Source organism: Cebidichthys violaceus, unplaced genomic scaffold (assembly GCF_023349555.1).
Source record: "Cebidichthys violaceus isolate CVI_PGR_0920_01 unplaced genomic scaffold, fCebVio1.0.p SCAF_14, whole genome shotgun sequence".
In the NCBI taxonomy this organism is placed as follows: Eukaryota; Metazoa; Chordata; class Actinopteri; order Perciformes; family Stichaeidae; genus Cebidichthys; species Cebidichthys violaceus.
This window is the reverse complement of record NW_027176307.1, coordinates 2,062,843-2,187,584: the sequence shown is the minus strand read 5'-3', so window position 1 is coordinate 2,187,584 and position 124,742 is coordinate 2,062,843. Positions and strand designations below refer to the sequence as shown.

The window sequence follows — 124,742 nt, the reverse complement described above, 5'->3', positions numbered from 1 at the left end:
AAAGAAAATGCTTTTTAGTTTAAACAATGTTTTACATCCTCTATATACTATATTTTGTCTCTGTATAATGTTCAGAATCCTTCTCATAATTAAAAGAAACAAACTATTAGTTTAATTGTAATGGTCTTCATAATGCATCATAAGCTATACTGTCACTCCATGATATTCACAATAACCAGATATAATCAAAAAAACATGAAACATGAGCTTTTGAATGAAACCCAACAATTTTTTGTTTTGCATTTGAAGCTGCAGAGAGAAAAGACACTGATGATACAGACAAATCTGGAGCTCCTTCATACATAATGAATATCATTCTGACAGCCCTTTGATTCTACTGGGGATATGGGCAAACTCTACGACTTGGTAGCTCTGCAATCAAATAAAAGTGATTTTCATTTAATATCTAAAAATCTCTCCAAAACCAATAAAATGTGACTTGATGACATTTCAAGTATCAAAGCTCTGATTTCTATGTCAGGGAGACAGTTTTGAGATTATAATAATTTAGCTATGGAAGAACACTTAAATAAAACTAGGTCAGTTCTATTATAGGGTGGATTTTCTGTTTAATAGCAAGATATGATATTGAAATATTATTCTTTCCACTTTTTTCGTTTGTATGTTTTCTTAAAATGTGGGTTTTAATCCTGTATCGGATCTGAATTTGTCTTCAAATGAGTACATGTTCTTTTAAGTGTTGTAGCTCAAGGTAAGGAATATAAAAAAAACACACCAATATAATCAACAAATAGTTCATTTTCAAATAAGAATGATTCTGTTTGTACTATAAAAGACTAACCTAACACATCTGTTTCATCACATGTTTGATCTGAAAATATGTCAAAGATTTGATGTCAGACACAAAAAGGTGACTCATTCTGTTAAGATAGGTTTATAGTCTACTAGATCCATGTTTGTTATTGCATGAGCCCATTAATCAGTATTACAATATACACCTCCAAACTGCTGTAACTTTACCCCTGATTCCTAGTTGGACCCACTGAATTGTATTTAAAAAGTGATTTCAAGAGCATGGCTCCAAACGTCATATCTTACACTGAATTTCCACCCTGTTGTCTTGAAAAACATATAACATCTTCAGGTATCTTTTCAAATGTTCATTTCCAGGAAAAGTTAAGTATAGATATAGACCAGGTTCCCAGCCTTAGTATTGTTCTCTTGGGAAGAGGGTTAAGTGGTGACATCGGGATGACACTACAACAAGCCAGACATGAAAATACCTTCGATATGATAACATTTATTATTAGGTTTTAAATGAGTCTGGTTGGCCTCGTCTGCATATATTCAGGTTTAAGCGATGCAAGTTATAGCTGAAAGAACAATAGGATAAATATCCACAACAATTCCTATGGCCATTAAAGTATTTACAATTTATTGAAACATCAACACATATTACCCAAAATGGTTCATCATTAGTCGATGAGGTTAAAGCAATGAGGTGAGACACAGACATCGGACCTCCATCTCTGTTAAACTATTCCTTGTTGTTAGACCTCCAAACCATCTGTGGGGAAAGAGCTCTATCCATTCAGCTGAATTATTATTAGTGTCTGTTCAATAAATATGTTTTTGATATTTTAAGAGTTTTCTCATCTCAGTTATTTCTCACAGGGAGGTTAAAAAAATTATTTTCCATCACATTTCCCACTAGTTCTCATACAACTAGGCTCCCAAAGCGGCACAAATTGAGGATAAGGGGACCAAATACAAAATGAATCATTACCAGGCTTATTTAACAGTTTATTCATGACACAATAGCACCACCTGGTGAAATACGTTTGGAATACACTATGACCTGCAGGCAGTCGAAGTCATTAAAGGAGGCCAGAAGATCCATGTGAGCAAACATTGACTGTTTCCAGGTGTAACCTAAAAGGAGACACTGAGGGGGTTTCTGGGTGATTCCCATTAAAACCACCAACATTCCTCACATAGTATTTCCCTTTTATAAAATGATGCTTTAGAAGTTGTGCATTAATGCAGATGCAGGTGTGACTGACCAGAGAGTGCAAAGGCTCAGCCACATGGGAAACCCAACACATCACATTATTCCTCTTAAACTAAAAGACACTTCATACGTCCCCTCCCCAACATGTGTTTAATCTGGCTTCCCAAGTATCAAATGACTCACTAAATGTCACTGAAAAGTCTTGGGAAAGTAAGAGCGATTACCAGAGTTTCCCAAAGGGCCGCTGCCCTAACTCAAAGCAGCTGGAGAATACCCTCTCTAACGTCAGCAGGTTATGTTCTTTCATCTTTGTCATGGTCCAGGCTAGCCAAGGGAGAGAACCTGGAGCTGCTGGGTAAGCCTGTCCTCCGCATACAAAGGGATATGTCTCTGTCCAAGGTGCTGATGCTGTTTTTGAGTTCTCTCTTTTAAAACGTTCTCGTTTCAGAGCGAATGCACCACTTCTTGGTTACTTCTCGACATTCACGCTTCCATCTACGGCCACCGCCCTGGAGTCCTCTTTAACATGAGGGTAGATGAAGTTTGTGAGTATGTGCCCCTGTAAATTTTTTATGTTTCATGTGACATAGTCGGGGGGGGGGGGGGGGGGGGGGGGGGGGGGGGGGGGGGTTGTCTGTTTACTTTGATTGCAGATCAGTGAACACAAGACAAACAGGGACTTTGTGGGCAGCCCAAATATTCTTGCAGCCGGAAGAATATGGCTGGCAGGAGAAGGGAGCAGGAGCTGCAGGACAAGTGCAGCCAACCTTATCATCCTGTCTTCTTCACAGCTGGGAAACATGGTCCGCTACATGCTGTCGGCCTGGGCCTGAAGCCGAGGGGCCGTGAGTCTTTCATGCCCAGGAATGAGAACGGGAGATTCACATACAACAGGCCTCGATGGGCCTCTTTGCTGCCGTCCCACTGACATTGTCTCCAGCTACCAGTCCACACTGCATACCCAGTCCGTGCTGGACTTGAATCAGCTACCCTCAGTGCCCAAGTCAAGTCCCTACGGACTCAGCTACTGCTTAATTTATTTATTCATTTGTTTATCTGTTTTATCTAACAGGGACGATACAGAGCTGAGCTAAACACACAATGCAGTTGGGACGTCCTGGTGGCCGAGTGATCAACATGAATATAACCTGAACTATAGTGTTGGTCTCCCTCTCTGTCTCCCCCTTTTTTCCTGGCACCTTTCAACGTCCACTGTTGATTGAAGGCATACAGTACATGCTCCAGTAAAAACAAAACTATGAAGCCATCTGGTTTAGCTGTCAAACTGGTACATGTGAAAACAAAATTCCTCCTTAAATGTACATAACTATCACAGCCAGAACAGTGACTGCAGAGCTTTGAGTGGTAGTCTCTGGATGTTTGTGGGAGTGTGAGAGCAACCCTGGGGCCCCAGGCAGCAGAATACAGGAATGCATCCTGACCTGGGAGGATTTTTGTGTTAAGACATGATTTATTGAAATAACAAAGATTACTTCACTGTTGAAAAGACAGAGCAAAAATACAGCAAAAAAAACAAACGATGGGCTAACAATAAGATGTTCTTCATTAAGCAAATGACATTTCATGGTTCTGCCCAAAGAAAATCGGTGAGCTCACATGCAAACTTCTGCTGAGTATCACATTTTAAACCTCTGTAACATCTGTTTCAGGCTTTGCATGGGCTGGTTTTTGTTAATGGCTGCATCTTCTTTCTCTTTTTGGTCATGCTGTCGGTGTGGCTCTGAACTTTTCAATGAAAACATTGGATGATTGATGAGGTATTGTACAAACATTCACAGTTCCCAGAGGATGAAGAAGCTCTTCCTGATTTCCCCCCAGATCTGCATGTACACACGTCATTTGTGATATTTCACTTAGTCTATTCATTGACAATTGTTGGTAGTTATACATAGAGAACCGCTGACTATGTCTTTAAATTACTCTTTTGCCCCCTAATGGCATGTTAACAAGACACTGCAGCACAGAACTGGTCACTGTATTCTTTCCTTTTCTCTGACTTACTCCTATTTCTTTCTAACTTTCATTATATATTTATTCATGTATGTATATCTTTCTTTCTGTATTGCTTTAGTTTCCCCCCTTCTTTACATCAGTCTTTCTCATACTTTATGTCCGTCTTTCTTTTTTACTTTGTGGCAAGTCTGTACTCGGCAGTAGAAAGCAGGGCATACTCAACATTCCTAAGGAGTGTCTGAGAGTCCAACTCTGACAAGCGGAAGAAGGAAAGAGTCACACACTCTCTCTCTCTCTCTCTCTTTCTCTCTCTCTCTCTCTCTCTCACACACACACACACACACACACACACACACACACACACACAAAGAGCTCACATTAATGTTGTGTACATGCATACTCTCTCGGTGTGTTTCCAGTTATTAAAGGACTTTAGAGGATACATGTCCTCACAGTTCACAGAGCAGAGGATGTGGGAAACGCCCGTAACAAGCACACAAGTACTTATATGACATCACTTTGCCTGACTCACAGCTGGGATAGTCACCGCATCAAATGCCAGCTTGCAATGAAAACTGAAACACACCCCGGCTATGAAAGATCCGCAAGAAACCGGTCGCCATATTGGATCATTAGATGCATTTTTTTATACCGTGATGTGATGGGAGCTTTGAGCCTAAATGTCCGACCAATTTACGCAGTAACGTTTGCCCTTTCTGTCAATCTAAAATACGCCCTTTTTACCCCTCGATGTTTGTAAGAATAACCAATCATAATTGAGTATTCAAATAAATGACAGCGGAGTCGACCAATCAGAGGCGTGGATTTTGACAGAAGGGGCGGGAGAAAGGCGTGTCTGTGGGCCTAGGGTGTCGCCGTGGAGGCTCCCATTCGAAGGCGACGGCGGTCGTCTATATTTCGGTTGTAATCTCTCCAGAAAGAAAGGCGAAATAACTCCGAAAAGACAGTGAATTCAACAGGCTTCAACGTTGAGATATTTTTCTAATTCTTCCTTGTCCAGCGCGTGGCAGGGCTCTGGAATGACGGGGTGTGCCGAGAATTTGAATTAGCTCGCCGTTAGTTTTGAAGAAAGAGTGAGTCGAGAGAGAGAGAGAGAGGAGCCATTTTGTCCCGACTGTGTGGGAGAAAAGAAAGAGTGGAAAAGAGGAATCACACGGGAGGAGATCCTATTTTTTGCTTTCTGTTCTCATGCTGTAAGGGGGGGAAACAGTCGGGCTTGGGAAATAGAACTTCTCGGACACGTTATTTGGGAGGTATTTAGCCAACTAGCTTGCCAAGCTAATAAACAAATCCCAGATTGTGAACTGTTTCACAGTCAAGAGAAGCGGGGCAGTTTGGTCAAAGGAGCTGGCTTTAGACTCCACACAGGCGTGCTAGGTTACCCGGGGTTGTTTTTTTTTGTAACTTGTCTGGGTCAACACAAGCTGTTCTTCAATGGCGAAGAAGACGTACGACTTGCTGTTCAAGCTGCTTCTTATCGGAGACTCGGGCGTGGGGAAGACCTGTGTGCTGTTCCGCTTCTCTGACGACGCCTTCAACACCACCTTCATCTCCACCATAGGTAAGAATACCACATATACCGGTTGATGTGTTGGTACAGGTGTGTCTGATTTCGGACAGCTGTGGAGACTCGCCTGACTTTCTCCTGCAGCTGTAAATGTTCGGCAGGACACAGCGTTATTTGGTTAGCCGGTATGCTAGCAGCACGTTAGCTTCTCTCCAGGCCTCTCCTGGACAGCTAGCGTTACTTCTGCCACTTTATATGAGCTTAAACCACAGTCAGCCCTGTTTCAAAATGACAGCGACTTTAATATCACACATGGCTGTTATTTTTGGTTCAGCCCACAAGCAATGGGAAGTATAACCGGTTTCGGTGCCAGAGGAGTTGCTGTCATGGCACTTGACCCAGTGGCTAGTGAGCTAACCAGGCTAGCACCGGGTGTCGGTACAGGGCCGTGCTGCTGTTACAAAAGCACTTAAACACAATCTCCCCCTATAACTGAGAGGCGTTTACTTTTCAATACAAACGTACATAACTATGTGCATTTGTCCGTGTAATGAAATGTTCGTTAAAGGTAACTAATCTCTGGATCTTTGTTCAAAATGATAGATGCCACACAAGTAAAGCCCTTCATTAGCAGTAATTAAAATAGTAAAATAAGCAATACCATAATATAAACATTTAATTACAAATACAAGTCCTGTTAAAGTATTAGTGAAATGTACTTGAAGTGTCGAAAGGAAAGTACCAACTACTGAAGATGGCTTGGTTTCAGATTGTCATATACTGTCGTTACTGCTACATCAATGTGTAAGCAAAGTTTTATTAAATCATATGATTTTATTGTAGAATCTGAATCTGCCATGCAACTATTAGTTACTCTAGTTGGCGAGTAATTTAAGTAGAGAGTATGAAGTAAAGTAATTCCCTCTGAATTGTTGTACAGTAGTAAAATAAAGTTGTAGAAACTGCTACTGAAAAATACTTATATAAATATATATAAAAGTACTTAAGTAAATGTACTTGTAACATCCATGACTGCTCCAAAGACGACCATAAACAATTCATCATGGTGGCATCAACAGCTTTTCCCCCCTCTCTGTCCTCTACGCATGCGTCCAACATCACGCTCACATGAGTCAAGTGTCAAACTATGTCAAATCCCTGCACGGCTCCATTTACTCCTGTTGCCCAAGATCAGAGCTGAGTAATAGTGTAACATTATGTGCTTTTCGTAACCACATGAAGCTGATTGTTTGCAATGCGCTGGCATTATATCCTTGATCTCTTCATTTAGCTTTAATTTCAAGCCAGGCTTTGTTGCAACTTAGTGTTGACAACTTGGCTGTATGTCTAAGAACACACAGCCATAGTGGGCGACAGTGTTCCCAGTGGCTTCCAGTCTGGATTAAATATGTTGAGGTTCAGCAATGAACAATCACTCTGTTGCAAAGCTGGCTGTCACATCTGTTTGTTTACGGTTTTGTTGATGTTTTGTCTTTGCTCTGTCTCAGCCTATACTGATTGTGTTGTATTACACTCTCAAAATGTAGCTGTAGTCTGCTAGCATATGAGAGCTCAGCCAGTTTGAGGAAGCTGTGTGTGATGGTCAGTGTCAGTCAAAGACCAGCAGTGACCTTTGCTCTGTGCAGCGGTGCTTTCCCTGCCAAGTTGAGTAGTAAGTCGAGTATATCGATGCCTGTAAGTGTTTGCAGTAACTGCAGGTGCTTTTTCCCTTGCATGCTAGAACAACTCAGCATATTCAACATACCCTTAAGTAAAATTTAGGAATACGCTTAAAAAGAACCTGTTTCACACCAAGGATAACATTTAATATAGGATCCATATTACATGCTTTGTTTCTTGTCTAATGTATCCAAAACCGTTGGTTAAAAAAATCAAATATGGCAAACTTTTATGTTTGTTTACAAGCCATTTGAAAATATCAACATGACAAGAAACGAGGACAATCGTAGTGCTTGAACTTCTCCGCAAGACCTGAGAGATACTGACAAGGAATCACAAACCAACATAACTGTACTCATGTCAGGAATCAGGATGTTAAGTAAAACGTTTTCCCTGGCTCCCTTCAAGAGCACAGTCATACCCTTCTGTCTCAACTTGTCTTTGTTCTACATCTGTATTCAAAACAAAGCAGCCTGCAACATGATCAAAAGTTAGAGTATGGACAACATAATCTCTCAGCACACCATACATTCCAGACTGTGGTGATCAGGGAGCTCAGACAGAGCTCAGTCATATGTGAGAATATTGTGATCATGTTTTTTAGATATTGTTTGTTGGTTCTACTTTTGGAAAAGTCTTTTCAGTACTTGATGTTCTGCCTTTCAGTCAGATGATCCTTGATCAGCTGTGTTGATGATATATGTAATGCGATGATGATGTACTTTTGCTTTGCTTGCTTTATAATTAGTGGGTTCATCTTTCTGCCCAGTATTTTTTGGGCTGCGATGGTTGCTAATGTTTTGGCAGACACTACTTTAAGTCCAGTGGATGCAACAAACTACTTAAGTGATTGCTTCATAGCAGCGGAGTGCAGAAAGTACAACATGTACAGTCCAAAGTTTGCAAAGATTCTACCCCTTAGCTTTTTAGAAAAGACCCGACACATAAATCGGGTACAGCCCTTTATGTCAAAACTGTCAAGTCTTGGCAGGAACCGGACTTTGTGAAGAACCAGCAGAACCAGGATATATGAAACGGGAGTGTGTTCGTCTTCTGACACAGTGCTCATACCTTTTGGAGACACAGATGCACAGCTGCTTCTCAAAATACCCCCACTGGAAACCCCCCCTCACTCATCCTCATTTCCAATCTCTCTCTCTTCCTCCTTGTATGTTTGAGGTTATGCATATTAAGAGGGCTAAATATGCATGATGTTGCGATCCGAAATTTCCACAATGCATCATAAATTTTGCATGGAAACTGGTGGTGGCTGCAGTGGAATTCCTTGTTGGTGAAGGAATGGTTCCTCTGGGTTTGCTTAAAAGAGAACTGACCATAAACCACGTACTTTCTGTTAAAGATGTCACAGTTCAAATGTCCTCTCGTGTTGGAGTGTGCCCATTTTCCAGCCATCGGGTTAATGTGTGATTGCACAATGCACATATTTTCTTGATTTCATGCAAGTGCACCTCACCAGGGTTAAAACAAACCTTAACTTCTTGCTTGGAGGAAGACATTTAATATTGGGTCAATCCCTGCTGAGCTTGAATTTTTTGAGAACACAACTTTTAATAATAGCAGGCAAGAAAACACACCTTTTTACCTTTTTGTATTATGCCCAGTATTTAATTGCTTCTTTTGAATGTTTTCAAGACAACATGTCAAAGTAGGCTGGGCTTAGTAAGTCTTATCTACAGAAATCTTCCTCTCCTTTCTCTTTTTGTTCCTGTCCAACTACATCTTTCTGTCCCCCCCCTCCCTCTCTCTGGGGAGTGCATGATATTTAGTGAGTCACACATTGGCAGCCAGTTCCTTCATTATTCTGTGGCCCTGCTCCACCTAGAGCACAGCTGTTTCTTGGGACTTTTTAAACCAACCACAATTTCTGACCAGAGCTGAACTGAAAGCTCACTGTTTAACTGGAAAAGTCTTTTCCGAAAATGTAAACCGTCATGAATTATGACAAAAATGATCATCTCCTAAACCTTACTAAATATTATGAACATAACAATAATTCATTAGAATTGTTTGTGCACATTTCACTTTTATACCTTGTGATTTATACGTTTTATCTGCAACTAGAAGCTGGTAGTGACAGTCTGCATTATCTGCAAATAATGTTTGTTTTCATTATTGAGTCATCTGTTGATAATTGATCTATTGATTCACTTTTCAAGCAAACATTTCCTGGCTCCAGCTTATCTAGAGAGGGTTTGCTGCTTTTTTTTTTGTCCTGTATTTAAAAATGCCCAAATTCAGTGATAAATGCACATCAGTTTCTCAGAGCCTAAGGTGACATCTTCACAAATCCTGTTTTGTCTTACCGACTCTAATAAACAAAGATTTTCAGTTGACGTTGATATAAAACATAGAAAAGCGGCCACCAGGGTAGTTGTCAGTACTTTTAATTAATTTCCTGTTTCAGATAGTCAAGATAGAATACAGATTAAAAATGATAATAAGTAGGATAAAATATGAGACGGTTGGCCAAGAAAGACGTGATGGCAGCCAACCTCCTGAGCGAACACGCAGTGGAGCGTCCTTCTATCGGAGAGAATTAAATCCAAAGTCCAACCAAAATGGAAACTAAAAGAAGTCGGTTTCATAGGAAAAATTGCTTTCCCACCACAGCTTGTCCTCTCATGCAGCATGAGTCCAAAATGCTCCAACAAAAAAATAATTACTAATACACTGGAAATATGTATAATATGTTTCTAACTAGCTGCTTTTAAGCATAGGTTTTACACAACGTGTGTGTGTGTGTGTGTGTGTGTGTGTGTGTGTGTGTGTGTGTGTGTGTGTGTGTGTGTGTGTGTGTGTGTGTGTGTGTGTGTGTGTGTGAGAGAGATATCCAGCTGCTGATCCCACAGCTGTGCGTTGATGGGCTCAAAGTCTGGGCAGAATAGGGGAAGAGATAATCTTATTGTCTCTCCGATGGAAACACTTGTCACTCACTCTCCATTTCTCTCCTCCTAAATGCCTGTTTCTGATTCTCTGTTGCCATCGCTGCCAAACTCTGTTCGTAAACCTTTGTTTCCGTTATTCATCTCTGTCTCCCATTGTCAGGGCTTCATGTGCTAGTTGTTCATATCATTTTGGTGGCTTCATATGCTGATGTTTTTCTTTTTTTCCTACAGGAATAGACTTCAAGATCAAAACTGTTGAATTACAAGGAAAGAAGATCAAACTACAGATCTGGTGAGTCAATAAATTGAGTTTATTTTGTATTCTAGTGCTGACTGATAAATGGTGTTGTCATCGTGATGTGTGCACGATAAACATGAAGGAAAAGACACCCTGAAGCGCAATGAATACGAAAATTCATTTTATTTAGGGATGGTTACCTAAACCCGGTATTAAACAGGCTCCGGGGCTGAAGGCCGCAGCATTCACTATCGCGCTGAAGCCTCTCCCGCAGATCAGATAGGCCACGGTACGCAAGTTGACAACAACTACGCTCGTTACTCCAAGTAAGTGCAAGTAAAAAGCTTCGCAAGTATAAAACCAATAATTTATAATAGACGTGTGTAAACATGTAGAAAAGCAGAGCCGCAGTCTCTTATCCACCGCCGCTTTGTTTCCACAAGCACAGCTCGCTAGCTCGGCTAATAGCAAATAGTTACAAACGAGTGCAAGTTATTTTGTTGAGTTGCCTCTGAATGACTTTAAGTTCCCTTTAGACAGCAGTGTTCCAGTGTATGTGTCCGAGGGTTTAGTGTGACGGGTGAAGCGCTGATGCACTGTTGTTGTTGATGTCGGAGTAATAAAGTCATTGCCGTCTTGGTGCAGACTACAGAGCCTCCATGTTATTATTTCATTACCTTCATGAAGTATAGGCGCAACATGGCTATACAAGCTAAAACATAAGCTGTCTGTATGTAGTCTGTTTAGCTTCGTTTCCTACGTATCTTAAAATTGAACAAATTCTTGCAAAGTTAGCTGCTAGCTGAGACAAAGCAGCTCCTCCCTCCACCAGCTGTCCCTGCAGGCAGTGATTCACAACAAAGGACAGGAGGACACCGACTGATGTCTGTTCTTCATTCTGTCTCAACTTTCCTCTGTCAACATTTGAGGTTTAGTTCCAGTAAGATAGTGAGTTTATATCATGACTTTGCTGTTGTAAACATCACTGTTGATGCTCCAGAAACATTTAGCCTAGTTGTATTTAAAATATTAAATTCTAATCCAGTACTGACAACAAGACTGACATAGATGTACAACTAATAAGCACATGTTGATATTTATTTATTTATTTATTGCAAGTCATATCCTCAACGCAATATTGAACATTGCAGATTTTCCTCACGCGCAGGCCTACTTTATACCCAGGTCAGGGTTTTGTGTTTACACGATGCGAGAATCGTCTTTCACTTCAGCCTCTTCTGTTATATCATAGTGGAACATCTGTTTGACAAACCTCCCTCAAGCCCACAAATATGCTGGAACAGGAAATGTCCATCAGTCCATCAGGAGGGCTGCTGCAGGGTTGTCATTGTAGTCCATAGCTGCTGGTGTCGGGCAAGGGGAAATAGTTGAAACTATTTACTGACTAACTAGTCTGTAGTGCTAGTTAGAGCCATTTTCTTCCTCATACATGGTCGTTAAAGTAAACGGAAACGGTCGAACAGCATTGTAGGAATGTTGAGCTTAACCGGTTTTGCCATAACCCTGGATTGTTAATGTCATTACATAGTTTCATAACCGTAAAAAATTGAAGAAGCCACAATATCTATTGTCACAAGTCCTGTATTGTTTCCTTATGAAAATAAGTCTGGTGAGACACATTGTTTGTGTCTCCTCTTGTGTGAGTCACGTAACACGTGTGTGTCGGTTGTTTTTTTGTATGTGAAAGTAGTGCCACTCACCTGACTCGTTAAGAAGAGCTGTAAAAATGTCCAGAGGAATGGTCATACCAGCCTCGTATCTGCCAAAAAAGTGCCTTAAATCGTCGGCGTGGCAGCCTTTTGGATATAGAAATTGACCGGGGATTCATGTGAACCGCGGATTAATTACAGTTTCCACATCATAGTGTGAAAGAAGTTTTACTTTCTATCGTAATCGGCTTATATTCAGTAAAAATATGCAATCTGGAGATAAGCTAAATGCTTTCTTCATAATGCTAAATTTTTAACAACAAATCCGTGTTGAAATCAGCAGCAGGATGAGCGCGGGAAAATTTGGCAGCAATAACGTGCGGAGGTTCCATTTAGTTACCTTACAATCTGGTAAAATGTAGTTTTGGTGTGAAACTTTGATAAATACAGTTGTTTGAAGGAGATGTTTTCACAGCGAGAGGTAATTATAAGCTATCGTCACAGACCCGTGAACCCTCATCAGAAACGCTCCGTCACGAGGATGCGGCCCCGCTCGTATCACGTGCATGCGCCTGGGCTTCACGTGCGCGGTTTGAGACTAATTAAACAACGCGAGGTTCTGACTTAGACGCCACTGATGGCGAAAGTGCAGAGAGAGCCTGAGCCAATGTTATTGATTAACACCAGTGGTGGAAAAGTACTAACATCTTTTACTTCACTAAAAGTACTAATACCACGATTTAAACACAAACACTCTGTGACAAGTACAAGTCCTGCATTCAACATCTTACTTCATTAAAAGTATGTGTTTAAGTATATAGTCAGGAAAATGTACTTAATATATAAAAGTACTCACTGTGCAGTCAATTGGGCTCTTTAGTTACATTTTATTTAAGTTATAATATGAGATGATTATTTTTGATGCAGTAAGATGCATTTTAGTATTGTAGCTGACTGCAATAAAGCTAAACACTGTTGGGTATTCAATAAATTCATTAAAAAGTACAATGTTGACCTCTGGAATGTAGTGGAGTAGAAAGTAGCATCAACATTGCACTTAAAATTGTAAAAGTTATAGTGTGTGTGTGTATATATTTATTAAAGGCTCTACATATCTCTGAAGCCTCTGTGACATGTGCCTGTATATAATCTAGATAATTAAGTGAAATAGTCTCCTCTGTCTCTGTCCACATCTCATCATCTCCTCTTCCTGTCTGAGCACATTTAGTCTGGATTTAATCTTCACTACTCAGCCTGAACCTGTAAAGATGTGAGCATGCTCACCAGATTCAATAACGGCACACGTGAGTGTTGCATTGAAACAGCTATTGTAAGCGTAGGTCTGATTTTCTGTTGTGAGCCCGGTGCTGCTGGGCTGCTTGTCTCTTTCCGTATCAACAACAGTGATGGATGGATGTTGGCAGGGTTTCCTCAGAGAGGAGAATGTCATAGTTGAGGTGCATGCTGGGTTGTGTTGGGGACATGGTCTGCCTGCAGTGGATTTTAATGTGTTTACCAGGTTCTACTTGACATGTAAGGCTTACCAGGCCCATCAAATATTAAGTGTAAAAAAGAAGTTATATATATATATATATATATATATATATATATATACTTAAAAAATAAGTTTTCTCTCTGGCACACGATATAATGTACCAAAGTCACATGTATCATAGTTGAGAGGAGGAAGCACTAAGCAGGCCAGCTAGACATCACACACTAATGTAATGAGCTAATGTATCTGCCGATTGATATGATTCGATTACGATTCTCTTCGATGCATCCACATTGTTCTATTTTACTGCACACGTCTACTTATTGAAGAGTTAACACGAGCAGTCGGATAAATCTTAACTCCCTTTTCACTTAGACACCTCTAAACTGTTCACTAATAGTATTATATAATAATACTGCTATTATTCCATCTTATTATTCCAGCTATTTGCTGGCTCAAGCTAATATGTCAACATTTATGGTTGTATGTGTTTTGCACTCATGGAAAGTGAAAAATCTGCAGATATTTTAGGTCCTTTTTTTTTTTTTTTTTTTGGCCACGATGCAGTTAAATATGACTTATAGGACCGGGATAAGGCTTTTCATTTTTAAAATTCAAAATGGGGAACACAAGCCAATAACAGAGGTGTGTTTCTTTCTGTGTGTGTGTGTGTGTGTGTGTGTGTGTGTGTGTGTGTGTGTGTGTGTGTGTGTGTGTGTGTGTGTGTGTGTGTGTGTGTGTGTGTGTGTGTGTGTGTGTGTGTGTGTGTGTGTGTGTGTGTGTGTGTAGGGACACAGCGGGCCAGGAACGGTTCCACACCATCACCACCTCCTACTACAGAGGAGCCATGGGCATCATGCTGGTCTACGACATCACCAACGCCAAGAGCTTCGAAAACATCAGCAAGTGGCTGCGCAACATTGACGAGGTAATGCACACAACACACACACTCCACACTGAGTCCATAGCATCATGTTGCAGGAGATGCATCAGAGATGTTCACAGGATGTTTTGTGTTAGCACTCTTTTTTCACTATAGCTTTAGCATAATGACAAAGTGATTTAAATGCTTGGGAATGCAGCCAACATTGCTAACTAGCCGATCTGTGTGACTAAATGCCATCAGCTGACAGATGTCTGCTTCCATCTGGCTCATTGTAAGAGAACGAGGGGCTGTTCTGTTATACCTTGTGAATATCAATGGAAGCAGAAGTTTAACTCCAGACAAAGTAGGGATGGAAGTTATTAACGGTATAGGAAGTACACTGTATGAACTTGACGTAGTGGACGAATAGTATTTAGGTACAAAAAATGGAAATGCTCAAGTAAAGCACATGTACCTCAGAATTGTAATTAAGTACTGTACTTCCTGTCCACGCATCTGCCAGTCGAGCCCGACATATAAATGCACGTCAGCAGTTTTCTTTAGAATTACTTTCACTGTTGGGTGAAAAAGGTCTTTGTGTGTACTATCTTACTTAGCTCCACTGATTATTCTATTATGTGAGTAATCTTGTGGGATCCGTGCCAGATCAAACACATCACATTCATTACTGTGACTGTTACAACCCATAGCTCATATTGTCTCTCTGCATTATTCCTGGGTGCAGCATTACACATGATAAGTATGAAGGTGTGAGACAGCCGGGCAAAAGGTTCCTGTCTGGAACCTTTCCTCACCTTGCTGTTAAAGAGCTTTGAGTCCGGTTTAAGGAAAAGAGACACCGAGCAGAACTCGGCCTCGCCCAAGTTCGCCCGTGGAAGCAAATTTATTAGAGCTTAAACAATTATTCCATGAATCAATTGGGTGATTGACAGAACATTTATTTTTTACATTGTACAGATTTTTGTATATTTTGTAACTGCCGTACATTAATAGGGCAGTTTTCACAATTTTTTTTTTTACATTTCGTAGACCAAAGGACTCATCATGATAGTAATAGTTCGATCAATCGTGCGTCCTAGGCTGGTTGTGTGTGTTTCATTGAGTTGATTGATCGCTTGGCTTGTGGGATCATGTGTGGTGAGGGTGAAGTCCCAGATAATAAAAAGAATCAACTTTTTTTTCTTTTACTTTTTCAGCATGCAAATGAGGACGTTGAGAGGATGCTGCTAGGCAACAAGTGTGACATGGAGGACAAGAGGGTCGTACCAAAAGCCAAGGGGGAGCAGGTGAGATGGTGCAATCCGCCGCCGCTATAAGCAGCCAGTCGTAATCATGGTTCTGCGTTTTGATTCGTTGTCCGTTATTTCGCCGATACACCTTCAGTTCATAGACATGAATCTAGAAAAACTCCCCCGCAATTAATCACATTCCAGTCCCATCTCTTCATTTTGAAAACAGCAGAATACCGTAAAATGTGCTCAGTGACCACTGAAACGGTGCCTCCTTGTAGACTGTACAGTAATCTGCTGTTTGTCGCTGCATGCCGTGAAGGCTTATTCTGTCTACTGTTAACAACTACTTAAACAACAGTGTCTTTGGACACGAGCCATCTGAAATGAAAAGAAAAAGGGAATATGTATACTTGATGATAAAACATGTTTTGGTACCATCCCATATTGCAGGTACACACGGAAGTTATTTTTACATTGAATTGGAAAATGCAGCTGCTGCAGCGTAAAGGTCAGAGAATATCTAGAGGAGCTCAGAGGATCAGAGCTGAGAAATGTGAGCCTCTTTACTGTCTTAACAATTACAGTTGAGGTGCCCTTGAGCAAGCCAACAACACCAGAGGCTTTGTAACAATGGGACACGTGACACTGACATATTCTTTCATATTAAAGGTGTTCGTTATCTTACTCTAAATGTCTGTTTTTTAATGAATATGAGACTGTGATTATATTTGAGTCTCCAGAGAAATTCCAGACCTGCATTGCAAGACATGGGTGAAGAAAAATAAAGAAACCCTCACATGTTCTCTTAAGGGTTTAAACCTACTGCATTCATACACAAACAAAATACTGCATTGATTATGAGTATGCAAGATTCATAATAGCTGGTGTAACCGATGCACTACTGGCAGGTGGGAAGTGTTTGCGTATTTCCTCTTTTCGGCGGCAGTGATCGAGGTGACGTCACTCAACCGTATTTGTGTATAAGAGTCTAGTCACACGGTGACATCCAGCACAGCGCCGCCCGGGGTCAGCCGAGAAGGAGATCTAATCAGCCAGAACAAGTGACGACGTGTGAGTGTTCGAGAGCTCTGGCTCATTGTACCAACGCAAACTAGCAGTGACTAGTCGGTCTGCAGATTTAGCAACATCAGATACAGATCTGTTTACTCTCTCTCACACACACACACACACACACACACACACACACACACACACACACACACACACACACACACACACACACACACACACACACACACACACACACACACACACCTGACTAGAATGGATGGGTGTGTGTGTGCGCTACCTGATCTCTGTTTTGCACGCTTTATTTTTGGACTGAACTTTGTTAAACTGCTGCCACCCTCTTTGTTGTGACTCTCTTCTCCACAGATTGCGAGGGAGCACGGCATTAGGTTTTTTGAGACGAGTGCTAAGGCCAACATCAGCATCGAGAAGGCTTTCCTCACGTTAGCAGAAGACATCCTCAGAAAGGTGCGTGTGTGCTCAGTAATCTCTGAAAGTGTTTGTACGTTACATTTTACTACAACAGAAACAACACAAAGGCTTTTATTCGACTGGGATTCCGGCATCAGCTAAGATAAGATGTAAGACTTTGTTTTTCCAGAGGGAAGTTGCTGTGAGGCAGGTAAAATGAGGTCTGAACTAATAAACACTCTGTAGTTAACACGGTAAAATGGGATTCCAGACAAAATAGTGTTACTTTGCATCATTGTCGACACAATGGTTTGAAGGTACCCGGTCTACTTACACACAGAACAATTTTCAGGAAGATTGAAATAAACATGCAGTTAAAATCAGGGACAACAAAGATGGCTGTACATGAATATTAAAATATTATGTACATGCCAGTAAGTGAAAACATTGGTCTATATAAAAAGTTTAACTATTTCTGTTAATTGTAAACACATTGTATGTTTTCTAAGTCCACTGTGGCGAAGTAGTTAGTAAGATGTATCCTTCGTGTGTTTTATTCGACAGACGCCTGTAAAAGAGCCCAACAGTGAAAACGTCGACATCAGCAGCGGAGGTGGAGTCACAGGCTGGAAGAGCAAGTGCTGCAGTTGAACAACTCCTCGGTTACACGCATACTAACGCGCACAGACACACACACACAGACAGACACACACACACACAGACAAACATATTCTCTCTCTCTCTCTCTCTCTCTCTAACTGCTAACTCTAACTCTCTCGCTCTCTAATATGTCTCATGAGTTTTCTTGCACACTGACACTCTGTCTCTTTATCAGAATAAAACAATAAACTACTTCACTCGTCTAATCCCCCTCCTCCACCATATTCCTCCACCCTCCATCTGATCATCATTTTTATTTCTGATAAAAAGAGAAATCCAGTCACATTTCTTGTCATTTATTTTAAAAGTTGTAAAAGAGAAAAAAGAAAAGAAAAGAAAAAAAGAAGTTAAAAAAGCGTGAAAATGACAAGCTCATATTTTTAATATTTCCTTTGCCTGAGCTCACCTGGTTGGACACCCTCACCCACCCTTAACCACACCCCCCACCCACAGCACTCACCTTCAGTCAGAGGAAATCAAAATAAAAGAAAATCAAACAAAAAAAGGACAAATGTAGGATTAACATTTTGTACACTTAGTGGGGTTTCTGTTGTCTAACAGTATTTGGTCATTTACAATTTGTTACCAAGTGACAGAGGCGTGGCTAGCTCCTTTTGTATGTGGGGGTTTATTTTGTCCTGTGCCTTATATGGAAGACAGGGGCGGGGCTGTGTGGTGGGCGGAGCCACATCCACCCAATGAAATTACTGTTTAATATTCTGTCAGTTGGGGCTCCTGTCATGAGGATGCCAAAACTGAAGCAGAAGGTTTGAATTTCTCCTCCAGCCAAGAGAACGGCATTATACAGTTTTTCCTGTTTATTGATGTTTTATTTTTATCTGTATGATTTCATTTTATTTCTTTTCCCCTATTTGGGTTGTTTTTGTTTTTGTTCTCCTGCATGCAGATTTCTTTGGGTTGGAAGCGTTCTGTAACATTGTGTAACGTTCTGCACTGGGTAACTGTGGGCCGGAGGTTCAGAAGTTCTCTTTGGAAATTCAAACAGTTTTGCAGATCCATTAAAAATAAGCTTGTTTAAGTTAACTTGTTTGTCCTCAATGATGTTTAATTTCATGTGTCCACTCATCTTTTTCACAGGAGACATTTTGACGTATCAAAGTGTATTTAATAACTAATGATGGGTCTGTTACATTTAGGTGTCCCAGTAAGCGATGGCACGATGTATGATCTCAAGACCCCGGCTCAGGCTGACATCAGTGGAATGCAGCCGGTATTGATGTCATTAATCATTAATAACTTTGCTTAGCCAGCCTGATAATTGGACTGAATTTCTTTTTTGTTTAGTTACACAAGGTGTCTTGCGAGGCTTGCAGCAACAGGGAATTTGAGTAAATTTCTCCTCACTAAATTAATAGCCTTCAGTCAGACCCAGTCATGTTTTTTGGGTGGGCAAAGAAAAGCAGGTGCATTGCTTTAGGATCAGATTAACACCTGGTGAAAGGTAAACTGAGAAAATGTCTTAATTTAAGAGTAAAATGATACAGCAGTAAAACAATTCAAAACCTGACCGTATTGTGCTGTACTGTCAATACAAAAATCAACACATTCTGCCCCAAAAATATCTTATAAATGACCCTTCTTACTGAATCACAATTGCACACTACAGCTCTGTGTGACATTGTACAGATTAACTTTAACAGTAAAAACATGTAAAATTAGGTAGTTTTTAATTCCACTGTTGCAGTTCACAACAGAAATAACGGAGCTACTCAGGAGAAAATGAAAAAGATATGCAGAGAATGGCGAATAAATCTTTTAAAAATGTCTTCTCACCATTAGTACATACAAATAGAATGTATTTGTATATGTACAGTAGGGCCTTTGTGATATTGCTGTTTATCTAAGGTCTCTACTGTCAGAAGAGAAGTAATGTAAAAAAAATATGGTATGTCAAGTCATAAAATAATACGAAATATATTGCGTTAAAAAAACCTCATCAAAAGTCCTAGTATGTCAGAAAGTCATGGTAAACGTGTCTACAAAGGTTTAAAAAGTCAAAGTATAGCATGTCGACAAATTAAGTAAAAAAGTTGTAGTATAGTATGTCGAAAAAAGTAAAATGTTATATTATGACTTTTTTACTAAATTTTTAACGCGCTATACAATTACTTTTCTATCTCTTTTTTTAAACATTTTATGCTATGACTGACTTTTTTCGACCTAATATAGTCAGTTTTTATGGCTTTTTTGACATAATTAGACGGCCAAAAAGCAAAACCTCCTGTCTGAAAAATGCCTGCATCATTTTGCAGATTGGAGCAAGTTGGAAGAGGTTCTACAAAACGATGCTCTAAATTAAGTTTCAACGCGGGGCGGGATTATCTTGCTGACAGACTGAATATGAGCAGCCGTCCTTGTTCTCATCATCCAAAGTGAAATCCGCCAATCAGAAAATTCTGCAGATAGGTTTTGCGCTTTGGCCCTCGATATAACCTTTTTTCGATATCTTTATACAATCACGTTTTCATAACTAATTTTGACATACAATGCTGAGTTTTCTTGACATTTTATACTGTGACTTTTTTCAATAATGTATACTAACTTTACTACTTTTTTCAACATGCTATATTATGACATTTTCCAATATTTTATACTACATCATACTACGTTTATACAGTCATAAAATGGTCATAGCATAGCATGTCAAAAAAAGTTTCAAAAACTAAAATTTAAAGACGTCGTCTTTGCTAAATCGTGGTGGCAGATTAATTGATACTGAACATTCTTGTTAGTTGCAGCCCTCATCTAAGCCACCAGTCCAGTAGTCTGTTAAGATACTAATAATAATACAACATGGTCGGTATGCCAGTAACACGTTTTGTTCTTTACATTCTTTATTTATCCCCCTCCTCCTTGTACCCAACCTCCCAGAGCAACAATGTACACAAAAATAAAACTCTCACGAAACCAGTGCAGAATGCCAGTGGTCACCATTAAGTCCAGAACTACATTCAGAGATCTTTTCCTAAACACAAAGAACAAAGTACAGCGGGTTACAAAATCATCTTGATATGTGACGGAGAGAAGCTCAGCCAGTCCATCACTTAATAAAAATAAAATCAGTACAGAGACATGATCGAATCAACACATGCCAGTCAGCTGTAGTGATTCTTAAAAATGGTAATTAAGACAATTTGTAGGAAATGAGTTTCAAGCCTCAACACCATGTAGAGTACTATAGAATGAAGTGGTTAGGTGCCTAAAAGCAAGGCATTTCTGGCTGGTAGTAATTTCACAGTGTTGTGATCTGTATTTTCTAAACGGGAGTATTTGAAGAAAGAACACAGTGAAAACCTATTTAGTGCTTTGGTTGAGAGACGAGTGTGAAGTCTTAAAGGTGATGAAAGAAGTTCAGTGAATCTATTCAGGGTGCTGTGATTTAGTGTTTGTACTGGAAGTACTGTGTGAATGAAACAGAAGAGCAGACAGCATATTAACAGAGTGCAGCAGCAGTGGACACTAAAGAGGGCCTGCCCTAAGGAAACACAAAATCAGCTGACAGGGCAGGAAACATATTTACATCAACTGTATGCAACTTAATTTATAAATACATTTTAAGTATAAATTAGAAAAATAAAACAAAAAAACCTACCGTAGTTCAATCAGGTGATGCTACTCTAATTTTTAAAATGCAAGTCTGATTATTAACCCTCTTTATATTTGGTGAAAGATAAAAAAAAAAATTTAAAAATAAAAAAAGGCACAGCAATGAATAATTAGAGCAACTGATCCCTGCACATTTCTACGAGACAAAACTAAATCCCCATTGCAACGGACAGTAAAATATAAATTAAGACAGTTTTAACCACTAGATGTAATTTCAACAATAAAACAATCCCACACTCAAACAGCATCTACACTAGCATCACCAGTTACAATCTTCTTAAATAAATTAAGGCTTAAAGAGGAGTCTGCGAGAAGTCTTTTAAAAAGAGCACCCTGATTATTTTCAGCTTTCTGTTCCTCAGGCAGACATTGTACAGTGTACCTTTATACAATAATAGCAACATTTAGGGAAAACACACTGAATTGCCCTCTTAGATGAGATAATTGATAGCTCTCTCATTTCTTTATGGTAAATATGAAATTGGTGCCATCAGCTGGTTAGGTTAGCTTTAAGACTGGAAGCAGGGGAAACAACTAGCCCGTCTCCATCCAAAGGTAAAAAATAAATAAAATAAATCTACCAGAGCCTTTTAAGCTCACTGCAGCTTCATATGTGAGGGGTATTGATCGAACTTGCCAAGAAAGTAAATACGCGTGTTTTCCCAGAATGCCCCCAACTATTCCTTGAACTTGTAGTGTGAACTAACAGCTTTGATCAAATGTGCTGCAGAGTGTTCTGGCTGCTCCTAGAATCATACTTTCCTATGTTCAAGGATTTAAAACGCTGTATCATTGTATGACCCGTCTCTCTCTCTCTCTCTCACACACACACACACACACACACACACACACACACACACAAACACACACAGTGTTATGCACGAGCAGCTCAGCTAGCCTCCAGTGCTACACGTAGACCAGGTCCCGGCCCTGAGCGGCTGAGCTAGCGGCGGCCTCTTGCACCGGGCCCTCCGAGTCCGCCTCGTCCCCGTCGTAGCCCTCGTACTCGATGGGCTTGGGGCAGCTGTAGGGATGGCCGTTGTCGTCGAAGAAGCGGCGGAAGGTGAACTCGTAGAAGGCGTGCTCGGGGTGCTTGCCGTTGCGGAACCAGCCGTTGAGCGTGTCGTTGAGGTTGTCCTCGCCATCGCTGTCGCTGCTCCACAGTTTCTCCGGGTCCACGGGGTCGAAGTTGGAGGTGTCCGTGGAGTGAGCGATGGTGGGGACGTACGGCGCCACCTGCTGCCGCAGGTCGCTGGAGAAGTCGATGTCCTTGAAGAAAGGGTGGGCTTTGATTTCGTCCGTGCCGTTCATGCCCAGGCGGTCTTCGGGGCTGCGGCACAGCTTAACGATGAGATCCGATGCCTCGGGGCTGAGCTTGGCGGGCGGGGGAATGTGCAGCATGCTCTTCCAGTTGATCACCTGGTGTTCAGATGCAGAGATGACAATAAGAAAACGATGCAGTCAGAGGATGCGTTTCACTGCGGGAGCTTCACATACCTTCATCTGTGTCTCCAGGGGCGTGGTCGCTAGGAAGGGAGGCTGTCCGACAACCATTTCATACAAGATGACGCCGACACTCCACCAATCACAGAGCTGGGTGTATCCTGGAGGAGATTAAAGTCATTTATACGTCAACCACACTGGAACAACATCTCTCAGCTGGATTCTAAAGTGTAAATCCCACAGTACCACCTCTAGCCGTGGTCCACTGTACCTGTCCGGAGCAGCACTTCAGGTGCTATGTAGTTGGGCGTCCCGACCAGCGAATGAGCCAGGCAGCGCTGGTGCTGCCGGGCCTTCCTCCTCTCCAGAGGCTTCAGGCGGTCTGTGCAGCGGCAGTTGGTCGGGTCCTCCCACTCCTTACTGAAGTCCATGCTGTCCTGCCTCACATGGTCGCCTGAGAAGAGACCACACAGAACAACACACAGGACTTCTCTCATTATGCGGATCAGCTGTGGGCTTTTGGACAGACACCCGAAAGGAAACATTTTTAATATTTAGTCTTTGCATTTAGCATTTACAGGCAACAATTTATAATAATCATGATCATTACATGGTAAATTAATATTGATATTTTACAGTTTAACAATGAAATTCCAATAGTATTTACTAAATATTAGTAAACACTATAACATTTTAAATACTATATTAAGTATTCGTTAATGATTACCAAATCATTTGTAAACCTATAAGGAATTGTTTGTAAAACATCTATAAACATTGAATAGATGGACCAGATATTTGTGATTATATACCAGTTAAATGGGTAATAAATAAATCCTCTATAAACATTATTTAAATAGACAGTACATACATGATCAATGGTTAATTGGTTTTCTGGTCCATCTATTTATGTAATGTATCAATAGACATAAAATGTATTTGCAAATTTGATTATGTATTTTCAGCAAGACCTCCTTAAATTCACTGGTCCCGTACTCAAATGTAAATAGTCGTTACTTCTTATCCTTCTATGATAGTAAACTTAATATTTGGGGGTTTTGAACTGTTGTTGGGACAAGACAAGTAATATGAGGCAGTCCACTTTGTGATGTGCATATTTAACCATTTTCTGACATATTATACAACAATTACGAAAGAAAACAATTTGCAAATTGATCGATAATGTAAATAATTGTTAAGCGATAGCAATGTTGTAATTATATGTTTTGACCTAATGAATGTAATGTTGAGGAAATGCTGAATTTACTCTACTGGGTAGATCATCATCATCATCATCATCATCATCCTCCTCCTCCTCCTACTACAGGCTCCTCTGTAGACATAAGCTGCTATTTAAAGAGTGAAACCCACCGCTCTGATAATACTTGGAGTCATGCGTCCAGCGGAAGCCGGTGCAGAGGCCGAAGTCAGTCAGCTTTATGTGTCCGTCTCGGTCTATGAGGATGTTATCGGGCTTGATGTCTCGGTGGATGAAGCCCATCTTGTGGACGCTCTCCACGGCACAGGTGAGCTCCGCGATGTAGAACTGGGCCAGCTCTTCTTTGAAGATGCCGAGCCGGATGAGAAGGCTCATCATGTCCCCTCCGGGAATGTACTCCATGACAAAGTACAGGTTGTCTTTGTCTTGGAACGAGTAGTAGAGACGCACCACCCACTCGTTGTCCGCCTCTGCCAGGATGTCCCGCTCGGCCTTGACGTGGGCCACCTGGTTCCTCAGCAGCACGTCCTTCTTGCGGAGCGTCTTCATGGCGTACAGCGCTCCCGTGTCCTCTTTTCGGGCCAAGCACACCTCGCCGAAGGCTCCGATGCCGAGGGTCTTGATTCTCTTGAACATGGATTTGTCCATCTTGGCTCGCTTTAGCCGGATGTAGTTAGACTCTTTCTGGCACAGCATCATACGCATCTGCTCCTGAGCTTCTGAAGACAAACCCACCTGAGTGCAGGACAGAAAAAGGTGATTTAATGGCCCACATAATCTCAAAACAGATAAAAAAAACCTATTCTGGTTAGATCTAAACTGGCATCAAGGGAAACAACTGAAGACACAGAGGGAAACAGTGCAAAAGACATTCAAAATGATCTGTAAGAGCAAACGTGCTGTATTTTCCTCATTAATGAATCTCTTTGGTCCACAACAAAGATGCATGAGCAGTGACGTGATGAGTGACGTGGAGTGACATGCGTTTCCAACATGCTGCACACAGCACATTTAAAATACAAAGACCAGTCTTTCAACAACAGCTTACTTGATGTGTGAGGACTATTCTGTGTCACAGAACAGCAGAGAAACCGTTTACCTTTTTAGGTCAGCTGTTAGTGACAGCAAGGAGAGAGAAGAAGAGGAAGAACAGCTCAGAAAAAAATAGAACAGCATGAAAAGACACAATCTCAGAGACGGATAATACAGCGAGGACAAGATAGCAGGGAAATAAAGTTTGGAAAGAGTCAAAGAAAAATTGTAAATGGAGTAATTCATAACTACATCAATTCATAAGGAGAATTATGCGACCAAGGTTGTTGACATTCTCACCCTTTGCATCTCACTTTCCAGCTGCTTCCTCCTCCGAATCCTCTGCTGATGGTTCTTCAGGATATTCTCCACGTGTTGCTCCATGAAGAACTTGAAGGCCTGGGGCGAGTAAAGTGCGACTCTTCCGGACTCCCCTCTCGGCTCTTCGTCTTTCGTGTTGCGGCGGACAGGAACAGGCGATGTCGTGATTTGCTTCTTCTCCTTCTCAGTCGCTGCCGTGCTCTCCGCCGTCTTGTCTCGGGAGCCGCCGCCGTCCTCTTCGGCAGGATCCTCTCTGCCCGTGCCGAGTTTATTGGCCCCTAGATCGTAAGCAGGGGGGCCGGGTGCCGCTTGCTGTTGGAGGAGATGCTTAGGATAGGGCGGAGGGGGGCCCTGGTAGCTGGGGGCTTCTGTAACAACGGGGATCTGAGGTACGGGGGCTGGGGGTTCTGGGTAAGCAGGTGCAGCTGGAGACGGTGCGGGCTGCTGCATCCACGGAGGGTGTGTGGGAGCAACGGCGGTGTGTAACTCGGGTTTCTGGACACGCATGCTTTTGACCGGCTGCAGGATGGGAGCCTGGGTGATGGCGGTGACCGTGGTGGCAGAGGGCTGGGAGCTGGATGGGTGGGCCTGTCTGCTGTTCAGCTGGTGGTTGTTGAAGGAATTTGAGCGCACTGGTATGTTGTGCTGCCACGACGGGGACAGGTCCTGGTTGCCAGAGGAAGACTGGGACTGGTTGGGGTTCAGAGGAGCCTGGGACCAGGACTGAGGAGGACCCATGTTGTACATGTCAAGGTTGTGACTGTTCCGGCTGGGAACCATCATGGACTGAGGGATATTTCCACCGTTGATGTAAGAGGGAGAGGATGCGGGTCCTCCGGACTGCATCTGCTGGTCAGTGGGACTGTGCCGGCTGCTCTGGTTAACCGGGTATGGAGGAGGAGGAGGCTGTCTACTGCCCCCTGCCATGTAGTCCGGCTGAGGGGAACCATTCTGAGACCAGCTGGAGGGGAAGGTGAACTTATTCCCCCCTGAGCTTTGCATTATGATGGGCTGGTGGCCCACAGGGACTGGGCTGATCCCACGCTGGTTTTGAGGCGCCGAAGATTGGTACCCATCAGCCCAGGCCCCCTGGGGTACCGGAGAGATGCGCGGCAAAAGGTAATCCATGTTGCCAGAGTAGCGCTTGGTTGACGGGTTGCTGTCCCAGGATGGCGCAGGAGGCATGGCACCGCGGTTGGGTGGAGGCGTGACGCTGCGCACCTGTGGCGGCAGTGGAGGATTGGCTCTCTGGCCGTTAGCAGGGTGACCCTGTGGGAAGGCAGGAGGTGGTCCGGGGCTGTCGGAGCGGTACATCATTCCATCCACCATGAGCGGACCATGCCGAGGCACCAAAGACTCCTTCGAGCCTTTCCAGCTCGGCCTCCTCAGCACGGCCTGTTGGATATGAGAAGATCCTACAGACACAAAGAACAATGGAGGTGAGGGGATGAAAACAAAGTCATTACTCGTAGCACTGCATAATTGTAGCCGAATAGTTCAAGTCCATCTAAAACTGAACCTAAAATAAACAGGTCTAACTACGTTATTTTTTCCATTTGTCTATGTAAAATATACAAAATTCCTATACAAGCATGAACACATAGGAACAACGTGATCTCTCATCCCAGAGGCATGATCCCAAGACTCAGTAATTAACTTAGTATGTACAATGTTATTAAACTCAATAGGAATAATAGCGTCAACATTTAAAAGGAGGACCAAAGCTGTAGAACATGGCTTGCGTAAGATGTCGTAAAAACTCTTTTCCTTTGTTTTTGTATTTTTCAATAAAAAGGTGCAGAATAGTATTCAAAATGTCTTTTCTTGAACGTACCATTACTGTCATTATGAATCACAACATAAACCTAATTTCCAGTCAACTTCTTCCATTGTGTGATGCAATGACTCATTCTCATTTTGTCAGCATGATTTATGCATCATTTATTTCACAAATCAAGATTCCAGATTGGATGAACACACCTGGACAGAAAATGAAAGAGGAAACCCAGCATTTAGTCCCAGTGGACAGTGACGTACCTGGGGCTTTCAGACCTGTAGTGTTGGGGTTGGTAACAGCCATCTGTTCCCACACGGAGTCCTGGTAGCTCACCTTACCCATGTAGTCTATAACGGCCCCCATACTGCGACTGTTACTCTGCTTAAAAGGGCAAAAAAGGACAATTAACATTTAGTGTTTTGGCAATCAAAGCTGACAAGATGCAAATGAACTGTGAATAAATTTAGTATAGGATTGATTATTTTTTGCTGTTCTGCATCTCTTCAGTCTTCCAAAATCATGTAAATGGACTAATGGTGTAAATAACAATTATTTTAATTATAAATCTATCTGCACATTATTTTCTTTAATACTCAATTAATTGTTTTATCTATAAAATGTCAGAAAACAGTGAAAATATATTTATCACAAATTCCCAGGTCTTATTTGTCCAACTAACAGTGCAAATAACCACAAAAACAAGTTTACAATATCGAAGAACAGCAAATCCTCACATTGGTGAAACTGCAACCAGAGAATGATTGGCGGTTTTGCTCGTCAAGTCAATTATTAAAATATTTCCAGAATAATGAAACTAATCGATTAATCCATTGTTGCAACTTGGAAAAGGATGGTTAGGTTTATCCCCCCCCCACCATAGTTATTGGTTACAACTGAAACTACTGCACTGTATGCTGTGGCACTTCATGTCTGGATTAACACAGGCTGTCACATGTTGCAGCTGCCTTCTCACAAACCACTTTAGTATTGTTACCTGCACAAACTCGTCATTCCACTTTGCATACTTTTAATTTTTCAAATAATTCTCAGGTAAACAAAGAGCAGCCAGATCATTCTCTATTACAGAGTCATGTTAAGAATGAAATTCATCCACAATCCTTAAGCAAAAAACAAACCCGCCTCTGTGACAAACAAACCAACATGAAAACATCTCATCTCACCTCCTCAAACCCAGCACAGGGGAGCTCCAGCGACACGTGCTGGCTCCCCTCAGAGCCTGAAGTACTGGTCTCGTTGGCAAAAGGCAGCAGGGATTTGCGGATCTCTTGCAGGGCCTTGTGGTAGGGGTTTTTGCCGTTAGTGCTGCGCCCTTGTTGCCTTGGGTCCTCGGGAGGCATTTTCACAGCGCCTCCAATGTCCACTTTAGGAGGCTCCGAGGGTCTGGACAAATTGCGCAGGCTGTTCCGTATTTCCTGCAGCATGTGTTGGCTGTTGCCGCTGTAGTTGCTGGTGGGAAACGTCTTGGGTCTCATCTGTCTGTATCCTTCGGGTTTCTCCCCTCTCTTCATGTAAAAGCATGTATGATGACGATGAAGGGGATGAAGAGGATGTCACTCGGTCCAGGGTAGCAAGAGGTCTCCAGTGTCTGACTTCACATCTGCATGCTGATGACAGAAATGTAAGTTACAAATGCGTCATGAACATGTGTTATGTTACCGAACAGGTTCGACAAACGTGTGGAAATTATTTATAAGCAAATACTAACAGATAAACATTAGCTATGTGAGGATTCTTATGAGGCAGTCTGCCAAATTTAGTAAAAACATATGAATCGATAGCTAAAAAAAGTTTGGTTTCAGTGCTTTACCATTTCACGGTGAAATAAGCTCGTTGTTTAAAGCTTTATGGTAGAGAAAGAGAGAGTGCATCAGAAGAAAAAAGTAAGTTATTCCTTCACAAAGAGAACCACTTGCTAGCGCCGTTAGCAGCTCAGGCTAACAGAGCGCTACTTTAACGCTCATTCTCTCTCAAGTGTTGTAAAATGACATTTTTAAGTTGTTTGTCATATTCCCCCAAAATATCTCAAACATATAGACACCAATGAGCTCCATGAACGGCAAACTGGTCTTCTCACAATGTCCCTTTACATGACATCAAACGACGCAGCAGCTCCTTCGCGGCCTGTGTGTTTAAGGCATCCATTTCTGCTAGGCTAGCTCAACAACAGGTTGCGCTAGCTGCTAGCTAACACAACTAGCAACAGTTAGTGAGCCATGTCCAACAGCTTACCAGTGTCTGTGGGCGCCGCTTCTTCTATTTTGACAACAAACGATATTTCCGTGACCTTTTACGGCGTCAATGACTTGATTTTAACTCAAAGTGTCCTTGTTATGCCGAGCTGGCTGGCCCTAGTCTTGTTGAATTCCTGGGATGGCTGAATGACAAGTACAACAGGAACATATTAAATAAGAAGAAACGCACACACTTCCGGTTATTGTACATTTCACAATAAAACGAGGAAAGTAACTCCGGAGGATAGTTGTAAGAACTATTTCAATCCTGCAGCTTTACAAAGACAATTTCAGTAACTCGAACATTTTGACCATAACATACATTAAAATGCAATTGTAAAATACAATACAAATAAAAGAATGAAAAGAAGAAAATAGACCAAACTGGAATATCATGTAAATCACATAGAAAATAAAATATAACGCATAATAAATGTGCATATCCTCAAAAATAATTAATGCCACAGTAAAACACGCTAGCTAGCTGCGATCTATAATAAATAAATAAAGAACGCATGCAAGTAAAATAAATAGTTATAGATTAACACATTTCTCAGAAAAACTCCAAATATGGAGGAAAGGAATATTTTCGTTTAGTTTAAATTTAAAAACAGGATCGTCTCAGTTCTCAGCGCCAATTATCGGGAATGCACACAGAACCGCCCTTTCAAATAATCATAGGACTTTTAATTCTAAATGAAAGACCGGAAGTAGTACTGGGAGAATTATTAGTGAAACTTCACACAAGTTACCCGGATGAAACTTTTGTTCACTTCACCTCTCGACCATCTATTCACCTGTAGCTCCTGGACACCACTGGTCTGAACTGGTAAAGTAAAAATGTAATGTTTTAAGTTCAGCAGAGGTAATTTGAACTAAATGTGATTGTGACAACAGTATTTGACAGGTTAATGTGAAAGATGCAGGTATACAGTAACTGCAACAACTACAGTATTAATAAAGACAACCAAGGGATTAAAGGATTTAAGGGTAGTGGTGTTGCATCCTATGTGACAATGCGTAAAATCAAAACCAAGCATGATCTATCGCAGATTTTTACTACAAAATACATCACTGGACTCATGAGATATTTGCTTTTATTTACTTATTCAAAACAGTTTGAAATTAAATCCATACAAAAGTTGTATCATTGAAACACACTGCTTGGAATTATCTACAAAACCCTTGAACCACTGATGACAAATAAACAGATGTTCATCCACATCTTGTCCTGCACAGTCACAACTCTTTTAAACTGGGACCTGTCTATTGACAAAAATGGCTTCTCCATCAGTCCCACAGACGAGACATTGTCCAAGTACATCCAAACTGTTGACAGACAGCGTCTGGCTAGGCAGCATGTGGGTCGTCTCCAGACGGCCTTTACTGGAGTCTCCACTGAGCCAGGCGCTGATGAGAGACTGGTTCCCTCCAGCCGGGGCCATCGCACTGCGAGATATCATGCTGTTGTTCCTGCCACCTGGAAAACCATAATAAAAAAAACATCTCTATTATTAAAAAAATGATAAGCGAAAGGGTCATTCTGATTATTATTTCGTTGGTGTATAGCTTCCTTAGCATCTGACTCAGTGTGTTTGTGATTGCTCTGAAAACCAAAAGATATAAAATGATGTGATTAAGATTTCAGATTCTACAGGATTGTGCTGCAATATTGTCAACTCTTGATGAAGCTATTTGCAGATACAATCTGTTGAGTGCTTTAGGAGGCCAGAGGTTACTGTTGACAGAAATGAAAATGGAAATATTCAATTAAAATGTGCAGTACGTTAGTAAATGTTCTTATTTACATTCTACCATTCAATTTCTAAAATTATGTCAATCCTTTAAACAGACAAAAACACATACTTTTCAGAAACTACAACATTTAAACCTGTATTTTACCATTGTAATAATTAAACATCCAACTCAAGTTTAACAACACTATGTGCTACTTAGTAAAAAAAACGAATCCTCATGTTAGATTATTATCTTTGAAAGAAAGACCACTTGCAACTTGTTTTTGCACCTTTTCCCAACAGCCACATCTTTTTCACTCAACTTTATAATATTTACATATCAGGCGAACATTGTTGGCCAATAATACTTTTATGTTGCATTTCAAAATGCTGTTTCTTGGCAGCACCTCACAGTTTTTTCTTTGGAAAATAGTGTTGGACTGAATAGCAGACAGAACAGTTTGACTTGCCTTGTAAGAAGGAGGGCATGTCTGAATGTGTGGAAGTCTCCCAGTGAAGCAGTGAACCGTCCTCTGAGCACGTGAACAGATGATCTGGGTTGGTTGGGTGGAATTTGACTTCCCACACTGAAAACCAAAGAAAGACATAAATAAAACAAAGCAGACGTTATTGCAAAAATGAAATATAATATACAACCACGTAAGAATCAATTTGCCCACAGTAAAATCTTACTTTCAGCAGAGTGTGCCTCCATGATTGAGAAGGGTGTGCTGCCTTGTCGCACATCCCAGACACAGAGCATGCCGTCCTGCCCTCCAGTGGCAACAATGTGCTGTTGGTTCGGATGTCTGTCAACGCAGTGCAGAGGGACTCTATCCCCTGACCTGAAAGGAAAACAACATGTCATAACTGCTAATAAAAATCTAAATCTAGAGATCTCATTTTTTTTTGGTAGCAACTGAGGAGATCTTACAAGGAGAGAATCTGGGATGGTGCGTTGCTCTGTTGTCTGAAGTCCCACAGCTTGAGTTGGCCAATGGAGTTCACTGTCAAAATCTCTGTTGTCCTTAGGTAGGTCACCGCATGAATCGTGCTGCTGTCTGCATTCTCTGTCAAAGGTTCAGTCCAATAAAAAAAACAAAAAACACATTAGTAACATTATTCTCTGTACCTCACTTGGCCTGAAGACGCCACGTGACACGAAGGTCTGCCTACAGCAGCTTAATCTCAATCTCACCTATGACTCGAATCGCTCTCTCCTGGTCGGCTCTGAAGACGTTGATCTTGCCATCTTCACCAACTGTAACGATCTCAGGACTGCTGCACACAACACCGGTACAGGGAGCGTTGTCACAAGGGTAACGATGCACTCTCGGCCAGCACTGAGAAACTGATATTGTCTGCAGTAGAGAGAGAGAGAGAGAGAGAGAGAGAGAGAGAGAGAGAGAGAGAGAGAGAGAGAGAGAGAGAGAGAGAGAGAGAGAGAGAGAGATTCAGAATTTTTACCAAACCACAAGTATGCTTTATATCCAGTAAAGCACTTAATCCAACATTCACTTCCTTGAACTGCAACATATTTGTGTAGCCATTCCTTAGCCTGTTGATGTGATTTTAGTCATGTTAAATAAGGGTTTATAAAGTCATCAATAACATACCTTGAAGACATATTAATCTGTAATGCTTACAGACTTTCACCATGGGCAGATGAGCTCAGAAATACAATGTAAACGTCATGCTAGGCAGGTCTATCCCCTAGTTATTCATGCTAAGATCAGGGTTAAGATCCAGGTGAAATGTTTATCTGGTTAGAGTTAAAGTTCCCCATGTTTGTTAACAAAACATATTCTTGTCTTGCACAAAAATGACTTTAAAGACGCACAATCCCTAATTATCAATTGCGTCAGTGTTTATATTTCCAACATGTTTTCAGTTTTAGTATAAAATCCTCAGTTTGTAAAATGATATCAGGAACGCCATGATGTGTGCCAAGTGAAGCATAGAGTGAAAATCTAATAATAATAATAATAATAATAATATGATATAATAAGAGATCAGTGTGTACCTGACTGTTTTGGTGGTGGCGAAAGATGGTGACTGCTCCAGTTGACGACGTTGTGACAATTCTGTCTTGGTCCAAAAACTGAAAGAAAAATAAATAAATGTTTACAAGTTGGTCGCATTGTAAGTAGGAATGTATTCCTCCCAGGGAGAAACATTTGGTATATCCTGTCTTAAATCAATACAGATGTTACATTAATGAGTGTGATCCTGTTTTCTTGCAACAACAACGTAACGTATTGTGTTGTTCTCTGTAAAGAAAAAAAAATACAATGACAGCGACAAGTCCCTTTTATCGTTTTGTACTGCATTCCGTCTGAAAACTAAATTTAATTGAATTAGAAATCAGGAGAGAAAATGTTGCATCTGTGCATTCCTAAATAAAATGTTTCGGGTTCACTTTAGTTTCCTTTACTTTAGTACCAGTTATAGGCTGGTACATGAGCTTGGATTCCCACCAGTGTCTTACTTGAAGGTCCAGAACATCTCCATCATGCTTGTATTCACATAAAAGCTGTGGGTCTCCTTCAAAGCCATCGTCCATGTCAGAACTTCCATGATTCCCAATGGACCAAAAGGAAATCGTATTAACCTGTAATAGACACACATCTATGCGTTATTTAAGTCCAATTTTAACTCGTTTAATCGTTGTCAATGTAAAGTAAAGGAGACAAGACAAGCAGAATACGACCCAACTGACAGTTGTCATAATATCTAAATGTCTTAAGTCACTAATTAGCCATTTGATATAACCAGCCTCTATAGTTTAGTAGTAAATAACGTGACTAATTAAACATGACTTCCCTAAAGCTAATATAACATGTCTTCATGCACTGTTTGCACGCCGAAATAACACCTTACAAGTCACTCAATATGTCTTGAGTCACATTTTAACATTTGCAATGTGTGTAAACACGTCAATTAGCAAAACCACCTAAAATTGCCAGATTATTCTAGGAAGTTTATCAATCTCATTATTGTTAACGTAAAGTGACAATTTGCCAACCTCGTTATCCCACGAGCCAGTCGCAAAGATATCTGGTTGCTGCAAAGACGACTGCGATACTAGTCTCCATCTGGTTTTACTGATCTTCTGGGAAACGTACTTCGCATTTATATTCTCCATAGAAACAGTTTCAAACACCGTAAAGTAAATCAAATATTGCTGGTGTTAGCTTAGCATTCAAAGAGACAAACCGAAATGTGCCCGCCTGCTACTTTGTACGTAACTACGGTGGCTTAACAAGGTCAAACTATCAAATCAGGCGATTTTTCGCACGTTATTCACAGGTTCAGTACGGGATCATATTGAGGTATCTTAAGGACACATTCCTTTTCTATTTATCTATTATGTCCGATTGCTCCTTAAGTCAGAGGAAAATATTATAAAATAGTATCAGTAAGTTACACTGTTAGTGATTTTCTACACTAAATATTTGATTTAAAGTGGGTCCTTGTCTTTTGTTTGTTCCTCAGCAGCTGAAACCATTGATAATTTATTTTCTAAATGTTTAAAAAAAAGTTCAATTGTTTTGGTCTGATATTCATAGTTGTTTGGAAAACCGTCATTTAATTTCAATAGTATTTATTTTCTGGACAACTTGGATGCAAACATTATTAATCTTGTGATTATTTTGGGTAAATATCATATTCATACTTGTAAATGTAAAAGCTGTTTCATGTTCATATGTACTTTTTCTAACTACTTAAACTGCTGAAATTTAGATATGAATAGAAAGACAAAAAATAGTATACAGCTATATCTGCTGGCTTGTTGTGCTCTTAGTCTGTTTCTCCTTTTTATTACTTCATAACATAATTGATTTTATATATATATATATATATATATATATATATTTATAAAATATTAAAAAAATATCTTTTTTTGTATGAATCTTTTTTGTATATTTTTCTTGTGCTCTATAATAAATATATAAATAAATAAAATACTTTAACAGGTGTCGCACTCCACCTATCGGCCACCGTCCATGCTACTGCGGCAAATCTGATTATACAGTCTGAGTGAGCGATGTAGCTTTTTCCCTGTGCTTTAATCTTAGCCGAGGCTTACATTGAAATCAAAGATTAAATAATTGATTTAAAAAATGTTACTGTTCTGTATCAGGGGGCGTGTTCGTTAATTTTGTATGTCTCGTGACGTCTCCGTCGCTCCCCCGTCTGCTCTAGAGGTTGTCAGTTTCCTCGGGAGAACAGTTGGCGCAGGCGCGGCACTGACAGCTGCTGTCTACTTACTCCGCAAAGTGTGTTTAATAATGGCCTGGAAATCTGGAGGAGCCAGCCACGCAGAGCTTGTTAACAACCTCCGCAGTAAGTCCTCATGCTTTTTCTCTTACGGCTGCAGCACCCACGCCTCTGCAGACAGGTCGCCCGGAATCGGTGTAGTTTTTAGGCTTGAGCTTTCAACCCAGGAGGAGCGTAACGTTAGCTAGCTGGGTGCTAAGCTATGTTGTTGTTGACCTCGCGTTACCTCTCTCCACACCCCTTTCCCAAACCACGTTTGCGCCATGCATGCCTGCCGTCGCTGCAGAGAAAAAAAATAATTAACTAATTAATAAAAACACACTAATTATAGTTTATTTTGCAGCTTCAGCTTTGTGTTAGGCTAGCTTAGCCTACTAGCTCTATGTGCGTCATTTGGGAGGTTATAGCTAGCGATAGCAGCGCTGCAAAGTGCCCTGCCCACATTCATTGACGGTTACTATCTCTGTGTCGTTCCGCTTCACATGAGTGACACGGACAACTGTGCATGTGAGGCTAGTTTCTACAGTGCCTTTGTTGGAAGGTGATTGAAAATGGCAGCATGGCAGTCAGTTATTGCTCTGCAAAAAAAAAAACAGAACAGTAACTGTGTGTGCTGTCCGGTGCTAAGTCCACCATGACCGATGCCATCAGTGTCACATGTTACATTCTGCAGTCAGATGATTGTGCATTGGGAGGTTAAGAAGGTATATCAGTCTTGGATTGCCACTATATCAACATACTAAGCTCTGATCGGATATGATAACTTGCAGATAGCAAAATTATATTCATGGCGATGACATCTTCAGACCAAAGTGTGCAAGTCCAGTTTCAATATAAAGTGTCGACCAGGGCTATTTATATTCTGTGCAGTCCGCAGAGCATTGCACCAGATTTTGTGATCAGTCATGCTGCATTTGCTTTTCAATGAAAGCAAAATGCATAATTTGCACATTTTCTTTCTTTATCTTTCTTGGCAGATATGATTCAATGTGTCAGTTCATTATTGACCATATGTTGCTATGGTGCATGGTGAAGTAATAATTAAAAAAAAAAGATAAGGAAGTTGAAACCAGCTCGTCAGTATATAAAGCTGTGTCATGCAGGAAATGCTGGAAATCCACAAGAACAATTAAAGTAGTCTTTAATCACCCTTGTGATGTCTGCCTATTATGGAAATGCATTTGTTCTACAGTTAGTATAACATGTTTTCAAGCTAAAACCTTTATTTGGCCACTATATACTGTGTGTGTGTGTGTATATGTATATATATATATATTCTATTTGGTCTTTACTCTGTAACTTAGTCATTACTTTGATTTCCTGCTCCCTCTGATTGAACACTTCGCTGGACACAGAGTTTGCATAAGCTGGATTTAAGCAGGTCACACACAGGATGCATGCTAATTCACAACTTTTCTTTATATTGTTTGTGTCCTTCTGACCAGTGCTCATGACTGAAAGCAGTAATAGTTCACCCTGTTGCATTTGTTTTCAAACTTTGCACCCAGTTATGTGTTGGTGGAAAATGAAACGTGTCTCTAAAATGAATACTTTTGTGTTAAAGCCTAGAAAGAACATGAAGTTTGTCTGCGTCACCAAGGGACTTGTATTTTGAATTCTGACAAAGATTATGAACAGGTAGAAAAACAGCTTGAAGTCTGCCAGTCTGGGTTTATTTTAATTTCCGAAACCACTAGTAGGTGTCCATCTAGCAGCGTGCATGGTTTACTTGTAATGTATCCTAAAGCGGGACATAGTTGTGATGGTGGCCGGAGACAGTAATGAGAGCAGCGCCGGCTGTCGTTGGCTTTTCCTGCCTTTGGCACCAGCTGCAGGAACCTGTTATGAGCGCTCATTCTGAACACACTAACACTTCTTTAGGGAGGGTTTTTTTTAAGTTTCTTCCACCGCATGTCTATCAACTTTTTACATTACATTACATTATTACATTACAGTCATTTAGCAGACGCTTTTATCCAAAGCGACTTACAATTCAGTATCTATACACCGTAGACGCAGCTACGGGAGCAATTTTTTTGGGGGTTAAGTGTCTTGCTCAAGGACACATTGACATGAGAGTAGTAGAGCAGGAGCCGGGGATCGAACCATCGACCCCCTGAACGAAAGGCCTGCTCTCCACTTAACCACGGTCACCCACACTTTAACACTATGCTGTAAACTTCCTGCCTGTGTACTGCATTTGGTCCTACATTTTCTGTGATATTCTCAGATTTTCATACTGGGCATAGATTGCAGTGACTTGCAACTTCATTTGTATTATATTTTTCATTCCTCTTTGTCTCAGTAGTTTCCACTGTTCTCCCAGATATGGATAAAGTGCTCTATCACGACGTCGATACATATTGAGATATAATTCATTTTCTGGAAAATCAAATGAGAAATTGTATAAAAAAAAAAGTTTAAAAGCCAGACAGGAATGTCTGTTTTTGGTAAATTCAGTGAATTATCATCCTCACAGTGACACAAAATGTTGCCATAAAGCAGTCCTGCTCATTGATTTGGAAAATTGCCCCCAATGGTCTAATAGACAGTTCTAAAGGGATATATAGCAAGCCTGATGATTCACAAATTCTCTCGGCAAAACCCCAAAGGTACCACTAACTGTAGGAATTGGTTGTGTAATGCCTTAATTCTATGAATTTCTATTTGCGTGTGCTGCAAGATGATGTAATATATTCCTACCTGGTGTTTGTACTTGTTCTCATTTCCATAACACACAGTGACACAAACTCTTTTGCACCCCCAGAAAATGGAATTATTAAGTCCGACAAGGTCTATGAAGTCATGCTGGCCACAGACCGAGCCAACTTCTCTCGGTGTAATCCGTACATGGACTCGCCGCAGTCAATAGGTACGTCTGCTCACGTAGTCATTCGCGCATCACCGCACAGTCTGGACTCTCAATACGGGTCTGAACTAACAAAATCTCTCTTTAACCAAAAGGCTATCAAGCAACCATCAGCGCCCCACATATGGTATGACTTCAAAAACACTCTCAGTCAGTTTTTCTGCCTCCTGTGAATCACAAAGTGTAAAGCTTGCCTCCCCTCCACCCAGCACGCCTACGCCCTGGAGCTTCTACACGAGCAGCTGTACGAGGGAGCCAAAGCTTTGGACGTCGGCTCCGGCAGTGGAATCCTGTCCGTCTGCTTCGCACGAATGGTGAGCCACACGCGACGGTAAACAGAGACGATTTCTCTTCGGTGGCATTCTGACTGATTTGAGCTGATTTAGTTAGCGTGTCAACCAATCGACATACAATGAGATGAAAGGTGTCTAATGTTGTGCCGTCCCTTCGTGCGTTACAGGTTGGAGCGAAAGGGAAAGTTATAGGAATTGATCACATCCAAGAGCTGGTAGATGATTCTGTAACTAATGTGAAGAAAGATGACCCCAGTTTGATAACATCGGGCAGAGTCACGCTATTAGGTAAGATGTCTATGATGAAAGGTAACGGGCATTGAGTTTTTGTCTTTTTCTGGAATTTATCGGAATTTCAGCTGTCTGTACCAAGCAAACATACAGTAGCTCAGTAGATGCGCTCATGCAGTGCTAAATAATTGAGCAGTGAGTGCCTGCTTTCAATTGCTCTGCAGGAGGGTGACAGTGCTGATACAAACAGGCAAAACAAATATGTGTGCATATGTGTGTTTTTCCACTGTGTCAGTCATTACTTGTGTTAAACTACCAAACATATGTTGGATGCCGCTAAACATACTGTTTTTACCTTGATTTTAAGAGAGAAAATAACAAAAACAACACAACATGTAGCCTGAAAAGTTGTGGGCTGAGACTACAGCTTATTGCGCCTACACTTTAAACAAAACACAAACAATTTGAAGTCTAAAAGTAACAACAGAAGAGCTGCTTTGTTGTTTTTGTTTTTTTGGCTGATATCAGATTAAGCTATTTTAAGACATCAATTGTAGATTTAGAAATCTCCAGATGTGTTCATGTACTTTGCAAAAGAAACAAGATTCCACCCTCAAACATATTGTCACATTACTGATACGGACTCAACGTACTGAGTGAAAATATTTTCAATATTATCATCCAGCTTTATATCTTTGTGCTCTGGTAACTAACATGTGAATGGACTTTCTATGTATTTGTACTTAAAGAACAGCTGTCAGCACAGCGATGCTTAAATGAGTAACTGCAGTCAATGTTGAACATACAGAGTAGACAGAAATAACGAAGGAAACAGGATGACTTTGTGTGTGTGTGTGTGTGTGTGTGTGTGTGTGTGTGTGTGTGTTTCAGTGGGAGACGGGCGGCTGGGCCACACTGAGGAAGCACCTTATGATGCCATCCATGTTGGCGCAGCAGCACCCAATGTCCCCCAAGCGGTGAGTCTCTGAATACTTGCAACTAAACAATTCAAAGCAATAAATCAATACCAATGCAGAAAATCAAATGCACACATGTTTAGTGTTTCAAAAAGGATGGAATTCACAATCCTGGAATGTCTTATTTAAAAAAAAATAATAAACATGTTGGTTCCACCCTTTGTATCCTCGTGCTGTTGACTCACTGCATGTACCTTGTTTGTCCTTCAGCTTCTGGACCAGTTGAAGCCCGGCGGACGGCTGATTCTGCCCGTTGGCCCGGCGGGAGGGAACCAGATGCTGGAGCAATATGACAAGTTGGAGGACGGCAGCACCAAAATGAAGCCCTTGATGGGAGTGATTTATGTGCCTTTAACAGACAAAGACAAGCAGTGGTCCAGGTGGAAGTGACTTCTTTCTCCCCCCTTCCTCTCACTCTCTCCTTCTCACAGTGGCTAAAAAGGTGAAATGGTGTGGCTTGGAGCAGCCAATGGATCACAAAAGGGGCTGCATTTTGCTGCTTGTTCTGACATTTTTTGCTTCTTCCATACCAACTAAGCTGCACGTTTCCTCCATTGTTTTTTAACTCCACGGTTCCAAATTGGTTCAATAAAACCTGCCTGACTAATGCAATTTGAAGCCATAGTCGTTTTGGTACCCAAACACGAGAGAAACTGAAACCGCAGCAGCGTGAAGGCATATGCTTGGTTTTCCAGAGCATGACCACTTTGTCAATTTGGCTGCTCATAACGCACTAAAACCAAACTCCGCCACTATTCTGTTTTGATCTTCTGTGAGATGTAGACAAAAAGAAAACAATAACTGCATTTTGCATGTGATTGGAAGTCTTGACTTTGTGTTTGCATGGTTGTTTCTGGCATGCTGCTCTTCTTTTTCTGCCTTTGCTAACGTTTGACTTCTGTTTGTCACAGGGATGAACTCTGAAGAGGAAGACGGCCCATAATCCACCTTTAAGTTTGAACCTGGAGAGAACTGGGATGGGGTCAAACAGCCCATGACATTTTGTTCAAAGCGTAACAAAACATGCTCTTTTTGTTTAAGTCTAACGATGGACTAGAGTATCATTGTTGACAGCCAGAGGCGCTGGGAAGAAAGACTGCTTGAAGCTCTGCACAGAATTATTGGAGAGGACATTTTGTTTTTTCTTTTCAGGCCTGCATCTTTTTGGTTGTGTATACTTTTTAACTGCTGGATTTAGGGTTTGATTTTTTTTGGTTTTTTTTTGTGGTTTGACCATTTTAAATGCAATCAGCAATTTTTACAGTATTACATTTCAGCAGCATCAAAGCTGAATGTAGGAGGAATGCTGGACAATGACGAGGAAAGCCTGGATCCTTTAGATAACTCACCTAGTTTGTGTGTGTGTGTGTGTGTGTGTGTGTGTGTGTGTGTGTGTGTGTGTGTGTGTGTGTGTGTGTGTGTGTGTGTGTGTGTGTGTGTGTGTGTGTGTGTGTGTGTGTGTGTGTGTGTGTGTGTGTGTGTGTGTGTGTGTGTAACATCTAACCGTAGACTTCTCTGCTAACATGAGCTTTCCCCCTGCCAGCAGTATTAGGAACACATAGGCTACACAATGGCTGACCCACACTACCCGTTTGATGTGCAGCACTCTTATGTCATTCTACACATAGAATAAGCAACGCATTGGATCACACCGAACATACTCCAAAGAGAGCCGAGCGCTAACAACACAGACGCACGTGCACATGCAGGGCTGTGCTTTTCCACCTGGTGGTGTTTTCCGCTTCCTGCCGCTGGTTTTCCATCAACGATTAACGCAGGCTCTTCTGGTGACTGTTACTAAATGGGATGGTCACTGCTTTGCCAAAATAAACCAACAATATAAAGCAAATGAATGTCTGTTTTCTTGAAATTGAAAAGCACATTTAGTTTTGGATGACGGATGATATTTGGCTGTCACAGTTTCTGGAATGGCACATGAAAATAAAGAAATGCTTATGTTTTTGTCAGTCTTTTTGTTGTTTAATTTTTTTGTGTGCAGGCCTCAACCTAGTGTTTGATATATTTATTATGAAGTCTTGCAGGCAGGGCTGGAACCAGTATGTTAGAACTACTGAGGTCAGGATTGTTTAGGCACAACCACACCCCCTAAGACATTTATGACCAGCCACCAAAAATTGTTTATGTATTTTATTTAACCTTTATTTATCAAGGATAATAGATGCTCTACTGATCTTTAATTATTTTTTACCTTTAATACAAATAAATAAAACCTTGTTTGCCCTTTGTGACAGTCTAAGTGCACCAGTTTTACAGGAATATAAATCTAGTCTTGAAATGAAACATATAGTTTGTGTGTAGTTGTAAACCCCTCAACCTTTAAAATAAACAAACTAATAAAGACCTCACTGTCCTCTATGGTAATTTAATTATGTGCTAAAGATGTGGGAAAATATAAAGTGTTGCATTTTTGTAAATTACTCAGTCAACAGCTCGCACCAGTGTTTTTTTAAATATTTAATACACTTTAATATCTCACATGAAAGACAGCACTTTGAGGGAATACATGTGTGCAAATATAGTAGATACTCCACATAAGTTTGGTTAAAAACAAAAAATATGCGACAAAATTTGACCAATATAATTTACTATGGCTTTGTATGATTCTGAGAAACTTAAAGAATAATTTGTTGCTGATTCCTAATCAGTCAAAAAAAGTGCACGATAACAGGCACTCCAATGTGTTTCTGCCCTTCAGTAAAGTTAACTCAAGTAAAACGTGCAGCACAGGCATGCCACATTAGTGCCACCCAGTGGCAAAAAATACAGCATATTTTTGTGCAAATAATGTTTAATATCAAAGTAACCTGCGTTTTAGGAATTTAAATAAAGGGCACAAATAGCCTCTTGTACTGTATGTATCCCAGAACTCATTGGGGCAATGCAGACAGCAGTATTTCATTATCAAATGTCGATTCATCCATCGTGGATTCAAAATCACACAACATAAATGTGAATTAACAAGCGTCTAAATGTGTGTCAATGGCTTTAAAGGCAGCATCTGCAGCGGTTTTACCAGTCAGAGGGGTTCAGTGTGGCGATGTTCACAAACGTTCATGACAGCAACGTGTTGGGGTGGTTCCAACCTGACATGAGGACAAATTACAGACACTGGGCTGCAAGAAACACAGCGTGCAAATTCAAAAAGTTCCGGCTCTGGCTGTGGCTCAGGCTCTGGCGACGCCGCCCATGTTTCAGATCTCAGACCCTGTCTGATTGGCTACAGGTACATGCCGTTGATGAGGTAATCGGACTCCTCTGTGGTGAGGGGTCGCGCTTTCTTCAGCTTGTGTCCAACGATTCTGAGACGACAGCCGATCATGAGCAGCAGCAGAGCGGTGATGATTAGGCCGAGAGCCAGAGGAAGGATTGCACCTTCAGGGGGTAACAGAGGCCATGTAGACAATTAGGAAGAACATGACACATAAAACAAGAACAGGAGGTACATACAAACCCAAAACTATACCTGATTCTGGTCCTGGATGCCCTCCTATCACTGGAAACGGTTTGGAGACGGGGACGCTGCTCTCTGCCTGGCTCTGGGATACTTTTGGGGCAGCTTCCAAGAAACGTGCAAACAATTTAGATTTGGAAACACTTAATAAAGTAATCAATAAAGTTTTATTGAAATGCGCTCTGGCTTTACCTATCTCAGTCTGTTTGGTGATTGGAGGAGCCACAGTTGCTGGTTTGAAAGCTGGACCTAAAAGATGTTTCCATGAAAACAAAAAAAAAAAGAATTACAGTTGTTTTATGTTGTTGCAATTATAAAATTAGTTTGAAAAAAGAAATTGACAAGAAGCAGATTCTCACTTTTTTGTATACATTCACTGACGCAGTCAGTTTCCTGGAGGAAGTTATTATGGTTGCCCTGGCAACCGCCATACAGGAAGTGTTTGCATTCTCCCGCATTTTGGTCATAGTACCAGCGCGGGAAGGTGCCTTTACAGGGCCCGACAACCGGAGACGCAGCACATGGATCTACAGCAACAGAGAGAGTCAGACACATTACACTACTCATCAACTTTGAACTATTTTCTCCTCACATGGAGGGCACAAGATGTGGCTAATGAAAAACTAATTACTTTGTCAACAAAGTTGCAGCCTGAGGAGTATTCCCATCAAAATGTCAAAGTATTTGTGATGCCATTTCTCTTGACTTGTCCTCTATTTCTCATAAATAACGAGGTATCATCTTAGCTAGACGAACATTTAGGCATGAGACATTTCACTCCGTGAAATGAAGAAAATACTCCTGAGAATGTACTACCTGCTGTAAAATACCGACGGAGGGGGAGAAGCCCTTTTTGGTCAGTCTCAGCCTGATCCAGGGATCAGATGGCGGAGCGGACAGAGGGGCTTTGTTCCAGCCCTCAGAGAAGACGCTGGCAAAGAGCTGCTTTCCCAGGGAATGCTGAGTGTCCCTGTGGCTTTGCCAGCCCTTTTGAGCTCAGTGCTGTGACTCAATGGCTGCCTACAGGGCCTCCATCTGCTTCTATGTCCAGACACGCACTAAAAACTCTCTCTCTGCCTCTTTACAAAGGGCTACTGCACTAATGACACAGCGAGGGAGGATCATGTTGTGAAGCAAAACATTTTTTTACGAAATAAAGTTAAAGTAAAAGAAATACTTGTAGATTGACACCCAACCATGCGTTTGGAACGAGCACTCCGTTTTGAATCACACGCTTTTTTCCTGGTGTCTTTACCAACATGAACACAACCTCTACCTTGACTGGCTGAAGCCTCGTGTTGACTGGGACTTTGAGGAAGAGCGGCCTTGCTCCTGTCCTGAGGCGGTATGATGCTCTCAATGCTCTTTCTGGGCCCATTCTGGAGCATGGAGCCATCCTCTGGCTGAGGCAGATCGGCAGGGTGGGTCACTGACTTCCTGTTGCTGTCAACTAAAAAACAAATGAATGAAGTTCTCGCATTCCTTGAACGGATCCTTACAATACAAGAGACTACATGAGATGTTCACCGTTACAGAACAACAAGGGTTTCTTACAGATTGGGCAGAAGATTTCATCGGAGCGGTCTGGACAGTGTTGCTTCCCATCACAGGCATACGTGATGTCAATACAGCAGCCGTCATCACACTTGAACTGGTACTTGGAACAGAGACCTGTACAAACTGTGGGCACAACAAAGCCGTTACAGTTATACATCTTGTAACAGTCTTAAACTGGGACCACATAAACCCAGCTGTTAATGATTAGAAAATGTGGAAAGTACTACATATATTCTTTAATGCTGAAGCATCATTAGTGCTGCCATTGAAACTGGCTGAGCAGCAATATTTCACACACACACACACACACACACACACACACACACACACACACACACACACACACACACACACACACACACACACACACACACACACCTCTTGAGAAATAACTATAACCTTGAAAGGAGCTCACACCAAAGATAAATGTTTAGTTGAACACTTCACCTTCTGCTTGGTGTTTTGGTGCCAGCACAGTAACAGAGACGTTGTCAGAGCTTTTCTGGCCCGCTGTGTCAGTGACGGTCATCTGGAAGGAGTAGACTCCCTTCTGGAGTCCGCTGATCTTCAGCAGCCCTGGATGAGTCGCCTTCAACACATACAGAAATGATCAGATTATAATGAATCACATGTGCACAGATCTCAGAGCTTATAAAAGTTTCTCTCTCTTAAACATGCCAGCAGAAGTTAGTGGAGCTTACAGCTTTTAAAACAGTATTTGAGAAAAATATTTTTTGGGGAATTTAGATAACAGCATAACACCATAAAAATACATATTTGCCCTCTTACAAGCACCTACTAATCTGTAGTCATGCAGGTATTAGTCATGCATTTTTGTGCCAAGATTTATCCTTTGCCAAGACAATGTGAAAGGGTTTTTATTTGTGATTCTTAATCTATTAAAAAAATACAATTGAGGTGCAAAATAAATACCTGAAAAATCAAAGTACTTTACATCACTTTAAAAAAAAGTACTTTACATCATTGCCCAAAACGACCTAACACACCTTGTGGTGCAAAAGGGATGGATAAAATCTACAGCAGACAAATTGATATCATCTGAAGGTTTATATTTTTCACTCTCTCTTTCTTGAAAACTTCAGCAGCAACATGTCTTTCCAAAAAACAATGTCTCAATTACTCAGGAAATTACACAGTTTGCTGTGGACTAACTGATTTCCGGTGAAGGCAGAAAATGGTGAAAATTGAAAACCACAGATTAAGACAGCGGTAAGTGTATAGGACACATTGTACTAGACACTCCGCATGTTGCCTCTAAGGCTGTGAACAGCGGGCAGGCTCCAGCATGGCTGATGTCCTTGGAGCAGGTTGGGACGTAATAAACTCTTATCTCTGTTGCTACAGCAAGGCATTATAAAGCTCTGGCCACAAGCCGCCATGTTGACTTATTCAAACAAGCAATTTGACACTGGTGTCTGCGAGAGCGATTAGTGACTATTCATACAGCAAAATAAAATGTTAGAATTAGCCAATCCCCTGTGAGAAGAGAGAACTATAGAGCAACCCCCGTTTCTTTTCTTAATTCACTCTGTTTCCTCCAGTGTTTGTTTCCAGGCTTTCATTCTCAAATGGATGCGCCGAAATTGAACTGCATATGAACAGTTAATTACAAGATGTCTTGACGATCGGCGTGCACTGACCTTCATATTGATGGCCGTGTCCCCCTTGACGAGAGTCCATTCATAGTGGTTGATCCGATGGTCGTCCACGCTGTCCCGTCCGTCAAGGACAGCCCAGTCTGTGGGCAGCTGGATCACCACATCCTGTCCGGCGTCGCTGCGAGGAGGTTCATCCACATCTGGAACATCACACAGGAAAAAGATAATATAGACACGGCTACTTTATTTAAATTTTACTCTTTTTGCACATTCATTTTACCACTGGATATAAAATATGTTCTCATCACTGTATTGCAGTAAGATGATTACAAATAGAGATATCTCTAATATTTTTGGGGGGTGCATTTGAATATGCGCCAGTGACAATTTCCTAAAAGCTAAAAGTGACGTCTTCACACATCTTGTTTTGTCTGACTGTTACTTCAAAACCCAAAGTTATTCAGTTAAGAAAGATACAACTTAGAGTAGTACCAAAACTTAATTTAAAAAAAAGCTGAATAAGATATTTGGTATTTTTACTTTACTTAAATGATAATCAATCAGCTGACAAATCGTTTCAGCTCAGTAGTCATGAGTAAATAAATAAGATAACTATTGCCATAAAAACACCTGCTGCTGGTCTCAGTGTCCTGATCTAATGTTGCAAATCATTAACCTAGCCTGCCTGCTTTATCAAGATGAAGCAGTTGCTAGTGACTGTTCTATGCAATTTGATTATCTGACATACTAGCGAGAATAAACTACTGCAGTCAAGTTTTCTTTAGTGCTATAAAGTTAGGTAAACCAAACTTTGCCCAACCCAATTTGGAGGGCTTAATTCTGTTCTAGAGATACATCAGAGTAAATATTGCATAAGCTGTTCCAATATGGCCTTACACACAACCTATGATACATTATACCATTCATAGAAAACAAAGAACCACATTACAAATCATTACGTAATGCTGATTGTTTTCTTTCCTACATTATAAGACATGTTTTATATATTCTGCATGTTAAGTAAAAAAAATAAAACAATGTAAACCTTTATATTGTGCTCCTTCCTCAGTTATATTTTAATTTAATCAGCAGTGTTTTAGTTGAAGATGAAACGTTAAAGAATACTATTATTTAAGCTTTAATTAATGAACCATGGGTAAAATGTCACCTATGGGTAAGCATATTGATTTGTTGTCCATAACTAATACTAACTTATCATCTATCCAGTTTGCAACAACACATTTTAACAAAGGGCCCTGCAGGATTTTAATATCAACACAAACAGGCTATCCATGCATGCACAACAACATCTAAATCATGATCAATCTATGGACCAATACTTTCTATATTCAGGTTGTTGATGTTGTTGTCGTCATCTCCCACCTTGTGTATCGTCCTCATCGGGACGTCCTGCCCCGGGCCCCCTGGCAGCACCGCTGGATGAAACAGGGAGTTGTCCCTGCGTGGTGTTGGCTGTCCGGCTGTACGTGGTGAAGCCCTGCTGCGGGGCGAAGGTGCAGACATTTTTGCTCCTGTAGGTGCAGTTGAACAGGTAGCAGCTGAGACTGTCCCCGGGCTGCCTCAGGTCCTGCTGCACCACCGCCACGGTGCAGTGGGGCTGGGAGCAGCAGGCGTGCAGACAGTCCCTCCAGGTGTACACCCGCTCCGGGGCCAAAAGGAAGGTGGCCCCTTGCTCGATGGAGGCCTTGGTCCGGATGATACGCTCCCCGACGGCGTTGAAGTCGCCCACGCACGAGTCCAGCGCATCGCCCGCCCGGTACGTCTGATCCTGCTGGAGCTCCTTGCGGAATTCCTCCAAGAGCTCCTCCACGCCAGTTATTTTGGATTTCAGATCTGATATGGGCAGAGATCGGGTGTCGATACGTCGGACCGCGTTCAGCAGCACGACACAAGCGAGCAGCAGCCGGGGATGCTGAAAGAGAGCCATGTTGTTCAGTCAAACGGCGTCTCCCCTCTTCTGCCTCCGACGCAACCACACAGGGAGAAAAAACGGCCTTCCTACATGAACTATATCCCCGTAATACTCTGTAAAATACCGTGTTTTAAGTGAGTATTCGTCTCTAAATCACGAGCGGAGCAGCCAACCGTTTGTCCTCTGACGATGCTAGAAATCTGTCGTTGTCATGTGAGGGGGAAGACGGCCGCGAGACCGTTTGGCTGCTCAGCAGAAACCAGTGACGTCACAGTGATGGATAAATATGGCGAGAGGACACACCTGCAGCTCTGTTTACCTCCCTCTACATTTCCACAGGCGTTTGTCTTTAGAAACGGGCACACTATACTTTCATTTGAACAGCAACAACACAAAAGGGAGACATTTTCACATTTGTATTACTCTAGCTTTTCAATAGTTTTGTTTTATTGTAATATTTTGAGGCTCTTGTCTGCCTATATCTATATTAAAACTTGATTTAAACAGTTGAATCACTCTGTGCCTATGAGCTTACTCAAGTTAAAATGTAAAAGCTACAATATTTCTTATGAAATGTTGCGGAATAACAGCAATTTTCACCAAAGGTACTCTGAAATTGTTCACTGTATGTGTCAGTTTATTGAGTGTTACTATTGACATGACAACAACTACAGCTTTTTTTGCCTCATACTGCATTTGTGCAAAGCCTGGTTTTGCATTTGCTAAGGGTAATGTCACTTTAAAAACAAAAATAAAAACATGATAATGTAGGCTTTAAAATGGAAATATAACTTAAAATGACTATAAAAAACATTTGTCAATATATCAAGTAGAGCTGTAGCCTTTCTACATGCGTAAAGAGAAACCATTGCATTTAACAGCCTATTGTTTCAATAAAAACTGAATATTTCTAACATTTCTTTCACAGTTTCAAGATTTTTTTTTTTAATATGACACAAAAATCGTGAATAATTTTAGATATGAAACAAAACGGACACAGTGCTCATGATTCCCCATTTCTGACATCATATTTTTAAAATAAAAAAGGTCAAGGCTCTTTTATGAAATTTTTTCATTACAACATACATCAGATTGATGATCATCTCTACACAAGCAAGATAAGCACAATTTTGTCTGTACAACAAAAAGGAAAACAGCAAAATATTTAATGTAATATAAATTACTTACTGAATATTATATATCCTATGATTTGCGATACTAGAAAATACAATACTATACAATTCATTTTTCATGTGTTCATTATAGACGCGGTCGGATCCTCATGGAGATTTAACTATGTTTATCAATGCGTTTTTTAAAGTACATATATGTCGTTCATATATAATTCTGTAACACAATATTTACACGTTTATGAAAAATAAAAATGTAGATTCGTATTACAAAAGGAAATGTGAGAAAAACTATTTAAATAAGTCTCAGTATGGATAAAATACCAAAAAACAAAAACAGGGCATGCATGGACGTCCTTCAGATTACCATAGCAATTAAATAAAAAATACATTTAAATAAAGTAGTGATAAGATGCCGATGATAAAAACATTAGTACAGATGATTTTGAATGTAGTATTTTGTATCTCAGGCTTGTATTAGAAAACGGTCAGTCCCCAGTTTTGTAAACATTACATCTTGTAAAGAGAGGAGAAAAATGTTTTGACAGTTTTCAATGTTTAAACAACAGATTCACCAATTATCATTTTGAACACACCTGTAACAAAAAGCTGTGTAATGTCCATCAGGCATAGCAAAACTAGTGGCACTTCTCAGTAATTTTTGCTTTCAAAAGGACCTTTCTTCCCCCCCCCCAAAAAAAATTATCAAAATACTCTGACAAGACCAGTCCGAGAGTGTCATGTGTGAGTGGAAAGCTGCTCTGTGCACACAGCAATCACAGGTTCTTCTCCTAAAAGTCTTGCTCTTATAAATACTGAGGTAAAGAGGAGAATACTGAGTTGTTGGGACAACGGTCCGGGCTTTTCTGAGTGGTTGTCGCCACTTAAGGCCTCAGGTTGGCTTCTGCCTGTAGTCTGTGATGGCCTTCCATAGTTTACACAGGATCCCGCCTCTGACAGGAGACAGAGAAAAGAGGTTACAACAGACAATGTGCAGTATGCTACTGCTTGGATGTAACCAACAGAAATTACGCTGTATGTCCCATAACTCAGCTTTTCAATATTTTTTGCTGTCTAAAATGACCCATTATATCATTTTCTAATACATTTTACAGTTTCTCTGGTGCTGAGAGTCAGAAAGCACTTCTGACTGTACATGTATGTGCACAACATCATTATCTGTCAATTAATGAAGCAAGGTTTTTACAAAATACAGAGAACAGGGTTCCATTGGCAACTACTGAGTTAAATTTAAGACTTTTTAATCATTATATAATTTATATAATTATTTATATTCATATCACATTTGTGTATATCTCCCGGCAGCCCACAAACGGACACAAAAACATATTATAATAAAACATTACTTCCTACAGCAGGCAAGAGAAAAAATACAACTTTTTAATAATTTCTAAGGAAACTGAATCCACTGCTTTTTAAGAGACAAAATGTTGTCTTTTTTATACTACCACTGGGGGGCGCCACAGACAAAAATGTACAAATCCTACACATGCAGTGATGGCTTCATCAATAATTGTTTTTGAAATGTTTCACTCTTATGTGAACATGATATACTATGAGCCGATATACAGCTACAAATGAGAGAAAAATACAAAGGAGATGAAAACTGTAGCAGTAGTAGCTAGCTCATAAACATGGACACCTCATAGAATTTCTGAGAAATGAAGCTGCCACTATGAGTCACTACAGTGCTGAGTTGCCCGGTGCAAACCTACAGAAAGAATTATGCAACAAAGAGTTGTCTCTGGTATTTGGAGAGCTGCAGTGCTTTTTACATATGAGTTTCAGCGTGTTTTTTTTAGTGAATACAGAAGTGAAACTGTGAACGGAGAAAAAAAGAAAACTACCTCAGTCTTAAACTCTTCAGATCGTCTCTTGTTACATCGTGGAGGATGTTGTTCAACGTGTACGCCTCGTTCAGTATCTGGAGAAACAAAATGCATGAAATGAGGGTGCAGGGTACAAACGACACTTCTGTACTAATGAGCTTCAAGAAGACGTAGCTCTTAGGTTACCTTCTGTTTTTTGTAACTGTAACATCTTTTATGTCATTGTTTCTAGTTTGTCTAGTTGCAAACCACTCAGTAACATTGTTTTAAAAAGGGCTTATTAATAGTATCTCAAAGATTGTTCTGTATAATTTGGTGCTGTCACGGTGTGACGTTAACGAACAGACAAGCTCCAGCTCCAGAGTAGAAGCAGAGACTCACGCTGTCTATGGAGTCCTGGTCAGCGCCGTAAAGCCTGAGCCAGCTGGTCATCTCGGAGTCTTCACGTCTCTCTGCAGGCGGACTCCTCTGTCCCTCGGGGACACCTGATGATGAGAGGACGTCTGCCAGAGAATATAGGGAACAGAGTGCTTTAGACACACCGGACCTATTCATACAACATTTGCATATGACAACAACGGTGTTCTGCAGCTTCAAAATAAACAAATGATGAGGATATCTTACTTATCATATGCTTCAACTTCAAAGCCGCCTTATATAGCAACACTAGTCAGCCAGTATACCAGCACCAGGTATGTGACTGTTGGTCATTTGTAGTGTAACTATCCTGTATCTCATCCTTTGCCCACATAAAGCTGATTTTCTAGCTGTGCAATGCAATTCACGGTAGTAAACAACACTTTGCAGGTGAGTTCTACAAACACATCACAAATGTATTTGTACATGTTGCTGGCAGATGTGCAGCAATACGTGTCAGACTGCACTTGACCTTCATTCTTAGTTATCAATTGTAGCAATTTAATTTCCAGTGTAATTTACTGTTCAAATTGTAGTTGTTGTCTGCTACAGTAATAAACACAACTTGCAACACCTGTATTGCATGTAGATTGTATATCGGCTGATATATCGCTATCAGATTTGTATCTGATATCCTTTCAGTATCAGGCTCACAATCCAGCAACAGCTGGGCTTCACTTTGCAACAAGCGTGCCTCTGAAAAGAACTGTACAATGTTTGCACGAGGAGTTTGTCCATCTAAAAAGGATCGAGATAATCGCTTCAAGATGAAGCAATATCATCACAAGCAGGATGCACATTGTGTAATAGATGTTTTCATTCTGGAATTCACACAATTTGCACCTCCAGTAGGCGATGAGATTTCTCCGCACTTTTTCTGTGATGATGTATTTGCTACAGATCAGCCCCACAGCTGCTTGTGAAATGTAAAGGCAGACTGGCAGCGGAAGCAGAAGTGGTGCTAGTGTTGCAAACAGTCAGTGTTGCAAAGTTAAATCAGATTGAATGTCCAGACCTGCGGGCTCAGATCGCAGCCTCAGTAGTCTGATCTCCTGCTCTCTCTCCTCCAGCACCTGTTGCAGGATGGCCTGATACTCTCTCTCCTTCTCCAGCAGCTGCTCCATCAGCCTGGAGTCAAACAAGTCGGAGGGAGGAAACACAACATCAGTTAGATGAATGAAATGACTAATAAAAATACATGAAAGCTTTGCAGAAATGAAAGCCCTTTGGCCGATAAACGCATCTAAATCACTGTAAATGTTCTCGACTACCTGTTGGTCTCCAGCTTCATCCGGCCCAGCTCCATGCTCACAGAGCGCTGTGCATTGTGGGACTCGTGTGAGACGGTGGAGCTGAGCGTGCTGACTCCCGAGGTGGCCACGGTGTCGTCGTGAGCGGCGACAGTGGGCGCCCGGCTCTGGTGGGTGGAGTTTCTCCCCGGCTCGGCGTCGTCGTCAACGTCGTCCTGCTCGGCTGGGTCGCTTTCTGAGGCCAGGCTGAAGTGAGGCCTCAGCTCTGCACACCGACACAAGACAATACTTTGATGATTTACTGGATGATTACGTATCACGTTATAAAAACTGAAAGAGATCAGATTCCAGACAGACAGGTGTGTATAATTATGATTTAATCATAGTTAAGTAAGTAGTAGTTAAAGTTAAAAAAAATTTCGTCCCCAAAACATGATTGTGGCTCAATCTAACAGTCGATTTATGGTTGCTGAGATTTATTGTTTGGTTTCATTCTCGTGATCACATCTCATTGTGTAAGCTCCTGCAAAAATATACAAACTGCCAGACTGAGCTGCATGTCGGTCGAGCTTCATAGCTGCTACTAGTTCTCCTTCTCCTGCTGTTGAGCAGTAATGCTCCTATGTTGAGTGGGCTTCTTAAAACCCGATGCTACTCCAGTGTGCTCATGTGGATGACATCAGTGTTTCAGTTGTCATCACAGAATGTCCCCAGCCTCCCAGATGTCTGTCGTTCAGCAGAGAGCTGTAATTACTGTAGCATCCAAAGGGAAACTCCCACTACAGCTCCTGTAGTTATCGGGCAGGCAGTGCTTCCCTGACAGACTGCTGATAACGTATTTAGAGGTGCTCTGCTCGGGACACTGATGATGTTACCTGGCACCAGGATGGTGATGGCGGTCTGCACAGCTTTGCGAATGATGTTGTCCAGAGCGAACATCCAGTGAGGCTTGATGTTGTGGTTTCGTAGCACTTTATTTACCTGAAGACGTAAAGTATTATAGTTAAAGAGCTGTATTGTTAGACTGAAGACATTTGTTGGTATATTCACATTTTCCCAGTTTTAATCCCGAAATCGGTAACAAATTACTTCTACATCAAAGTCCCCATCAAATCTCATCCTGCACTCAGGGGCGTTTAAAAGAATCACATCATGTTTGCTGATATTTTAAGATAATTCAGTCTTAACTACTGTACTTTTGAATCAATGCACTATCAACTAGGAATCTTCCCAGCTGCATGACCGCTTTACTGTGAATTGTTTGCACTGATGACCAACAGGAGGCATCAGAGCTTCATCTTCCTGCAGGATTACGCAACACACCCCTTACAAATATGAAAACAACCACTTGCTCTTGTGTCATTTCATCTGCATAACTGCATTTCTAAAGGGGAAAAGCAGAGCAGTCCTTTTTCACAGAATGTGCAATTACTTCTGACAGATTCCCCTTTTATCGCCTCACTGAAAGGTTACAAGTATTTCAAAATTATCTGTCTGATCTCTGTGCAGGGCGAGCAGCAACATGGCAGCCCGCTGCTTTCCGCAGCTCATGTAAAATGACAATTATACTGAAGTGTTCAGAGCACATGGTTTATGAAGAGGCTGGGAGCGGCTCTGCCTACAAATAGGGGGATGGATGATAAGACAGGAAATCACGTGTTACAGAAGAAAATGAGCAGCGTGTGAGGAGAATTTCAGCAACAAATAAAGCCTCAAAGTAACAGCTCTTTACTGCTGTAATTTGAAACTTGATTCTCAGATAAGCCGAGGATAATTAGTCAAAAACCGAATAGTATTATAGCAAAGAGATGTTGGGTATTTTGGGTTTGATTCATTACATGAGAATCAAGATGTAGAATTCCTTCTCGACCCTCTATACAATCATTCATCTGGAGGATACCTACAGCATCCTGGAAGCCGAACAGCACGACCTGCAGCTGACTGATGGCGGTGCTTTCAAAGTCCAGCTCCAGCTTGAGTTGAGACAACGTGTTGGCGATGATTTTTCGGTCCGCCATGCGAACAAAGTCGGCCAGGCTGACCACGAGGGTGGAGATGTGCTGAGGCTTCAGCTTCATTTGCTCAGAGCCCTGCAGGGAAAAATGAAAGACGGGGATAGAGGCCATTATAGGAACGTTTGACGTGTGCATGAGATAGTATCCATTTCTTGATTTATCGGTCTGCTGACTGATGGTGCCTTCCACAACCAACCTGTGTGAGGGCCTCCATCAGGTTGGCCACCACCTTCTCCCGATCCTCCGTCAGGATGTGGTGCAGTGTGGCTCGTCTCTCGCTGTCCTTCCGAAGCATGAAGAAGCCTGAATCCTTCTCATCGGGAGATGGAGGAGCGCTGTGGTCCTCAAAGTTCTCCACTGGAATGCTGAGTAGAAAAGACAAGATTTTGGCTTTCATTGAACTAGAACTATTTTTTTTTATTTTTCAATTACAATGGAACTGGAACAGTTTGTAAAATTGTGCATGTGCATGTAAAGCTCATACCACATGCACAAATGCATGTGAAATGTATGGCTTAGCCTTGATTTGGATGCAGGTAAAGTGCATCAAGCTTCATAAATTCCAACAGACGGGGGTGATCCCTCTTATGCAAATCATTGTTTCTTTAATATTTTTTTTCTGCTAATTATAGATAAATTTAAAGAAAACATATATTTGGCTGTGCCGTCTGTGTGCGTGTGTGTCCAACAATTTATTAAGTCAAATCCTGTGAAGAAATGATTTTATAGTGTTATACAATAATTAAATTGTTTAGATTGTGTACTCTACCGTGTGTTTGTTTGCTTTCTGTTTCTGTTTCACGGCCGAGCAACAAATTGCCCTTTCGTGACAATAAACAGATTGATTGATTGCTTGAACATAATTGATCACGTTCAAATTTGACCATGATGGTCTTCCTATCCTTTGATTCAAAGGTATGAGGCTCATCCAATGTTGTTGTTTTGACATCTGATACCAACCAAAATGAGATTAGAATAAGATTACATTTATAACATCATTGGGCACTAAAAAGTGTTTGCATTAGAATCAATTCCGCTTAAAGGGCTTCATATACAGGCAATCAGCTTCGTATTTATCTATTCTACGATCTATAACAAAACATTATGAGAGTCTGCGGTGAAGCAAAATGACTGTAAATGATTATATATAAAAGATCATCATGACCCCATTTACTCTGATAAAGCACTCATCCTACCTGAGGAAGAGGGACCTGGGCCCCTTGACATCTCTCTCGCTGTAGCACTTCACGCTGGGCTTGAAGATGAAGGGGTTGGTGTTGAGGTCGTTGTCAGGGGAGACGGAGCCGTACTCACTGCTGCTGCTGGTGTCCTCCACCACCACCGGCACCGGCAGGGAGATACTGCGGAGGTACTCTGAAGGACACGACCAACACGAGGAACCGTAAAAGTGCCTGTTGCACCATTTTTGCACTAATAATCTGATGTTTTGCTTTGTGGGGCACAGAAGGAGACCGTTGTCTAAACCACTCAGCAGTTCGGAGCTGTTCTTTCGTTACAAAGACGGCATTCAAGAAGGAGAAATTAGTAAAAGTGCTGATGGAAAATTGGCTTCCTTTTAAAGAAATCAGATAATACTCAACCATCACATTTAGGGAGAACAGTCACATCTGATGTGTCCGGCTGCAAATTACCAGGCATAGTGTGTAAATAATGAAGCAGTGGTTATAAAGACATTCAAGCATTAGGAATGAAGTCATGTTCTGCAACGTCTATTTTGAGATCTTGGAAAAGGGCAGAGTCGTGCCAGGCAGGTAGCCACAGGCAGAAAAAGAAAGAAAGCTATAGCCTAGATACTCTTTGGTAAAGCAAGGCAGATGAGTCGGCATAACTGACGTCCAGATCATAAAGTAGTCCCTCTAGTGGTAAATATGTCTGAAAGAAGAAGAAGTGTAGAGAGTAAAGTAACTCACCAGTCCCCGGTGACAGAGCTATGGTGGGAAGAAAAAAAACAAAAACAAGAAATATGCGTCAGCAGTTAACTGAGAACAAATTATTTCCATGTAAGACTGCAGAATAACATTTCCAAGTACACAGAGAGCTTTTAATCTTTTTTTTGTTCTGATGCCAGGGCACACGATAGCATCACTGCTGCGGGGTGGAAACCCAACGAGAACTCTGAAATCCACACAGTTAAGATTAAGAGTGTGTTCAGGCTTCATAATGAGCAGGTGTAGCAGGGGACTCACAGCTGATGATTATCAGTCGAAAAAACATTTCTCCATCTTTTGATGCGGTCAGATTTACCATAAAAAGAGGTCAGTTGCAGTAACTTCTTTCCTTCTCTCTTGTTTGTATTTGGCTTGTTCAACCTTGTATTGCTCCACTGATACCGAGAGAGGTTAAACTGCAGTTTATTTGTGTTTTTATCAACTCACGTGGACCTAAACGGAACTGAGCCCACCTGTGAAGCTGCTCTTGCTCTTCTTCTTGCGGCTGGTGACGGTGAGGAACTCGTCGGTGAGCAGGTCGAGGGCGGTGGCACGGCGGTCCGGGTCTGGCTCGAAGCAGCGCAGGATGAAGGCTTTGGCCTCCAGCGACATGGAATCTGGGATCTCTGGGTGGATCTTAAACATGCCCACCTGCAGACAAAGGACACATGATCAGTTCAGACAGATATAAAGAAGTTCAAAATAAAAAAAACAAAACAAGCTGAAAGCTCTGGAAAGCTCTCTAGGATGTCCTGCTAAGTATTTGATTTAAGGAGACATCTTAAATGGGCAGCGAGTGTTTACCCAGTGAACTTTGAGACTTTGTGCTTCAGGACAACAAGAACCCTAGAAATTCCTGTTGTTGCTGTTGAGGAATGTTGACTTAAGACTACCAGGGAGATGCCCCTCCCTTGAGACATTCCACAAGGATGAGTGAAGAGTATATGAGGACTGTTTTACTATTTAGGACAACTCTACACACCATGCAAAGTCCACAAACAACACAAGATCTTTTTATAGATAAAGACGTGACTGTACTTGCAGGTGCATGAATCCTCTGATCCTTGTCCAGAAAATGTGACGTGATCTCAGCTTCTGCTTTAATGTTGTGTTGTCGTACCATGAGGTGTATTCAGCAGAGCAACACACGCCTCCTTCACAGCCCTTTAATTAAATCACATCTTATGGAAAATCCCATGATTCACAGCTTTGACAGGAGTGCTATAATGCGTTCCAGACAACCCCTTAAACATCCTTACTGTCGTTAACGGCCTCCACATGGTGGAGAACAATATTTCATTAGTCTGGAGCGCTTTACATTTCCACCCAGAGCAAATACACGCGGTAAATTGAGCAAGTGAAAGGTTTCAAACAAAGACAAGTGCACACAGAAACTGGAAAAAAAACAAAAACATGCGGGAGCGTGTGATTGTTCCCTTCAATGAGCTACACATGTTTGTTTGTGTTCAAACAAATGTTCGCACATAAGACAATATTTGGGGTTTCTACTGAGCTGGATCATGTAACAGCACGCAGGTGGCAACACAATGCAGGTGCACAAACGGCTGACTCACTGGTTTTGGTTTCCATAAAAAGAGGAACTGAGAAGTGCAGACCCCAAACATGTTGATTATTTCATTAGATGATGTTTTTCTAATGCATTTTGCTCTTAGTGAGCATTCAGTAATTCATGAGCTACACACAGTGGGCTTTAAAAGGCTTTTGGTAGGCTGGTAGAAGAAGACAACAGCACAACAGTTCATCTGCTAGCAGTTTCCATGTACATCAGGTTTCCATAATTTCAATGCATCAGTTGAACAGTCAGTTTGAGGGCTGATAGAAGCTAATTGTCTTACAGTACTCCTAATTATCATGTCTGGTCATCGACTACCACAAATAGTGTCTTTAATAAGGCAGTAAAAACAGATACTTAAAGATACTGCTGTACTGTTGGTGTCGGTCACATTTTAAATAAAAAGTAACCTTTTTTATTTTTGTCTCTCCTTTAAATCACTGAAAATGTAATTTGATTACAGTCGTATTTAACCTGAACAAACTGTTTCTGTTATGACCAGGGCAGAAAGCTGGTGGTAAGCTCAAAGTTAAGGTAAAAATGAACTAATATACTTTATAATATACAATGTTTATCAGAGGAGCAATTATCAGCTTCATAGGCACCTTATGAAAGATGTCACTACAGAAACAGATGTTCAGCAGCCTTCTTCAAAGCGTTTGCTAAAATGAAACACATCACCCGGTGGGACGATGGGGTTTGTTTCGCACCGTCTCTCACCTTGAACATTGCAGCCTGCGGCTCTCCCAGTTCATAGAAAGGTGGTTTCCCAGTTGCCATCTCTATGATGGTGCAGCCCAGAGACCAGATGTCCGCTGGCTTGCCATATCCTCGAGGACCCTTGTCAATGATTTCCGGAGCCATGTACTGCAGTGTGCCTGGACAAACAAACAGAAATCCATAGATATTAGGATGTTATTAATACTTTTCAGTTGTTGTGTATGTGCTTAGTGGGGTTTTACGAGCAGGGATGGCTAAAAATACATTTCACAATTATTTGCTTGATTTGGATGTGTTCATTGTTGGCACTTTCAGATCTCTCATGCTTTAAGCTTGTCCTTAAAGTAACAGTTCGCCATTTTTGAAAAATAATTATTTACTTTCTTTTAAAAAGCTCTCTAAGCTAAGCTAATAGCCTTCTGGCACAAGGTTGGTACTAGCTGGACAAAAAAAAGAGAGAGTGGTATTGATCTTTTTTTCTATCTCTCGGCAAGAAAGCAAATAATCGTATTACTCAAAATGTCAAAGTATTCCTTGAAACTGCAATCAGCCAGATTAGCTGTTTCCCTTATTTCCAGTCTCTATGCTAAAATAAAGCAACTGGCTGCAGCTTCGTAATTAGCAGACACACTTCAGAGATGAACAATCATCTCATTTAACTCAACAAGAAAGTGAATTAGTGTTGCTTCCAAAAATGTCAAACTACTGCTTTACGGTTGTGTTTAGGTATCATCTGTTATGATTCTGACCTTGCCGCTGCCAACCTCTGCCACAACACTCTTCTTTTGATCAAATAACCGATCAATGGAACTAATAAATAAGTAAATAATTGAATAAATCACAGACTGTGACCTTTTCAGCAATGTGCAGAAAGAGCAAACTAATGTTAATTTCATGCATACGAGTCTACAAGTGTCAACAGCAGAAGCAAAAGTGCATCAAACTGTCTGCTTCTGGCGAAATACATACTCATTTGCTCTTTGTTTGCATTTAACATCTCCATGTATAAAACTAAAGATCAAATAGGCATTGCAGATGCCTGCTCAGGATAGTGTCTGTATTCAAGGCCACAAAATGTTTCATACACAAAAGTGGTGCAGGTGACGTCAACAGCAAATGACCTACCCTGATGTAAGTGCCAAAAATAGCTTACATTAAAACTAATTATAAGTTGCCTTTGTCCTGAGGTGATGACACACTTCTTGCAAATGACCAATCAAGTTACATGAGCTATTAACCAGGGCTTATGGTCTATGAGCAACAGCAAAGAGCCTCCCTCTGTGTCGTCAGTTAATCACAGCTCAGTCCAAAGTAACATTTTCTGCTCCCCACTGAAAGGACTCTTTTGTTCTAATAATAGCCTGCTGGGCGATGTTTGCTGCTTTTAGAAGCTCGTGTACTGAGCTAAAAACAGGTGGGGACGCATTTATAGCCGACCTGGTTTATAAAAAGGAGTAGCCCAGTTTCCTGAAAGAGCTCCACCATTCAGGGTAAGTCCCTGTCTGTTCCAATCAGCTGCCAAATGGTCTTATCTAAGAGGTTAAACTGAGCCGCAATTGGCTGCCGTGGTGTCGACATCACACAGGCACAAACCTGCCCGACCTGACCGCAGACTTGTGCCAAAGTGAACAGCAACAGCCAGGTATTCTCAGTGATATCGCTTACTGGTCAAAGAGCTGAGACTGGATTACTGCTCTGAAAGACAAGTATTAGCAGTGTGGGGTTACCTCACTGCTTCATTCATGGCCACTACTGAGCTAACTTTATTTCCTTGTTGGTTCAAGAAAATGGGGATTTATTAGAGAACAGACATCTAAGGCATTCTCGAGGGTTGGTGTGAACAAGAAGTAATGGGGTCAGAGCGTACCTGTGAAAGTCTCAGTGCAGGGGTTGATCCCAGCCAATCTCTTGGATGTGCCAAAATCTGATATCTTCAGAACGCCGCTGTAGGTGTTGATGAGAACATTGTCGCCCTGCGGATTGAAAAAGACATCCGTGAGAACAGATGCACCCATTCCCCTCCTTGAAATCCCATGATGCCATCGGGATTATGTGAGGTGCTGATTGCAAATCCTTGAAAGTGACAAAGAGCAGGTTACAACGAACAGGCTGCGTGGGTGGAGGAGAGCGACATCCCAGCCAAAACAAAGTGATTAACATTTACGGGACGCTAATGATGCTTATATGACCGTGTTGTTGAATCAGGTGGACGCATGGGGGAAGAGGCTGCTGACCTTAATGACTGTATGTGATGGAAGTGTTATCAGTGTTGGTTTGTCATAACTGAGATAAAACAGAGAGGGGGGCGGGGTTATGTAAGAAAAAAGAGATGTCAGAATAACTGTTGTAGTTGAAGAGGTCGAAAGAAAATGCAAAAATGCTGCGAGAAGCTGGGACGCTCCTGGAATGCATTCACACCAAAACAAATGTAGCGTTCCCAGAGAGTCACAGAGCACAAACAAACAAGTGAAGAATTTAACAAGTACACATTTTAAATCAGTTTACTTTAAACGTCATTAGGCCTTTTCAGACCAAACAGTTCTGGGGATTTCCTGAGAGGAACTGCTCCACTGGGGAGCTCCCCTTACAACTTTATTTTACGGTTTGCATTCGCTGAAGTGAAGCCACCCGGTGCCGCTTGCACAGATCTCCAGCTGCAGATCAGGTGGAAAGCTCTCCTAGCTTTTTTTAAAGTAGTACAAGTATAAATAAACGACTCTGTAAAAAGCCACAATCATACGAAGACAAGCAAAATCATCAGTCATGAAAGCACCTGTTATAATTTTGTGTTGTGGCAATGTTACTGGGTTAGCGTTTGTGCTACTGAGTTAGCTCGCTGAGCAGCGGCTCTCAGTGGGTTTGTGCTCATGAATGAGATGCGCCAAGAACTACGATCATACCTGGTTCTTGCGGTGCTAACAAAATAAAAATATCCAAAAACGCCTACAGTTGCAGTGCAGTCTGTTCTTTTTTTTTGCAAAATTTTTGCTAAATTCTCTGATGTTATTACAGAGCCAAAACCTGTCAATCAAACAGTGTGGCATCTGGAGAGTGCTTACATCTTTCCCTCTGGATCTCTTGTTGACAAAGCTTAGGTTTCTGTAGATGGTGCATGATATTCTCCTTAACTAACCAACCAACCAACCAACCAACTAACTAACTAACTAACCAGAAAGAAGCCTCGACATGCAGCCTCGGTCACCATCCTCGCAAAATTTAAACAACTAATAATAAATTTGAATGTGGCTTAAGCGTAACTATGTTTTTCTAAATGATTCCTTTGTGGAAATAAGCCTGCAAGAAGCCAAAGATGCAACAAAGTTGATAAACTAATTATTATATTAATTGTACAATAGCGTCTTCGTCCGTTTGGTCACCTTGATGTCTCTGTGTGCTATCTGGTTGTCGTGCAGGTATTTGAGTCCCTCCAAGATCTGCCGCGTGTAGAAGCCGATGGTGTGCTCGTTGTTTTTCAGAGGGCCCCACTTGGACCTCAGCAGTGCGGAGAGACTCCCTGGACGCCACGAGACAAAGAGCAATAATGATCAACACACCCATTCTGACCTGTGATCAGCGCTTTGCATTTTTCTACCTCAATTCTTCTGTTAAATCACGTACAAACTCCACTTTCAATGCATTTATTCATGAAACAGTTTTAGTGATGAGTTTAAATGTTGTTCTTATGGAATGTTTTAAGTAACTATCTGGTTGTTGCTTGACCTTTTTGGAACTGTGAAAATCTGTTCTAAGACCATTTAGTTCAGTGCACATGTATTCTTTTTGGTAAAATCTATCATTATGCAGGTAAGGATAAAGAATAAAAAAGATAAGCAGTAACAGCCACTTGAAGGATTTCTTTAACGTGATACTTGAGAATATGCGGCCTGATGAGCATCCTGTCCTTTCATTTCATTTTGTGCTTTCAGTTATTTTCTCTGACACTTAATTTAAATAGTGTACATCTCTTGCTTGAAACTATTCCATCTTTCATTTCCTCTTTATAAGAACATAACAGAAACAGCAGGTCTCACCTCCAGGCACCTGCTCCATGAAGATCTTTATGAAGCCGTTCTCGCTGATGGATCCGAGGTACTGGACGATGTTCTTGTGCTTTAAGTGCTTGTGAAGAGCGATCTCCTCGTGCAGCGGCTGAGAGTACCTGTATTAAAAAAACCATTACGTTACAGTGTTGTGTTTGTGGTCGGAAAAGTAGTGGATGTCTTGCTAATGCACACTAAAGATGGTTCAATACTGTAGTTTACTGAACACTCTTTCTATATTTAAGTGCCTGCAGATACAGATGTTAGCAGTTCTTTATCTCCCCTTTTGTGGGATTTTGGAGGTTTCCTGTAGGTTGAAGATCAAAGGTCGCAGTTTAAGTTGAAGATGTATTCAAAAAACTAATTTCTTTCAATAATTGTTCCACCCATTTTAGTGTATGGTGAAGTTACTGAAGTGACATTATACCTGTCAAAATGAAAATGTAAAAAGTACTGAAATTACATTACTTTATTTAGATTACATTTCATTTGCATAACCATTACAAAAAAGCTATGATTAAGTATTTAACTTTAATGACTAAAACAACTACACCCCACTAAAAAAAAAGATCTAAATTAGGTTATTAGCAACCAACAATTATGTTCATTATCAATCAATAACTAGATACTTTCAAGATTAAATTGAACGGCCTTGTTCCAAAGGCCCCTGGTGTTTTTTGTGCTTATACAATGACTGAAATAATAATTTTATGATACAAATTTCTGCAGGTAATTTTTTTTGTTGATTGACTGATTTTTTTCAGCACAAACCTAGATGAAAAAAATCCTTAACTAAATTGATTGATGGTCTCAGTGTGCATTACCCAGTAGAGAAAGAAGACTTATTGAGATGTCGTTGTCTCTGTGTCTTTTCCTTGAGGTGACAGGTAAACAAAAGGGATGAAGCTCAGATGCCAAAAGCCAAAAGAATAAACCAGAAAAACTGTGATGCTGATATCTAACCAGAACAAAAGGAATCTCTGTACACTGAAAACATGCCTACCAGCAATTTCTTTTCACATTCTGCTCTCTGCATGAATCACTCTCTCTCTCTCTCTCTCTCTCTCTCTCTCTCTCTCTCTCTCTCTCTCTCTCTCTCTCTCTCTCTCTCTCTCTCTCTCTCTCTCTCTCTCTCTCTCTCTCTCTCTCTCTCTCTCTCTCTCTCTCTCTCTCTCTCTCTCTCTCTCTCTCTCTCTCTCTCTGCCTGTCTTGAGAATTCAATCCACTTCTGAATTATTTACGAAATCCTCCACATTCTTTGCAGCACAGCGCCCTGCTGACTTGCTGAAGTGATTAGTGGAACAAAGTGTGGCAGTGCAATCATCCAGTATGAGAGAGTTCGAGATGAGTATAGAGCTATGAGTAGACAGGCGCTTTAAGCAGAGACATTGGGAGTTTGCCTCCACAGTGCCGCACTAACCAGTCACTCAAGTGGATACCAGAACGCTGAAAGCTGGAAACCACCAGGGACACTGCTGATCTGCACGTCACACTCTCAGTTGGAGAAAAGCAGCACTTTTATTAATGATGCTCAACAGCAGAGCTGAAAAGAGGCATTGACAACTCAGACACCTGTTTACATAAACGCTGTACTTTAATCTTTGCAGAGGAGGATAAATACAAGTATGTCCTGAGGGTGGCTTCAGATCTAAAGAGTTTATCTTCAGGATGTAGATTAACCATTTCACCTTTAGCAGGCAATAAGTATTTTGACTGATTAATCAGATAAACATAATTTAAATGTCAATCTGCTACTTAGATTAGGAAACAGCTTGTGTGCAAATATGGCATTTTGGTCTGTGGGTCACCAAAAATACTAGGATCCATCCTCTGGGGACCTTGAATATTTACAGGTAACCTAAAGGTACCATGGGTAGTTTAGAGGACAAGTAGCACCATGAAACAATGTTTGCAGGAGAGATTCCCCATGTTGTTTAGACTCGAGCATGTGGGTGACGCAATACATATTTCGGTCACTGGTTTCACATTATTCAACCATCCCAGCTGCCATGTGCTATCAAACAGGGATGTAAACAATTCAGGATTTTACGAATTTATCTTATGAGGAAGGAGCATGTTTGTTAAACACAAGAGACAACTTGACATGGACCAAAACACTGATTGAGGGAAAACTTTGACCTATTTGGGGTGTTAGATGAAGGGTTACAGAGACAGTAAACATTGAAATTTGACCTCAGGGGACCACGCATATCCTTGTAAAGTCTTACTAAAAGACTGACTGACTACTAGCGGGGCTAGAAGTAGGTAAAATCACATGACTATACATACTGTACATGAGAGCGATTACATTATGTCACTGGAATTTCACAGAGTACTTACAAATATGATTGTTCTGTGGTAACAAGAGTGTGAAACCTTCAGAGTGACAAATAAAAGAGAACATGGAGACCTTTCCCAGAGAAATTCCTGGCCAGACTCTCACCTGCTGTCTCTCTCTGGTATTTCTTTGATGGCCAATCGAACCTGGTTGCTGAGGTCTCGGCCCGCGTACACCACACCAAATGTGCCTTTTCCCAGAACCACCCTGTCTCCATGCTCATCGTACTCGTAGTCGTACTGTGGAGACAAAAGCGACAAACATGCAACAGTCACTATAAAGACCGGATCATTTCTTATCACTGTGCCTGTAGTAGAGTTACCTTAGTAGCTGTGTCCAAAATCACTCACTATATAGTGAACTTTATAGTGAGTTCACCATTTTGTAGTGCTGTCCAAATATATAGGGAGAATTATCATACCCTATATAGTGAACTCAAAGTATCCCACAATTCATTGTGAAAAGTAGTGTACAATCGATGGTCACTAATAGAGCAACACATACCATCATGTACTTTTCTCTCTGAATTTATTACAGGATACAACCTACGACGCTGGTTTTTAGGACAGATTATGTTAAAAAGACAGTTGATGTTAAGGCTGGAGACAAACCAACAGTGAATTCCTGAGCGAAACCTGTTAGACATTTGATCTGTGCCAAGCCCGGTAGTCCAAAAAAGGGTGCGGCAGCGTTATGAGGTAATTAGCTTTTCTTTTCCAGAGGCAGGTGCCTGTTCTGTACTGTCAAAGCATACAAAGCACACAAGCAACATCCAGGCCTTATCCCAGCAGGTTACTCTTCATGTTCTCTGGGTCTGCAGCTGCAATCCAGTTATTATAATGCAAATTGTGATGAACTGAATTAAAAAAAGCTAGATCCAAATCCTGAGTTCATGCAAGCTTAAAACAGAATATTAAGACATTATGTTATGAAAAGCGAGGGAAATACATCATTGAAATTCTTCGTTTCTTTGTCTTTTGATGGAAGCATGAAAAATAGCCGGTTAGCTGGCACTAAAAAGGAGCTTGCCCAAAGCTAATTAGCTGTCAAAGACTGTTTTGTGGTCAATGATATTTTTCTTTCAGTCAGCAATTCAATTCTTTTTGATGGAAACACCACAATCACATCATATTTCCTGTGACATTTAAAAAGCAGGCAAAGTGCACTGCATAAGCACAACAGGATGTAAAAAAACAATGTACAAAAACAAACGTCGTTTCATGGCACACATGCAGTGAAAAGGTTGCATTACTGTATAATTAGTAAAGGTTATGTATTTTTGCTGAAGCTTTGTTGTGTATGAGGCTTTACTGCCTCTTCGTTTAAGGCTTTATTAAATTAAATACATGGACATAAAAAAGGAAAAATCATATTTGTTCGAAATGTACCACTGGCTATAGGAAGAACTTTTTTGATGCACTTTATAGCTACAAAAATACATATTTATTTATATTTATATAAATATAATGAAAGTTTATAGGGCTGAAAAAAATATCTGAGCCAACATAGAAGTGAATCTAGTCTTCAGTCCTCTCACCTCTAAGGCGTCGCTGTCACAGTCTCCCTCCTCTGGACCTTTCCAGGCCTCCTCTGCTATGCTGTTGACCAGATCGCAGAATCTGCCAAAGAAAAGCCTCGGTAATCCAAAAATAGAAATCAAACATAACATAGAAATAAACAGTGGAGTCTATGAGTATTCTAAATAAACTAGTAAATGAGTACTGATTTTGAGCTCTAATCGTGTTTGACTGTGTGGTTGTATCGATACCAGGTGAAAAGTTGTAGGATTCATAGTGTTCACGTTTTTGAACAACATTTCTCTGTTTATTGTAGAATTTGCACATGTTGTACATATTGTGATTGAGTGGCTGTATTTACTGTTGCTGGTGGTCTTATCCACAAAGGGTTACCGTATGTTTGCATGCACACCTCCCACACAGATACATACATATACATATGACCTCTGCTGCTCTCACTGAACACAAGCTGTTCATTAGCACGTTGTCTCGTCATGCTGTCACATACAGGCAGGCCTGCAGGTGTTCTATAATACATGTGTGCTCATGCATGCGCACATGTCAATCATACACATGCACAATCTGACAAGATCTCTTCCTTTCTTCACCACCTATTTCTGCCCTCCTCCCTCTCCTCGCCCCTCCCTTCCCACCGCCACTGCTTCTTTCACAGAATTAAAAGGAGTGTAGCATCACAACAACAGCCGGCATGACTCACTGACTCTCACACGCCACATAATGGCACTGGAAGTGCTCGGGAGCCTCTGATGTGAGAGTCACAAGTCTGAACACTCAGTGCTTCACCGAGCAGCTAGCGAGGAACACGATGGTGTCGAAATGAAACAAGGTGTGCTTGTGGCGACGCAGAGGCGCGATACTTCCCACCTGAGTTTAGAGCTGACGGGAGCGCCTGAACTGCTGTTGGGATGGCTACAAGTGGAGAAGATCTAAACTCACTGCAGTGGGAAAGAGTTTAGAGTCTTCGTAGACTAATATTTATGATCAAAAACATATCAGAAAAATATGGTTCTATGACGGCTTAAAAAGCCTTTTTAAGAATAAAGTAGTAAGCTGTCATAGAGTTTTAAGGACTAAAATTGTGTTTCCTGAGAGTAGAAGTGGTTGTTAGAGCAGGTTGTTTTTTTATATCTGCATTGACCTTGATACATCTGAAATTGTGAACCCTTAAAATAATCTATGAAATTGAAAACCATCTATTTTAATTTATACGATCAAGTAAAATATTTCAGTGCAATGAATTTATAAATTAGTATTTCAATTTGAACATTAAGAAATCTGTTGTTTTTGTATGAGTCTATACATTGCTTTTTCCTACTCATTGCGCCTTTAATAAAGGCTTAATATGTTGTTGACAAATGGATTTTGGTCCTGATCCTCTGCAGTTATTTTCCTGAAGATAAGTAGCCATAGAGATTTTTCACAACCTGGCAACCCAAAAGTTGTTGTTATAAATGGCTTATAACTGATCTATACAGCTTAACCATTAATAAAGCCATTCAATAAAGACTGCATTACTAGAAAGGGCTACAGCGACATCTGACTTACAGTATATTTGAGCATTTAGCTCAAAGCACCACTTTGCACAGGTACAACAGAGCATGGCTGTAGACTCTTATGTCTTGTTGAAAGAAGCACAAAGGACTTCTTCTGTACATTTAAATCCTTCTTTTCAGATTAAGTGAAACAATCAATAACTTGGGGAAATTAAAAGAAGAAGATCATTAAATCAATTTCATCACATCAAATGAAGATTTATAGTGTTAACGCGACTGTTGGAAACACAACCTTTATGAGCTTAATGATGTCAAACAAACACAGAGAGACAGAGAACAGACCTTTTACAGTGCATCTCTGTACAGAAGTAGATCTGGAAGTCCTCTGCATTGTGGAGCACGTAGAGGAAGGCACTGCGCTCGTCAAACTTGGAGATGCTGCGGAGAGACGGATCACAGTTAGTTCAACGACTATCCCATGAGAGCAGATATGACTCAGAGAATGAATGAAGCCTTTCACTGGACTCATGACATCAGCCATAAAATCTCTGGCTATGAAATAAAAGATTGTTTGTCACTACATGTGGATGGACACTCTATCAAAATATAAACCCCAATACTTGTGACAAATGCAGGATGTAATAACGATACAACCCACTGATAGACACAGTAAATATGCAGTATTATGAGAGTTTGGAACCTGTGGAACAAACACAAAACTTGTTTTGCAAATTGTCCAATAAAAGGATGCCGAATTTCTGCACAAAAGATGGAGAGCTTCAATTCAACAGCTAAATGGAAACTTGTATCCGCTGGTATGAGCCCGTGTCCAATTCTTAGTACGTCTGCCAAGGCCAGAGCTGCCTATTCGGACTATGAAGAGACTGTGTGTGTGTGTGTGTGTGTGTGTGTGGTCGTATTGTTGCGCACAGAGCTATTGTGTCCTGCTGACTGTCTGCAGGCTGAGTGGGCACAGAGAATGAGTCGTTCCCTAGCAACATGTGAGCACAGCCCTCCACTGATCTGACACTGAATTCCTTTGAGGACTGTGGAAAAGGAGACGCAGAGAGAGACATCATGAAAACTGTCCATGGTAGACTGTCTGTGTTATTAATGGAGCACTCAAATCTGCACATTGCATGCGTTTAATAAAATGCTTTTTACAATATTTTGTGCATGCTTAGATAACTCTGCACATATCTAACCTATACCTTTACATAGTTACAGTTAGCAATAGATGCAGATATTTGTTCGACTCATATCATATTTTTTCTATTATTAAATCTAGCATTCAACACTTATTTTAATTTAGTATTTTATACATTCTAATACAGATATATATTCTTGGAACAATGTTAGTTATATATTCAAACAAGTAGTCTCATTGAGATCAAGATGTTTAAGAGAGACCTCTGCAGAGGAATACACATAAACAGTATGAGCATAGACAGAAACCCATAGAAATGACCTACATTATAGACATTAGTTCCACATTAAAGGGCCAGTATTTTAGGGGATCCATTAGCAGAAATGGAATATGATATTTATAATTATGTTTATTATTATTAGTGTATAATCAGCTAAAACTAAGAACTAACTAAACACTGGCTCTAGAGAGAGCCTTTAGTGTTATTATGTTACCTGCTGCTCTCTGACATGCTTGTGAAACTGCGGTAATGTGAGCCTCAGAGTACAGCCATCTCTGACTTCTGCTGCTCCTAAAGTATTGTTGTTTTAGTAAGGATGGCCTCTGGCCGAGGTGAACGGCGTTACCACAGTTTTGCACCCATTCGCTCCCGTTACCGCAGTCTTGAGCGGAGGGTTGTTCAGTTGGTTGCAATCTGCAACCTCACCACTTGATGCAACCAAATTCCGGACACTGTCCCTTTAATGAAAACAATTACTTGAGTTGGACTTTAGTTGGAATGTTTGTAGCCATGTTGTTGATCCCCCACTTTGGTCCATACTAACATATCTCAATAACTATTCGTTGTATTGTCAGAACATTTTGTACAGACATTTATGGTTCCCAGAGGATTCATTGCAATAACTTTGGTGATCCCTTCATTTTCATCTAGCGCCACCATGAGGTCAAAGTGTTACTTTGTTTTACGACCAAATACTTGCTAAAATAATGATATTATCTTCAACCTCTTCTGTACTTTCTGTTTAGCGCTTATTAGCAGTTAGTATGCTAACACACTAAACTTAAATGGTAAACGTTGTATGTGCTTAACATTGGCATTTTGGCATTTGCTCACAGTACGACCTCACAGCTCCCACCTTCTTGGCCATATCTCTCTTGAGAAAAACATCTTTTTGCAATTGATACATGCCAATGTTGACACACTTGAGAGATGATAAAACATAAACACAAACACAATGGCAGTATAGGTTTGAAAGAATCGTGAAATCCCTCTGAACAGCAGAAATTATTCAATACATTTGTCTGGTAACACTTTTCCTCCAACCTAAATCTAAACCAATCACCCTCTGGAAACAGGTGTGAGGTCGTTGTCACCTCACTCAGCTGTAACATGAGTGTGTCATTAACGGCAGCAGACACTGACCTGACACCTCGTACTGATGTGGCGCTGAAGTTCCACTCGTGAATCCCCTTTTGCTTTAGGAGAGATCAAAACAAATGACATCAGCTCCTGGGAGAGGTTAAATCAATCAATACACCGACTGATCGTAACAGATTGATTTCAGCATTAGAGTAGTATCACTATCTAAAATATGTTGATTGACCTTAGAGTAATACAATAGACATTAGTATTTTATTATTACATTGGCTACACGTGCATAAAATGAAAACATGAAGTCAATGTAGTTGATGTAGCAGGTTGAACAGCATCAATTTATGATTTATGATGCAGCCGCTGTTATTTATGTGCTGCCGTGTAGGTAAGCAATAATGTACTACCATATGAGAAAATCAATCAATAAGCAGACGCAAAGGTCTTCATGATAACAAACAAGAGCCCATTATCGCAGTGACAACCAAACAGAAAAACTGACATCATCCTCCAACTGTTAACTTCTGTTGGCTAACATGATGAGTATCTTTGATTAAACCATTAATTAGTTTTAGCATTAACATAATGCATCAGTATTGTTTCTATAGTTACTTTCAGCATGATAAGGAGCATGCATGTGGTTAAGCAATGCATGCCAGCCAATCAGAAACAAGCATTTTCTGTGGGCGTTATGATAATAATTCAACTTTCAAAGTAGTCAGAGTTAACTGATAGCCTTTTAAATCTGCTTTTATCAATATTTGCCAAAACAAAATTGCTAAAACTTAACTGTCAAGAGTTGCTGGATGATATAAATGTTGGACACCCACCTTGTCATCAGCAGCAACATGCCAGATAGACACCGTATTGTCATCCACGTCTTTGTTTATGGACAAATATGAAGGCTGGTACACTTTAGTGGGTTCTAATATCAACACCTGGAAAAGAGATACATTTGTTGTATGATTCCTTTTATTTAACCAATTATAGTTTGCTGAGCATGCATAGTCTTTTTTTTGTTTTTGTTTGCTTGCTTGCTTTAATATGCATATTAAACCTGAGATCTGTCCAGTAAATCTGAGACACACTTTGTGAGAGCTGCATTTGAGCTGGAGTCACCTACAGGAAATCGGACAGAGGAGACGTCTTTCTTGGTGGCCTCCACCAGAAAGTCCATCCAGAAGTCCACCAGCTCCTGCTTGGGGGCCGGCTGCTCCACGCCGGGTTTCTTAAACTGTTGGTAGATCAAGATGGTCTCCACCAGTGAGCACAGATACCTGAAACCAACCAGAGAGAGAATAAAAGAAAAAACAATAATTAACTGAGCCCAGAAAAATATGAGACCAAATTTCAGAGCCACACAAAACTTAACTGACTTCCCATTTCTCATCAACAAAACGTCCGGAAAGAAAATAACTTACTGGCAGATAACTTGCATTTGTATTATATTGTTTTTAAACCCATGAGCATAGTTCAAGAAGGATCACAGAAACAAACAATACCATATGATTGTGTTTCCATGCTGGGACTCATTTTTCTTTATGACATTAATGGAAACTTAAAGAGTTTTCACAGCACAGACACAAACAAAGAACAGCAGGCTCTTAAGCACTGCAAAAAAAGGAGCTGCAGACTGTTTACTGTACTCCTCCAGACGTTGTACAACTGATACAGTCACAGAAACATTTTGAAGTATTAAAGGATAATTTTGGACTTTCCATTTTCCATTTTGCCATGAATGTACACCAAGACCTCCACACTGGCAGGTTAGGTTAAAGTTTGTATTTGTTTAAAGTTAATAAAAAGGTGCTGGCCATGGCTAAATAAGAAGAAACTGTTTTCCATAGGAGTAATCTAGTCAAGCTGCCTGTTCCAAGCTGTGTTTTCTGTTGAGGAAAAGCATTTCTTTCCACAGAGCAAATCATTTGCATTCGAATACATTTTAAACTCTTCACAAAATGTCACAACACCAGGCTGATATATTCATCAAAATCCATGTAAAGACAGAGGTGTTGTTCAAATGAGCAAAGTCAGTTCCTCGTGATATTTGCCAAACGCTTGCAGAATGGCCACAGATGTCACTGTGGTTTCAAGGGAACGCTGAGCTACAGTTCTGATCACGATGACACTAGCGCCGCCGACGATGGATGTGGATGTCTAAAATGTGTTTTCTTTCGGCATGCTAATCTGTGAGCGGCTTATCCGCGTTCTCACCAGATGGGGGCTCTGAGTTTGAAGAGTTTCTCCGAGGCCTGGATGACTCTGGTGTTGTCGCAGGCCAGGATGCTGGCGCCCAGGAAGAAGCCCACGTCCCAGTAGCTCTGCAGCTTGTCCAGGCTGCCTTTTTTCCCCAACAGGCTGCTCAGCTTCACTCCTGGACAACAGGAAAGAGTATTTAATACAATAGGGAGATAATTTTTAGTACTCCCCTTGAAAAAGGACAAGACAGCTGAGGAGAGACTGTAAGAAAGGGCTCAAAACATGTTTATCGTATATGTTTGTATAGAATTGTGATAATGGTTTTGGTTTCTGCTGCTACACTTCCTGCTGCAGTAACCAGCCATTTGGAGAGGCAGGTGGGGGTCACAGGGATTATTGTAGGGGGAGAGCAGGGTCCAGAGGGACTCGGGGTGGGGCTAATTTAGGGAGCTGCAGGCTGATTCCCAGGACTACTTGCTCCATTTCCCACATTCCTGAGCTCCTCTGAGTCTCAGATTCCAGAACAGACCCATGGGATTGGGAACAAGGGCTCAACAGGAAGAAAGGCACTATACGTATGATCTACATTTTTTTAATCAAAGCAGCAGTAATCAATATTGTTTATAATACACTGGATCAAATGACTAAGTGCAATAGGACAGAGGTTGCAGGTAGTGATGCATGCAGAGTATTATCATCAAACTCTGCAGCTCCACTCAGCTCTGTGGCTCTTTATAGAGTCTTTCAGTTCATTGTTCACTCTCACAGCTCTCATAGCATAGTGCTCAGCTACAGCGGACAGATTTTCAGCTCTGAATAAAAATATTCACAAAATAAAAAATATTCACAAGTGTAGCTTTAACCTGCAGATTTACTTCTACGGATACAAATCATAAAGTAGAAACTTTCCTCAGCTAATTTTCTACCTTTTTCAAAACACATGCCATGGATAGATCTGACTGATTGTAAAGGGCTGTTGCAGAGCAAAGACAGATATCCAATGTTGCATCCACTCACCCACTTTGCGAAGTTCAAAAGATGTGTCAAACTGGTGTCCGGCTGCCAGGAGTAGAACAGCATAGTTGATCCCAGAGTGTAGTGTTGGCTCCGACTCAAAGCCCTTTTTAAACCTGATAGCAGAATAAAACAAATGACTTCAATAAATAATAATAAATGCGTCATTCCACACCCTTGCGCGCCTGAGATAACGGATGGCTTCATTGGGCTCCTCGGCCTCCTGAGACACTCCAAGTTACAAAAACAATTACAACCATATTGAGTTGGGACCACAGAACAGCAAACCGTCACTGAGAGTACCATCGAAATTCTCATTTGTTTAATGAGCAGTCTGTTGTGCTGAGGGAAGGGGTGTGAATGTTATTAGGAGCCTCTGCCAACTTGTGACATGGAACTGGAAATAATAGCCAGATGGGAGCTCGATAACGCAGGCAGCTTATTCAATCGACTAAGAGCAATTTCCAGATAAAGGCAACCAGCAGCCTCCTGGCATTATTTTTGCTCTGTTATTAAGTCAACTTCCGTCGTATATCATATACTCAAATTACTGACAAATGACCAACATACTCACAAGATAGTACCAAGTAACACTATGATTTTAATCAGAACAGCCTTCCTGGATTCAACAAGGTGCTGGAAACCCTCCACATACATCCCACTCTCTGCTGACTCAATAGCATCAAGCACATCCTGCAGGTTCACAGCGCTCATTCTGTGAACGTCCAGCTTCAAATTTATTCCCCAATTCTGTATGAAGTATGTATGTATGAAGATCGCTGTGCTTCCTCATTATATTTGCAAGAACCTTTATTTGGAATTAATTTATCTTTAGTTTGTTTAAGGGATTCAATCATGCAATTCAAGATCATCCATTAAATGTGTTTAAAAAACCCACATTGAATGCAAGAACATTTTAAAACATGACAAATTATCCTGTGACTTCATGTGTCACTTAAATTACATATGAAGATATGTTTATCCTTACTGCATTACTCAAATCGTATCTATATGCGATTGTCAGGCTAGATTCTACTGAACTATAAACACACCTGCAACCCCATGGTCACATTCTGTGATTAAAGGAAGCGATGGAGCACCCTCATTTACAGAAGCTTGATGTAATGATCATTATCTTTCAACACTTCACAGTGTAATACCTACATTGATCTTTGAAGCAACAGTGTTTGTATATTGACATCTTCTGTTACCTGATGATGTTCTTCCTTTTAAGAAATCAATAAGAACTGCACTGTCGTCAGTACTGAGGAGCGGTGCATTAGCAAGAAAACCCTTGAAACGAGGCATCCACTTTTAGAGAAAAGGGATTAAGGCTATTACAAAAGGGAAACGTTGTGCCCGCACTACTTATTCCAGACACAAGATCTTCCAAATGAGGCTTGATTGGCAGTAAGAGCCACGGAAATATTACCATATCACCATTTCCTCTTACCACTAGGAGCCCGTACTGCGGACGCAAGGCAGACCTTTTAACATCAAATGACTTTAATCATAGCTATCTTTGTAGCGTAACTCTTAAATGCTCTTGGTTTTACATCTTGGTGTCGCTCCTGACTTGACAAAGGGTTTTACCTTTATGATAACAGCTATCATAGTCTTTTATTCACGGCACCATTCACAGTAAACTCTCAATCTCGTGGTGCGACGATCCAGTGAGTCACCTTGAAGACATCTATCATGCATCTTGTCCTTCGAAACATTTCTGTTAGCAATATAATAGATGTGACTCAGCGTCTGGAGGAGCCACCCGTCATCCTCTCTCACCAGTGTGTGCCGCTGTCTCTGCTCGGTGTGTCAGTGAAGTGGGACTCCAGGAACATGTCCTTGTAGATCCGTCCCACCAGGCAGTAGATGTCCGAGGCTACCTGCTCCTCGGCCTCCACCAGCGGCAGCATTATGTCCAGAGCCTTCTGTCGGTCGCCCGGCAGGTTCCTCCTACACTCACAAACACACAGCATGCAAAGTCAGGGAGGATGTAAACTGAGTGTGTAGCAATGAAGCAACAACTTGTGTGTCAGGACATCTTAACCTCTGCTACATCAATTAAAGTCATTCCTTTCTTTATTTTTTATATTTCTCTTGCAAGTCCTTCAAACGTATGGAAGTTCACTGGTATATGGTGGATTACTCTCAGTTTTTAAAAGGTGACATTAGCTGTATTTACACCATATAAATATGACAATTGGCTAATTTTATGAAGATCATCAATTACTGTGTGAGGACACATACGCACTTTCCACAAATCATGAAGGGAGTAACAGGCACACCTTCCCCCATTTAACAACAATGGGAGGTATAAAACAATAGAGAGCACAACCATCAACCAATACTACTTAATATACTAGTACATCCCCATTTGGCATCATTTGCACATGATCCAAATTTAGATTTAGTCTTAGAATTCTTCTTTCCGACATCTGAATGTGTGGACAGGATACCTTAAAAGAGTACTCCTCTGATTCAGCATTTCACTCCTATAATATTGTTGGACTTACGATGGACAGTTAAAAAAAAGGTTTCAAATCGATGCAACAGAAGCAGAGATGTTGTCTTTTTATTCCGCACATTCTTCTTCCTTGTGAAAACCTGGCTTCTACATTACCCACAATGCAACTGCCTACAGGAGGTTTAGGGGGCTAACGTAGCCTGGAGCCGCTAGCCTCAAGTAGAGATGAGGATCGGGATACAGATGTCTGGTAAACTCACTTCTTTCTCAGTCCACACCCCCAGAGTTGTTTCATTTTCTAACTTGTAGTCTTCAGCCCTGACACTAGAATCAAATATCAGATTCCGTGAAGCCGCAACAGGCTTTATACAACTTTCCACATCGGCAATATCACTCCACAAGACCTGTAAACACGTCCATGTGTAAAATCAGGGGGGTTCTTTTTGAAGAAAAGAAAATATAACGTAGAAAATCACAGAGCTAAAGCATTAAAATGCTGCATGATGGCATAAAGAATGCAATTTGTATGACATAATTACATGTATGCAGTGCACAAGACCCTTTGAACACTCAAATCAATCAAAATTAGCAACAGCAGCAGGGCGTATGTGTGTGTGTGGAGTACGTGTGAGCACATAATTATGTTTGTTTGTTTGTTTGTAGCTAGAGAACAGTTGCTCATCTATTGTTGTAGGGAAGTGACACCCGGCACAGAGGCGGCCATTCAGAGCCTGACTTAAATTACAGAGGTTACTGGGTTCACTTACAGAATCTCCACTTGTATTTAGTACTGTGAGCCTCCAGTGGATCATTCAGGTGCGGATGGTTCTGTTATGACTAATCTGTAAGAAATAATGGCGGCTCTACAACGAAAAACCCATCTAAAGATAAAGGAAATGAACTGCAAGCTCTTGAGGTGTTCATTAATTGAAATACATGAATGTTTTGTTTCCGTGAAAGCTTTTATATTTCCTGATCTGATCCCTCAGTGTGCAGGAAAGATGTGATTAATGCTTCTGCAGTATTAGAAAAAACAAAACAGAGCGGGGGAGTCTAGCATGAGCAACAAGTTTGGACAATAAACAAAACTAATACATCAAATTAATTGTTATTATTAAATTTGATTGACTCACAATTTATTTATTTTTTCTCTCGCCATTTTCAATAAATAAATGGGTCGACTCACACATGCCATTAATTATAACCCCAGCTGTCAGTTTAGTTTAGTTACACCTAACTAAGTGAATTACAAGATGCAATAAATCTCACCTGAATGAAGGCTGTAATGTTCAGTTTTGTTGAAACGGTTTCAAAAAGGCGTTTATGGTCCTTTTGGAGGCTGTTTTTTGGTCTTGGCGCCCGCTGACTCGTACTGCGTTAGACTCTGAGGTGTTTATAATGTTCCTCATTTATATCAACGAGGGTCCAATCAATGACTTCTAACCACATCAATCTACAAAACAGCACACCGTACAGTCCAGACACTTTAACTGGACTGTAATGAATGAAGGAATTCAGAAGTGAGCAAATACAAGACAGGGGATATCATAAGGGACAGATCGGGGAGTCACAATGGATTAGTAGTCTACTAATAAAACTAAATCACAACTAAATCTGGACACAGCTATAACCCGGTCCAAGCACTCCAAGAACCAGGACACCAGGAGGCTGAGACTATCATTGGCTTTCCTGCAGTGGACCACAATGTCTGTGGAGTCTGTGTCTGAGTGAAAACTCAAGCCTGAAATACTACCCTGAAATCAACAGAACCTGTCACATTACTGGACCTGCTATTTAAATCACAGAGGAACTCTGCATTGCAGCGCAGAAGCACCACAGCAATGAGATGAAGTCAAGAATCAAACAAGAGCTGCAAAATGTGCCCTCGTTAATCGCCGCTATGCATCAACCCTTGACGGCAATGATATATTAATCGGTTAGGATACGGAGAGCATTTTAAGATGATTATCACATTTGTACATTCTTGTCTTCATACTCGTTTTATTATATAACATGTAGGGTATTTATATCAACTAAGGTCCCTTATATCTTCAGGACTATCCTCATTATTATGTTAATTTAAGCAGCAAAGGGCTTCACAATCTCTATTCCGTGAGGGCAAATTCTTGTTCTTGAGGGATGAAATTTCGACAAGGCTTTGTTCTCGAGTTAATGAACGTGTCAAAACACAGACTTCAGAAAGAAATGCGTGGCGTTGCGAGGATGAAGTCTCACACACAGGCACAACGTGTGATGCAAACAAAACGTGGCTCCTCTCCAGAGCGTGAAAGTTAAATAAAACATATGAGCTGACAGCTATTGCCATGGAGACCGTCCAGAGGGAAGAGCGCTCAGGGAGACGAGACCCCCGCTCTCTCCTAATGCATCGAGCTATTTCTCTCTTTCTTCTCTCCGGAGTGCTGACTGGTATTTGGATGGAGCAGATTCTTCCCTCGCTCCTGTCAGGAGCCCAGCAGCGCTCACATGCCCGGGGCCGCCCCGCTGCAGACAAGAGGCTGAAGCCAATTAGTCCACACACACACACACACACACACACACACACACACACACACACACACACACACACACACACACACACACACACACACACACACACACACACACACACACACACACACTTCTGAGAAATTCAATTAGAGGCAGAGCACCAACTTAAGACCACTCATCACGCGTTTGTTAAGGCGCAATATTGATCATCTCGGGGCTTGGTGAGGGCTGCACACTGCTGAGTCGGAACTGGGAACTAACGATTTGTAAAAGTCCACTTGAAGCGGAAAATGTATTCTGGTTCGGAACTCAAAAGAGAACAATTTTTCTATCCCATCACTCTATTGTGCAGTCTCTTACAACGTACCATTAACTTATGACAGGAGCGGCTTTTTGAAGACTGCTGTGAAATATCAGTCATTTTGTATTCCATCCTTAGACTACGGTGACGTAATCTACAGGTCCGCCTCCAAAAAATCTTCTCAATAAACTGGAACTACCATCATCTACCATTCCGTCACCGGTGCTCCTTTCAACACATCACTGCAGCCTGTACTCTCTAGTCAACTGGCCGTCACCCCACACAAACAGATTAATCCAAACTATCATTGGTAGAACCTCCACATATCTCCGCTCTCTACTCATCATCTTCAACAGTAACGGCAATTTACGCTCTAGCGACTTCATCAACGTAGTCATTCCAAAAGTCTGCACCGCCTTCGGCCGTTTGTCATTGCAGTTTGCTGCTCCAAGCTAAAACTTTGCTTGTCCAGGAGCACTGTTTGTTTTGTACATATTATGATGTTGTTATTTTTGTACGATTAAAATGTTTCCATGTTTTATTCCTTTGTTATGACTTGCTTTCTGTTGCTGCCTTTTTGGCCAAGTCGTCATTTAAAATGAGAACTGGTTCTCATTTGACTTATCTGGTTAAATCTGGTTGAATAAAATATAAATCCTCAATATCATTATTTCACCGATTAAATTAAAATGTTCTAAGATGGAAAAGGCAGCTTCTATTGGGGAACACTAAACTGTCCACTAGGAGAGGGCAACATGGATCAAAAAAATCTTAAATAATGTAATTTACTATGGCAACGCAGGTTATAATTAGGGCATCTAAGTGGGTCAGAGGCAGAGAAAAGACAGGACAGCGCTTACAATATTTCAATATATTTTTCCATGTATGAATGTGCATGAAAAAAACATCAAACTAATTAAATCATAGGTGGACAAAATTAAAAGAAAAGCAGGTATAAATGATCGTCCAAATCCTCTTATACCTCATGTACCAGGAAAAAAACAAAACCATCATCATCAGAACACATTACATAACAATGACATGTAAGCGCTATTGTAGTTACAGTGACTAATCGTACTGTAATGAATAGGTAAGCTGACACGGCAGAGACCTCCCACAGCTGTTTGGCGTCCTGTTCTCAACTAAACTGAGGGAGTGTCTTCTGTCATTAACACTTATCACATGAATCTGTCTGACAAAATGTCTCACTGTTGCTGCCTGGAGCTCGTAAACACAGTATCAGATGCTGGTAATATGCCAGACAGTAACAGCGAAAACACACGGGCATCTTGGCGCCCTGCAGAAGCATTTGCCAAATTAAAGAACAGCATGCGTTATTGCTGTTTGAGGCCGTCGCACCACGAAAACCGCAGGAAGTTTACAAGAAAGGCAGCTGGTGAGAAACAGCCAGTCAAAACCTCTCTGTGTCGTACATCTGTCTTTTTCCTGAGCAAAGTAGCAGCACACATGCTACTAATAATATCACTGAATTTGTTGCCGCTTGTAACTTCCAAAAAATTTAACTGGAGTTTTGAGGAAAATTCTCCCACCACTGCTGCTTATGAAAACCTCTCAAAAACAAACATATAAACCCAAGATAAACTGGTTGGTTGATGATGTATATAAGCAATAATAGACCATGCGCTGTCTTGATACTTCTAACAGGAACAGGCGGAGATGAAGAAGAAGTTTTCTGACATCTCATAGTGTATCATTGTTGTTGTGTTAGGACTACATACAAATGGGACTACAAGATGGATTGTGTTCAATCATAATCCACAATCAGAGATTCACTGAATGCCATTTTCTTGGCCGATTCCTACTTTTTTCAAAGTCTGACCTCAAGATTTTGATTATTATCCATGGCGACTTTCTCTAGACTAACCTTTTTCACCGCCGTCCCGAAAAAGAATGTCAACCGTCCTGATGTCAGTGTACACCGTCAGAACTTCTAAATGCTTTTACTTTGTTATTGCCATGTAAAGTGGATACTTATTTGAAAACACACAATTGACATGATTAGGATTTCAATTATTGTATTTTTAACAAATACTTGCTTAGGTTAAAAAAAACAAAACATGGTATTAGTAGTTTTAATAATGTATTATAAGCTTTTTAGAGCTACTTATGTGTTAGGAACTAAACACCTCATAATTCCCTTACTTATATCTATTCTATAATCGCTGTGAAAACATCTAGTTTAATTAACTCGTGAGAAAACATTATAAAAGACATTGCAAAAAAAGATAAATATATTACATAAGTAAAGATTTTAGTTGAATTCTTAAGGTTCGGTCAAAGGTGCTAAAACATTTTAAACTAGATCCAAAGGCAATCAGTGTTGAAGTCTTAAATCTTTGTTTGGTACAGCAAAGTAGTAGTTGAACTCATGGTCAGGGCTGTTTCAGCAAGAGTTATTTGTTGGAAAGTTTTGTTTCTGTGGTAACCTGCAGTTTAATGTACCCTGTGTACAAATATAGAACGGAGGTTCTAACTGTGGACCGATCTTTGCTTTAAGGTGCGTCTGTGCTGTTTCAACTGACCAACCAGAAAGCATTTTCCATGGCTATGACAAATAATTGAATCAAGTCTATTTAACTTAATTTACTCCTACAAGGACAATTGTGAGCAGCAGCTTGCCACTCTGGACAATACACAAAGCCAAAGCAATCAAAGGCTTTAAGCTTAAAAACAATGTGAGATTCTGGTAATAAACACATTAACAAATACATATACAACATCTGAAAATACAAAGTAACTAGGCTGTGCAAAAGCATTAAAATGACTATGAAGAACTGAGAAGATGGACAGAAGAGCATAGAGATGTCCTAAAGACGGCAGTGAGAATTCCCTCACTTATATGTGTTCATGTCACCAGAGTACGCTCATCAAAAAGTCTCTTTTTTTAGCTTTATTGTCAATAAGTCACACTACAACGTTCATATGTCAAGAGACATAAAATCAAAGCACCTCCACACAAACCAAAATCTCCCCATTAAATAAATAAATAGAAAAAAAGCTGAATGTGTGCATCAGTGTATCAGCGCGTGTCTCCATGTGCAGGTTTAGTGTCACCAGGTGTATCTTACCGATTCAGTGCAAAGGCGTAGTGGAACTTCACATGTGGATGGGCCATGGGGTCAAAGGTCGGCAGCTTCTCCAGAGTCTCCACCAGCTTCACGATGGACTCATAATCCTGGACGACAAGTGAGGAGCATACTGGTGAGCTTCCTGTCCCATTTCCTACTGATTGCTAAGCATTGTGGGACGGTTGTCCAAGTATCTCTGCACCAAATGTCCTCCAAACACACGCTGCTACTCATGAAGGTATTGAGCTGCTTTGAGGCCGGAGGGAGAGTTTCTGATGTCTTTTCATTCACTCCGTCTGATTCTCAACTGGGCTGCTTAACACCAGAAGCACTTCAATAATTGAGAGGCCCCTTCATCATATTTTTGTTGCTGCTACTTGCCTACATAGTCACTGTACCCAAAGCATGTTGAATAATTCAGCACATCCTCAATGCTTGTTGTTCTAATGAATGATTCATGAGGCCGAGCGCTGCCTATGGTGAGCGGGACGATCTGGACGGCGAGTGCCATCGCAACGCGGAGACCAAAGAGCGGAAAGAGCGGCAGATTTAAGACGGGCAGACCAAAAGCTACGCCTGGAGCTCTCCACAGGCGGTCTGCGATGGCCCCCGTTTGAGGAAGCGGCACTCGTAAAAAGGGATGACGTTGACGGATTGATGCTGAGGCAGTCACCTCTCTCTAACTTGTACAGTAGGTTCGTACAGTGCCTTCCTCTGCCAAGGTCAGGGACACGAGCAGCAGGCACAGATCACCTGTACTTAGTTGGCAGTTAGTTGGAACGTGCATCGTTAGAGGGATGTCTGATATACGTTCATAGTTTATCCTAGAAACTTTTTGGGTTGTTGGGCTGGAAGTTTTCGCATGTCCTTCTCCAAAGAGTCGTGTTCTCAGGGTGTAAAATCAGGGGTATGGCAAGAGTTCAATTCGTTGATGAGAGGTGCATCCTGATTGGTTCAGTGATTTTTCTTTATGCAGATTAAAATTGAGCAACAATTTGCATGTAAACACAATCTTTAGACATTTGAGATGTTCTTGTTAGCCTCCAAAAGTCTGATAGAGACTATTTCGTTTTATTTTTCACAATCATCTGTGACATTTTAGAAGCCGAATAATTAACAGGTTCATCAAGAAAATAATTACCAGAATCGTCAATAGAGAAAGTAATCGTTAGTTGTGGACCTTAATCAAATTTAAAGACTTAATAACTAGGACTGTGTCCTCATTTATTGCGCATTTGTATGTTTTCCTCTATTCTTTTTGAGGGGGTTTGAACTTTGAATTATAAGATCCCTCTGATGTAAAGACGTCTCTACGGTGGCAGGAAAACGAAGGGATTGTTCTACAGCACAAAGGCAGGATTGCTTTATGGCACAGAACAAGAAGAAGGAGCTTTGCTTTCAAATTGATATAATTATCTCCCTATGTGCCTATTCTCTTCAATTAAACAACAGGAAGCAACAACTACCAACGGTCTCCACTAATTATCCAATTTGTTAAATCATCCTGAGGCAGCAGACTGAATTTGGCACATGACAACAACATGCTGATGTTTAGAGAGGCTCCACGGAGCAGGTGTACCTGGATGTCCCTGTATGTCAGCAGCAGGTTGATGACGATGTCGACCGAAAGGCACTCCACGTTGTCCAGCCGCTGTTGGATGCGGCTCAGCTCGGCAGCCAGCTCCATGCCAGTGTACAGCTCCCGAGCCTTACGGATCTCATTCAGGATCGTCTCTCGGAAATACTGGCTGTGAGACAAGAAGAGAGTTTATGAGTTTATGATTAAGAAATACATCTAAAAACCACTCCAGTTTCCATTATTCAAAGTGAGTTCAATGTGTAATTTTAGGTCTTTCTGTAAACCATACTAACCAAATTAGGTAGTTTATATCTCCTTGAGGGGCAAATCTAACATGTTCAGTGTTAAAGTGAATTAATTTCCTGCTTTACATAATTTCTGATCGCTCTCTAGTGAGAGGAGCTACTTTCCACTTGTCTGAAATGAGTTTTTCAGAGGAATTATTTCATGAATGCATTTAAATATTTCCACTTCCAGTAAAGTAATTTGAATATAATATATTTTACTTCATAGATTATTATTGTGACTGAACGAGGCGGGGCCTCATAAGCCTGCAGATAACTCCTGATATTAGTTTCACTGGACTTTGTGGAGGAAAGCATTACATTAAGACAATGAACTGAAAGCAGCTTATTTACAAACACAAAACTGGATACTCTCTTCTCAAATGCTCTTTGATATTTTTTAATACACAGCAAATGATGAATAGAAACCTTTTAATGTAAGTTTACAGCATGTGATGCAGCTTTTCAAAGGATCTTCCTTCACGAATACACATGGCTTTCATCAAATTAGGTTTTTAAATGATTTAGAATTTTGTTTTCGTGGTTAGATAAATGTAATTTATGGGGATGTTAGATTTCTGCTGAATAGCCACGTTAACATAGGTGCGTGCCTCTGTTTGTGTGTGGCGAGTGGGAGAAAAAGCAGTTTTTAGATCGTATATCCCTTAAAATCAACCATTGAAAACAGAGTTTTGGTATTGGTGGTAAAACTCGGCACTAGTATCAACAATTTTCCAAAGATCCATGTAATATTGATCATCTGCTGCAGATTATTATCTCTCCCCACTCTTTTCTGTCATGTGTATCCTTTAGGGGAGTGATGAGGTTAAAGCCAAATAATGACTCACTTTGTTACCAGAATAAATTTGTTCCATGTGAGTTAGCTGACTAAAATTAAATAAACTTAATATGAAACCTCCATTATATTAGACCAAGGCAACATTGACCTGTAAAAGGCCAATGTCAGCCAAATACATGGCATCAGCAAACATTAAAGCAATGTAAAGGTTGCACAGGTCTCAGTGCCATAAAGCAGACTAAATTAAATCTGTACTCGATAGTTTATTATAAATAGCAGTCATGCTCCTTCACACAATGTACAGAATGCATTCTACTCTGATACCTGTGATTGCTGAGCTGAAAACGCTCTGCTTTGCTCAATGGTTTTAACTTCATGCATGCTGGTCTCCATGAGACAGAAGCTTTATCAAAGTACATGTTTTTTCTTTTGTGCCTGTAAAACCTGAGTCACTATTTCTGGAGCCGAGCGAGAGCTAACTGGCTGCTGCATCGCCTGTTGGCAGGAAAGCCTTAAATATTACCCCAGCAACTGAGGTGGTGTAAAATGTTTAAAAAAAGTAGATCACAACCACGCAAGTCAAGGTTGAGGGATGCACTACATGAAAATAATTACAGCAAGTAAAAATAGTAGGAGTGGGATAATAAAACAAAGAGAGAAACAGTCACAGTGCTACTCAAAAATGAGCATGATCTGAATTTTTAAAAAACACTTTAATGGCTTCATCCTCATCTGTAATGTAAAAACACCTCAGCTGAAATTGTACAATGAAACTTGTTGAACCAATTAAATTGTTTTACCATATAACCTCATATGGCCCCTATTACAGTACATTTCCTTCAGAGGAACTTCTTGTTAGCAGACGTAGCTTTAAATAGTTAAATTTTTTTGTTTTGCTTCCTCATCCTCAATCACATTGCTTTGCTCCAAATGTGAAAGTGTTTCCTTCAACAGTTTACAGTACCTGAAAATTCATGTTTATTATCATTTTCAGGATCGCAGGGGAATAACCTTCTAATCATATTCAACCCTTCAAAGCCAAAATGCAGTAACCACTGTGTATTTGGTCAAAAGTGAATTTTATGGCATAGAAATGTATTAACTTCCTCAAAAACAGCATGTGAAATGATGACACGAAAACAAGACAGCTAACTTAGCTTAAGCAGGTGAGATATAGCTAGCTGTCCTCAGGTAAAACAAACATTACAAGAACATTTTCTGTAGATTTTTCCCTGGCTGTGATCAGTGACCAACATAACCAACATATCACAGTGAACTTATTCCACATCGCTATTTAAGACACTAGCTCAATCATAATGTGCAACAAACACAGCTAGCTTAACTCCTGCTAACACCAATTCAGCAGAATAGCAGTAATGCTAACTACCTTCTTGGCTTTTGGAATTTATGTGAGTTGGCGTGACCAAGTCACCTTTAAATCACACATTTCAGGGTATTAAATTGTAGATTTATTTGTTAATGAATTCAATATATTGCTATATTACTATTGGCAAGGCAGATATACATGTACATTGTGTTGTAGTTTTATGCAGAAGATTACACAAAGGCAATATGCATTCTTTTAGGTATAGCTTTGTAATCTGCCTAAACATGCATAAAATTAAGGCATTAAGGCTCCTTTTACACCCGTTTCAAGATCGCTTGAAAACTTAAAACTGTTTCTCAATTTCACTGCTTCTCTAACTGGTCTCTGCCTTTGTAGAGCAGCACCGCCTTCAAAAACAGGCTATTCATATTGTTCATGTAGCATCTTTTGGTCATGATGATGGATAGCATCAATAGTGTTTTTGAAGCGGGGATGATAATTATGACTGTGTAGTCTTTGGCCCGGCCCAACCGCCGTCAGCCCTTCAGTATACTTACTGGGAGTTTGCCTGTGACACTTTGAGCACCTGGATGAAGCGGTCGAGCAGTGGCATGCAGATGGGCCCCAGCAGCATCTCAAAGCTGGGCTGCATCAGCTCCGTCAGGCCCTTAATCAGGCTGCCCTCACAGCAGTACACCTTGTTGTGGGGCGTCACCATGTACGGGATGAAGGTGTAGTTGGCTGAGCACGTCTGTTGATGCAAGAGACAAGGTTTTGGGGAAATAGCTAATGGTATGTCTAAGCATCAGAAGACTCTTTTTGAATTGTGGGTTTTGTGTGAAGGAGGCATCAGCAATATTTTAGCCAAATGTATTATTTGGAGAAACCAAAAGACTTGATAATTAGATTTAATGTGACCCAAAAAGGATAAAACTACAATCAGTATCTTTATACAACATCTGTATTTGAATCTTCAAGTCTTCCATAGACATAGTATGTTGACACTACGATACATTTTAAGTTGTCTAGACAGTCGAACCACAAGGTGCATTTAGGAGCTCTTCTGCAACTTCTGATCATATCACACCAACTTCCTCTGCAGCTGGAATTGTCCGGTTGTCATAGAACTTATAATTTCCATTTTCTCAAGCACTTATTGGAATTCAAAAGTCCATTCTTGTCCTTCTGTTCTCTACCGAAACTCAACCTGCAGAAGAAGAGTGTGATACACTTAGCTAGTACAGCTAGCAAATGCACCTTTTGGGGAGATTGTTGTGTCAAATTTCCAATTGGTCAAGAATGGACTTTCACTCTCAACTTTTAGGCCAATATGGCAAAGAAAGTGCATAAAAATACAAAATAAAATAAAGATTACATTTTAACACAATTCAATGACAACTGGGCAACTCTATCTTGAAGGCTCCAGAATAGTTACTAAATAAACCTTCTGGTGAGCCTTTCTTTTTTGTCATCTACTGTTTCAAGGTCAGGAATAAACTTTCAATTTAAAATAATACTTTGCATTTTCAGCTTGTACATTTACAAATATAATGCAATATTACCATAAAAAATAGGTCTCTTCATGCAGTTATTTTAAAGCAGCTCTGTACATGTATTAACAATCAAACTGAGAGTATAATGTATCATAAGCAGTTCAAAAAAAAAGTGTCCTTACGGTACAACGCGTGCATTTACAGTAAATACAAACCTTCATTAAAATATGACCTCATCTAAACTATTTAACAAAGGGTCTTAACAACCGATTATACTGTACAGTAAAACATTACATTTTACAGGGAGGAAGCAGATTGCCTGGAGGAAGTCTGCGCTGTTTCCCCTGATTGAGACAGTTTCAGGTAACAACCCGAGCTTTCGGCTCTGATCTGTCCTCGCAGACAATAGTCTTTGTGTTGCGTTGTCTTCACTGTACCAGTCTACACAGGCAGCAGCCAGGAGCAGAGATCTGCATCAGTGCAGACAGTCCCATTAGGAGCAGCCTTCTTGCAACCACAAACAATTACAGCCGTGCACTTACTAATTCCACTTAGTGCTCATGAAAATCAAGCAGAACCAGAAGTCTTTGCTGCTCACCTAGTACAAATCTCTACCCTGTTTTTTTTGCTGCAGCTGCGGCATGCAGGAGCAATTTTGCTTCATGTCTGTTTCAGTTTTAGCTGAGGTTGTGCAGTAGCACTAAACGTGTTCTTTATTTACTTAGCTCCAATTCATGACATCTGTGTTTTGTCTGGAGGACGATTTTCTGTATCCTGTGTCTGTATTTGTTTTAATTTGACATTATTCTCCAGCAGCAGTCGTGACGCTTCTGTTGCGGTGGCCTTACACTGCTGAATAAACAAGGAGGAAACACGTGGATGTGGTGTTTGCAGCACAGAGAGAAAGAAAGACAGAGAGAGAGGCAGGAAATCCACTTTCGACATCCTCAAGAAACAGCCGAGGCATTTTCAAGGAGAGCTATTCCCAGCATGTCAGATGTGTGGTGAAACACAACATGAGAGCGTCTGAAGGCGGTTGGGCTGCTACCCAGCTGCATCCTGACGACTTTAATATTCTGTCATGGTTTTAGCTTTTCATGCAGCCTCTTTGAGAAAACACACTGCTGCTGCTCTCGCTGCCAACGGAAAGAAAAGGAACTGAAAGGAAGGTGCGGCGTTTGAAGCAATGAAAGCCATCCGCAGATAACTACTTCCTCCTGTGCAACAGCGGTTCATGACATCAGCGGCTGCTGCAGTGGCGGTGCATGCCTTTCATAAATAAACCTGTGACCCTTGTTTCTGTTAGGTGTCACCAGACAGGTTGCAAAATCCAGAAAAACGGAAAATCCGCTATGTTTAGCTCCTCTGTGTGGTCCGTGCTGTCATGGGGATCACATGACGGGTTTGTTTTCACGGGTCAATGCTTATTTCAGAGCTGCTGCAGGTCAATCTGAAGCTAACCGCCGCGAGTCGCTTACAGGTATCAAGTCTGTCAGTTGCCGAGTGAAACACATGTGATAGCACTGGCTCATGGGGAATCGGATGAATGTGACTGAGAGTGTGTCAGTGATCCAGCGAGTGAGTCATCTGGTGTGTTAGCCTCACCGATGGTCCATCTGTCCATTTGCAGTAACAGGAGGATCCGAGCTGCATGCTTACTCACTCACCTTCACAGACACAAAAAGAGTCGACCACAACTTGAGCAGTTGATTTATGTCGGCTCCGACAGTCATTAACCCATTGAGGAAGTTACCGATCATGGTCACCTCCACCTAGGCCTAAAGCTCCCAGAGTTTGTACCTGTGAGCTGCAGATTTGAAGTCTGTGGGTAGCTTCAGTCTGTGTATTTACACCAACACTGACAAGCAATGTGCTGTAATCACAGGGATTGGATACACACCAACAGAGGGGAATTACCTGGATTTCCACGCTCATGGTAGTTAAATGCAATTAGCAACACATGCTTTTGTAACACCAGAGGATAAACCGACACATTTACAAGTCAATTTTAAATACATTTGTTCAAATGAAATGAAATGCAACCAGCACAGCACCAGCACAGGAGGCGACTGTGCAAATGACAGTTGGCTAAACCTCTCCCACAAAGAGATAGTCTAAAGCCTTGCTAAACTATGATTGGACTATCGTCTTTTTCTCTTGCAAAAGTGACTTACTACTTAAAACAACATAGGGCAAACCTCACCTCTGTGATGCTTTCTAAGTATGTTTAGTATGCATCTGATAACATTTAAATTACATCTTCATCTGGAATACTGCACTATAATAAAATGGCTAACTAGCTTTACCCTGCAACAGAAGTAGGCTACAATGGTACAAAGTATTTGCATCTCTTATACACGGATCATCAACTGGTGAGGGGGGTGACGTTTGTGTCTTTTAGCACTACATCATCTATGTAGACAAAAAATGAATGTTCAAGGCCTTGCAACAGTAACAAAGTGGAGCAGGGTTTAGGATGACTGGCATTATCGTAGTTTCCTGTGCCTGTACTGCCTACTCTCTAGCTTATAAATAAACAGTGTCTACATATGAGGTTGCTCACAGAAAAGATGAGGATTCTAAATTTAAGGGTTAAATGTAAAGTTTGAATGAAATGTTTAACTTCAGAGACTACAGCAGGTTGAAATGTCATGCTTTGAGTTATGTCTTGCAGGAGGCAGGTGCTGATGTTACCACAGAGGAGGTGTGCTGTATGATTATGATTAATACGGTGTTCAAAATATGTTTTAAAGTGAAAAGGTTTAAGTGCTTCCATGGGAATAAAAGTTGATTAAACCTGAGTTACAACTATTGTTAATCATGACACGTGCAGAAAAAACAGCTACAATACCTCCAAAGGGATGGAAAATATAAAAGAATCTGCTGCTATTGCACTTGAAGTGCACTTTCACCAGCACAGAGGGTGAGCTCAGAGCACATGCACCAGAGTAAAGGGCAATGCAGTGCCCTAATAGGAGCAAGACAGAGAGAGAACAGAGACAGTGAGTGCACATAGGGGAGATCAGTGAGTTCACACTCTCTCTGAGTGATAATCAGCTCTCCTCACACGGTACCAGTCAGTGTCAGGGATCAGTGCGTTTCATGCAGTGCAGTGCTACCGCCTTCCTCTCTAAAAAGCCACTTAGGAGAGCTAAGCCTTTCATCTCAGCCCTGAACGTGGACTCCGGCTTCTGTCTTATAATTGGTTATAGAGCTCAATTAGTTGATTGCTCAAAAAGTAACAGAAAATCAATTAACAAAAATGTTGATAAATCAATTCATCTGATACGGTATCTGTCAAGCAGAGATGTAAATTATTTGTTACTTCCAGCTTCTCAAATGAGAGGATTTGCTGCTTTTCTCTGTTTTACATCACTGTAAATTAAATTCTTTTGAGATTTGGACTGCAATCTGATGACATCCCCTCGGGTTTGGGGAAACAAATTACATTTTATGATCTAAACTGCCAAAAGAAATAATTATTAGATCAACTGTTAAACACACCAACATCTCCGCACAACCGATGCAGGAAGACGTTGCTGGATTTTGAATAAATGCAGCCTTTCGGCTCCGTGTGTGGCTCCATCCCTGCTCTTGGTCAAACGGACACCAAAAGCAGCACTCAGCACACAGCGGGGGGGGGGGGGGGGGGGGGGGGGGGGAACACACAGCGATGTAACAAAACAGACGTTAAAGAGTGCCTTGTGGTTCTGTGCAGCTATCAGGGGCAGAAGACCGTGACGGAGTGACAGTATTTGACGACTTGAACGGGATACACACCCATCGCGCTGTTATTGGCTGGGGGCAACACCCCCATGAGGGGCCCAGAGGCGCTTTGTTGACGCCCAGAGATGTCCGAATACAGCAAAAATAAGAGGAAAAGAGAAAATACAGGCAGAAGGCAAAGTCTCTGTGGATACAGACACCACCACACACTTCTAGTGGGTCAAAAGTGATGATTGAGAGGGATTATTTTTAAATGAATCTTTACCAGGCGACAGCCTCCAGGTCTGAAAAGTGAAGTCAACGCAGAAGTGCCTTAAACTTGCATTCTTTCACATGGCCATCAGGGGCCCGACGCCTCTGGTTTCAAAAAGAAATCTGATTGTATAGAAGTCTATGAGAAAATGACCTTACTTCTTGATTTAATACCTTAGTAAACATTGTAAACATGAGTTTATGGTATCATTAGAGATGCACCGATACTGACAATAATATCGGATATCGGTCCGATACTGACTCAAACAGCTGGATTGGCAATCAGAGAAAATATGCCGATTTGGGAACGGATATCGCAATTCAGGAAATATTGGTACTTTTTTTTTTTACAAAGTTAGGAAAGCAAGAGCTAAATCAAGCCTGAAGATTCCTTACACATACAAGAAGGATCCCTGTCACTTCCACACAGTGAGGCATTTTTTAAAATTTGTATTAATTAAACACACTGAATCAGTCCATCCCTAATCTCAGTCACTAGTTTTAAGTTTTCTTCAATACAGCATGATGTTCATTTAGTAAATGATGGTCCCATTTAGAGCAAAATAGACGATAAAGCAGAGTATGCTTTAGAGATTGACAGGTTGCGACCATGGCATTGTCCGTTCTGTTCATGAAAGTTCATTGTAAAAATGTTTTATACATACATACATTTTGGGAAAATGCTGCACATTATACCTTTAACACCCAATGTGTTTCAGTATGTGAATCTAAATCAAATTTAAATATTAGGAATGACATGACGTTAGTCAGAAAAGAACAGGATTTCCTTAGCTTTAGTGCAGCACCTCATTTGAATGCTGCAGTTTTTGCAAGTGAAATTTTTATGAAGATCAAGCCCATGCAGTCACTATAGCTCACACAACAGCTGCCATAAGAGAAAAACATTGATATGGAAGCGATGTTGTCATTTTACATTCTGTGAAACATTTATCACAGCGTCTGAACAACAGTGGGTTGCAAAAGAGAAAACCTTTATCACACCAAGGAGATAAACATAAGGTGTTAGACACGGTGCTCCCTGCACATTGTAAAAAAACATATTCTTTGCAGCACAAAAGGATGTGTGATGTGTGAGCCATGTGTGATTAATGTGTGAAAGGCAAAGGCGGGGGGGAAAGGAGATTGCTTTGTGTACTTACAGTGTTCTTCTGGCAAATTATCTCCTGAAAGAAGAAAAATACAATTAGAGTTTCCACAAGAACATTTCTCTTAGTTCCACTGAAATTCAGACATAGCATTTATAATGACTGACTTTTTGGAAGTTTGGCCGCTTGATGATATCTGATGAATGTTTCTGGTTAAAAGCTGTGACATTATAACACACACATTATGTAGTAACAGTTGGTGCCCTTACTAAGTGTAGGCATACACAAATAAAAACAGAGACCACAAGCTGTATGGAGCAATGTACGTTTTGCAAATGTTTTATGAGGAAGGAAATACATTCAACGTGTGTGTTCGACCTAGAGGCTTTGTTAACAATAAAAACAACTGATGTAGTTGGTTTGAGGCATGCTGAGATCTTATGTCTGGCAGAAAGTCAGATATTCAACCACTGAAAGTGAGTTATTTTTGTAAAAAAGTACCCGTCTTTAAACAATCCTTACAGGCTTTAACTTGTATTTGAATTGAACTAACTATAGGGTTAGAGAGATTGCCAGTAGAGATCCACCGATCAATCGGCTGCCAATGGAAACTGATTGGCAATTGGCAAAACTTCAGCTGATTGGCAACGACCGTTGACCGGCCGATCAGTATCATATTTCCCTATTTTTTGTCGGTCACATTTACACACACGTGCCACATGATAGTTTTGCTTTGGAACACAGCGGCACAGACATCAACGTCACAACCACACTTTGTCTGTGTGGAAGTTCTTCAGCATGAGAGAAGAGGACTTAAAGCTCGCAATTTGTCATGAATGCAAGTCCAAAATAAACCGTGGAGGAACAACCTTAAAAACATTACTACCTTAAATCAGAAACTTGTTATATTGTAATTCTCGCTGCTGAATCAGTTGGACATCCTGGAGATATCCTTCAAATGCATATTGTAGACCCTTCTACCTGCTTCTCTCTAGAATCGCTTTCCAATTTTTCCAAAAATTAGAAAACATTTACTCGGAGAGTGCAGTTAGTGACAGTGTGGGCTCCATGTTTCATAAACTCACTGCACAGATCATGTGGGATTGAAAACCTAAAAGCGAATTTTGTCCAAAGCGTGACAAGTTTGCATTCCTTAAATTCATTGAGAGAGAAGCATGACAAGAATGGGTACACTGTGTACAAAAAGGGCCTCTTCAGGTCTTAATGTATGTACAAAAAGAAAGAGTGCCAGTATTTAAAGATATCTCCTGACGTTTAAACAGCACCCATTGAAACAATTTAGCAGCCTGATAGAGTTCAGAGGAAACCACCGAAGAAAAGTGTTTTTTTCAGGCAGGGTGGAGAGCAGCCAGCCGACTGCCCAGCGAGGCGGTCGGGTACCACAGCAGACCACAGGAACTCCTGTCAGGTACCAGTCTGCATTAGAGCACGCCATCTGAAGCAATTTGACCAACATAAAACACTGAAATAAAAGAGCAGAGACTGTGCATTTGGTTTATAATGTCATGTTCATCTCCACTGAAGGCTGTATAGTGCTCTATGTTGACTGCACAGTGAGGTTGCTGGCAGTGGATTGCGGTCGCCATAAGACTCCTCTCACTGCACTGAATACCTACAATAAAGGCTTCAGTGTTCCTCTGCCACAAGTCGCCTACAGCAGGAGGTTTAAAATATGCTCGGCTTGGGCCTCAGACAGTGTGAACTACATCTTGTCTGCCACACAGGAGCTACAAGACTCACACTGCTGCCATATGTTTTGACTCAGCCAAAAATTTGTCTGGGTGAGAACAATCTGACATTTTAATATGACTAAAGATGTGTTACTCTCCATTGGAGATTGCTATAGCAGAGCAGTGCCTCTGACGGTTGTGGTTTATTTCATAACGGTGCGTCATCTTTTATGAAGTTAGTGGAGGTGGTCTTCGGTAGAGAAGGATGCAGCCCACCTCCACTAAAAGAACTTGATAACATGAGTAATGATCATTGCCACAGCTGAGCACCTCCACCAAGAGTGCACAATGCCATACATTTGTTAGGTTAAAAAATGAACATGTTTAGAAATTGAATTTTCTATCTGCAAGTGCAGTACGAAAAGGTCTTTCAATGATGAGCAATCCTTCAAAACCTAGACCAATGCCTGCTGCACCTGTTTTTTGGGCTTAACTTCCCACCAAACGTTATTGAAATCTGTAACTGTAATATGCTTTGCAATGTTTCAGCTTACATACAATCGGGACTGAAATCAAAACCTCCTTGGTGGAGACTAAAAAGTATCACCTAAAGACACACAATTTTAAACATTACAACATGAAACATTACATAAAAAATAAAAGACATTGGTGATTTCTGAATTGCAGAACAGAAACACCACTGAAGGCAAAACAATACACAAAGACTGCAGAGGATTACCATTTTAAAAAGTGGTTGATCACTAATTGAATAACAGAAAACTGTCTTTTCCCATAAATTCTACTTTCACCTGAATCTTTTGCTCATCCTCCACTAAATGAGGCCATCGCTGGCTTCCAAATGGATCATAAGTACATTTCCTTCCATCAAATTATTGACAAATTTATAGCTGCTGCTGCCACCAAATCTCATTTCTTTCAATCCCCTGCCTCCTCCTAAATATAGCCTTTAATCACCACCTTTGTGAACCACGGCGACTGCTTGGCTCATGTGTATACGCGATGAGGGCGGGTTTGTCCTTGTATTTGGTTTTCGCGACGACGGCTTACTGTACCTGCAGAGACTGGAGGGAGTCGGAGTTGGTGTCGCAGTACAGGATGATGTTGTTGGCCATGCTGAAGCTCTCTCGGACTCCCAGGTGGTAGAAGAGCGAGGGCTGGCGGAAGGCATCCGTCATCTCCACCACAGCTATGTCTGGTGGTAAGAGGCAGGTGCAGGTGTCAGTGTGGCCCTCTGAGTTAATACTTTGATTTAAAGCGGTCATCAAACGGTTAACACTTCTGTTATACTGTAGCCGTATCTATATGTACACAGAACATCTCACTCCAAAAGCATAGACACTAATCTGCTGCTGTAACAGCCTTCACTGTTCTGGTTTTGACCACTGATGTTGGGTGATACGGGAAGCACAATATTGTCTAAAATACCATTGTATGCTAAAGCATTGAGATTTATCTTCGGCCTTACACACCTTAACGTGTATATTAGGGGCTGCTTTCTTTAAATTTGGCCATTTCCATGTCAATAATTGCTAAATATTGGCCTGATATAGCTCTCTCGAAGCTCTTACCAAACCCCAGTGTCACAACAGCAAGACCGATGCAACAGCAGCACATTTTTTTGTGTGGACAAATGAAAAAGTAAACAGTTTTGTTGCTTCAGTAAGTGATCACCTTTTAGCAATCCATCTCAGAATAAGCTCAGGTATAAAGTGTGTCACTGCTACTTCAGTGCTACTCCTGAACAACCAGTGGAATAATGCAGAAACTATTCTTTCAATTAAGTAGTTCGTAAACAAAAAGGAAAAAATACAGTTCAAACAGACAATTTGAATTAACTGACGGACTAAATAATGCAAAAATCTGTAAATGAAATTAACAATAAAATTTGACATCAATTAATCACCTAAATAATTCATGTAAAACCTGCATCATATCAGAGCTAGACGTGACTAACACTTGACACCAGGCTTTCATTTAAGCCAACATCGACTGCTCTATATCGTTGTGGGAGAAAGAGACCCAGCTCTGAGGTCAAAGGTTAATGGACAGATATAAAGCCACTTCATGTGTGTGTCGATATTTCACACTGCAGATTGTTACAGGCTGTATAGATCAGAGCAGTCTGCTGTCAGCTATAGATTCTGGTGTCAGAGGAACAAGTGGAGCCAATTCAGAAGCCTGTTCTTGAAAAACAGGTTTGACGGAAGGTGGTCTGACTCGTCCTTTTCAACTCCATTCTACAAATACAAATACACTCAACACCACACCGACTCCAGCTGGACCCAGGCATGTGATCTGGATCAATAGGTCAATAGGAGTAAATATTGCAATGTGTCACTCAACCCGGCGGGGACAATAGCTTCTGGTGAGGGGGCGGAGAGTTCCCAGCCTTGAACCGAGTGCTTACACTAGCATAACAGAGCACTGCGCTGCCAACGAGCTCATTCATAAGCATGCTGTCCAACTGAACCATAACGTACAAATGCCACGTGACCCTGCCAAAAGCGTAGCATCCCTCAATTCTTGCATTTAAATGACATGAGCACGACCGTTATGGAGGCCCACACATGAAGTGAGGTGGTACGCGCCGTCCCTGAAGCCGCGCCAAGGCACTGATAACAACAAAAACACATCAGCCCGGTGGCTGCACTCCAGTAACGACAAGGAGCTCACAGAGATAACGCCGCACCCTGGTTTTTCATCTGTTTCCACTTCTGTCTACCTCCTTGTGTCAACAAACAAATGACATGGAGCTAAAGAACAGAGAACCTCTGAACCAGCCCGACTTAATCTTTTTACCCCTTAGGTGTTGTTTCAAGCTACAGGCTGGAGCTGGTGGACTACCACCGGAGAGAAGCACTGACATATTCAGTCAGTCATCTGGAGTCAATGGGACCAAACATTTGTTTTGTTTTTGAAATACAACAGATGCTGGACATCCAACATCCAGTAAACAGTATTTTTGTAATCACACTTAATGTTTGGACTCACGTCAGGTCAAGCTAATCTTATTCATGTTGCCCAAAATCACAAATTTACAATCTTAACAACATGAAACACACTCTATCCTTAGACCATCTTAAAAAAGTCACAATTTAAGTCCCAAAAATGAGGGCTTGAGAATGACTTGATTGTTTTAAATCCTGACTTACTAAGACGAAGGTTTAACTCTACTTGACTTGAAACTTAAAGCATTCAAGATTTCAGTTTTTGATCAGAATAATAAAATATTTCAGCAAAACTACAATTACCACCTCGCAGTTGTATGCTTACGCCAAATTGTGTGAAATTGCAATAATGCATCTTGCATCCATTAAGACTTGAGGCAATACTTAAGGATGCAAGGGTGCAGGTTTGCATATGGACGGTAGGAACATGGTCCTATCAATATTTTGGGAGGACAGAATTGTCCTGACCAATATTGATCTATTCAGTCTCACTGCTGTCGTCAGGATCACTACAGGGCACACAAGCGGCTGAGGTGTACACCACCTCCCCAGTGCCAAGGAGCAGACAAAGTTAGCAACTGACTGGTGAACATAGAGGAGCATTACTGTAGCAACTAAAGAGCCGGATAAATCCCTCCAGAGTTACCTTTCCATGCCCACAGGTGGCAAAACAAATATATCAATGCAGCTTTAAAAACAGCTGTGATAGCTCTGTGTTCATCGAATCTTTGTTAGATCATTAGAATGCAACACCGGCACAGTGAAAAATACTTTCTTCTGAGAACAACATCTTTGCGTTAAATGAGCAGATCACACAACATGCAGGCGAAGCTCCTAAAATACTACCAAGACCATCAGAACGATTTGCTCAAAGCGACCGCGTCATAATTAGAAATGGTAAGCAACTAAACAGCTACTGTAATTCAGCGGCTCCGAGTCCGCATGCCAACACGACACTGCAGAGAGAAGCCTATCAGAGGCCGGCTTTTTGCAGCCGTGGAGGGCTTTCATGAGTGATGAGGGGCCACGCGGCTCCAGGCACTCATCATCAGCACATGCAAATTCATCCGGGAAGCACGTACTTGTTGCTGGCCTTCAAAAAGGTTCTCATCATCAACCCCTCCCTCTACACACGCTTTAGAGAACAGCCTCACTTTTCTTTTTTTCTTTTTTTATTACAGCCGAGCAGGCACAGGAAAAGGATGTCAGGGATTTCAAGCTCTGCGGCTCCGTGCAGCGATGCAGAATACCAAGAGGGTTCTTCTCGCACTCCAGATGAGCGGCCAGCATCTTCACATCAGGACGCCTGCTCTGTGATTGAGTGCATGTTAGGTTTCACTTTCTGACGTATAAGGCGGAGAGGAGAAAGTACACCTTAATCCTCACTCACTGACCCCTGCTTAACAACCACTTGTTACTTCCATATCTATGACGCATTTAATGATTTGAATATTAACGGTATCATTCATTGGATGTTCAGACTCCTGTGTCATTACTTGGATTATTTCATTGGAGTTCAGTGGACTTAAAGTAGAGAAATACTCTGTGCACCATAAATAAATCTGAGTGAACACGGAATAAAAGGCTGTTTAGCTCCCTCAGTGCTCTTACTTTATGCACCCAAGCTGCTGAATGTCAACATCCAGACAGTGCGGGTTGGCTGATGAATAAAAGATAAGCTTGTCTCATTTCTCTGCTGGCGGGAGACCCCATCAATATTACATCTCAGCAATATTTGAATGCAAACAGGCCATTTAAAGGCTGCAGCGTAACACACAGCTGACGGAAAAAATAAAAGGGTTGCGGTCGTCTTTTTTTGAAATGCAGCGATGACTTGGGTGGATTAATTTTTGCATTGCTCTTCTTGGAATCCTCACCTGCTTTACAGGAATGCGTCTGAGCCAATGTTTGCCGTCGTAGGGCAGGGCTAATATTAGTGATGAATAAGAAACACAGCTCTGTGCACGTAGGAAAAAAAGAAGAAAAAAAAAAAAGCGCATGACACAAGTGAGTCTTGATCTGCCGGGAGACTCGCAAGGAGCAATCAGTTCTCATGAGTGCTTTGTTCTCCCAACAAAGCCCCTGAGAACACTTGGCTAGTGGCGTATGATATCGTCAGTGTGTGTTTCAGGCTAGATGCAATCGTACTGAACTATAATAGTATAAAACCGGGAAAGTAGGAACACATCCCCGACGTTAACAAGAAGCTGAATACAGTAGTAGTCATACGGAACCACTTTCATCCTTCATTTCCCCGACAGGATGTTCGGCTTTCACTACAAAGACAGATTTTTCTACTTTAAATCCTAGTAGCAGCCGTAGAGCGAGCAGCTAGTTCTTATCTTATCTGAGTCCAAACATAGAGATTAGCTGTGAACTACAGTAAGAGGCCTTTATAAACTCTGGGGCGTGGTGAAAAAAAAATGACGCAAAAAGGTGCAATACTCACCAGGGAATATTTTGCGTCAAAACTATTTGTAATAAAAGGTTTGAATAGATTTGTGCGGGCAGAAGACCAACTAGTAAAAACTATTTAACCAGAGCAGCATCTGGCACTCTGAACAGTGTATATGTTATATGTCCTGGGCTTTTATTGTAGAAGGTAAGAACAGTAGGAGTGGATCTGTTCTGCGCTGCCTTTATCAAGGTTGAAAGGAATAATGAAGTTTTCACTCTTAGTTTGGCGTACGGATCACGTTATACACTATAGTGTATGCTTTTATTTACATATGTCCATTGCGCACAACGTGATTGGTTGATGCCTTTGATTGCGGTTCGAAAGCAAACATTTTTTTTACTTTGTTACAAAAAAAAAAAATTACGCTGCTTTTTCTCCACGTAACGTTTGTGTTCTGTGTGAAAGTAATCAAAGAAAAAAAAAAAAGGAAACGTGTGAAATAACTGTGGTGATCCCCTGACCTAGCGCCATCACCAGGTCAAACATGCATTGTCTAATACTTAAGACATTCCCATCAGCCTCAGCTGTACTTTGTGTTTGTGTGTTTTGGACTGCTGGTCCAACAAATCATAAGAATTTCAATACAATGCTTACCTTTGGGTAACTGGGTATGGAAAACTGTGGTGGGCATTTTTTGTTAGTATTTTTTGGTGTTTTAAAATGATTAATCTAGAAAGAAAAACAACGGATTAATCAGTAATGAAAATTATTGTTACTTGCAGCCCTAGTTAAATATTGATTTACTCATAGAACAAATGTTCAAAAGTTCATACTACGCTCAGTCCTAATAAACTGCAATGCATTTGTTAGCACTGAGGACATGATCCTATAAATTTGACTAAACAAACCAAAGGAGGAATTGTTTTACAACTGAAGGCACTGTAGACTTGTTGTAACTCAAATGTCACACTTGTCTAACAATGACACGGCATAATCAAAATGTGTTTTCTGTTCCGCCAACAGTGTCACGCTAGGCTTCCCTCCTCATCAACAACAATAATCTTGAATTCAAGGAGAAAAAAAAAACAGAAATGTGAAATGTCACACAGACAGTGTCTATGACTTTGCCTTTTTTTTCCCCAACAGCAGAGCGTCTGAATGTTTTCTGGAGAGCGCTCAGATGTTCGTGATTGCTTACTGATTCCACAGCAGAGATGAGGGCCTGCCAGTGTAACAGCACAACGTGCCAACATGGCGTTAACAGAAGGCTGCGTAAAGCCGGTAGCGGAGAAACTTGAGTCACCCACATACCCTTTTAGCAGGCCCCCGTCACCTGATCACATGTGCTCACTTCAGCTGCTGCATTCATCACAATCACCTGATACGAGTACAAATAAAAAAAAAATATCTATACCAGGGAGGGATAAGACAAATTGGGGGGGGGGGGGGGGGGGGGGCAAAACATGCATAGCGATGCCCCGATAATTCTGCTACACCTCCTACGGTTGGACCCGCTACTGTTGACCAAAACTAAATTGATTCCATCGCCTACTGCTCAAAGCAGAGGAGGAGAATAATTCAAGACTCCAGCTCACTATTTGGCTTCCAGCAGCTGTCGGCCTGCCGCTGCTGCAGGTTCCTCAGGCCCAGTGGTGCCTCTGAAGGAGGAGGGAGACATGCAAAGGGCGATTGGAGAGCTGCATGAATTGTTCTGGTGTCTACGGGCTCCTCTTTATAGATCCTTCTCAGCCGTCCCCAGAGTGCTTCCACACATGCTTTTTTTGGTGTTTTTGGAGGAGTGGGATCTGCTCAATATTGTAATCGCAGCAGTTCAAGTGGATATGGATTATCTCAGCTACTTAAAAGTGTCTTTCTCGGAGCCAAACGGCGAGCATACATTTGGACACAAGGAAATCTATTTTAATGGGTGTGGGCTGTTTGAGAAATGTAAACAGTCACTCCCCGACAGCCTTCAGCTATAAACAACACTGAGAACTGCGTTCACCATCCACACATCTTTGATCATATATTCTAACCTCAAAACCTTTAGTTTAGAATATGTTATCACAGATGTATCTAGAACTCACTGGTTTTGAATATTCTTGCCTTATGAAAACTTAACATCCTAAAAACGTTTAAAAAATTGTATTGTCTGCAACACTAAGAACTAACTAACTATTTGAAACCAACAACAATTTCACCAAGTTGCAGATGTAATGACATGGCAGTCGAAGCTTGAGTGGCATTGCTTGTAATTCATTTTTCCTTCAGTGTAACAATAGTCTGCCACTCGCACAGGACCACAGCACATTGTAAACAATCCGTTTCCATAGCAGGGTAAGAGAAGGACTTCATGTTTGCATATGTAGCTATGTGCCTTTACTTTGGCCTGATACTAAAAGTCTCTGACAGCACTCAGTGGCCAGCTGTGATGTCCCGCAGTTTAATTATGTTTTGTGTTATGTAGGAACAGGACAGGTACAGTACAGTGAGTAAGTGAAGCACTCGTTACAATCACTTACATACTGTAACGACTACGCAAAAGATGTTGTAACCATGGAGACTCGGTGAGGAAACAACGGGAACAGATGTGAGTGAAACCCCTCAGTGTTTTTTTTTTTCCCCCCTTATCGTTAAAAGGGGAAAGGAGGGAATGAGGCTCGTGTCAGTGGAGCCGAGTGCAGCGGGTGGATTTCCCTGAAGCTTGGCCCACACAGAGGACAGAAACAGACAGTGGAATTACTGTCTCCAAGCTCCACTGGAAATCATTTCCCTCACCCGAGAACTCGTTTTCCTCCCTTTTAAAAAAAAAAAAAAAAAAAAAAAAAAAAAAAAGAACCTTTTGGTGTATAACATTCAAATTCTCTGCCAACTTTCCAGAAATGCCAGAAGATGGTCACTGTGTTCCCGTGCGTCGTGGCAGCTGCACCACTATTGCCTCTTGTACTCGTGCCACGGATGATGCCTCACTGCTGTCAGGTCGCAGCGACACGCGGACACTTGGACTCAAGACAAACTAAAAAGGTACCCTGTGGAGTTGTCTCGTAAAGAACCACAGCTATGTTTGCAGTCAGCACTTCTCATTAAAATGCATTGTGTGTATCCTTAAAACGTTGAATGCTTTTTCGTCCTCTAAAACATTTGAAAAACTTTTTTTTTTACATGTAAATTCCTGCTTTTTGCTGGCATACTGCGATGTTCCTTTGTCCATTAATAACACGGTAAATCAGTATATATATATATATCCCCTCCCCGTGTCATGTCATCTGCATCCCCATGACCGTGCTGGTAGAACATGAGATATAAACTCAACAGAATATAATCAAAATATAGCTCCATAGTGCCACCAGCGGTAACAAAAGTAACCAGGGTACCTTTGAGTTTAACTTGGATTTATGTCACAAATATAAGAATTTGATAGTTGACTTGAAACATTCAAATATTGAGCGTTGACCTGCTAAAAAACTGCAACAGAGAGTGTTGCGCCGTGACTTCAGTTTGCTTATAAATACTTGTGACTTGCTCTAAAAGACATGAGATCTAAGACTTGTTCCTTGGGAAGGCAGGTTTTGTTCAAGGAATGTCAGACACACACTATCAGATTCCTGCTAACCTTTTCAAGATGACAGATTTGGCCAACCTGCTCTGGAAACGTCAACATTACAGAAACTAACGGTGCTGACTAAAAAACACGTTCAGGTAGGCCTGGAACAAAACAAATATCTTGAGATAACATCTAGAATGAATTCCAAATCAGGTTGAGCTGCATGGGAAGCCAAAAAGCCACACAAGGTGGAAACAGCCAGTGGAGGCACAACCCTGGGAATGGAAGAAAAGCACCATACATGTCTTTCAACTGAGCACTTCTGTTTACAAATACTCCCAGAGGATAATATGGGAAATGCCAGACAATGGTTATTCTGTCGTTTAGATGCCCTGCCCTGCAGAGAGATTAATGCGCCCTTTATTTCTAGACACAAGTGTGCTTGAAGTAAAAGACCCTGAAAACACCTCAATGCAGGAAATGAGACCCTCCAGTTGCAACGCTCTCCTGGCAGACTTTTTTTTTTTTTTTTTTACCTCTGCTCCACTTTGTTGCCTTTTCACACACACTGAGATATTTTACAAACTGCAGTGCCATGGCCCCAAGGGGGGAAAGAGCTGAGAACAGAATGTGAATTCATCCGCGGCTGACAAACACGCTGCGAGAAAGTCGTGCTGATGTTGCCCCGACTTGCCGCCTTCATTTACAGAACTTGCTGAAATAAGAGGGATTTGCATTTATGCCAAGTAAACAATGTTTCCTTATCTCGATTACTTCACATGATACGATTGAGGTACTGCTGTGCCTGTTTGCAAAATGCTGCATTGAAATCAAGCAGTGCTGAGCGTTTTGCATCTGAAACAGCAGAAACATCGCACACACCAGCATGGCTGATAAAAAATCTTACAGGATTTCTTAGTATTTTTGATTCCTAGAACTGTTGCAAAAGTTGCCTGCTGAGGTTTTGAAGGATTCCTTGACCTTTTGATACTGTAGGGTTGACATTGTTGGTCGGTCGGTCCACCACTTTGGTCCACACTGAAATACCTCAGCAACTACTAGATGACATTTTGATCATACATTCATGGTCCCAGAGGATGAACCCACTGACTTTTGTCTAGCATTAGCATCAAGTTTTGACCTATCTAGTGAAATATCTCAAGATCTACTAGATGAATTGGGGCAAAATGTTGAACAGATATTCCTGTTCCCAGAAAATGTCACTTTTGTGATTGACTTTTGATCGACTCTTGCTCTTGTTGGCAGCCTACAGTACAGTAACTAAGTATGAGAAGACAACAGCAAGGAAAGTCTGCTGCTGACAGAGAACCTGAACAAAACGCCTTCAACTTGTAGTTTGAATCGTAAAAATTCGGAACACCTTTTGCCTCCTTCCCACAACCACCCATGTTTTACTTTGATAAAAAACAGTTTTGCATCAGCTTCTCTCTGTGACCTTTGAGGTGCATTTGCAGAATCCAAACAGTGAAACAAACCAGCCCAAAGCTGCGTACGTGACAAGAGAGTACTGATGAGTAACACCACCTCTGTCAACTGGAGCCTGGTTACAATCGTATTACTAGAGGCTGTAGAGTCTCTGAGTGACTGAGAACAGTGGATTATACGCATGTGGGAGGAGAAAACAACCTAGTAAGAGTTGTTCTACCTCAGAAAGAGTCCACCTCATGCAGAACGTTTTCATATTCTTATCTTAACTTTCACTTTTTGTTTTTGTATGGTGGGCTGGTACCACCTCTGTGTAAATGAGCGTGCGTTCATGAAAATGGTAAATTAGCATAATTAACCAATAATACAGAGAAAATTGGTGATTGCGGCAAGTTCTTCTAAATCACTCGAACAAACAAGTGGTTCTTGCGTGAGGCTTGGTGATTGGTTTTCATTATCTAACTTTTCCCCTTTAAATCAAAGTGATTGTACTTAAATGTTTCTCATCTTGCACACATCACTGCACCTTACCGCTCCAGATATGCTTCCCACACATTGGTCTAGTCCCTCTGATCTTTGGGTGTAGGTAGAGGCACTGACTGCTTCCTGGCTCCTTATCATGGTGCTGATATACGAGCCACTCTTTCTCACCCTCCACTGCCTTCTAAAGACGCTGGGTGCACGCTCCTGCTGCCTCTCACCTGAAATGAACTCCTGATAAGACCTGAAAGGCAGCTTTAATACACTGCCTCTCCACCTCCTGTCATTTGTTCAAGGAGCACTGAAGAGATTTACTCTGGGGTTTATACTGCAGTTACAACATGTTCGCCGTGCATGAAGAATACCGTCTTAGCAGACCGTTTAATGGTGAAATACTGCATATTGAGATTATTGCTATGAGTCTGCAGAGCATACAAAGATGTCAAAGCAAAACAACCCTGATGCGATATGACAATGAGTGTTTTATTGCCGTCACGCTTCAATTGTAATGTGGATTTCACAACAGCAATGAATGAAGAACAAGCAGACTACACTTCCTGTTGAGAAATATCCGCATGAAAATAACTTGTGCCTGCAGACTACCTCTACCACCGAGGTGAGGTCGCCGCCCCCCCCCCCCCCCCCCCCAGACGCCAGTGAGTGGCCCGTGGGCTGAATCCCTCTGACCTTGTGCTCTCTCACCTCTGACGAGCAGCCAAGCATACAGAGTAAACAGGAGGGAGGATAAACAATTTAGTAGAGGGCCAGCTCAGCTGATGGGATTTCAGAGCAGAGCCGCCTCCCATTCGGGAAGCTGAGTGTACAATCTTACGCTGGTGAATCCCGAGACGCTCTTAACAAGAAGCTGTCAGGCGACGCCCTGCGGTGTAGACACTGAACATAGTAGGACCTGACCTGCTGTGCAAGGGTTAACACCCGGCGCTGTTTGGGTCTATCGCAGGACTTCAACAGGGAGGTAAAGGAGCTCCGTGCATTTATCACAACAGCATTTGTTGCAGTGGCGAACAGGCTTTTCAAAAAATAATAATACCAATGCATTTCGAAACAATTTCTTCACCTCAGAGATCAAGATTGCAGTTTCTCTCAGCCTTTTCAATACAAAGTGAAAGTGGACCGCCTGAAAACCATTTGTGAGTGGCTGGCAGAGTGGTGAGCGGTGGGGTCCTGCACAAAAAACGAGAGGTAAGCAAACACTCGGACTGAGGCAAAGCTGCTTTCAAAGTGTTCAGGAACGGTTCAAAAACACATTGTGCTCATTGTGCTGTAAATCTATGCAACGATCAACAAGAGAGATAGAGCTCTGCATACCACGGCTATGACAGAACACCCAACCCACTAATGGAGATGGAACAGCACAAGTCTGTACAGCTGATGAGAAATATCAGCTGCTGCATCTTTAACGTAATGTAACTGGGCATCCAGGCCCTGCCACATAAATAACACGTGTTGGTTTGAAATCATTCAAATTCAGTTTCGTGAAGAGAAATCAAAAGCGTTAGCAACCATCTCATCATGGATTTTTTTTCCATGATGATCATGGAGAAAGAAGAAATGTGTTGTTGCTTTGGCTGCAGGTTCTATCATGATGACAACGTGCATCAGTGCGAGTTGTCATTTAGTCATCAAAGTAATGTGAAGGTATTGAGCAAGCCACCAAAACGGTTTAGTTCTTCAATGTACAAGTCACACAGTCATCAATCAAACCTAAACCTCTCAGCTTATCTTGCTTGATATTATAAATGTTTGAGGTTCTGCAGTTATAGGCCGACTGACAGTGAGTCAGGCCAGACAGAGGAGTCAACCAACAGCTGTGAGAGATGCTCGCAACTGTATCGATCTCAGCTGCTGCTTTTTTTTGGGAAACCAGAAGAAAAGAACACATTACTCTATGAGAGCACTGGAAACCACAAGTCACTGCAGCAGAACTGAATTATCCACAGGTGGATGAAGAGAAGTTGATTCACTGATTATCACCGTCATCATCACCGTGTTGCTGATGCTACACAACATGCTTCCTACAGGAGGCGTAAGAGGGACAGAGATGTCATCTTAATTTACTTTAGACATGTTGAAAACACACAACTAGTATGAAATATGCCTTTCAACCAACATGCTGTATTTGTAGTCTTCAATCCAAAGCCATGTTCATCTAGATCTTACTGTGACAAAAGTATACTGATAGCTTTTTTGCTTCTTGTTCCCAAACTTGGAGAATAGCAACCACAGCAAAATGTTTGGGGTTGGCCCAACCAGAATTCAACATGAAATAATGCAGAATACACGCTGATGCAACATTGTAATTGCCTTTTTTTCTTTTTTTTAAATAAAAAGTCAGGCCAAAACTAGTTTTCAAAGCGGTGCAGACAGATGATGTGAATCAATGACACTGCTAACATACTGCATTTCTTTTTATGCGTTCGTGCTGAAACAATTAATCAATTAGTCGATGTGCAGACAATGAGTTGCCTACTAAGTCATTTAGAAAACATTAACGCCAAAGATTCAATCATTCCAGTGTCTCAAATATATTTAGTCATTTTCTTTGGTTTATATCATTTTAAATTGATTATGTTTGTGGTTCGGACTGTTGTTGGGACAAAACAAAGACATTAGAAGACGTCATGCTGGGCTCTGGAAAATTGTGACTGACATTTGGCAATAAAAACAAATAAATAGGAGATTCATTGATGATAATAAAGAATCTGAAGTTGAAGCCCTCCTGTTAACCAAATGTTAACTTATTTGCTGATGATTCTCTTCTTTTCATGGTTAAAACCAGAGCATGAACTGTCCTCTGGTCTCAGTCAATAACGTGATCAAGCTTTGAGTAAAACACACTTAGACACAAGTTCACACTCCACCTGATCAATGACCCCCAGGAGCAGACTCTGTGATTAATAACTAGATTGTAAGGAATGTAATGTAATGTAATGAACAAAAGCCCTCATGATAACATAGAGTTAGTCATTGTTGTTGGCAAAAGTTTTGCATCTACATTCTTTCCGAGCAATTCCTGAGTACCGTGGCCCGCAGGCTTGACAATCAGCCTCTGCCAACTCTGAGCCAAATGTCCTCTTTGTCCACGGTATCATGTGAGGAGGACATTTAAGGACAGTTGGGAGCAGCTTCTATTTGAATCTGGCAAATCATCTTTCCGAATGGACATACTTTCAGTCGGGCTCTGAGCTCATTGTTTAAAGGTTTTTGTTGTCTGGCCTTCATCTCTGGTACACACTCATGCAGGAAGAGGATGAAGCAGTGTGTGTTTAAACAGATAGAGCAGAGTGATTCTGGGAAAATGCCTCTGCCCTCCCATGTGAATTAATGGGAAAAATTCCACAGTAGTTCAGAGGGAGACAACCAAATAAAAAACAAAAAGAAGAGAGAGCTGCGTGTGTTTGCACAACTAATAACGTGATGTTATGACAAACAACAAGCCTGTCTTGTGTTGAGCAGAAACCATAGAACTGTCTGGTGTCACGGAATAATGAAGGACTCTGATGGTCCGATGTGTGTAAAAGAAAAACTTTTTGTTCATAAATTGTGTGACAACAGTGCAACTGTATTTTAGTTTTGTATTCATAAGTTGAAGTCTTCACCACCTTTGCTGTCAGCTTCTCCTTCTTATAGTGTTTCAATACAATTCCTCTGAGTGCAACATGACATCTTCATGCTGCTTGTGCTGTGCACTAAACATTCCTTAAACCAAAAATATTCAATACGACAGAGAAAACTGAAACTCTTTAGATTTGAGAAGCTGAAACTCAAGAATTTTTGCTTGAAAAAGGGACTGAAATGAATAATCGATCATCAAAAAAATGATTGACTTTCAACTACTGGATTAATTGACAAATTGTTTGAGCTACATTTGGTTGTTACGTTTTTTAGACATCTAGGTTGCACTTAATAGTTCCACTTTATAGACCAGTTATAAGCCACTTATAAGTTTAGCGCTTTAGTTCATCATGAACACTTTTAAAACAGACCTCATTTGACCTCCAGCCTACTGGAATATATATATATATCAACCTTTATTAATGAGCAATTAAACCCTTATAAACCCTTTGCAAAGTGTGACATACACAACCTTTGTTTCATCATTATATTTTAATGTAAAGAAGGTCTGAAACACAGTCATTAAAATGCTGCTGAAACTAAAATTCTACATTGACTTTTACTTTCCAACCCGATTTAGCCCCGCTACCACCTGGACGTCGTTTGACCTCCAAATCACATACAAAACACGCTTCCTGATCAATTCAAAATCACCAAAATGAAAATGGTATCTTCCTCTTTGTTCTGTATTTTGTACCTGCTGCACCTTTACAAGCAGTTTATTATCTATAGTTGTCCTTGCTGTTGAAAACGCATTCTAATGCTTTAGAAATTAGACCAAAAGGATTCCTAACTCACATTTTCATTCATGTCAGTCCTTAGAATAAAAGTCTTCTCAGGTAAATCTTCATCAGGTTTTTTTTTCTAGTAACATTTTGAGTTGTATCAAGGCTCCTTATTAAGTTGCTACAAAGAGTTTGATTCAATGACCCTATCAGTTTGATGAAACCCAGTGGTATCGTTGCATTCCTTCTTATTTAAAAAGGCTTTGTGCTTCCTGGTACCACTCATGCATCTGCACTAGCCACGTCTATTTCTGCAATACCTGCTGAACAAATCCTGATCCCAAATACATCATGCGAGTGAAATGCAAACACTGTCTGCGGTCCCTGGCTCCTCAACACGCCGACCAGCCCTGTACATCCCGTACATTACAGCTGCTTCTTATTGGACCACAATCCCTGGAAGGTCTCCGAAGAGACTTTGTTCAGTGTTTTTAATATAACTGAACGTTTCCAGTAGCATTAGGAGCCAATGACTACACGCACAACATGAATAAGAGAAGGGGAAAGTGCCTTCAGTCAGAGGGTTCAAGTTTGCTTCTCTGCTCGTAGATTCCAGTGGAAAGTCCGGCCTCATGGCTCAACCCATGACACTCCGGCACGATACTGGAGGTGCACAATGGAAGGAGGAAACTACGCGTGGAGGGGAAATATAACAATCACCACATTTGTGGAGTAAATCAAAACAACCCCAATAATGCTCTTTCGCTCAATGAGTTCCAGCTTTGTTCAGCACAGTGTGGAAATAACTGGGATATGAAGGCTGCAGCCTCAAGCCCTGACACGCAGAGCTGTGTGTTGCCTTTAAGGAGCTCAGAGCAACCTGTCCTGTAAGCAAACGGTTCCCCAGAAAGAGGTGATATACAGCAAAGGTGTGACCTTTGACCCCTGAGACTAGTTTGAAAGAGAGGCGAGCATCCTTGTGAGGCAATGGCACTTCAGGGGTGACTGACTTTCACTAAGGACTGTTGACCTTACAGCCTAATGCTGACAGTGGAGAGCACATGTTAAGTACAGTCCTATACAATGCATTTTAAAGATGGATAACAATCCCAACTGGCAGCATTTAGGATCAACATGTACTACATCTACGATGAGTTGGCAGTTTTGCAAGTTTTCTTTCTTCACTCACCTGCATTGTAGAAGCTGTCCAGCACCGTGGTCTCCCCAAAGTCCAGTTTGCCAAAGTTCACCGTCTCCAGCTTGCTGCCCGCCGTCTCGCATGCGTCCTTCAGACACTGCAGGGCCATGCTCTCGGCGTTGTTCTGCTGGCTCGCCTCTCCGTTCACCACATAGGCCACCGTCACCGGCCTGCTTTTGCACGACTTCCCCGCGGAGAGCAAGCCCCCGCCGTCCATCGGATCGCCCACCGGGGTCGGGCTGAGCCCCCCGCTGCAGACCACCGAGTCCTGCCAGAAAGTCCCGGCTGCGGGGACACCGGAGACGCCGCCACCACCGCCTCCGCCTCCGCTGCTGCTGCTTTCGCCGCCGATGCTCTCCCTGCTGGGACAAACTCCGAAGCAGGGCACCGGTAAGGATATCCCGTCCTGGTGTTGACTCATCATGGTTTCACGGGTCACGTATCGCTGTCTCAAAGAGTGGGTTGCGATGAGCGGCTTCTCCGCCAGTCCTCCATGGAGAGCCAGCGTTACGCACGGCGGTGACCCATGGAGCCTCCGCACAGGCGAGACGTGCAAGCTCCCTCCGCTTCGACGCAGGCGAACGGTCTGTCAGAGAAAGCGGCGCGACTACACATCATGCTGCATGTTTACTGTCGAGTGCACCGCTCAGATGCAACACCCAGTCAACGCTGTTTACACGCCCGCAGGTTTTGTCCGAAGTCACGACACTGATCCGAGAAGAGAAAAGAAGAAACTAAAACCAGCCAAATGTCGCGCATTCCTGCTCGGCTCTCACAACAAGACCCACATACTTCACAAAGTTGAGCAACACCGCCGGTATCCGCGTAGCAACGCCCACTGACGGAGAAGAAAAAAATGTCACACCGATACGAAGTTAAGCGCAGTTAAAGGCTCGCGGCGGCGTGTCAGCTCTCGTAAGAGAAAGTGCACACTGCGCGCGCGCACACAGAGGCTGCTTTCATGTGTGCAGGCGAGACCCTGCCCAGTTTCCACTGTTATCTTCCAGGCTCACGCACTGGGCGGAGAGACAACAGTGGGAGCCCGGCGGAGCTGGGCGGGCACACGAAAGACCATATGTGGAGTGGTGTGCTTTCAGGAAAAATGAGCAGTTTGCCCGAAATCGACACAATTGATATGCTGGTAATTCGTCAAAATTAGAAATAGTTAAATCACCAATTTATCAGTTGATGTGATAAAGCGAAAGGAGAAAATGTCTCTTTACCTAACATTCATCTTTGTAATAATGTCAGTTTATTTTTCCAGGGCTGTGAGCTGGAAGCATTTCATTTATGTTGCAAACTCATTGTGTTGTTTCGTCCATTAATCTTGTGATCCAACCAGATTACAAGTCTCATAAATTCATATCGAAACGCTCTTCTGTATCAATTGTTTGTCACCTGTTGGTCCCTTTCTCTCTTGACACAAGGTGGCCCTCTCGTGGTAAAGACTTGACATTACAGGTCAGTACATGAGGAGAAGGCTTCTCTTGGTCCACAGGGGAAGAGAACTAGGCCAGCGTTCGACCACTCAGAGTCAAAGTGATGGACTTTCACCTGAATTTTCATCACTAGGAGACGGTCAAAACTCTGTGACATAGATGTAAGCAGCAGATACCTGCAGTAGGTACTTTTATTCATTTTATTTTGACAATTAGTGTTTCTGTTTCTTCTACCACAGGCCCAGTGAGTTTTCTATTAAAATGAGAAAAAAGTAAGATTAAGAAATAATCAATAAAACAATATGGCTAGTATAGTTTAAAAGGTAACTCTTTTCATTAAATCAAACTAGTTAACAAATAATTGTTGTTTTATATTTGCATCAGTAACAAGATTTTAATTTTAAGTCTTTTTGACTAAATCAAAATAATGCACCAAGTGTCTCGCTGGAGTATCTATACTGTTGTTTTCTTGATTGTTTTTTGTTTGCCGATATCAAACAGAAGATAAAATACATAAAGTCAGCAAAAATAAATTGTAACAAATTTAAATCACAAGGGACTATTCATGCAATCACAAAATATGTACTGGTCAATTAAAAATAAAATAGCGAATGTTTCCCAGAAGCTCCCCTAGAAGAATCACAACAACATCCTATTTCAGGAGAAAAATAACTATAATCAACATTCATGTGCTCATCTGTGCAAACCAGGATCTACAATATTGTTTTAAATGAAAAGGCATAACGAGTTGACAACAAGGAATTCCTCATTGGCGGTTAAGTTTGCAACATTACAGGGAATAAAAATGGTTAAAAGCAGAAGTTTGTTTGTGTTCATTTTATTCATTTATTTGTTGCTGCTCATGTATGAACCCCTGAGGCGCTTGAGTGTGGGGGAGCTTCTCTGCACCACAAAGAGTATACTATAACTGCTAATACATAGCATTAGCAGTAATATGGAAATTCCATTATACTTTATACAGCTGCAATACATAATACTGCAAGTGTCTACAACGGACAATATTCAGTGTTAAAGCAGGTCTTCAGCATGAGTGTGCTCCAGCAAAATCTGCAAATTTGTCGGTGACACTGACATTTAGTTTGATATTGTAGGTTGATTCTTATTCTTTTAATCTTTGTTGCTTTAAATGACAAATGTTAACTCAAATATCAAAGGCAAATGGAGTTAATATGTGTGAAAGTGAGACAGCTTTAGTATCAGGGTTGTGTTTTAAAGCAATTTCAACCTTTGGAGAAAGAATAATACAAGTAAATGAAACACTAATAGACCATTCAATAGATTGAATACATAATGACAGAATGTGTTTTTCCCTTTTTTGCCACTAGATGTCCCTCATGAACCACACATTCATCCACGAGTTTTCACCCAGCACCGACAGCCCTGGATGAGAAGGCTGCCAAACCAGACACATCCACAGGGCTGTGTTATTTCACTGCCTTTAAACACATCTGTCTGCTCTTCATCGTGTAGCTGTGGGCAAATTACAGATGATCCCACCCAAACTGTTTATGCATCACTTTGTCTTCTTCTTATTGGCACTCAAATCAAGTGCTGTGAACGCTGAGGTGACATTATTGCGAGTCAAATTACACATCGCTGAATACAATTAATATTTACATTTTTATATGAAAATCTAAATTGTATTCACATCATGCAGCCTTGCTCGTTCACACAGAAACACATCTGTCTGACGTGAGCATATACTGATGGAAAGATGCTGCTGATGAACATTTCTGACTTCGCTGCATTAATAAGAAACAATTAAGACATGAAAACATCATGAAAACCAAACAGGGGAACAGGGAAAACGACGACTATAGACACTACAAGTCGTCTTGCCTCCTCCAGCCAACCCTGCGTGACACATCTGGCACACAGAGCCAAAGAGCCTCTGAGCTGCTGAGCCTCCGCATCCTGCAGTCCAGCCCCAGGAAGTTTCTGGCTGCAGGCAGGAAGAGTTTCTCCTGAAGCCTTTTCATATTAAAGGGTATTACAGAATGCAAAGACTACTGACAAGGCGTTTTCAGTGACCTATGCACTTGAATTATATTGTAATTTTTTAAACATTATTTTGGCCATAATTACCAGTGGTGGAAGACGTATCCAGATCCTTTAATAATTAGAATTATCTACTCAAAGTAGAACTCTCTATATAATTTAAGGATACTCATTTACAAGTATCCAGTCCAGCATTCCAAAGAAGTATGCAAGTCTTCAAATTATTATACTATATTTTTTTACAGATGCATTGTATTTTTAAACAATCTTTCCATGCTCTTGATAGTTTATCTTTAACAATGTATCATGGTTGATAAGTTGATCATGATATAGTTTGTAGGTAAACCACTCCAATCTATTTTTGAGGGACTATTTAAGACTTGTACTTTACTTGAGTAAATGTACATTAGACCACTGATAATTCCGTGATCACCAGACAGAGTTTGCTCAATTATCACAATGTTAAATCATAAGTACAAAATATTGAGCTGCTCAAGATAATTTCTGGTTCTTTGATGAAAAAAATAAAAATACAAATTACATTACAAGCTTGTGTATACGTAAAAATCTTGAGGTAGATAACTTCAACTCCCAAGGTGCATTTCAGCAAGAAACATCTAATCACCAAGCTTAAAGTTTTGTGGTCTGTGCCGCTAACTATGGGTGGAAGATAAAGATTATGTTAGCAACCAGTTTATTTACACATGAAGGAAACACAGAGCGACATTAAGATTAATTTAAAGTCATTGTTTTCTGGCCTCGTGATGAATGCAATATTCACTCTGCTTTTATCTCTATTTTGGTCTCTACCAACTCCTGAGGAAATACGTGGCTCTTTAGTTGCCAAATGTTCAAAAGTTAGCTCCTAATTTTGTCCATTTACCAATTGGTGCTAAAAGGGCAATTTAACCAAAACAATGAGTTGAAAGATGCTAAAATGCTCCATTGAACTGCAGTCAGATGATCATTTTCCGTGTGTCACATTACACACAATCATTGTTAATATAAAAATGTTTATTTTTGTTTTAAAGAGAAACGTTACAGCAGTTGAAGTGATGTCTGATGTAGAGGTGTACTCCAGGGTGTGGTCAGTACACTGTGACATCACTACGACCTGATTAGGAATTGTTCCAACTGGCTCTTGTTTGATTTAAGTGCACATAATTACCTTTCTTATAAATGTCGGGTGCCAAATAGCAGTGCTGCTGCTCAATCTGGAAAATGTTTACAGTGTCTAATAAAATGTAAATGCATGAACATCGTTCAGCAGACTTACATACAAACAACCAAACAGTGTTGCATAATGGGTGAAGTTTGTTAAGGTTTCAGTGTAGTTAACCATCAATAGGCCGTCCATGCTGCACCCAGCAAATAAAGCTTTCCATTCTGCTCTGCCACAGACCATGAAATAGTCACTCAGCTCTGAAATGGAGGGAATCACTCACACGGAGAAACAGCAAGAAGTTCGGTTAGTTCTGCCGTGCAGGTAGGAGATAGATACTTGGAGGCACAGACTTATTGCAGCCCTCCATAGATATCTGCCAAAGTCTACACAAACATTAGAGGGAAACGGGGAAACAAAATTACAGAAATCTGCTAAGTTTGACAAATGGCGCGCCCGGCTTTGCCACTAGCTATTAGCCTGCAATGATTAATAAGTGAGAAAATAATTGCACTTCATTGAGATTGATGACGCCCCATTTAACCTCCCCTCTCATCCTGGCTGCGCCACAGAGCACAGAGATGAGCCCTGGACACACTGCTGCTCTGCCGGCCTCATTGGCATCACACACACACACATGCACACACACACACAAACACACACAGGGCCTGTAATGATCCTGCGGGGTATTTTTTAAAAGCCTCGCAGCACTCTGATCATAAGTTCATTGTTAGTAAGTGAAAAACAATGATCTCAGCGCTAGGAGGCCTCTGGGAATCTCTCACTCCACCAATATAGAAGCATTTAAGTCAAACACCATGGGGAATTAATGACAGTGGAGTCACCATTAACTCCTACGCTAACGAGTTTGTGCACTTTGGCCCTCTTGTTAGACACATCTTGTGCGTGCGCGTGTGTTTGCTTTATCTGAGAATCTTGTTGATCTGAAACACACATGGTGTTTGAATGTGATTTGCACGGGCAAAATCCAAACAAAAAAAAAAACGCCGGCGTTCAGGCGAGGCGCTAGGAGTGCCGTGGCGCCTTATCCTCTCAGTCTGCAAAGAGACGTGGCCAAGGTTATTAAAGAAGGATGTAGCAGAGCAAGATGGCCGCTGTTGTGACCAGAGGCGGTGTGGAGAGATAAATGGTTGACCCAGCCTGGTGTCAGGTTAGGATTGATGCCACTATCAGCCCCACTGCTTTCCCAATGATTTTCTCAAATCTCTGATAGAGTGTGTTATCTAGTTACTGGCATGAGGGCAACGGCCTGCAGGCACAGAGAAGGTCAATCTATGAGGACAATCTTTGTTGGACTAAATGAGAAAAAAGACCTCACAAAAAAGAATAAAAAGCAGCTGCTAGGTCTCTGGGATAAGATAAGCCAAATTACTTCTCTTTAGTAGGATAGGCCTTGGGCAAAACATCAAAAAAAAAAAGGAGAAAAAAATTAAGCGAGGCAGCTTGTGTGCTCTCTAACTTCAATGTTGTAGATTTCACCTGGAACCTCGGCTTCCTTGAACTAATGTTGATTCAGTGGCAGCAGCACCTTGAGGAATGGGCCGGGCGAGAGCACGTTTGTCTGCCGTTTAATCTGCATTCACCTATTAAATCTCCTTAACGGGAGGAAAACAGGAATTTTTCCAGAATACAGAACGGCAGTCAGCAACGTAAACCGCCCCCGCAGACGGTAGAGCTTCTCCATAGTCTCACTCCATCAAACCGTTCGCTCTTTGGTCTTTTCAAAACTGGGGGAAAAGAGTTTGACTAATAGGTTGTAATTTACCGGCCGGGGTCCTGATCAATAATTCCGCGTCAATAATGATGGAGAGGTCTGTGTGAGGGGGAAATGATTCCACTCATTGTCTGAGAAAAATGAAGGTGCGGACATCGCCTTGGGCTGTAGGCAGATGTCCACAGGTGCTCGGTTAGTATGATGGTGGAGTTGATGAGCGGGAAGACAAATAACACACACATACAAAGAGCACTATGTGTGCACCCTTGTGGTGCATAGGATCAAAACTTTGTAAAGAGTGCTCTCACACACACACACACACACACGCACACACACACACACACACACACACACACACACACACACCTCCCTAATGGATGTATTTTTCACTGTACTTTTTCGCTGACGTTTCAGTCGAGGGGCCTTTCTCATCTCATTTTGAAAGCAGTCTTCTGACAGAAATATTGACCAAACTACTATAAATGGAGGGAACGATCTGTTTCTTTATGATCCAGAAAATTGCTAAAATGGTTTCAAGGAAATAAAAAAAAAAGCCTATTTTTGAACGCTTTCTGATGTGGCGTGAAAATATGCCAGCTCTTATCCGCATGCAAATAAGTACACAAAGTAAAATCACAGTAAAATCCTGTTGATGTTAAAAACTGTTGATGCTGACATTGATTTAATGGTGTTGATTACTTTACCGCAAGTTACTGTAACAGCTCAATAAAGCTCTTTTGCTACATGCAGAAACCTGAAAATGAGTCCCTGGGATTTACATATATCCACATTACCACCTGTATTCTGAGACGTAGACGCTGTTCTATCACAGCACATGATCTTCATCATTAGATAACAGACTTTCAGCACTAGAGCTCCTATTTAGTTGTTTCCACGCATATTGTATGCCATCACACTCCCTCACCTATGATACCTCCATGTACTCTCACCATGCCGTCTTTCCACCTTTACAGCTGCAACCTCTGCAGCCTAAAACATTTAGTTAATGCTCTTCAACCCTTCCTGTCCGTTTTTATAGTTCACAGCTCAGCTGGCTTAAAGCTTGTAATGTATTATTTCATATATCACAGAAATAAACTATGCTATTACAGCAAGATTTAAATGTTGTGCGGCTTGAGTTTAAGGCATTGGCATTAATGTGAATGTGATTTAGGTGTTCTGTTATGGGGTCAAATGCCACAATATCACCAAAACATTTCTAAAAACCTGTGGAAGTTCTTGTTCTCATCCACAGAGAATCGTGTCATATTTACATTTATGTTATACTTTTAACTGAAACTCTAGGTCATGTGTTTCTGTGAGGTACAGTGCGCTCCCTGGTTTAAAATCAGAGAGAGTTTTCCTGCCGTAAGAATTCCAGTCTGCTACAAGCTTGATATCGAAATCACTGCTTCTCAAGCTGCGGTAAGCCACACTCTAATGCCTTGATCTGTCAGTCAAAGATAAATGCTACTGACTCCGACCGACACGAGTACAGTGAGTTTCTGAAAGCAGTCTAAATATTTTGACACGAGCTTTCAGCGCAACACCAGATACAGCAGAGCCAGATCTCAGGCTGTGAGAGAGGAAAACACAGGGAGCAAACAAGTGATTTTAAATGCATTAAATGAAAATAGAAATTTAATCTGTGTTTTATGTAATTACATTAACATCACTTCCTTGGTAATTTACATGGCATAGGAAAAAAAGTCCACTTTCTGAACACAATGAGGGGAGTGTGTACAACAGGAAGAGTCTAACAAATCCATTACAAAACTACAATCTCTTGCATCGATTTGTATTAATATAGGTTTCATAGTATATATGTTTATTAGGACCTGGACTGTACAAATGGGACACAGCTGATTAAGGGAGTTTTTGTGATCCAGTGTTCAAACCGAATCAATTTTTTAGCTGCAGTTTGTGATGCATTTTGTGTTTTAGTGTGGCTAAAACATTATGGGATTTGTGTATAATTTTGTGTATAGCCCCTATAGTCCATAAAACATCAAAATTCTACTAGTCATTCTAGTTTCCTATGCAGTTTCTTCATCCATATCAATCAGATAATTAGGTTTATTTGTTATGTTTGCGGGTTTATTTTGTGATGAAAAACACAACCAGAAAGTCTAAAGGTCTCATGACATTTACTTTAAAGAGGCAATAATCTGGAGGCATGCAGACATCTATAAATTATTTGCAAAATATACACAAAAATACAAAAAGCGGACACGTCAATCAAGGAGAGATAAGAGTGTGTGGGTACTTTTATGGGTGTTTTTTTTACCTGGTGGGTGTAGCGGTGGTGTACAGTTTGGAGACTTCCAACCTTAAAGAAAGAAAAAAAACCTAAAACATTACAAGGACCAATCCATCAAGAATGAGACCAGATGAAGAGCAGGTCTTCTTCAATGGAAGCAATCCTGCACTGACTAGACATTTTGATTTTGACACGTTTTGAGTTAGCAGTGGACACACTTGAGAGGCCGTAGTTTTCGTGAGAAAAAGACTGTAACTGTAACACGGAAGAGGGCTGACGTTATTCTGTAAGTATGATTGATCTTTAACCATCATTAAGTACATATTTTAACCCCAATCACGATCTTTCCCTAAACCTAACCAAGCTGTTTCTGTGGCCAAAAACTAAACATGACAGCGTTGTCTCATCATGAAACAGATGCATTGTTCAGAACTGATTTGTAACTGTTTTGGAAGCCACAGGCAAATGAATGGTGGTGTCAGATCAGACAGGGACAAACAACTTATTTTGTCGTTTAATTTGGAGGATAAAAACAACCACAAAGTAAGTCTTGTATAACAGATCGGACGTTACCCTCCGATGTCTCCAACCCATCGCCGGGCCTTCATCCCAACATGCAGCTCCTCCTCTGAACCGAGCAGAGGTGTGTTTTCTGAGCCGGCCCTGAACAGTTTGAACATTGCGCTCTAAGTGGATTGGGTTCCTGTCAGAGCTGAGCGTTTGGACATTGATAAATTTCCTCCTGTGCGGGATCGATAACTCTCACCTTTCAGCCCAGGGCCCCTTCAGAGTAGGACGTCATAATTACTCTGTCAAACCGAATGCCTGTATGTGTGAAGACTGACGACTGGTGTGTGCGTGTGACGATGATATGGAGTCGGTGGCTTTTTTTTTTTTATGTGTGAATGTGGTATTGTGTGTGTCGGGATGTATGCATGGAGATTTATGGATTATGTTTGTACATGTGGGCTTCAAAAGGTTGTGTGTGTGTGTGTGGGCCCAGGTGATGCTTTGTTGGCTGAGCTGGACTTGTGACTGGCAGTGATTGACAGCTGGGCAGCCCGCCTCCCTCCTTCTCCTCCCACGGCGCTTTTTGATGCCTGTCATATTGGCCAATCAGCGAAGTGATCTGACAGCTGTCCTGACACGCTCGTACACACACACATTACACACAAACACAGACAAACACACTTCCGTTTACACAGACAGGCCTAATTGTGATCTAAACTCTAAACCAAATTCCGAACTCCAAATTCACCGTTAAGAATTAATCAAAAGGAAGAAAAATGTTCAACATTAGGAAGGTTGTACTCATCTTTAAAATGTTTTTAGAACAATAAACTAGAACAACACATTTCCAGAACTGAAATGGACCAAAGCAGCCGTGTTTACTCCCAGATTAGCTGCAACAATTAGCTCCAACAATTAGCTCCAACGGGCCCCTCACGTCGATCATGTTAACTGAATTAACATACGCAACGTTCCTTTCAGCTGGTCCCTCAGATCTGTTTTCCGTCCAGATGTAATGATGATTTATTTATTCGGTTTCAGGTATTGCCTCCATCTGCTCCATCAGACGTCGCCGCTTCGCCGCGTGCATCCCTCCAGGTCAGAGCGGGTATTTCGGAGCACATGTGTGTATACGCATCAATAAAAGTGTCTAAGGCTCGATCTGAATGAGAATATGTGCGTGTGTGTCTATATGAATGCAACACCAGTGTGTATACATGTGAGTGTGACTGTTCTGTAGCTTCTTATTAGATATGTGTGTGTGTGTGTGTGTGTGTGTGTGTGTGTGTGTGTGTGTCACACAGCGGCCATGTGGCACTGCTGTCGGTAAAAGAGGCAGCCTGTGGAATTAAAAGTGAATGAAGCAGAGAGATGAGCGAGGCTGCACCGCTTCTCATAACGGCGCCACAAAAATAATAATAATAATAATAATCGGGGCAATAATAACCTCAGCGCTCATTTAGACATCAATACTAATCACTCTCATTTGGAGGACAATAATAATAATCAGGCTCATTTAGAGTGCCGTTTCTCCACAGAGGCTTTCACTGCCTTTGGGGTTGGTTGGTGCTTAACCTAATGATAATAGTCATGATTCATGGCTCAACTCTCCCTCCCTGCATGTTGCTTTCACTCCACGTGAACATAGGAAGTGTGTATGTCTGTGTGTATTTCTGTGTGTGTGTGTGTGTGTGTGTTGGTTAATTCTCTTCCTCCTCGTTATAACTTTACATTGACTCACTAACCCCTAAAATTAATGAGAATACGGTTGATTGCGGTTTGTGTTCTTCGGTTATAGGTTTTAGTTCAGATCTGAGAACAGACAACTTTGCTAAAAAATAAGTTCAACAGGTGCAACAAGCACAAACTGTCAGATGATCATACAGGTTTTAAACAAACCTTCAGGTTAACCAAACTCTGCGACAGCAGAAAACAAAGTTATAGTCTCAACTGTCTTAACATCTATTACAGTTTACAGACTGACTTCACACACTTTTCCTGTTATGAGACTTCATCAGGAAACATGTTGGGTTTACTCACTTTCTTTCAGCAGTTTTCCAGGTTAGACTTATTTTCAGCCATGTGGCTTCATCTTATCATAACCAACAGAAATGTTGCCTGCATGATGACAGTTAGACCCTAGTTGCCATAATGCAGATTTTTAAATCCCACTGTACGTTACCTGCTTTGCTCAGCAGACAACCGCAGACAGACACAGCTAGTGGCTAGCCAGTGAACATAGTGGAGCATTTAGCAGCTGAAGAGACAGATGTTTCCCTCAGGAGTTGGTGGAGACCAAAACAGAGCTTAAAGTGGAGTGAATATTGTATTCACATTCATCAGGTGGCCAGAAACACACTGTGTGAATAATGACTGCATGCTAACAAGTTGCCAAATGAACTTAAAAGGAGATATGTCAGGGAGCGCGATCGCACCCGAAGTCAATGCAAAAATACAAGTGAATACGAACAATCACCAGTTTGCCTGTGTGGTCCGAATCGAGGCAGAGTTAATAATGTTTCAACAAAAAACAAAACATCTGGTCAACCCCAAGGCTTTATGACTCCAATTCATCAAATTGCGGCGACAAGAAAGAAAGGAGAGGGGTTTGAAACAACTCCCGGTGAGTTCAGAGATCAATCAGAGTTGTCACACAGGCTCACTCCACACACTGATGCAACGATACATACTGCTAGCTAGCTAATGCTAACATCTGTACGGTCACTGGCTGTAGTCTGACTGCGGAAACACTCCAGCAGCTAAGGAGTTTTGATTGGTCACATTCAAAAAGCAGAATCTCATTTATACAGCAGATACATTCACAGTAAATGTGTCTTTATTAAAACCTTCTCTGGTGCCTTTTTATTCGACTCTCTTCTGTTTCTGTTGTTGCTGTGTGTGCAGAGGAAACAGATGTCTTCTGCTCTTTTATGTTAATGTGGTCTCTGATCACCGGCCTAGATTTGTCTTCGCTCCACCTGATCACAGTGCAGTCGACGAGGATTCGGTTAATGCCACAGTAATTTAGGTGTTGCAGGAGCACTCTCTCAGTCCTTTATATGGTCATCTTCAAGACATGAAAATATTCCCTTCTCTTTCTGATGTCTTGCGTGCCGGCACAAGGGACAGTCAGGCATTAATGTAATTCCACGCGAGTGGTGCTCATCTCATCTGGGCTCCAGCTTTGAACTATTGGCTCGGCTGCTTTTTCAGAACGAGACAGAAAATGGAGACAGAGGGAGAGAATTGTCCGGCACTGATTCGCTGCAAAAAAAAAAAAAAAAACTCGGACAGAAGATCATTTCAGCGCCGCTCGGGAAGATCAAAAGCTCTGCTGGCAGAGAGCGGGCGCGAGGGGAGATGGTATCGCCAGGCTCTCATTTCATTCACAGACGAGTGTGAAATGACTTCATCTGTTGTGTGGACTCACACTAGACACCATTATACACTACTGTACCCCGTCCTCTCTCACTTTCTGCTGCACGCTGGCAGCTACAGGCCAAAAAACCACTGCAGCTGTGTCCTAATAATACATCTGTAAGGTATTGCTTTGTGTTTCTATTAGCCACACTGTCAGCCTTTACCTACATTGACATTTAGACTACCAAAGAGCCTTATTTTTCTTTAGCACTAATTGCATTGTGATTATCTGTAGAGTAACACTTTGGTCGGGTGTTAATTGCCTGTTTATCGGAGCTGGAGATCTTAACCCTTTAAGAACGTTAAAACGGAATACAGGAGTGCTATTAAGAGGAGATCAGACCTCAAGTCCAGGCCTACAGTAGCTCGCTTCAAGCCCGGCGGTGAACATCGTTACCACTCTGCCTCCTGCACTTAAAACAGGAAGAAAGGCAGAAATAAGCAGCAATTTGCTCAAAGTTCTGAGCCTTAAACACTTGAATAATTTAGCATGGAATATTATAAATCCTCTTGATTATTTCAGGAACGACAACAAACTGGGTTTTTAACACTGCATCTTTCTCTCTCTGTCTATCTCTCCCTCCCTCCCTCCTAATGGAGATCGTAGCACACACACACACACACTGGAAGAAAGACAGTGTGAGGGGAAAAGAGAGGGAAGTATAATGAGATAATAAGAGTCGACTTAACACAAGGATTTCCCTCCTCTTTCTTCTTCTTCCTTCATCCCTCGTCTTCATTTCCTCCTTCATTAAAAGAGGAGTCCGGCGCTGCAATGCTGTGTGTTGGCCGTGAGAGCTTTCTCCCTCCATCT

At 41.2% G+C, this 124,742-nt stretch overlaps 6 protein-coding genes across 10 annotated transcripts; 2 read left to right on the top strand and 4 right to left on the bottom strand.

Moving 5' to 3' along the window:
- Positions 1–4,818: 4,818 nt before the first annotated feature.
- On the top strand, positions 4,819–18,725 carry rab10 (RAB10, member RAS oncogene family). Its single transcript, XM_068708456.1, has 6 exons — positions 4,819–5,528; positions 10,292–10,352; positions 14,253–14,391; positions 15,546–15,635; positions 16,977–17,078; positions 17,586–18,725. Exons 1-6 carry the CDS (start codon positions 5,402–5,404, stop codon positions 17,670–17,672), a joined length of 606 nt encoding a protein of 201 aa, XP_068564557.1. The 5' UTR covers positions 4,819–5,401; the 3' UTR covers positions 17,673–18,725.
- A 1,780-nt stretch (positions 18,726–20,505) lies between these two features.
- Positions 20,506–29,505, bottom strand: lats1 (large tumor suppressor kinase 1). Of its 4 annotated transcripts, none has more exons than XM_068708453.1 (8): positions 29,351–29,505; positions 28,282–28,725; positions 27,361–27,481; positions 25,303–26,738; positions 24,123–24,705; positions 23,023–23,205; positions 22,806–22,912; positions 20,506–22,727 (listed from the first exon to the last, which is right to left on the bottom strand). In XM_068708453.1, the coding sequence occupies exons 2-8, from the start codon at positions 28,627–28,629 to the stop codon at positions 22,215–22,217; spliced, it is 3,291 nt and encodes a 1,096-aa protein (XP_068564554.1). In that variant the 5' UTR covers positions 28,630–28,725; positions 29,351–29,505; the 3' UTR covers positions 20,506–22,214. The 4 variants fall into 4 exon arrangements, 3 of the variants coding, with proteins under 3 accessions (XP_068564554.1, XP_068564555.1, XP_068564556.1); XM_068708454.1 differs by having other exon boundaries at positions 27,361–27,478; XM_068708455.1 differs by lacking the exons at positions 20,506–22,727; positions 22,806–22,912; positions 23,023–23,205 and adding an exon at positions 25,070–25,082 and having other exon boundaries at positions 24,617–24,705.
- Positions 29,506–30,432: 927 nt separating this feature from the next.
- Positions 30,433–34,321, bottom strand: nup43 (nucleoporin 43). Its single transcript, XM_068708223.1, has 8 exons — positions 34,114–34,321; positions 33,577–33,699; positions 33,112–33,189; positions 32,287–32,449; positions 32,023–32,158; positions 31,782–31,933; positions 31,559–31,675; positions 30,433–30,832 (listed from the first exon to the last, which is right to left on the bottom strand). Exons 1-8 carry the CDS (start codon positions 34,231–34,233, stop codon positions 30,603–30,605), a joined length of 1,119 nt encoding a protein of 372 aa, XP_068564324.1. The 5' UTR covers positions 34,234–34,321; the 3' UTR covers positions 30,433–30,602.
- Positions 34,322–35,138: 817 nt separating this feature from the next.
- On the top strand, positions 35,139–41,706 carry pcmt (protein-L-isoaspartate (D-aspartate) O-methyltransferase). 2 transcript variants are annotated; one of them, XR_011102764.1, is made up of 8 exons: positions 35,139–35,435; positions 38,137–38,241; positions 38,334–38,365; positions 38,448–38,552; positions 38,699–38,819; positions 39,654–39,739; positions 39,950–40,181; positions 40,651–41,706. XR_011102764.1 is itself a non-coding variant. In XM_068708451.1 (8 exons), exons 1-8 carry the CDS (start codon positions 35,255–35,257, stop codon positions 40,661–40,663), a joined length of 813 nt encoding a protein of 270 aa, XP_068564552.1. In that variant the 5' UTR covers positions 35,143–35,254; the 3' UTR covers positions 40,664–41,706. The 2 variants fall into 2 exon arrangements, 1 of the variants encoding a protein (XP_068564552.1); XM_068708451.1 differs by having other exon boundaries at positions 35,143–35,435; positions 39,950–40,119.
- Positions 41,707–42,199: 493 nt separating this feature from the next.
- On the bottom strand, positions 42,200–48,582 carry lrp11 (low density lipoprotein receptor-related protein 11). Its single transcript, XM_068708449.1, has 9 exons — positions 47,771–48,582; positions 46,430–46,587; positions 45,216–45,357; positions 44,766–44,891; positions 44,488–44,661; positions 43,571–43,738; positions 43,404–43,460; positions 43,224–43,316; positions 42,200–43,132 (listed from the first exon to the last, which is right to left on the bottom strand). The coding sequence occupies exons 1-9, from the start codon at positions 48,333–48,335 to the stop codon at positions 42,978–42,980; spliced, it is 1,638 nt and encodes a 545-aa protein (XP_068564550.1). The 5' UTR covers positions 48,336–48,582; the 3' UTR covers positions 42,200–42,977.
- Positions 48,583–48,926: 344 nt separating this feature from the next.
- Positions 48,927–112,290, bottom strand: map3k5 (mitogen-activated protein kinase kinase kinase 5). The gene is made up of 30 exons (XM_068708448.1): positions 111,375–112,290; positions 96,061–96,200; positions 93,351–93,374; positions 87,277–87,470; positions 84,310–84,478; positions 82,731–82,837; positions 76,151–76,321; positions 74,369–74,481; positions 73,367–73,526; positions 72,276–72,429; positions 71,983–72,090; positions 71,204–71,256; positions 68,976–69,071; positions 67,140–67,221; positions 65,708–65,841; positions 63,256–63,383; positions 62,602–62,738; positions 61,092–61,197; positions 59,225–59,382; positions 57,405–57,582; positions 56,914–56,931; positions 56,179–56,356; positions 55,179–55,347; positions 54,872–55,057; positions 53,843–53,948; positions 52,989–53,232; positions 52,733–52,845; positions 51,682–51,803; positions 51,319–51,395; positions 48,927–50,403 (listed from the first exon to the last, which is right to left on the bottom strand). The coding sequence occupies exons 1-30, from the start codon at positions 111,805–111,807 to the stop codon at positions 50,343–50,345; spliced, it is 4,119 nt and encodes a 1,372-aa protein (XP_068564549.1). The 5' UTR covers positions 111,808–112,290; the 3' UTR covers positions 48,927–50,342.
- Positions 112,291–124,742: the final 12,452 nt, after the last annotated feature.

What these genes read in the sequence shown, in the direction of transcription:
- pcmt (XM_068708451.1), top strand. Translation starts at nt 35,255, where the DNA reads ATGTCTCGTGACGTCTCCGTCGCTCCCCCGTCTGCTCTAGAGGTTGTC. An exon ending in GCTTGTTAACAACCTCCGCA is followed by an intron (nt 35,436 to 38,136) that starts GTAAGTCCTCAT and finishes TTGCACCCCCAG; the next exon opens with AAAATGGAATTATTAAGTCC. An exon ending in CCATCAGCGCCCCACATATG is followed by an intron (nt 38,366 to 38,447) that starts GTATGACTTCAA and finishes CCCTCCACCCAG; the next exon opens with CACGCCTACGCCCTGGAGCT.
- nup43 (XM_068708223.1), bottom strand. Translation starts at nt 34,233, where the DNA reads ATGGAGAATATAAATGCGAAGTACGTTTCCCAGAAGATCAGTAAAACC. An exon ending in GCCACCACCAAAACAGTCAG is followed by an intron (nt 32,450 to 33,111) that starts GTACACACTGAT and finishes TCTCTACTGCAG; the next exon opens with ACAATATCAGTTTCTCAGTG. An exon ending in GGAGGCACACTCTGCTGAAA is followed by an intron (nt 31,676 to 31,781) that starts GTAAGATTTTAC and finishes TTTGGTTTTCAG; the next exon opens with TGTGGGAAGTCAAATTCCAC.
- map3k5 (XM_068708448.1), bottom strand. Translation starts at nt 111,807, where the DNA reads ATGATGAGTCAACACCAGGACGGGATATCCTTACCGGTGCCCTGCTTC. An exon ending in GCTGCGATCTGAGCCCGCAG is followed by an intron (nt 51,804 to 52,732) that starts GTCTGGACATTC and finishes ATTCTCTGGCAG; the next exon opens with ACGTCCTCTCATCATCAGGT. An exon ending in ACCAGGACTCCATAGACAGC is followed by an intron (nt 51,396 to 51,681) that starts GTGAGTCTCTGC and finishes TTGTTTCTCCAG; the next exon opens with ATACTGAACGAGGCGTACAC.
- lats1 (XM_068708453.1), bottom strand. Translation starts at nt 28,629, where the DNA reads ATGAAGAGAGGGGAGAAACCCGAAGGATACAGACAGATGAGACCCAAG. An exon ending in CTCCAAGTATTATCAGAGCG is followed by an intron (nt 23,206 to 24,122) that starts GTGGGTTTCACT and finishes GTCTCTTCTCAG; the next exon opens with GCGACCATGTGAGGCAGGAC. An exon ending in TGAAGTGCTGCTCCGGACAG is followed by an intron (nt 22,913 to 23,022) that starts GTACAGTGGACC and finishes AATCTCCTCCAG; the next exon opens with GATACACCCAGCTCTGTGAT.
- rab10 (XM_068708456.1), top strand. Translation starts at nt 5,402, where the DNA reads ATGGCGAAGAAGACGTACGACTTGCTGTTCAAGCTGCTTCTTATCGGA. An exon ending in CACCTTCATCTCCACCATAG is followed by an intron (nt 5,529 to 10,291) that starts GTAAGAATACCA and finishes TTTTTCCTACAG; the next exon opens with GAATAGACTTCAAGATCAAA. An exon ending in GGCTGCGCAACATTGACGAG is followed by an intron (nt 14,392 to 15,545) that starts GTAATGCACACA and finishes TTACTTTTTCAG; the next exon opens with CATGCAAATGAGGACGTTGA.
- lrp11 (XM_068708449.1), bottom strand. Translation starts at nt 48,335, where the DNA reads ATGGCTCTCTTTCAGCATCCCCGGCTGCTGCTCGCTTGTGTCGTGCTG. An exon ending in CAGTGAATGTATACAAAAAA is followed by an intron (nt 43,461 to 43,570) that starts GTGAGAATCTGC and finishes AACATCTTTTAG; the next exon opens with GTCCAGCTTTCAAACCAGCA. An exon ending in CACCAAACAGACTGAGATAG is followed by an intron (nt 43,317 to 43,403) that starts GTAAAGCCAGAG and finishes GTTTCTTGGAAG; the next exon opens with CTGCCCCAAAAGTATCCCAG.